Source organism: Centruroides vittatus, unplaced genomic scaffold (genome assembly GCF_030686945.1).
Source record: "Centruroides vittatus isolate TY-2023 unplaced genomic scaffold, ASM3068694v2 contig_3077, whole genome shotgun sequence".
In the NCBI taxonomy this organism is placed as follows: Eukaryota; Metazoa; Arthropoda; class Arachnida; order Scorpiones; family Buthidae; genus Centruroides; species Centruroides vittatus.
This window is the reverse complement of record NW_027121979.1, coordinates 230,897-366,814: the sequence shown is the minus strand read 5'-3', so window position 1 is coordinate 366,814 and position 135,918 is coordinate 230,897. Positions and strand designations below refer to the sequence as shown.

At 30.7% G+C, this 135,918-nt stretch overlaps 6 protein-coding genes across 7 annotated transcripts; 5 read left to right on the top strand and 1 right to left on the bottom strand.

The window, feature by feature from the left end:
• The first annotated feature begins 770 nt into the window (after positions 1 to 770).
• casp (Fas associated factor casp) lies at positions 771 to 59,560 on the top strand. The gene is made up of 18 exons (XM_067267724.1): positions 771 to 889; positions 17,298 to 17,366; positions 30,589 to 30,859; positions 30,943 to 31,034; positions 36,436 to 36,518; positions 42,962 to 43,070; positions 43,172 to 43,258; positions 43,336 to 43,416; positions 47,389 to 47,506; positions 50,209 to 50,272; positions 50,360 to 50,441; positions 50,550 to 50,704; positions 54,664 to 54,800; positions 54,888 to 54,976; positions 55,049 to 55,129; positions 58,100 to 58,210; positions 58,285 to 58,500; positions 58,576 to 59,560. Exons 1-18 carry the CDS (start codon positions 851 to 853, stop codon positions 58,654 to 58,656), a joined length of 1,965 nt encoding a protein of 654 aa, XP_067123825.1. The 5' UTR covers positions 771 to 850; the 3' UTR covers positions 58,657 to 59,560.
• A 9,644-nt stretch (positions 59,561 to 69,204) lies between these two features.
• On the bottom strand, positions 69,205 to 100,599 carry Ctns (Cystinosin). 2 transcript variants are annotated; one of them, XM_067267723.1, is made up of 10 exons: positions 100,519 to 100,599; positions 75,164 to 75,269; positions 75,013 to 75,091; positions 74,296 to 74,475; positions 74,080 to 74,220; positions 73,896 to 73,995; positions 72,896 to 73,015; positions 72,641 to 72,820; positions 72,452 to 72,569; positions 69,205 to 69,994 (listed from the first exon to the last, which is right to left on the bottom strand). In XM_067267723.1, the coding sequence occupies exons 2-10, from the start codon at positions 75,240 to 75,242 to the stop codon at positions 69,846 to 69,848; spliced, it is 1,146 nt and encodes a 381-aa protein (XP_067123824.1). In that variant the 5' UTR covers positions 75,243 to 75,269; positions 100,519 to 100,599; the 3' UTR covers positions 69,205 to 69,845. The 2 variants fall into 2 exon arrangements, with proteins under 2 accessions (XP_067123824.1, XP_067123823.1); XM_067267722.1 differs by lacking the exon at positions 100,519 to 100,599 and adding an exon at positions 84,487 to 84,626.
• Positions 97,042 to 99,833, top strand: LOC136973038 (growth/differentiation factor 8-like). The gene is made up of 2 exons (XM_067267721.1): positions 97,042 to 97,447; positions 98,695 to 99,833. Exons 1-2 carry the CDS (start codon positions 97,066 to 97,068, stop codon positions 99,444 to 99,446), a joined length of 1,134 nt encoding a protein of 377 aa, XP_067123822.1. The 5' UTR covers positions 97,042 to 97,065; the 3' UTR covers positions 99,447 to 99,833.
• Positions 100,600 to 121,384: 20,785 nt separating the features above from the next.
• LOC136973052 (inhibin beta B chain-like) lies at positions 121,385 to 123,482 on the top strand. The gene is made up of 2 exons (XM_067267739.1): positions 121,385 to 121,810; positions 122,740 to 123,482. Exons 1-2 carry the CDS (start codon positions 121,462 to 121,464, stop codon positions 123,480 to 123,482), a joined length of 1,092 nt encoding a protein of 363 aa, XP_067123840.1. The 5' UTR covers positions 121,385 to 121,461.
• A 7,930-nt stretch (positions 123,483 to 131,412) lies between these two features.
• Positions 131,413 to 132,897, top strand: LOC136973025 (tigger transposable element-derived protein 1-like). The gene has a single exon (XM_067267711.1). It carries the CDS (start codon positions 131,413 to 131,415, stop codon positions 132,895 to 132,897), a length of 1,485 nt encoding a protein of 494 aa, XP_067123812.1.
• Positions 132,898 to 133,330: 433 nt separating this feature from the next.
• Positions 133,331 to 134,722, top strand: LOC136973051 (inhibin beta B chain-like). Its single transcript, XM_067267738.1, has 2 exons — positions 133,331 to 133,681; positions 133,911 to 134,722. The coding sequence occupies exons 1-2, from the start codon at positions 133,348 to 133,350 to the stop codon at positions 134,660 to 134,662; spliced, it is 1,086 nt and encodes a 361-aa protein (XP_067123839.1). The 5' UTR covers positions 133,331 to 133,347; the 3' UTR covers positions 134,663 to 134,722.
• The last annotated feature ends 1,196 nt before the right edge of the window (positions 134,723 to 135,918 follow it).

Here is a 135,918-nt window from a genome sequence, read left to right as displayed (position 1 = left end):
TGAGAAACAAAATATCAAATTCCATTTTTCATTAATGAAGAATTATATTGAATTATTCTGATTATATATTCCAAGTATTTTACAGTGAAAATTGAAGATGCGATGAAAGTGCTTTAAAACCTTGGTGACCAGAAGCCTCGAATTTTTTACGGTTTTTAAAGCAAAACCTCATTGTTTAGGTCTCAGGAAATTTTTATTACAATTTGAAACGCTATTTTAAAGATATGTTTTTCAGAGTTACATTTTATGTGAAATGATTTATTTTTTACATAATGTGAAACTTTGTTATATGTTGATTTATAATAGTAAAATAGCAAACGTTTACTGGAAAATATGTCGAAGAATCAGCGAATTTAAGAGTTGAGTAAAAAGGGAAATCCTGAATTGAGATACATGATATTCTGGAACTTCGAAAGAAAAATTTACTCCAAGCCTAGAAGTTTGACAATGATTCCACTGGCGTTTGGAACGTCAGTGGAATCATGCTCGACGTTTCAAACCCCATTGTCAAACTTCTAGGCTTACAGGAAGGCGGCGCTGGACGTCCGACGTTTACGTTATCGCGTTGAAAACTTCAGCCGCAACTTAGCTAATAAAGGAATCATCCATTACGTTCGGATTTATAACAAATGATTAAATACATTAAAATAGATTATTTAATTTTAATATTACTTAATGTGTATTAATACAGATTAATGAATAAAATAATTAGCTTTTAAAAATGATATTATTCATTTTTAAATTTTAAATGTAATCAGATAGCAAAATAACAACAGATGGTGCTGCTCTCCGACCAAACGATTGTATGAAATTCATTAATCCGAAGTAGTATTATTTAAAACATCAAAAAATGGAAGAAAGTAGAGAACAAATTTTGGCAGATTTTCAAGTAAGATTAAAACTAAATTCTAGAATATTTCAAAATATAGAGTTTAAGTCGTTATAAAACTGTAAATGTAGAATTTTCTCTTATCAAAGTAGGCTTAAGTGTAGAAATGCAGTCTCATTCAGTGGGTGAATATATATGTTTTTTTTTCTGAACAAAATAAACATTAATTATCAATACAAGTGATTATATTATCCTAATATAAAAATAAATTATCGGACAATCATGAAGTTAATAAGAACTGAACAAAAGTATTTTATTTTTATTTGCCAAATCGAAGGATTAATGAATAAAAATGGAGATTTATTATTTCTAAGCAATAATAATTAATATATTATAAAATTATTCATATTAACATCTTGCAATTTATTACTATAATTTCCAAATTAGCAAACTTAATTTGAATTGAACAAAATACAGTAGAATCTTGTTTTAACAGACTTTTTTTTTTTTCTACTTTTATGTATTGTAAACTTTGTGTTTTGTTTCTAATGTGTAGTTAATATTTGGGTGTTTCTGGGAATTTGTATAGTTCGATGATTCACTTGTTACTCTCTTTGTACAACTGAAGAATTGAGATACCACCTATTCTGATGCTGGTCCGAGTGTGGTGCCGAAATTTAGCCAGGCCATGGAGACTTTCCAAGTAAATAAACAGGCTGTACGTGACATTGCTAATAACAACCAAGATGGAAGAGTTTTTTTTTAAACAAATTGTGAAGTCATGTGAAGTGCTAATGAGCATGTGTAATTTGCTTCTGTTTGTGCTTACGGTGTATATAGCTTGTAGGCTTTGTTGTACACATACGCAGTACAGTATAATATACTTTTTTGTAACGTAGGTGTTTGTATAGAATAAAGAATAGAGATTTCAAGAGACTGAATAATTTCAATATTGGTATTTCTTATGTGCAGGGGGTTAAAAATGGAAATTTTTCTGAATGTGCAGGAAATCTGTTTGTGATGTAATGAATTCTTGAAACAACAGATGATTTTTGGCTGCCTGAGCAATTTGTTAAAATGAGATTCTATTGTATATAATACAAATAAGAATAAATAAATATATTTTTAACTTCAAAAGCATAGGAATGTCTGCTTGATCGTTTTGACAGAAATTGCACTATCCGAAAGCTGGAGCTTATATCTACATTCGACCGAGTCAACCTGTGTACTTTTCTCGTAGTGAAGTAGATTATTTACAAATGTTTTTGACAGCATTCACTAGTCTGCTTCAAGTTTAACTGTAACTTCTTATCGTTCAAAAAATGGGATGCCTCAATTCCTTGTTTTTTTTTTTTTTTTTTTTTATCTAAACCGTAAGGAATGAATGAATAATTTGTTCAATATGATTAATTGTAACAAGAATAAATGAAATGCTGTAGCATTAACTTTTAATTAGATTTTTATCCAGTTTGAATTAATTAATGAGGCAATCTAGGAGATAGACAAGATTTCTGTTTGCTTCTGTTCTTTCATTTTGTTTTGTTCATTTCACTTTTTAGTTGTCAAGTTTCTCTAAAGCACCTTTGCTATCATAAGTAGATATATATATATATATATATATTTTTTTTTTTTTTTTAAGAGTCTGGTTGAGGATTTTATTTGATCTATGGACACAAATAAACCATGTCAGTTGTTTTCACTTTATTCTTGTTATGATGTCTGATTGTCCTTTGTCAACAGTATCAATTACATTTCCAACTTCCTCATTTATGGTGTGGTCTGTATAAGGTATTAGTAATTTTCTAAAACATTTCATTTTGAAGACAAATATAGAACTTTCTTTTTATCATAATTAAATTCTCCAACTTTTGCTGCCATAGAAAGTATTGAATTAACCAAGGTTTCAACAAGATGCAATCTGGTTGACAGTCAGGGCCGGATTTACATTACGTTATGGACCGGTGCCCAAGGCTCCCACAAAACTATGTTTAAACATAATGTTTTTTTCCTATTATTGCGACAGCCTAGTGTGGCCTAATCATGAGGGCCACAGGCAAAGAAACCCAAACCCTGGAAAAACCTATGAAATATCAGAAAATTTCGGGAAAAAAATTTTACATAGGTATTTTTCAATTAAATTAAAATAATTAGTTTTACACAATAAAATATATGTATGTTTACAATAACCTTATTTTTAAATAAAATTTACAACTTCCTAGCTGAAATCTAATTGAAAGTACAGTATTTTGTGTAAATTTTCTAAATCATCAAATTTGCCTACTCTTAAAGGGGGCCCCACCGAATTTGTGCCCAGGATCCCAGGATTGGTAAATCTGGCCCTGTTGACAGTTGTAATTTATTATTTACAACAGTCCTTCAAAGGCACAAAAATTTGCCTTTGAAGGACTGTTGTAGTCTTAATAATTTTTGTCTAGATATAATGTAATCATCTATTCCTGTGAACAATACTCCAAATGGTAAAATCTGACCATACAGCTAATATTTCTGTCAATATCCACTTTATAATTCATAGTCTTTAATGTGAATAGTTACTTTGAATTATTCAAAAGTGATATTTAATAATGTGGTTAATACTTGTATGTTACATTCATTTCATATACATCATTGGCAAATCTTGGAGAGTTTTTTCTGTTTTCCACTGTCACTGCGATATCATATAGCACTGTCGACCATTGGATCATGATTTAAGGTGTTGCAAATGAAAGTGGTTTGTCTATTTTTTTTAAAAAATTGAGTTAATGATGACATTAGTTATAATTCAATGTGATGTTTTTATAAACTTTTAGACTTTTTTTTATAAAATATAAAACATATTTTAAATCAGAGAAACATAATTTCAACATATTACCAATTACCAATATTTTTTAATCAATACAAATGCAAATGTTTAAAATATATTGGATTTAAAAATAAATGGACTTAAACCACTTTCATTTGCACAGGCTCATTTATTCTAAGAAGGTGCTGAAAAGAATTGGTGATAAGATATATTCTTATTGGACTTTGTTCAATAATAAATGTCTGGTTAGTGTTTCCTTTTATATATGACTTTTTATACAAGGATTTAATTAATTCTGTAGTTTACGATCAAGAGCATATAATGTATATTATCTTTTGTAATGTGTCATGCCAGATAGAATTGAAAGGTTTCTGTAAATCAATTAAGTTAAGACACATTGTTTTATTGTATTCATAGTACTTTTGTCCTACTACACGTAGGCCTACAATTAAATAATAATATAAAGTCATTGATATTCTGGAAGCTTAACAAAATTTATACAGTTAATTTATACAGTTTATCATCAACTATACTTAAGCTAGAATCACTATTAGGAATATTTTTGCAAACAAAATAATTTATTATTTAAATAATTATTTGTTATTGAAAATGTAAGATAACATATACAAAAGTCCGTGTTAAATTATCTCATTTTAATAGATTAAATAATATACTAGAAATTTCATATTGGGGTCCAGAAAAAATTTTCTGTTTGGTTTTAAATGTTTTTTGGAACCATTGTCTCATCTTCAGACCAATAGTATGGAACATTGAGAAGAGCATTCCAGAATAATTACATTGCAAATTTGACAAAATTGAACCAACCTGACAGTTTTGACAAAATGCAAACATTATATTTAAAAGTAAAATAAATTACAGTAGACCCCCTATAAGACGGTAGATACGCTCCATGTTATATGAATCCATGTTGTACGAGTCACTTAAATACATGAGCCAATCACAGCCCTACACGTATGCAGTTTAGGGGCTACGGCTATTTGAAAGGTTTTCTTTCATAAATTAATCTATTCTAGACTAATTTGACTCAACATTTCCAAATCACATATAATTTTTTGGGAATAATCTGTATAAACTATGCTATAAACAAACAATTGTAGGATTACTTACCAAGTGTGCACCGTTCCACGATGCCATTGCTTAAGCTTGTTTTCGTCGCGGAGCAGCTCATCGAACAGCGGACACGTGTTTCCTGATCAGCGAATTTTTCACAGAAAAATAACTTAACTTTGGAGACATCATTAATAAAAATATAACTTTTATGGCCGTTGAATAATAAATGATTTTAGTAGGTCCAGTGCTCATTTAAACTCAACGGTTTGTACAATATCTGCTATTGGTCAAGATTCGACCAATCCTGTCACGACAAGAGTCGGCGATGACGTTTTACCGTGTTATACGAGTCTCTTTTAGAGTGTTATACGAACCCGATCACAATTTTTTTTGCCATGTTATACGAATCCATGTTATATGAACCCGTGTTATAGGGGGTCTACTGTATATCAAAATTTAAATACATCTGGAAGCGAAGGCTTGTTTGGGGTTTGGGTGGCGCAACTGGCAAGTGCATCACACAACAGAGTCTGCAGGTTCAAACACTCCTGGATCAGTTTTTTTTCTTCCAGATGGTTCTAAATTATTAAATAAATTATTAAAATTATAGTTATTAATTTAGTTAAGAGATGGTGCCTAATGTTTACCTCTAGTAGCAAATTGCATAATAATAATTATTAAAATTAGCAGAATTATAGTCTGATTATTTAGGTGATCGTTTGGTGATGTTTCTACGGTAGTGGCTAAAAGTAGAGCTACCCTTGACATATGTTTTAAAAATGTGATCTCTATTTTGTTTACCACCTACTACATAATTAATATTGTGATAGTTGAAAAGAGCACAAAAAAAAAGAGTCAAAATACTCAATTGAATCAAACAGATTTTATTTTAAATCTGAGACTTACAAAAGAAAAAATAAAGTTTTTATATTTTACACTTTTACAAAGTAGAGCTACCAAAGGAAGTATGCAGATTTGTCCTGTATTTTTAAGACAAAATATTAGTATTTTGTTGCATAACCAGAGCTTCTTATCATTGCATCACATCTACATTTTATTGAATCAACTAAGTTGTCAAGCACTGATTGGAAAATCTCATACCATGCTTTTTGGATGGCAGACCACAATTCATCTACGAAGGCTATTTTTTAAATAAGGTCTGTTTTTTAATAAGAAGAAAAATACTGTAAATATCGTTAAAATATATTTTTTTCCATATTCTACATACTTTTATCTACTTTTCTACATAATTTCCATTTTGTTTAAACATTTGTCATACCGCTCAACAATTTTTTGAATTCCGACTTCAAAGAAATCTGCCGCCTGTCAAGAAGCCCAATCCACGATTGCAGTTTTCACTTCTTCTTCGTCATTGAAATGTTGACCACCAAGGAACTCCTTTAGGTATCGAAACAAGTGAAAATCACTGGGTGCAAAGTCTGGACTGTGTGGATGATTGTATTGAGTCAAAATGATAAAGAACTATTTAATCTTTTTGTTTTGCGATCGTCAGAAAGCAGTCTTGGAACGCACCGAGAAAACAATTTTCGATAATTCAGTTTCTCTGAAACAATGGTATACAAAACTGATCCTGAAATCTGTGGAAATTCAATTGATAACGTTGAAATCGTGAATCGTCGGTCCTCTCGAATTTTGTTATCCACATTACGAATCAAATCTTCAGAAATCAGAGAAGGTTGGCCAGGGCATGGCTCATCATGCACATTAACTCGCCCATCCTTGAACATTCTTACCCATTTTCGAACTTTACTGTCGCTCATAGCATTATCACCGTAAACTTCACAAATCTGACGGTGAATTTCCACTGCTGCCAAGTTTCTTGCATTCGAGAATCGAATAACAGATCGTATCTCACAGTCGGCGGGAGACTCAATTTTCTTAAACATTTTAAACTTCTATAGCTCGGCATACAGACAGACGATATGGCTGCAAATGGCGTCAAAACGCACGCCAAGCTTGCTCGGAGCAGAAGCGCATGCATACTGCTGTGATTGCGCATTATTCTCACTTTCATTCACAAATGGACCTTATTTAAAAAATAGCCCTCGTAGATTCAAATATGTATGCTGATGTATACAGTGCTCAAGTTTATCCCAAAGATTCTCTATTGGGTTTAGGTCTGGTGATTGGGCTAGCTATGTCATAAGATTCACCTTTTTCTGTTGAAACTATTGCTTTAGAAAATTTACTGTGTGTTTCGGGTTGTTGTCCTGTTGGAAGATCCATACCCTTGGCATTGAACGATGTGCATGAGGAAGCATTTGATTCTGCTATATATCTCGATAAATGGTTTGATCTATTATTCCATTCATTCTATGAATTGGACCAATTCTCTTTGCAGAGAAACATCCTCATACCATTATGTAGCCACCACCATGTTTTATTGTAGGAACTGTGTCTTTTGGATCATATTTCATGTTCACTGGTCATCTGACAAATCATATACCATCACTAGAGAAGACATTGAATTTAGATTCATCACTCCATAACACCTTTGATCAAACAAAAATGGTTTTTTGCAGAGATGAGTGGAGAGATGCTGGTTGCCTTCCATGTAATCCAAAACTAGTCAAATGTCTTCGTACAGTTCTTAAGCTTATATCTGGGTTACCCACTTCATGTTTAACATGTGAAGCAGTCAAACAAGGGTTGACTGTATTTGTATGCCTGATCAAATGATCCAACTGTGGTGTTGTTTTTCATGGTCTACCTAACTTTTTGGCAGAAACAATGATCCAATATATTTGAAAACACTTTACTACTCTCACAAAAACAGTTTTATGCATGTTAAAGGTTTTACTAATTTCAGTAAAAGTTTTTTTTTTTCAAATGCATATCTACCATTCTTTGTTTGATATCATTTGATAATTGTATTCCTTGAGACAAAGTTGTTTCAAGGAATACAGTGGAACAGATATGATGCAGTGATCAGAAGCTCTGGTTACACCACAAAATACTGGACAAATCTGCATACTTCCTTTGGTAGCTCTACTTTTGTTACAGTGTAAAATATAAAAACTTTGTTTTTTCTTTTGTAAATCAGATTTAAAATAAAATCTGTTCTATTCAATTGAGTATTTTGACTCTTTTTGTGCACTTTTCAACTATCACAATATTAATTATGTAGTAGATGGTAAACAAAATAGAGGTTGCATTTTTAAAACACATGTCAAGGGTAACTCTACTTTTGGCCACTACTGTATATACTTATCAGGTTTTGCAATGTTTGTTATAATAATGTAAAATAAAAGATGCATAACACTTTCAGTCATTTGGTAAACTAAAATAAGATAGATAAAAAATTAGCAAAAACCACAAATAACAAGAAAAAACACATTATTTTTTCCAAACCATGAACCTTCAAATATACACAGGTTACCTACTATAGGTATCCCTTGTTTAGTGCAGTTAATAAATTTCTTGATGTTACCATGTGTATCAAAATTACATTAATCAAATACAGTGGTACTTTGGAACTTGACTGAATAATCATCATCTGCTTGAACAGGTTTTCAGTTAATAACAAATATTTTTATTTTAACTTTAATTTTTTCATTTATTCATAAAATGTTCTCGAAGATAAAAATGAGTAACCAGTTTAAAAATAAAATAAAACCTTACAGCTGCCTACCTTTGTCAGACAAAATTATACTCAATTCAGTTCATTTTATTTATAAGTGGGAAAAAACAAACTACATGTGGAACACAATTATCAGCATGTTTTATAACCATTTCAAGTGGATGAAGTATTTCAACAATACATGTCTGTGACACAGTAAGAATGTTGCAAAGTTATGAGTTGTTATTCGTCAATCTTTAACGATATCTTTCTGCAATATCTTTTTAACAGCTTTTGGGACCTGTACATTTTGTATCCTTTAGTTCAAAATTTTCTGAACAAGACTTTCAAAACAGCATTTGATACATTCAGAGTTTAGAAGCATCTTCCCCATACATGGTATGAGTATTTTTTACTGTTTGTATAGCATGATATCCTTTACAAAACTTAAAAAGCATGCATAAATGCTCAATGTGCATTTTATCTGTAGACATTTCAATTTGATTTTATTCAAATTCACATTCACATCAGGAATAATGTGTTAAATTTCACAACTTATAATTTCTTCACACATTTATGTTAAATAAAAATATGCAATAAGGTTCTGTTTAAATCCTAATAAAATTACTGTAATATAGTAGTCATATTTTGCTATTCTGTGTATTTTATGCCTTATGAGTCATTGTGAGATGTTTATCAGAAGGCTTGAGAACATTGTTCTGCTGGACTATTCCAGCCAGATTTTATTGTATGCTAGGTGCATTTATGACATATAAGTAATATGGGGAAATAAACATGTTCATACATTTCTTGGATTGGTAAATGAGATTTCCTATGGCTCTTGCTAAATCTAGAACAAGTGAGCAACCAGAAAGCACATTTTTTTGGATATAATGATTACTAAAGAAAATTGAAGCAATATTGTTTTCCTGCAGCCCTGATTAAGTCTTTAATATGAAAACAGAGAGTCCCAAAGAAACACGTTTAGCCTGTAAACAAGTTTGTGGTGGTCAAATATAATGAGGCCCTCAACAATATATGTATGGAAATTGCAAAAATGATTACTATCAAGATTGTGTAAGAGACCTTCAACTATTTTTTAATTAATTAGAAATGATAAGGACACTGCTGAGAATGCTTTCTGTCCAGGAGTTTTTTTCCATCCCATTGTGTGATCACAGGGTGAACAACTCATTGGTTTACATAGGTATCATGACCAGGAATGTGATGATGAGAATAAAGGGAAATCAATGTAATATCAGAAGAAGAATCACCAATATGGCATTTGCTGCACATGCAGGAAAAGGGGTTGTCCAGATTAACTTTGAAGAGGTTAGACTCTTACATCAGACTTTAGAGCCTGCACATTTGAAATACTTGAAAGTATTAAAAAAATATACAGGGCAATTAAAAATGGGAAGGCAATCAACTTTAAAGAAAAGAGACTTACTTTTTATTGCATGATGTGTACATACGTTGAACTTCTCTAAGACCTATGATGCCATTAAGCATGTCTATATTTAAATTTTAGTGGTCTTCAATCTTTTCAAAAAGTGTTCTGTTTATATCTATCTCCTTCCCAGCAATATTAGTTAATTATAATACCAACACACCTGAATTTAATTTGCCGAGTTTTTTCTCTTTGTTCCAAACGTTTTCAGCCTATTTTTGATAGGCCATCGTCAGGCTATCATTCATCATTCCAAAATGGAATGTTTTGTTCAAATTCATCTTATTCGAATCTTTTAAAATATAGTCAACAAAAAAAAAACTTTTTGTATATTATATAAACAAATACTAAACATTACTAAACATGCTATTAACGTTACATAATTAAATAACAAATTACATGAGTCCAATATTATTAATAAATTAAATTAACATATAAGTTCCAGTTCATTCCTTACGGATTATTAAAACCCATACTTTTTCGATCTTGTATTTCCATGCTGTTGGTAAAGCATTCACATCTTTTGCGTTTAGGCAGCGGTTCCTCATTTTACTTTTGTGTATATCTATTTTTTCCATTTCCATCGCAATAGATGGTGAGTGTAATGTTCTAATAATCTTTGCCTCATCCCATGTAACCATTGCTCCATCTGACTGTGCCATGCTTGCCAGGATTGTGTTATTGAGGCCTTTATTCACACTGTATTTGTGTTCCTTTACTCATACTGCTAGGTTTCTTCTGGTTACCCCTACATATTCTTTATTGACCCCTATTTTGTTGGTTTTCAAATGGAATTCTGTATACTTTTTTTTTTCTTTTTGTTGACTGTTTTAAAAAATTTGAATAAGATGAATTTGAACAAAACGTTTCATTTTGGAATGATGAATGATAGCCTGACGATGGCCTATCAAAAATAGGCTGAAAACATTTGGAATAAAGAGAAAAAACTCGGCAAATTAAATTCAGGTGTGTTGGTGTTCTGTTTACTTTGTTCCATGATACCTCATGATGATTGTTTTAGATCAGGGTTCACCAAACTTTATTTCACAGTGGATCAGATAACTGAGAGAATGATGAGTGCAAACAGCATAACCATTTTGTTTGATACAATATACTGAATACATAAAAAATAGAGAACAAACATTTATTTACCAAAAAGTTATCAAAAAAGGCAACATTTGCAATAAGATAGTTATATCACACCCAATGCGTATATATCTGCATCTCACAAACTAAGCAGCAAAAAAGGTTAGTTAGATTTGTGAAACTGTCATTTAGCTTTTCAGATATTAATATTTGCTTTGGAATTTCTGCATCCACCCAAGAAAATTGCTTTCAAATGTTCATTAGTCAACCTTGTTCAACGTGCTGACTTCACATACTTTATTTTCACAGACATAAGTTGTTTTAACTACTGATGCCATACCAGAGGCAAATTTCTTCAACTTTGAAATCTTACACTTATTTTAATTTTTTCTATATAGTAAGTTTATTTACAATTTATGATATTTCCATATAAATAATTATATTTTAGCTCATTTGGCCCTCAGGCTGTAGTTTGGTGACTCATGTTTTAGATGAATGAAAACATTTGTAATTGTAAAGTTTGGTAGTTTTAACTACTTTTTGGATGTTTTTGTTCTTTGTGATAGTATAATTAATCAAGAGTCATGGCAGTGACTCCCCGCCAAGTAAAAAAGTCACTGACTACATATACAGGAATCAGAGTTGCTGATTTTTGGGGTCTATTTCTCTAGCTCCAAACACCCAAAGTAATTCCAATTATCTTGGTTGAAAGAAAATTATTTTCTTAGGAAGTGTACAAAATTTCAAGATTTTCTGTAATGTGCTTGTTGAAATATAAGTAATTGAAAAGTGCAAAAATTGCCAAAAAAGCTGTATTTTCTTCTCCTTTTTCTTTTTCTTCATCTGGCACTGCAGACACTTGTAGAGAGAAACTACTGGGTCTAGAAAGCTCAAATTTTAAATTTAAGCTTTTCTCATTATAAGTGAGGTGGTGAAAAGTTCTGGGTCGATAGGTCAGAGTTTACAGGGGTTTCCCATAGAGCTAATTCAGTTTTATGGTTTAATTTTATGCTTATAAAGATAAAATTGCATAAAAAACAAATGAATTTTATTCAAAATGTTACTCAGAATTACAAAAGCTCAAATTTATGTGAATTAAAACTTTTTTATAATGATTTTCTAAACGGCATATTGAACGCACCAGTTGGTGCCAACTGAACACACCACTGAACTGAAATGAATATTGAAAGTGTTCGATTGGCAAAACATTTGGTCAGCAGTGCATTCAGTCGTTGAGCACCGACTGAATTGTACGTCATTATCTTATGTCTTGATGTAATAATAAAATTATTAAACAAAAACAATTGATATCCAAACAAAAACATCTGAGATGTAAAAAAATTAATGACAATTTAGTTTGGAAGTGATACCCACAATATTTTTACTTGTATTATTGTTTGTTTTACCTCCAAGCACCAAGTTTATCTTTACCAAAGAAAAACTTCTAAGAAAAATTTTGACTGTTGTCTAAATTGTCATAAATTTTTACTTGGTGTAATTTTTTTACATCTCAGATGTTTTTGTTTGGGTTGTTTAATATATTAGAAAACTAATTTCATCCATATATGATAAATGTGGTTATTAGATTCCTGTTCTTAAGTCTGTCTATGGATTTTCCTGATTGATTTTAAGGAGTAAAAACTTTATTGTGAACAATAGTAAATCTAATGGGAATTTTTTATAAATTTTATAATATTGAATATTTTAAATGGTTGCCACAGATATGGGGAAATAGATTTGTGAGAATTTTATATCTGTATCTTACACAACTTTGTTTTTCTGTTAATAATGAAGAAGTCTTAAAGACAATGTTGAGTTTGTCTTGTCTCAAACTGAAAATTTAGTCATGAAGCTTTAATTGGTTGTATCCAGTACAGATGGTGGAAACTGATGGTTGTAATAGATTGGAAATCTGTGTAGTTGTTGACTAACGACAGCATCAATGCCTGTAGATTTAGTTTTTAGATCTAGCAGTTTAAATAAAGAAATTCAGTTTAGTTTCTAGTAAAATGATTAGGAAATAGGAAAAAAATGTTAATAAAACACACACAATTTTGGAAATTGAGTGCATTTTATTAACATTTTTTTCTTGTGTTTCTAATATCTCATCTATTTAACATATTTTTTTTCAATCTGTTACAGCTATAATTAAAAACATAAAAGTTATTAGAGATCAAAATATATTTAAAAATTCAAAATTGTAAATTCTTAATTAAATTTTATTTTTTTTATATTCTATTTGTATAATTGTTAAATAATTGAACAAATGAACTGAACAAAAATTCAAGTTTTAAGAACTGAAGATGAATTATATTCTTAAACATTCTTAAGTATTAAAATTTTAGACTTATGAATTTAGATAACATCATTTGTAGTGTTATTTTAACATAAAAGATAGTTTTATCTAAAGAAAACTTCTTAAATTTTCAGTGTATAATCTTTTCTGAAAATATTTATTCTATTTTTTAAAAAAAGGCATTTTTCTATCTATATTTTGTGAAAATTCCATTTTCTCTCTTGATCTTTAATATGTCAGTGGTATTAAACTCAGAAATTTTTACCATCTGAATGGAATGGAAAAGCTGGATTGGCCAAAAATATAAAATATGATACTGTGTGATGATATAAAATTTTCTTATGTTTGTAAATCCCTCTTTCATTGCAAATACGTAAATGAAAAAAAATATTTGTATTGAAGTGCATTTGAAAGAGACTGTAAAGAAGTTAATTCACTACATGAGCCAGCTTCTACAAATGTTTATTGATAATCGACAGTTGTTATTGAACTGATCCTTTCACTATTTTCATTATTAGTTTTGTCTTAAAATAACTTCTGTATTATTTCCTATTCTGTTTTTTGCTTGTTAAAATGTTATTTAATAAAAATATAAAATACTACTGTTATCAATGATTTGTTCATATTAAATAAAGTGTATACTGACAATAAAGCAAATTTGTTTGTTGAAAAATATTATAGGAAACTACTGTGGAAACTTTGAACAGGAAATATTGCAGAAAAGCATTGTTTTGATTGCTGAAAAATTGCTACAGAAAACAATGAAACTTTTTAATGCATGTTTCATTTTCCAAAAGTATCTGTTTTCTGCAAGAAAACATTCTTCATCAGAATTTCAAGATTGATATGGTAAAGTTGATTGTGAATTATTTCCTGGTCAAAATAAATACTGTATTGCTTTCATATTTCTTTCTCTTTTGTTACTTTAAAAAAAATTAAATATCAATGGGTATTTAAAAGTTAATATACTGGTGTATTAACATTTTGTTGTAAGTGATTGACATTTTGTGTATTTTTGTTGTCTGCCATCTTGATATAATGACATCAAACCATTCAACTTTTTGTTGCTATCAAGTTTGTTTCTGTGTATGATAACAGAAAATTTAAAACATTTTAAAATTTGATTTGCTGAACTTTTTCTTTGCTTTGAAGTAGACAATCTTTATTCCCACTTACAGAAAAGTAATGCAGAAACAGAGTTTACAGTTTGTGTATTGACATTCTTCTTTAATATTTTGTCTTGTCAATTTATCAGGTTAATTGGCTATGTAGTCAGTGAAATCAACCGGGTGGCAAACTCATTAACCACTCAGCAGTGAGGGACATATATGTACGTTGAGGGCAATCATGTGGCACTGGTGAGGGACATACATAACTGCTAAATTCTTTTGGGGGTATTGCCAAAAACTACCACAAAAAATAATTCACATAAAAAATGAATTACGTAACAATAAAAAAAGGTTCTTTACTAGACATAACTGTTTACAAAATCTTTTTCTGAAACACTAATGAGAAAAAACACGTGAAAAAATACTTTAAAAATTTTCCAGGTATCTTCTCCACTACTTTGGGATAGCACCATACCTGACTATCCCACTGCTGAAAGGTTAAAGTTCTGGAAAGAACACTGATTATAAGAAAAGACAGGAGGAAAAGCTTTTCCATTGTATAAAATTAAATATTTTTGCTTCTTGTCTGGATTAATGCTTCTTGATGTAGCCCAGGGCTGGCTAATTGTACAGACTTATCAAACTTTGTAAGTTAATCTCTGACTTTGTTTCATCATTTAAGTTTAAAAATATATACTTTAGTAATATTAGAAATGCATTTCAGACTCATAATCCCTTATCAGTCTAAACAGCAAGCATAGATTACTATATGCAGATTTCCAGCATATATACAATTAAGCATGCAATTAATTCTATTTTATATATTTGTTTTATTGCTCATCTAAATATTTATTCAGAAGGTAAATGTACAGTCTTTAGTTAACAATTCTGTTGAGAGCAAGATTATCAAGTTAAGTATATATACTGAAAAATCTGCTTATAGTAGTCTAGCTTGCTGTTTGGACTGTTAGAGACTAAGTCCAAAATTCATTTCCAATATTAATAAAGCTTATATTTTTTAACTATCTCTGACTCCATTTCATCACTCAACCTACAAGGTGTGATAAGCCTGTATAATTAGCCAGCCCTGGGCTACATCATGAAGCAAAAAAATTGAGTTTGGAATGTTTTCCTCTGATAATTCCTAAAAAAATATTTTTTAAACAGTTTTAAAAAATGCTGATTATTCCTCTACTTTGTAAAGCATATCAACTTCCTTCAACTGAAATAGAAAAAAATAGAGATCTCCAATCTTATATTTCTTTTTTATTCTGTATTAATTGTTCAAATATTAATACACATTTTACACAGTAGAACCTGTCTAACATAGATACTGTTTTAATTAATTTAATAGATACTATTCAAAATGGAAGTGTGTCTAAATGGCAAATTTTAACATTATGGAAGTAATCATTGTTTTATTTAAGTTGATAGCCTGTATTAATAAGGCTATATTAACAGTTTCCTCTATTTAGTCTGTATAGTTTCCAAATGTGTGTATTTTCCAAAAAAACTACTTTCAAGTTTTAGAAGCTCAAGTTTAAAGTTTAAAAATTTTAAATTGAAATTTTTTATTAAGAAAGAAAAGGTTTTTAAAATCATTGATTTATTAAGAATAAGATATTTTGTTATACATAATGAATTTTTTGATCATAAGCTACACTAGTAAAATAACACTTTTGAGAAAAATTATTTTATGAAAACAGTAATAAATAATACTACAAGGTGTGTCTGAAAAATTCAGTGAATGGTCTCATAAAATAAAGGAAACAAGAGATACAAACAAAATACTTTTACTGGCATTCAAAGTAATCACCATTAGCGACAACACTTATTTGACATCAGTTGTACAGCTGCTGGAAGCTGTGAGCAAACACTTCTTTCGGTATTGCACAAAGCACCGTTGTCACACGTTGTTGGATCTGCGCAATGTCGAAAAAGCATAGGCCTTTCAGACGGGGAACAAGAAGAAATCTGTAGGTGCCAGATCTGGAGAAGATGGAGTGTGTTGAAGAACTGTCACCTGGCGTGTAGTGAGGAAGTGCCATAATGTTTACGCATTGCTCCATTTTGCAGTGACACTCTTTTTCACACTGACTATGTTGCATTGTTTGCTGCACGCACTTCTGTTTAACTGTCGTGATCTCGACGCTAGGGGGCACTAGTTGGCAAGTCTCTCACTACGTCTGCATGAGCGCAACATCCTAATCAGCACGGTTATTAAACTATGGGACCATTCACTGAACTTTTCAGACACACCTTGTATTACTAAAGTAATAAATTTGAATAAATTGAACATTGAAGAATATTTGAATCAAAATAGGTTATCGAAAATTAATAACTGTAATTTAATAGTTTAGTTATATATATATATATATAGGGTGGGCCAACAAAAACGAAACGGCAGAGTGTTCGTGTTCGTCCAAGCAAATTGCTCGGACAGGTCGATTTTATTCTCGAGGGGACATCTTATGCAATAAAGTTTTTGCGAATCTGAATATTAACTAAACAAACATTTTTTTTCGAAATAAATGTTTGTTTAGTTAATACAAAATAAATGAGTTTTTAAAAGTTTTTGTTGTCTGTTGTATTCAGAATCGCAAAAACTTTATAGCAAAAGATGTCCCCTCGAGTATAAAATCGACCTGTCCGAGCGATTTGCTTGGACGAACACGAACACTGCCATTTCGTTTTCGTTGGCCCACCCTGTATATAAAATTACACTGTTAAATGAAGTGATGGAAAACCAAAAACATTAAAAAAAATTTTTTTTTGGAAATGTAATTTTCTGACAGTCGGAAATTTTACTTAAAAGTAATTTATTTTCCCGAATCCAACATTATCTCAAGTATTTTGATAATTAAAAATTGAGTATTGAAATCTAAATTTAGCACTAACAATAAAATTTGTGATTTAAATATAAGCATTATGCTATTTTTTAGAAATATTAAATGGAAATTTAACCAAAGATGATGGTTCATCACTGTTATAATGAATTTTAATTATAGTAAATTGCAAAAATGAAAAAAATATATATAAATTTTAAGAGTTTACTAATGTTAATTTACTTTTTCAGTCTTGTACAGGATTAGATGATTTAGCTGAATGCATCATGCACTTAGAAGCAGCCAATTGGAACTTACTAGTATGTTATGTTTTTATTTAATTCTTATTAAATAAATTATTTTAAATATTAAATTAATGTATATCAAAAACAGTAAAAATATTGTTTTTTGGCAAATCAAATTATGATTTATATACTTGTACAACAGTGGTATGTTTATTTTCAGCATGGAAAAATTTTCCAGTTTTGAAATATTGTTTAATCTGTTTTTTGTTATTATTTGACTATAAACTAGATAAATAAAATGATATACTGATTAGTGCTTGTATATTTTTCTAATAAATTGAGCAATAACTTAAACAGTAACTTTACTACATTATTTATTACATTTATGAATGGAGATGCAATTTTAATTAGATCTGTTTTTACCATTTATATATTCTTATGATATATGAAGAATAAAGGAAATATTAAATATATTAATACATCAAAGTTTCATTATTAATTACTGTATACAATAAATAAATAAAACTATTTTGAATAACAGTCCATATTTGCAACATCAGATTGCAGTTTCTTTTTTATCTATTTCAGGAAGCAGCAAAAATACATCTACTGTCTGTCTTATTTTCAGCTCTGTTCTTGAATTCTCTTAAAAAACTTTGTCATAAAAAAAGATAATGTTTAGAACACTCATCGTCTGGCTATTGTTTCCTATTAGGATCAGATATTCTAATTGAATTTTCAGGCAAAAATGTGACAGCATGTTTAGGCTAACAGAAGAGAACATTAAGTGGATGTATATTTACACATGTATAAAGTAAGCTAATTAGTTAAATGAATGTAAGCAATGATAACTGTTTTCAACAAATTGTGAATATTTGGACTTATAAATTTTGCATTTTGCTATTTTTTAATAGAAATAACCTTCCATACACAAGAGTTAAAATAGTATATGGCAAAACTAAGTAGGCAATACTTTATATAATAAAAAGATTACGATGGGAGTGTTTAATGTTAATCTAATTCAATATATGGAATTATGACATTGTGAGAGTTAAACAGTTATTCTGTTTAAGTATTGTTTAATTGACAAAGCCTTAAAAAAAGTAGGCAAGAATGCTTTTTTTTAACATAAATAAATGCATATATAAATGACAGTGCATAACCTGATTTTAATTGGTTAAGCCAGTGTTTCCCAACCTTTTTTTCCTTGCGAACCAAAAGAAAGGTCCGAAAAATTTGACGAACCCCTTATGTAGTCGTTAATGACAGGTAAAAAAAAAAGCAATAAAATTTGATAGAATATATATTTTACATATTGCAGAATAATATTGATTATATTAATCGTGAAATATTTAAATAAAACATTAATAAGACTAAAATGATGGCTATAAAAGTTGAAAACAAGATAAATTTAACAAACTGGTTCTTATGTTTTACATTTGGAAAAACTCTTAATGGGATATTTGTGGCTGTTTGATAGAACAAAGCAATTCAAAGTTAGGCTCAATATCTGACAATTTCAGTCTTAGATCAGGTTCTGCATTTAATCTGTTTCTGTATTTATCTTTCAGATAAGTATATGTTGAAAATCCTTTCTTGCATAGATATGTTGTGCAAAATGGTAATAGAACTTCAATGGCTTTTTTTGACAGAACAGGATATTCATTTTGTATACTGAGCCAGAAGTCAATTAAAGATTGATCTTTAAAAATTGCTTCTAGAGAACTGTCACAAGATAACTCTATGAGTTTTTCTTTTTCCAGTATATTTAGAGAGGTTTCTGAACTTACATTTCCTTGAAATGGATTACGTATCCAGTTGTTTGAGATGGATATATTGCATCTGTTGGGAAAATAGTCATCGAAAGTTAATCGAAGATAGTTCAGATGTTCACATATACTCCTTTTAATGTTTTCGTCAAGTTTAATTGAATTTTCTGATTAAAAAAAAAGTGCTGACAGAATCGAAACATCCATACTCATTCATCTGCAGGCATTGAATCCAAAAATTGATCTTTTTCAACATAGCCTCAATTCTATCATGTACACTGAAAATGGTGACACCCTCGCCTTGTAAAGACATATTTAATTCATTCAGTTTACAAAAAATGTCAGCTAAATACGCAAGCTTTTGCAGCCAAAGAACATCGGATATACAAGAAGACAAATGAAACGGATGATCAATAAAAAATGCTTGAACTTCAGACTTCAATTCAAACAAACGCGTCAAAACTTTACCACGGGAAAGCCATCTAACTTCTGTGTGAAGTAGTAAAGAAACGTGGAAACTTCCAAAATCCTCACAAAGCGTACGGAATAAACGGCAATTTGTAGCACGCGATTTTATAAAGTTCACAATTTTCACAGCATCACTTAAAGTAGTAGATAACTCTGCAGGAATACGCTTATATACTAAAGCTTGTCTATGAATACAACAATGAGTCCATTGAATTTTCTCGTTGATCTTCACCCGTGCCACAAAACCAGAAAATTTTCCTGTCATTGATTTTGCACCATCTGTACACACACCCACACAATAAGACCAGCTTATTCAATTCTTTTCAAAATACCCATTGATCATATCGAAAATCGCTTTTCCAGTTGTGTAGGTTTTTAAAGGTTTTGCAAATAGTACATCTTCTTGAACAATATTCGTAAAAAGATATCTAACATAGACAAGCAAGACTGCAGCATTTGTTACATCCGTCGATTCGTCAAGTTGAATTGCAAAATAATTCAATTTTATTCTTTTTAGAAGTTCGTTCTCCACATAATTAGCCAAGTCTTTAATTCTACGCGACACCGTGTTGTTTGATAAGGGAACTAGCTCAATTTTCTTTGCTGCCTTTTCCCCAAGCATACATTTGGCGATATCTTTCGCACATGGTCCAATTAAATTTTTTGCTATTGTATGCGCTTGTCCAGATCTTGCAATTCTCTAACTTACTTGAAATGATGCTTCAAGGGCCATTTTACTATCTTCGTTTGAAGTCAAGAAAGAAGAAAGGCTACACTTTTTGATATCTGCTAATTTTCTTTTGAAATATTCAAGAGGTTTATCTTTGTGTGTCGGATGTTTTGTTTCAATATGTCTACGAAGAAGTGATGGTTTTAAACTGCTGTTGGCAAGAACTTCGTTACATATAACACAAAGCGGTTTAGGTTCCGACTCATCCCCAGTAAAATGAAAACCCAATTGTAGATAGTCGCTGTCATATTTTCGCTTTTTTCCTTTTCTATCATCATTTCCTTTGTTTTTCGTCTGGTGAAACGGTACCTCACTACAGCTTTCAGTACTATCATCTCGATTATCATGTCTCGTTTCTAAACGACCCGTTTTTAACCATCGATCCATAATAAAAATAAGCTATAATAATAATTAAATTAATAATTATTAAATCATTTACACGAGAACTTGACAGTTACAGTATCACTATCACTCCAGCTTTACAAGTGCTAAGCCTATGTATGAACGTCGGTTAATACAACACTACTCTCCCAGTTTCCGGTTGTGAACAAGTATCAAATTCTAAAATCTGTAGTACACTGCCTTAATTTGATATTTATTTCCAATTGTATTGTAAAAAAATATTACATAGAAGGGAAAACTGCTGCAATGATTTTAAATATAAAACAGAACATGACACTAATCACATTGATAAAATGTTTTAAATACAAATAAATGTTTGTAATAAAAAGAGAATAGTATTTGATTACTTGAATAAGAGGAATAAATTATAATGTATAAAATTGTTGATATAATTTGATATTGATGAAGTAATTTTGAAAAACAAATAAGGAAAAAAGAAATGAAAATATTGAAATTTATTATAGATTTCTTAACAAACAGGCAGCGAACAATCTGTTTTACAGTGGGTGTGTTCTTTAATTTTTGTGTTTTTGTTTTGTTTTTTTTTTTGCTTTTGATTTTAATGGCGTTTTAAAAAATCCGCCATTACAATATTATTTTCGCGAACCCCCTCTGCAAACACTGCGAACTCCCAGGGGTTCGCGAACCACCGGTTGGGAATCACTGGGTTAAGCCAAACCAAGCCTTATAGTTATTCAAAATTAATAAGAGATGGTGGCTTAACCACCTATTTCTAGTCATGTAGCCCAAAAGTAGCCCAGTAAGTTCAGTGTGATTGATTGGCTTAATTTAAATGCAAGGGAGTAATAAAATTAATGAGAACAAGAAAATTTAATAAATTAATCAAAAGTATTTGAAACTTATTAAGTGTTCTATACTTCACAAATCATCAATGTTCTTCCTCCAGTTGCTAATGCTTAACTTTTTTATTTTCTCATCCTCTGCTTTCTGCACTCATATTCTATGGCAGCCATATTGGATTTGTTGTCATAATCGATGTCTCAAACAGACTTGTTTTATCACCATCATCATCACTAAAAAAGTATTTATCACTATTTATTAGGATAAAATATGAAGTAGGAAAGAAGTTTAAAAAAAAAGTAAGAAAATAAATGAGGTTGCCCACCAGAATGCACTTTGGAAGTACAGTAGGACCCTTCCATGTGCAACTAATATGTTCAAAGGCCCCTTGCATTAATGGAAATTTCCACAAAATAGCAAATTGCAGCCCATTAATATTGGGCTGCAATTTGAAAAAATTGTAGACCTATAAATTTTCACTATTGTTTGTCTGTTGTCTGCCCTTCCTTAATTTTGAGAACAGTATTAGATAGATGAAAGTCAAGATTAGATATGGAAAGCTTATAGGCAGGAGATTCCAACTAACTTCATATAAATGTCTAAATGATATAGACTGGAAGTCATGTGATTTCAATTAAAAAATTTTACATACAGAAAGGAATTACATAGATGATCGGAATGATTGTCTGTTGTCAGGAATAGTATGATGTACAGGGGCAAGACACTAATAATATGAGATCCAGATTGTATATTTTAAATTAAAAATACAATTAAAAATTGCAGCCTGGCATTTTGATTGTCATAATAATTTCTGCTTGTTATTAAGTATTTTCTATACTAATATACCTATTGCACACTTTTTTATGTAGATAAGGCAAATTGAACTATATTAACAATGAATAATATGATACTGTAAATTATAAAAACAACTTTAAAAATTTTTCAGAATCAGACCCTTTTTTTACTACATCTAAAATTTTAATTTTTTTTCTTTCTAAAGTAGACACTTTACTGGTTTTTTCCCCTTTCTTTGTTATTAGAGCTACCAGCATTGTTATCCTTGTGTTTTAGAGCCATGTTTGCAAAGCAATTAGCATAAGTAAAACTAAGAGAAGCACTGATATCACAAAATTTTGCTACAAGTGAGAATGCTGGACAAAGACTGATTTATGCAAAACAAAGAAATTAGTCATAACAACACTTTTCCAGTACAAGAATGAACATGACTAACAAGAAGCACTACACTTATGTCCCCCATTAATTTTGATGAATTTTGGCACAAAAATAGTTTTTAATATTTTACTTGAAATTGGATTATTGGATTATTAATTGGATTATTTTACTATGCAAATGGATACCTTAATTTTTAAACCTTTACCAAGGTTTAAAAATTAAGGTATCCATTTGCATAGTCTGCTGCCATTGTAGTTTGTAGATGCCCCACCCTATCACAATTTTTTTGGTGTTTAATCATGTTATGATTATAAATTTTTTTTATTCTTTTAAGTGATAAGTATCAGGTTAGTCCATAAGTTCATGCATATTTTTATCTACAAAAAAAGCAGCAAAAAATTTTAATTACATTTTATTTCAATCTATAATGTATTCACCATTATTTTGTACAATTTCTTGTCATCTTGATGGTAGCTTTTTAATCCCGTCTTTGTAAAATGATTTCAGTTTTGAATCAAAATATTCAGAAATAGCCTTTTTTACATTGTTCTCATCCTCAAAAGTTTTCCCTTTTAAAAAATTCTGCAAACTGCAAAAAAGATGATAATCACTGGGAGCAATATCTGGCGAATATGGTGGATGAGGTAAAATTTCCCAGTTGTAGCTTTCAAGTTTCTGTACAGTTATTTTTGCAGCATTGTGGTCTGGCATTGTTATGCTGCAAGAGAACCTGCTTTCTGTTCACTAACGACGGTCAATTTTTTTTCAATTTTTCATTTAAATGCTCTAATTGTTCACAATACATTTGAGCTGTAATTGTTTGATTAGGTTCTAACAGCTCAAAGTGAATTACACCTGACATATCCCACCAAACAGACAAAAGAATTTTTTTTGGATGCAACCCACCTTTTGCAGTCGGTTTTGGCTGCTTGTCGCGATCCATCCATTGTCTTTTCCTCGTCACATTATTATAGAGGATCCATTTTTTGTCTCCAGTAACCAGCCTACCAAGAAAAGGTTCTAAAGCAATACGGGATAAGAGACGTGCAGATGTTTACACGTTGTTGTCAGTTAGCTATTGACAGTACATGTGGTATCCATTTTCCTAGCTTCAAAACTTTTCCGATTTGTTGTAGGTGTCTATGAACAGTTCCATGGGATGAATTTAAACGTTCCACAATTTCATCAACTGTTAAAGGTGGTTCTGCTTCAACTAGTGCAGAGAGAGCATCATCATCAAAGTCAACGGGTCTTCCAGTACAAGCCTTATCCTCCACACTAAAATCATTGTTTCTAAATTTTTCAAACCACTTCTGCGCAGTCCTTGCACTAATTACAATTTGATTATGTACAGTATTTATTTTTTTGGCTGCATTTGTAGCATTCTCACCACTTAAAAATAAAAAGTATTAAACATGTCTTTTATATTCATCAGTTACTTCCATTTTAACGAAAATAAACAACTGAAATGTTCACAATTCTGAACAGTATTATATGAATGAGATCCAATTTAACACTTCAGTGTAAAAATTATCACATTAGACTGATATTTTTAACAGCAAAACAAGATTTTTGTCAAGGTCATAAAAATGGGCATGGACTTATGGACTGACCTGATACTTATAAATAAACACATCTGATACATTTTCCTGCTCCAGAATTTAAGTGCAGACATTGTTTTTGGATTTGGAAAATAAGGAAATTGGACATGAGAGCATTTTTGGAGTAGAGATTTGCCTGTTTATAGTTAGAAAACAAAGAAAAAAACAATTAGAGGAAAATTTTGTTATTAAACTTAAGTCAGTATGGAATCTCAAGTCAAGTCTGTTCTAATATTGATAACTTAAACTTAAAGGCTAGGGAAAGGTAACACATGTGACTACAGGATGTCATGGTCCCTTGGATCACTACTAGAAGTGACTGGCTGTCGTATGTGATGGCACTCCAGACCATTACACCAGCTGTGGGGACAATGTGCCACTCCAAAGCATAGTCAGGATTGAGGCATTCACCATAGGGCCTCCAGACATGAACATGGTTGTTGTCACTGCCTAAACTGCGTCTGGATTCATTGCTGTAGACAACCTGGTTTCATTGTGTTGTGGTCCAATCCTGTTGGGAGCAACATCATTCCAAACATGTAACAGTTGGTGGTGTCAGTTGCAGCACATGTAATGGCTGCTGCAATATCAAATGTTCCTCACCTAGGTGCCTCAAAAGTATGGACAGACAGGGACCTGTAATGATGGTGCCACCTGTGATTGGATGACAAACAACAATGTAGTTGGCTGTGTATATGCTTATCAGAGGACCACGTGGTCCTCTCAGCTAGTGCATCTTGAGCCTGGGCACCTTGTATGAGAACTCTCTCTCTTCCACTGGTTCCAACACCACCTCAGTCTGCCAGAATGGCTTAGGTGGTGGGCTATTTGGTGAGATGACCATCTGCTTTCTTTCAACTCAGTGATCCTTGTCCCCTCAAACTCAGTTAGTTATTCATATGGTCTTTGATTGTGATGTAAACTCATCTCTAGTGACAGTGTCCCTCTGCAACAGGTACAGACAGGATGCCTTTTTGCACTTTTATAGGTCAAGGCGAATGCACTTGTACATGTGCGACTATAATGTCTCTGCTGGCATTATGCAATGAGCCATCACACTATAACACTAATAATTTCCATATCTGCTGAGACTTATCTGCATGCCAGTTTTGTAGTGATACAACAACAACAACACCTCAGTATGTTAATTTTTATGGCAATGGGTGTATAATATTGTTGAATGCAAGAGGTTATTCTGCAAAAGAAAACCCAGAAAAATGTATGATTAAAATATAGTTATAAATACTTTATCATAGTACAGTACATTTGTGCTGTTATAATTACAGTCATTATAATACAAATTTAAAAAATCATTTATTACCTAATTTACACAGTAGTTAATGTTATTTCACAGCTACTCTGTTCTTTTTCCATTAACAGTACTGCACAATCTTTATGCTCTTCTTGTCGCTTCTTATATGTTTGGTGGCAAACTCCTTGTACTGCATCTCTAATTAGTTCGGGTTCATACAGCAAACAGCTAAGATTTTTCCTACTGATCTCTTCTTTAGCAAGCAACCTGTTCTTTGATGATTCAATAGTTAAGTCATTTTATTTCAACAAATATAAAATGACTTATATTATTATCCTGTTGCTTATGAAAATTTCTCCAATGACAACATTTTTCTTCCTGGCAGTGACTACGAATCAGATCATTTGAGAATGCAATCAGTCCGTCATAGTGAAACAGATGCCAAAGAGTTACCGGCAAATACAGAATCATCTGTCATCAGATTTTGTAATTTACTGTGTAAAAATGGAACCACCATATGGTATAAAGAACCAATGTTCATACTAGAAATGACTGTATAACATTACCATGCATTGATTTTTTTATGTTGATTTGTCATAAAATATAATGTTTAGGTGTTTAATTTTTAAAAGTCTAACAGTTTGATATTTAATAAACTTTTTCTCAATTTTTCCCTATTATCTGACATTTTTGCCATCCCATTTAGGTCAGATAATCGAGACTCTACTGTATATGTAAAGTCATATTTAAAAAAAAAAAAACCCATATTTTATGAAAATTAGAAAAAAAACCAAGAGAAGATTGAAAAACCCAGATCTGGGTTTTAAAACCAAGGAGTGGTAATCCTGCATGTTTGTGTCTTTGTCTAAAGCAAATATTCATCAAAAAAGGTAATGATAGGTGTTTGATAAGCATAGAGAAGAAACATGCATCATCAGATTTGTTTAATAAAATTAACACTTATCTTAGATTTTAAAAATTGCATAGATTGGAAGAAGCATTCTCTGCAAAGCAGCCAAGTTAAGTAAAGGATAAGCATTATTCTGTTTTATTATGTCAATATCTTCCTCACTTGCAACTCAGTAAACTGGGAGTTTTAATAGAGAATTTTACATCATCTATCACATTTCTGCATTTGATTCCAATTTTCAGCTTTTATTATAACTTCAAAGCTACTTTAATAAAAGATTGTTTAAAAACATACAATACACCTTATCGCTGAGAACAAACAATTTATTAGCTAAAACTAACGTTTTCGGCCCAATTTATGGGCCATCTTCAGGTTAAAGCTGTTCGATTCCGATACAAAATCGAACACATTCAAAATAAAACCAAAATAGAACATACGTTCAAATTAAACCAATAGAACAAGCATAGTACAAAATAATAAATAACAAAAATTAAAATAACACGAAAAATGTAAATGAAATTAAAATACAAATAAAATACTGTGACTGGCCGTCAATCTTAAGGAACCATTCGTTTTGCATTAACCCAGAAGCCTACTGAGTGACGGCAGACTCATTATCACGAGTGTTACGTCTTACTATGTATTTCCAGGATGACGGTAACACCGTCGCATCCTTATAATTTAAACATCTGCCAGCCAAACTCGCTCTGTAGATTTCACATTTCTCAGTTATGGACGACAGCGTTGGCGAGTGTACTTTTACAAGAATTTTGGCATTTTCCCATTCTACCACTGAACCATCTGCTTGCGCCATTTTGGATAACGCTGTTGTGCACCTGTTTTTTGTGACATCGTACCGATGCTCCTTTATCCTCACTCCAAGGTTTCTATTGGTGACACCTACGTAGTCCCTATCGATTCCCAACTGGTCATTTTTGTAGGGAATTGCATATACTCCCGCCTGTTCTTTAACACCAATTCTTTCTTTGTCATTTCTAATCAACCTATACACTGTGGGGGCCCTTTTGCATATTAAACTGGCGTTTTTGTGCCTCGCTATTTGCTTCATAATCGGGAAGAGACATTTATTATATGTAAACTTTGTGAAGTTACCCCCAAACTCCGGTTTCTTCTTAGAACTGCTCCTAGGCTTTATGTACGCCGCTATTAAACGTTCTATAGTTCTTGTTCCAAACCCTAACTCCTTTGCTATCTCTTTGATTCTACCCAGCTCATTCATCGTGTCCATTATATTTGAGCAATATAAAAACGCTCTTCTGATTAGGGCCCTAAATGCGGATAATTTATAAACCGTTGGGTCATTGGAACTCGCCGGAATATACATCGGATCATGTGTGGGCTTGATGTACACCTTCGTGCATAAAGCTCCATTCTTAAATTCAATGGCAACGTCCAAGAAGTGTAGCTCTTTGTTACTAACTTGCTCAAGGTTAAGTTTCAAGCCATGTTGGTTAGAGTTCACTTGGTCTAGGAATCGCTGTATCATTGTGTCATTCTTCCAAATAATTAGAACATCGTCTATATATCTTTTGTACATGATTATGTGTTCATTATAGTTGAAAACTGTCATGCGTTCAATCCTTCTCACTACCAATTCACAGAGCAGGCCAGACATCGGGCTGCCCATTGGGACCCCTCTTAACTGCTTATAAACTTTACCTTGGAAACTGAAAAATGACTGAAAGCATATTAGATCTACCATTATCTCTAAATCTTTTTTGTGCTTGTATGCTTTTGGGTGCAACCCACATAACAGGTTCACTAACTCATCAAAACATGAGGTAAGATTTATTGATGGAAACATACTCTCGTAATCCATAACAGTCCCAATCTCATTGTCCATTAACGACATATCATGTAGGTTATTAACCAAACTAAACGGGTCCTTTACGACAAATTGGTAGTCTTCAATAAGTGGTGTTAAATGCCTATGCATACGTTTTTCCAAAATGTAGGTTGGTCCTTTACATTTCTCTACAACCGGTCTGATTTCTTTACTGTTTTTATGTATTTTTGCAAATCCAAACAACCTAGGTACCCCTGGGCAGGTAATGTGGGCCCCTTTTAGGAAAGGGAATAACGATGCTATGGGCGATTTTTCCAATTTTTTTAGTTTTCTGTCAATTCTTTCAACAATACCTCTGTCCACCTCTTCACATTCCGTTTTTCTTATATAGTCATCTAGGGCTTCATTATACCTTTGTTTCTTCATTAAGACCAAATGCTTACTCTTATCCGCCCTAGTGACCACTATATCGTTATCATTCAACCATCTTCTAGCCTGGTTAATGCACAATTCTTTATCTTGCCTCCTGGAGCATTTTTCAGTTTTGAATGCCGTCTTCCATCTGTAATAGTCCTTATCCACTTCACACATTCCTGTAATTCCTCTTTCTATTTCGGCTACTACGCCTCTCCAGTTCCTACTGCTGTCCGGAACATAATTCGGACCTTTTTCCAGAACACGTTTAACACACTGCGGGAGTTGCATCTGATCCCATAATATATACGGGGTTGGCTTCAAAATGCTCTTAACTTTGGACGGTTGCTTTTTCGAAATCCACAACAGTTTTTTCTTGTACTTCTTCTTTAAACTAATGCTTATCTGGTCAGTTAACCCAACTACTCTTGAATTGATACTCGCTAATGTATCCGGGTTCTTTCGAAACAAATTCTCTTCCAGTTCCACTATTTCTTTAATGGTTCTGTACTTTATATTCTTTACACGTTTAATTGAATTATTTAAGCATAGCATTCTTACTCTTTCCCGTATCGACATACATTCATCAGGCAACTTAATTCTAAAAATGGACATTGGATAAATTCTTCTTGCCCGACATTCTTTCAAGAACTGTAATCTGGAGTCAATCTTTACAATTTTCACAGCCAGTTTTCTATATTTCCTATGTGGATCGGCCGGTGACGCCATAATTAATCTTCTGCTCAGACTCAGCTTCTTAATGAATACAGTAGAAACATACAATACACCTTATCGCTGAGAACAAACAATTTATTAGCTAAAACTGGGCCCAATTTAACCAATTCGGCCCAGTTTTAGCTAATAAATTGTTTGTTCTCAGCGATAAGGTGTATTGTATGTTTCTACTGTATTCATTAAGAAGCTGAGTCTGAGCAGAAGATTGTTTAAAAGTTTTCTTTAAACAATTTTTGTACATGCCTTTTAACTTTTAAAAGCAATATACAAATTTTTTGATTCAAATACAGAAAAATTCTATTAAATAAAATCCACAAACTTATGATATAAGGGTCAGCTATTCCCAATTACTATATTGTGTGGATTCTGTTTTATTAAAAAAGTATTGATAAAACATGTCCAACTCATCATTTGAGAAAAATTCTATTACATTGTGATTCCAAATTATCATAAAAAAGGAGACAAGATATTAATTAATTGAACATGTAATTGTTAACAATTTTGCATTTTTTAATCAATTTCATTGTGAATATAGTTAAAAAAAAAATCCAAAGAACTTTTGTACTAGTTCAATATTTAAAAAAGAATTGTTGATCAAGCATTTGTGAATGTGTATATGAAGTCTGGATAAATGTAATGATGAATTTTTTCTTTAATAATAATGGTATTGTTATGTACAATACCAATGACATTAAGTGCCAACAATTTAAATTACTGTATTGCAAGTAAATAATGATTAAAACAGTTAACATTTTAATGTTTAAAGCAATGTTAATTCATAATGATAACAATTACATGTTATCAGCCACATATTGAGACTGATAATATGAAATAAGTGAAGTTTTATAAGCCTGTTCTAAAGTGTGTTTTTGGGGCCTGTTAGTTTTGATAACATTAAACAACTGATGATAATGATTTACAATAATGTTACTATCTTATGTCTGTAATTACAATAAGTGGAGTCTGTTGCATTTGTGTTGCATCAAAATTTTATCAACATAAACAAAAAAACTATTTATTAAAAATTTAATTCTAATAGAGTATTAATTATTGTAAGTTTACGTATAATTTTGTTGTACTTTGTAAGTTTACGTATAATTTTGTTGTTACTTTTAAATATTAGAAAAATTGTCTATTTAAAAATATATATATATATAAAAATTAAAATTTTTATGTAAGTTCTATTTCATATTTTTGTAAATTATGTACTGATTTTTCTTTTTTGTTGATAATAGGAAGCACTTAATAGTGTCATGCCTCAGGAAACTCAAACTCTTCCATCTGAACATAGAAATATTCCAATTGAAGTTATAGATGATTCCAGTTATACAGAAACAAATTCTACAACATCTAGACCCAATATTCTTCCAGAGTCAGCTCATTCAGATCACGATATACCATTAGTTTGCGTTGAAGATGGACCACCTGAAATAAGGATTTTAAATATATCTGTAAAATATAAAGATAAGATTATTTGTCTAGAAATTCCTGATACTGAAAGCATAGGTAAGATTTTTTTTCCTAAGTATATGATATATCTTAAGTGTCTGTTTAGATAACTTTTCATATTTATTCAAATATTGTTTCAGCCTCAATAAAAACAGCATTATTTTCTGAATTTGGAATACTTCCATGCAGACAACAACTTTGTGGATGGAAACAAAATCACTTTACTGATGATGTAAGAATTAGATAATTTATAGTGAAATACAGCAAGTCCTCATTTAACATTGTTTTGTTTAATGTCACTTCATTATAACATTGAGGAAAGATTTAAGTACATTTGTAATCATTTACAAGTATTGTTGTTGAATTTTCTTATAAACAGCATAGCTGTTTCTGTGAGGTTGAAAATAAATGCTTGAGGTTGCAAACATGATCCAGTTAGATTAATAATAATAATAATAATAGAAATATATCGTTTATATTATTTAGCTATAGTAAAATTGGATTCATTATACAAACTTAACAGTGCAGCTTCCAAAAACCTATTGATGATGATAAATGAATACTTGCTGTAATGATTTAAGGTTTAGTAGTAATTTTTTAACTAAACTAAGTTTCATATTCATATATATTTAAACAATCCTTACATTGTTTTTTTTATAAATAAACTAGCAGGTAAGCCCAGCATTGCCTGCTAGTTTATAAAAATAAATAAAAAATAACAAACATTAAGATTAGGCTGTTAGATTATTTTAAACTTCTAATCCTTCTGTTATATTACATTATAGTATTTAGTTTATATAAGTACAAAGGTTATCTTATGTAATGGTTTATTACACCAAGTTACCAATCTAACACATTTAAAAAATGTTTCAAATTGTGTACAATAGAGAAATAAAAAATTTTTAATAACCTTTATAGTTACATAAATCAAATACTATAATATAAGAAACATTAAAAAGAAAATCATATAATTTGGTTATTTTAGTCTACCATTGTCATGTTTATTGTGATACTCTGATGGTACAAAATGGCACAATTTCAATGGTCAAGTAGACAGGAATTGAAAATATGATACCTTAAATTTTTTAACATTTTTTTTTTTTCTAATGTTAGCTCTAACAAACAGTTCCATTCACAGTCAAATATCAAATGGTAATCTGCCAATGAATTAAATTTTGTGAAAAATGGATCAAATATTTAAACTTAGTAGCTTCGAAAACCACTTAAATTATATGTTGTGTTCGCTAGTAACCTTGTGTTATGTAATTTTTCTGTTTGAATGCCATCATACTGCTAGGTCCGATAGCAAGAAGGCACTGTTGTGGAAGGGGATTAAAGTAAATTCGACCAAAAGTAATAGTTGACCTTCTACTGGAAGAGAGGATGGTCAATGACTACTAATTAATACTGGTCTACTATTAATATTTAAAAAGTAATGTTGGATAGATTGTAATGGAATTGCTAACCTTAATGTCTGAAAGACTTCATATAAAGCTTGTTTAATTAAAGTAAATCTTGTAAAAATTTGAGAATAATTGGATTTTGTGATCCTGTAAAAAAGCTGGTGAGCCAAGGTTGAAAAAGTAAAGCTCAGCAAAAATATCTAAGTAAAGGAAACTTTTGAAACTTGTGGCATAAGAATAGTGGATTCAGATTTGATGGTAAGACTCAACATGTCAATAAAGTGCACATTACACAGACTACAACTACCAGGAAATTTTGAATGAAGCAATGTCATCATGATAAAATAAATAAGAAAAATAAACATTGGCACAGAAAAAGACTTCAAGCTCTACTTTGTGCCTTAAAATTGTTGCATGTACAGTAATTTGGCTGAATGTTAGAACATTGATCAGCAGTATCAGTGAAGGAAGTTTGGGGCAATGGGTTTGAGTTAATAAGGAGAGATGAAATCAGGGGAGGGGGAGGTTTTGTGGTAATTAAGTATGTCCTCATAAATATCATATTTATAGAAAAATTATTAGAATTGGTTTGGTTTATTTGGCTACAGAATGCAACGAGTGAGCGATCTGCCAAGGAGGATGCATCCTGGGAAGACTTTTATGTAAAGATGGCCCCTATTTAGGTTTTACTAATGTGAAGAAAACCCAGAAAACTCCACATGGCCAGTCTGTTGGCCATGAGCGAATCCACGACTGACTATCGGTGTACAGTGGTTTTATGGACTTGGTTATTGGAGAGTACTTATTAGGCTGCAATTTGGAAAAGTTGTAGACCTATAAATTTCCACTGTCATCTATCTAACTGTTCTTCCTTAATCTCAAGAATGGAGTTAGATAGATGAAACATTGAGATCAGACGTGGAAAACCTAAGAGCAGGAGGCCCAGATTAAGTATAGACAAACGTCTAGTTTGCATCGGAAGTCACATTATTTCAATACAAAATTTTCCCCTGAATGGAGTTAGATACATAACTGGCATGACTTTACTGCTAACAGGAAAAGCATGATGTACAGGGAAAAACACCACTCCAAGTGCTGTAGATAGAAATTAATTGATATGTAAAAATCCAATCTGTATTTTGGGGTGGGATGTATGACATTATGTAAGGTTAGAAGTATATAAATGAGTTTTCTTTGGTTGAATGGCCTAAGTGTGCATAACAAACAAACAAACATCCTCATTATATATATATATATATATATATATATTTTTTTTTCTTTTTTTTTTTTAATGTTGGTTTTACTTATTTTTGCATGCATATCATATCTACAGGCATGTAAAAATGAGTAAAATGAACAAATATAATTGCAATATTTTAATTAGATGAATTAAAAATAAACTTTCAATTCACTCTTATATGAAATTGGTATCATTATATAAATGTTGTAGCAATATTATAGTATTAACTAATATTATAGCAGATAAAGTTTAATGATTCAATGGAAGTGTAATATGCTATATATATATATTTAATATTATATATATATAATATATATTTAATAAAATTATATATATATATATATATATATATATATTTTAATATTTTGAATATTAATGATTAATGACTTTATATTATTGATTAGAAATAACTGATCAATTGATGATATACATTAACAGTCAACTAGAAGCACATATTATGTCATTTATAATATAATTTACTGGTAAAACTAAATTGCACCAATTGTATATGTATTTTTCTAAATAAATTATGATTTAATTAAAGTTCATAAATTACAGTATGGTCTTGTTTTATGTAGGGGGTTGTATATTAGTAGTACCACATAAAACAAAATTTTGCATAAATTTGTACTCCACTTTAAGTAGTCTCAGATGATTGTCTAGATACCCAAACATATGGTTGCAAAAGATATTTTTTTAAAAACAAAGTAAAAAAAAAAATTTTGTTTTTAAACAAAAACTAGGCACTATTTTAAAGTGTTTTTTTTTTTCAATATTCTATATTTATTCATTTTTACAGAATTGGGAAGTAATTACTTAATGATTACCTGCTCCCATTGTAGTGTCACCCTGGCATCAGCATGTCGTAGGAAAATATAAATTTGAAAAGTTTCTCTCTTGTGAACTAGCCAATAGTCAGAAAAGGAAAAAAGTGAAAATACATATCTCAATTTTTAAAGTCAAAATAAAATATTTATGTTTGGAAAAACAATGTTTACATTTTTAAATTTTAAATTTGGGTGAGAAGTTGCAAACATTTCTTATGATTTTCATTCTAAATCCAAAACATGAACAGTCAAAAACAAGGCCCTATTAGAAAACATTATTTTACAACATACAAAGTTTTCATTTTTTCAGGGTAGGTTAGGTGCTGAATATCCAAAGCAGAATTAGTTTCTTTGGTTTAGCAGATGAAAAAGTATATCCAGAAATTTTATCTCAGAAAATTATCTGATGACATTTCCTACAAAAGTGGAAATGACTTGGACATTGAAATGGAATAAATTTGCTTGATTCAAGATTCAATGGTAAAAAACCATCTAGCAAATGATGAAGCCTTGGAATATGCCAGTAGTTTTCATCCCCAGTCAATGGCCAATATTAACTATCAAGCAAGAGCAGGGCTTTTCAAAATTGCCTCTTTGGTAGAGTCCTTACTCTATCCATCAAGCCTCAGAACTGGTGGCTTCCTTTGCGGGGCTTGAATTCAGAAATTGTATTCTTTATTACCCAGTAGCAGCTTTCTTAGCCATAATTGAATTTTTTTTATGTTTTAAGTTTTTTTCAATCCAAAGTAAGAAACAAACTTGGAACCAAAAAGCCATCACTGGTGGTAGTATTTAACTTACTATTAATGCAATAGCAACAATTTTCCATGCCTACTAGTTTTTCATGGATATTTTTCACTAAATTGACTTATTTAGCTGTGCTTCCATATCCTCATGCTACATGCTTGTGTGTAAAAATTTTGGTCAAAAATTTGTTTTCTTTTTATTATAGGCTCAAGAAAACTGCAAAAATTTGCTGCCTTGTGCATGTTTTTTTAACATGATTGCATGTGTACACAACAATTTTTCACTCATCATTTTTGGTGATCTGATGTCATCAAAAGTGATGTGGAAGATGTTTGTCAGCTATGCATGACAATGACATGACAGTCTGCAAGTTGCTACAGCTGTGAACACTTATTCCCACAAAATAGTCTGACCTTCAACAGTTTTAAATGTTTTTGCAACTTTTTGTATTTTTGAAGCATGAAATAAAAACTATTTTCTTGTCTTTCTGAGCCTTTCACATTAGCCCATGGTATTGTAAAGTTATAAGGAATCCTTATGGGAGCCCTTGAAAGGGCATGGTTCTGTAAACAAAACAATATCTCATAAATTAAACAATGTATGACACAAAATTTTGTAGAGAAGATACATTAGGGAATTTTTCAGAATTGTCAAATTCAAAGAATGGTGATTACATCAGTATAATTACTTGTGAAAAATCAGTGGAAAATAGCCACCTTAAGTATGTCTGCATATTAAAATAGTGCATGTGATCTCAGGTTAAGCAAGTATACAGTTGAGGCACTGAAGTGGGCATTTAGTCAGTTAAAACTTTGTTTTTATTTAGAAACTTAAAATTTATTTATTTATTTATTTTTTGTTAATATTGTGTTTTGAATTTTGATTATAAAAATTATACTTAAATTTTAAAGTAAATACTGTAATTAAAACATCTCAAATAATTTTTTTCGTGTATTTCATTTTTATTACTCTTATTTTTCTCTACAATGCGTTATTATTTGCTCAATGTTCAGAAAACTTTAGTTCACAGGAAATACTAATATGATATTGTTAAAAATATATATACTGTACATCCTGTATATAAACAACTTTTTTGAGCTTTCTGTGTATCAGCAATAGAACCTTCTACTTTTGTTTCATCTTGACAAATTTTCTTCTCAATGAAAGGCTGTAGAAAATTACTTCTAATTTTTATACTATTACTTTTCCTCTACAATAAATTTTGTAATAAAAATAATCAACATATGTATCAATAATTATGTACTCTGGTGCATCTGGAGTTAATTTAACCATTAAGCATGCAAGTGAAAAAACAAGTTGCTTATATCAATTCTATGTAAAGTAAGACCCTGCTGTAAAAATTTAACAACTGAGAGATTCTGATTTTTTAAATAATAAATTTTATTTTATTAATAGACAATTTTGTCAACACTAAGATTGCCTTCCCAAACAACTCTAATTCTTTCAACTGCAGAAACACCAAGTGTGTCAAATACACAGTAAGTATATCATTTTTTATACATATAATTATAATTTAATTATCCTTATTTCTGCCTCTTCAATAAGTTAAAAATTTAAGATTACTTGTTAGACAGATGTTAAAGAAATGCTATTTTTAACAGTGGATAGTAATCTTTGAGTTTTCTCTCAACTTTAGACTCTTTTATTTAAAATAAAATGGATTTAAAAAGTTGGGATAGCAAAATCTTCAATATAGTGAAAAAATTTGCTAAACATTTAGCTTGTTACGTAGGCATAATGCCTTTTAACATCATAAGTAAAAAAAATTGTTTCTGGAGCCTGTTTGCAACAATGATATGAACATGCTTTTTCTTTTATCTTGAAGATTTTGTAGTAATGACTTTTTAAATCTGTTTAATTCTATAAAAATATCTGAAGCTGAGAAAAAATATACTCTTAAAAATGTCAAGCTTACTTTCGTAATCTTGCCAAATTTATTAACCTGTCAGCTGTGCATCTCGATAATTCGAAACAACACCACTGTTGCATAGACGTTTTGTGGTTTTTCAATTTGTGATATCTCACTTAAAAATTGTTGTAGATATGATCTGTTTTCAGTTTTCTATCATGTACATATTACACTTTACGGTTGCTAACTTGAAAATATTATGTATGTTTAAAAAAATTAATAAAATTTAAGATTTTAAAATATTAAAAAAAAATATTTAAAAAAAATTTTTTTTATAAATATTCCATTAATTTGTTATATACATTATTTAGATATATCTATTTTCTGTTAAATAAAAAAAAACTGCAGCTTTCTAAATCGACATAGAGAAATAATACAGCCTATAGATTATAACGCTGATCTGATCGGCATGGGGGATGGTGGCCTTTCTAAATCTAAGTCAATACACTTTTATTACTGATGATGTGTATTTGATTCTATTTATATGTTATTTACACTATTGTACTAATAGTAGACTATAATAAGTGATTATTACTTTATTATATTAATGACTATACATGTATTTCTTATGTATTATGGAAGTACCACGATAACCGGAAGTATTTTGTTTTTTGAAAGATTTATGGCTGAAAGGTTTAAAAAGCATGCTTATTTGTTAAATAGGATAAATATACATAAAAATTTATTAAATTCAAACTAAAAATAGATAAGAATAATGATTTATAATTGTTTGTTTACGTTTGTATCTGACAATGTAGCTCCAAGTTGGTATAACTTTTTCCAGGAAAGTCCCCATCCCACAAACCCAAGTTGATGCTTATTGGTTAAAGGATAGTCATTTAGCTATAATATACCAATTAGAGCCCAACAAGCATGCTAACTAGGATTTTGTCGTCAAATGAACAAAAGAAGGGTCTCCCATAGACTTAACATGGAAAGGAAGTGTTTTGTTAGTAAATTTAAAAATACGGGGTGGTAACAAATATCTTATTCATTGAAAACAGACTTAGTCTTTGTAGGTAAAAGCCAATCAGTGCTTAAATCGCCACCAACTAGTTAATTATGAAAAAAATTGACACTTACTCCAACTGGAGTACTGTGCAACAGTTTAACGAAAACCAGTTACTCCAATGGGAGTACTGCGCAAACAACTGGTTAATTGAAATATTAACGTGAGATTGAGCAATATGGTTAAAGAAAATTATAAATGTTTGGTAGGATTATGCAATACAATGAGTTTCAAAGTTGTGCAGTACTGTTTCAATGAAACAGCGAACCTTTTCTTTAATATTTAGTTTTACAGAGGTAAAAAAGTCAAAATTATTGTCATAATAAAGATTAGAAAAAAAATTGATCAAATGATTTATTTTGCAATTTAAGTTTCGGATTGGTTTATCGTCACAAAGGGTGGAAATAAGCAAGGGAATTTGGAATTATTTTTAGAAATGATGACATGAGTTTGAATGTTTGTTTTTAGATCATAAAACTGCAATTTAATAAATAATTTTTCTTTTTTGAATGTATATTAATTTGACCAAATTTTGAAAATGTTTGAATAGGAAAAAGCTTAATTACTTTTTGAAGTTATAATGGTACAGAATGCATTTTGAATTTATCCCAGTGAAAAATGTTAATATCAGAAATTTTCTGCACTACACTCTCTAACTGCAATTTATAATATATAAGCCTGTTTAGATGTGTTAAGTCAGATTTAAATTCTTACATGTACATACGACATGCCACTATATCCTGGTATGTTCAGGGAAAATTACATCATTCAGACTCATTCTCAATACACCACAGTTTTGAGAACAGAAGCTACTAAATATACAGGAAATCCTTGTTAGTTTGAAATTTAAGAGAGAAAATAATCAATTACATGTTATCTGAAATTTACATAGTTCTGTACAATATGCCAAATGTCATGTAACTGATGTAATTTATTAAGCAAATAGAATACAGCTATGTATACAGAATGCTATTTTTGTTAATTAGCCCCTTTTTGTCCGCGCGCGAATTTAAAAAAAAAATCATAATTATTAATTAAATTATAATTAAAAATAGTCAAAACTAAAAAAAAAAACGAAAGAAATGTGTTAATTTTGAAGAAAACACTTCAAAGTACAATTTCCTTTTTCTCGCCTTAGCGCGAAACTTGACACCGATGAGTCATTGTTTACACAGCTGGATGACCTTGAGAACAGCTGGTGTCGTCTTTCGCGGGACATTCTCATAAAACTCTCGGGAGGAGAAGGGTAAAAAGTAGGGTGAATACTAGATGGCGAGATATTTCAAAATATTTTTTTTTAATTACGATTTTAATTGAAATTTCCGACCCCCCCGACTTAATTAAACGTAATTATGAAAAAATCTATTAATTAAAAAAATTAAAAAACTATTGGATGTTATTTACATCATAAAATAGCTTTAAATAACTTTACCGAAGTAAAATCGGTGCGCTAGAAGTTTAGAAGGATAAATAAAGTTCTATAAAAAAATCCCATAAAAAAACAATTAAGCGTTAATCGCGCATCATTAAGGGTTAATTAAAATCGCAATAAAATTTTTTCGCGCGGGAAAAAATTTTTCAAAAAATTTGGGGACTGAAAAAACATCCGAAAATTCAAAAAAAAATTTTTTTTTCGCCGATTTTTTTACTCCAAGGGTCTAAAACATCGTTTTTTGTGTAACGCTATGTGATCCGCTCGAACTGAGTTCGATTGCGGACAGAAAGGGGTTAGTAATTATTATAATAATAATGTAAATAAACTATAGGTAAACGGCATGTATCTGGTAAGAACATGAAAGGTTGCCAGATAGGTTTTATAAAATGTTAAGCAGAATTCCTAAAAATATAGCCCAAATTATTTTTAAAGTAGTCTAAAAAGTAATAAATTGTCCAAATCTAGTGGTTTAAGACTTTACAACTATCTGTCTGCTACTTGTAGTCCAATCTTTCAATCCTGAAACCCAGCCATATTTTATGAGATAAGAGAAGAAAGGATAGACCATGGGTAAAGTGACATTCAAAAATGTTACTGTAAAAACAACACATTTTTAGGTCATTTATACTTATGAGTTAGCAGTCACTGTTGTCCAGATTATAGATGTTCTTGGTCTATTGCAGCATTTCTCAAAGTGGTCGATAATGCCCTTTTGTGGGCTGTGAGTAAATCTAGATGGGCGCTGGAAGCAGGGTACTGAACAGTGACCAAAGGCAAAAGTTGGGGTCACTGACAGCCGTTCCCTTTCCTCTGTTAAACGAATAAGAGGAAACATTGTGTTTAATGGTTTCCAGATGTTGAGAACAATATACGGTAAGGACACAAAGTGTAGATTCATAGAAAAATTTTCCTAAGAATATTTCCAATCCGTTCTCACACAAGAGAAAATGGGTTAGGGGGCATTGGGTATAACTTTACGGAACAAAGGGGACGGTGGATCGAAAAGGTTTGGGAATCACTGGTCTATTGTTTTCTTATGGTATGGAGGTACTTTGATCTAAATGAATAATTTAATGTATGTGTATCACAGTTTGTACAGAATTTTCACTTTGAATTTCAAAATAGCCATATTTCGAACTAACTGAATTCCTTAACATGTAAGTATCCCCAGCCAGGACAAATAGTACAGTTACAAAATAATGAAATTTTGAACTCTCAGAGAGTTCGAAATTTCGTTATTTTGTAACTATTTGTCCTGTACTGTTTGAATTAACGATGAATTCCTGTATTGACAATACAATATTAAGTTTATTGTCATATTTTTTTGAGTTATATTGGTAGTTACAACAGGCATTAAACTTTACATTTTGTTTAACAATTACCAATTTGAAATGCCTCAATGTCTCAATGCCTCAGGTCTGCAACTTAGCAACAAATACTGAGATAGGTGAACTGTCCATAGCTATAGTATATACTAACAAAACACTGATCATATGAAATGACATAATTTGTATCTTACTAATGAAAGGCCTATGCCTGGCTTATACAAAATGAGAGAGGAGTGGTGGTCATTAACATATAGCCTACTGATAGATGGGCACTTAAATTCCCATCAGAAACATTGCTTTGATCCTGATGAAAAACCATGAGAAGTCTTTCTGTAATTTGATTAATGCTGGCATGGTTTTGTTTGTCAAATGAATAGTTTTATTTTCAAAAATGATTTGACTAGTGGGAATCCTGGTTGTGTGTTAAATACCTTTAGCTAAATAAAATAATAAATTGACAAAAATCAAAAACTAATGTGTATTAGTATATGTATTTATTGTTAATAAGCTTTTACCTATCAGTAGTTTTATTAAATTCAGATAATTAAACTATTTGTCAGAAAAAACTAAGTAGCCCAAAAAGTTATCTAAATGATAAACAGTCTCTCAAGTTTTATTTTTATCATTTGGACCACTGAAGTAGTTCAATTCTCAATTTTTTGTGTAATCTGTGTGTTCAACCATTGGCCTTGTTAGTGAAAGGTCTACATGCACATTTGTTATAATGATTATTTGCAAATTTGGAAGTGCCTGTACTTAGGGCATTGGAAAATATGAGAGTCAAACTTAACTTGCAAGTGAAATTTTTCCAAGTCAAAAATTTTCCAAAATTCAGAATTTCTAGGAAATTTTCATATATACAGTATCCTGAAGTAAAAATTCAGATTATTGTGAAATTACTTGAATTAATGTAAAAATTAAATTCTTAAAATAAATGATGTAAAAAAACAGGTACCATACTTGTTAGGGGAGATAAAGCTCCCGAAACATGTATATGGAAATACAGATGGGAAATAAAACACATGCATTAATATGGAGCAATATTCCACATAGAGAACAACAAATAATGCAATGCATTTTTAAAAAACAAAATTATTCTTTGTATTAACTCATTAAGCATTCAGATGTAAGAAGATTGGCACAATTTGCCTAAACTTCTTTTCTCGATTTTGCTTTTATATAGTACACTAGAACTCTGTTAAGAGGTTCATATTAGAAGGTTTCCCAGAAAATTTCCCACCTAAGTAATTGAAAATTCTTATCGATGACCAGAAAATAGATTTAAGTTTTTCAATTGTATCCTACTGAATGTTATGTATACCTTTAATTGCTATGAAAAAAGGGAAAAAAATCTATTAGTAAATGCACAAATTTTTGTCATTGCACATGTAACTTTGGGCTATTTTCAACATTGATTTTTACAATTTTCTTACATTGTTATCTGACAACAATGTTTGTAACAAATAGCAAATTCTGACAGCACTATCAATATGTGGGCAATATGGTAAGTTTTCAATGAATTTTAGTAGAGTATTTGTGTTATAAAGCAGTGTTTCTCAAACTTTTTGGACCGCGACTCCTCCTTCTGCACTAAAAAATTTCAAAGGACCCCCAAAGAATGAGTATGTGTCGAAAAACATTCCGGAGGGAGGGGGTTAGGCTCGTATTTAAATATTTATATTCTTTTTATTATTTATATGTGCAATTTATTTAAGTAAAAATTATTTTATATAGTTTTTATTTCTATTATTTCTAAACATGAATCCAATAGTAAATTTATAAAATATTTGAAAAAAATTGATTCTAGATCAATTTTTCAGCGGACCCCCCCCCTCAAATATTTTTCACGACCTCCACTTTGAGAATCACTGTTATAAAGGGTTAACATAACCATTCACCATCTGTCAAAGCAAAAAATCTTTATATATATATATATATATATATATATATATATATATATACACACACACACACACACACACACACAAATAAAGAAATAATACGTAATGTATGTAAACATTTAACATTTTGTTAATTGATTTTTTTTTCATATTTTTAAAATGAATTAAGACATTATTTATATCATTTGTTAAAATATTGCTGCAAATTAATAATAATATTTTGCTTTTAAGTTATGATTTGAGTTTTAAGTTAATATTTTAAAATGTAGATTAAATATTAATTGGAATTTATAAGTGAACTTAAAATTTTTTGAAACATTTTTACGTAACTTATTTCAGACTTTCCTTTTCTGACAAGTTAAATATGATGTTTAAGTTGCATATAACAGATGAAAGTAATAATAAAGATTACACACTGAGTTTTCCAGGATCCAAGACAATTCAAGAGGTTAGCTTTTATCAAAAGTATGAAAATTGAGATCATAACAAAATGAAATATATTTTATACAATTACTTTTTTCCTAATATTTATTATTAATATTTTAATAGATTAAGCAAGACATCTATGCCGTTACAAACATTCCGGTAAGATTTCAGCAATGGATAGGTTGGCCTGAATCTGCTGCAGATGAAAGTGTTAGTATACATTCAAGATAAGTTTTAAATGATATATTCCACTTTCATTTTTAAGAAATATCTTATACGCTTTATAGATGACTCTGGCTGCAATAGATATTAATTTTCCAGTCCATAATCTACTGTTGAAAAGAAAGGAAAGCTTAGCTTCTAAAAAGGTATTATATTTTTAATCATAGTATTAATAGATTAATGTAATTAAATTAATAACTCAGTTATTCTTAAATTGATTAATTTCAAAAGTTTTAATGTAATAAACAAATTTATCAATGCTCATAAATGTATCTATATTTACTAATTAAAATATGACCATGCTCTGGCAATGCAAGAAGCATTCTTACAGACATACAGCAATAGTGTTGGTCATCAAATGGTCATATAACATCTGACAGAAGGTTACACAAGTAATAGTTACAATGTGCAGATGGGTAAAGCAGCATATTTATCTAACTTCAACAAAGGCAAAATTGTGATGATCAGACACTCTAATGTTATCATCTCCAGAACAGGGCTATTTGTGTTCATCGATAATCTATCAAAGTTCATCCAAACAGCAAAACAACAAACAGCAAAACAACAAACATCACTGTGTGAGCTAGCCATACCTCATTGATAAGAGGTTGGCTTAGGCTGGCTTGTCTTGTGCAAAGAAACAGGAGGGCACTAATCTGTTTGAACTATTTGTTGCTTGGTCCAATGATTTGTTATACCATGTTGATGGTTGGGTACATGTGTGACATTTACTTTACAAGACCTTGTCTTGGATGTACTGTAGGATGAACACAGGCAGGTTGAAGGAATGTGATGGTCTGGGCAATGTTTTCCAGGAATGCTTAACTACCATCCCTGTAAATGGAACTCTGACAAGGGTTGCCTACCTGAACATTGTTTATGGCACCCTTCATGGCAACTGTGCTTACTGATGGAAATGCCATCTATCGGCAAGACAATACTCCATGTCAGATATCTTGTATGTAGCAAATGGCTTACAAACTTAAGGATGAGGTCACCAAATTTTCTTGACATGAATCCAATTGAGCACTTTTAGTATTCCTTGCCAGGTGCAGGATGTTTTGACAGCAAGAGAAAGAGCAACATTCTATTAAGTTTGTGGTCATAATGTTTTGGCTGGTTAGTGTATATATTTATTTAAACAAAACTATCTGAAATGTAAAAAAATTATGACAATTTAGATGAAAGTCAAATTGTTTTTCTTGGAGTTTTCCTTTTGTAAAGATAAGCTTAGTGTTTCGAAATGGTACTCACAAGATTTTTAATGTTGTTTTCTACATTTTTCTTTGAAGCACCAAGCTTATCTTTTTCAAAGAAAAAGTTTGACTGCCATCTAAAATGTCATAATTTTTTAGATAGTACAATTTTTTTACATCTCAGATGTTTTTATTTAGATATCAACTGTTTTTTGGTCAATGATTGTGCTATTACATCAAGACTTAAGACAATGATGTACAGTTTGGTTGGTGCTCATTGACAGCTGCCAATTGAACACTTTCAATATGCCATTCAGTAAAATCATTATAAAAAGTTTAATTCATATAAATTTGAGCTTTTGTTATTCTGGATAACATTTTGAATAAAAATCATTTGTTTCAATGCAGTTTTATTCTTATGAGCATAAAATTAAGCAATAAAAGTAAAATATCTCTATGGGAGAACCTGCATATACTTTGACCTCTTCATTTAGAAGTTTCATGAGCACCTCACTGATAATGATGCTTAAGTTTAAAATTTGAGCTTTCTAGACCTAGTAGTTTTTATCTATGAGTGTTTGCAATGCCAGATGAAGAAGAAAATACAGCATTTTTGGTGATTTTTACACTTTTTGATTGTTAATATTTTGGCAACACCTTATAGAAAAATTGAAATTTTTCACACTACCTAAGAAAACAATTACCTTTGAAAGAGACATTTGGAATTACTTTAGACATTTTGGGGGCGAAATTGATTGAAAATCAGCAACTCTCATTCTTGTATATATAATCGGTCAGTGACTTTTTACTTGATACAGAGTCACTTCTGTGACTCTTGATAGTGATTTTTAGGAATTTTGAAAAATGTTTTTTAAAATTTTTATAAATGTAATAAAAATGTTAAGTGAGGAAATTTTTTGCATTGTATACTTATTTGATGATTTTTTTTAAATATGATACTATTATATATATTAAGTAAACTAAATGAATCAATAAATTAATATTAACCATTAAAATATTGAATAAATAATTTTTAACATAAATAAAACCAAGGTTGATCAGAAATATTATTTAAATAATCGATTATGTGTTACAGTATATATGTTAAAAATAACTACTTAGAATGAAATTTTTGAATATCAGTGGAAAATATAGTAAAAAATTATTTTATTTGTATCAGGCTGAATGATTGAGAATGGAACTGTAAATATGATTGAAAATTTTTGAAAATTATCAGTGACTGTAGAAAAGAAGCATATTAAAAGAAAAACCAATAAATTATGATATGATATAAAAACTGAAATTACAGAAAAAATAATGTAGATATGAGGCAAGGTGAAAAGTTCTTGGCTTAATCCATAGAAGGTGCTACTACAAATGAAAGTACTGTTTTGTTATGTTGCCAGACTTGTTACAAAAGTAAATACCAAATGTGAATTTGATCAGACAAATAGTTTGTTTTATATGGCTGTTTAAAGTAAGCATTGTGTGTGTTTTTGACAAAATGAATAAACTTGAATACTGTTCTGTCATAAAATTCTTCATTTTGGATGGTTTATCACCAACAGAAATTCATCCAAAGTTGGTAAAAGTGTATAAGGAGTCTGCACCTTTGTTATCAACAGTAAAAAAGTGGGCAGCGGAGTTTAAACATCGTCATACATCGATTGAAGATGATCCATGTGAAGGACAGCCAAAAACTGTAACTACCAAAGAAAATATCTAGAAGATACACAATGTGGTTCTAGATTATCGACAATTAAAGACGTATGAGATAGCTAAGGCTGTAGGCATCTCAGAAGAAAGGGTACAGCACATTTTACATGAAGAACTCAGTATGAGAAAGCTTTGTGCAAGATGGGTGCCACATTTTTTGTTAAATGCTGATCACAAACAAATGACGAATTGACTTTCTCAGCAATGTTTGCACCATTTTAAGAAGGATCCAACCGATTTTCTGTGCAGATTTGTTATGATAGATGAAAGATGGGTTCACCAACTTTACCACCTGAGTGAAAATAGCAGTTTAAGCAGTGAATAGAAGCCAGTGGCTCTGCGCCGAAGAAAGCAAAGACAATTGCATCGGCTGGAAAGGTTATGGCTAGTGTTTTTTGGGACTCCAAAGGGATTCTTTTAATTTACTACCTGTCAAAGGGTCAAACAATTAATGGGGCTAGATGACCAGCTAGATGAAAAAATTAGAGAGAAAAGGCCTGATTTGCAAAAGGAAAAAAATCCTCTTTCACCTGCTCACAAAGGTGCTTTGGCAATGGGAAAATTGAGGGATTTGAAATATGAATTGTTGGAACATTGTCTCTATTTGCCAGATTTGGCTCCCTCTGACTTTCATATATTCTCAAATCTTAAATTTTTGGCCGGAAAACATTTTGGATCAAGTGAAGAGGTGATAGCAGTGGTAAATGGATATTTTGAAGACCTTCCAGAATCTCACTTTAGGGATGGAATCCTGTTATTGGAGAAACATTGGACAAAGTGTATTGAACTAGAGAGAGACTACATTGAGAAATAAATGCATTTTTAAAATAAAAAAACCTCATTTTTTCACTACTAGGCCGAGAACTTTTCACCTTGCCCACGTATAATGAGAACATATTTAATATCATACATAAATATATATTTAAGTATTATATTGATGATACAATTAAAAATCTAATAGGCAAATTTTTAGAAGTATAAAATAGTCTAGACTAAACTATAAAATTTAATTGAAATTTCTTTAGCTAGAGGAAACAACTTGTGTAAACAATATTAAAAACTATAGTTATACAAATTTTTAATGAATGACATATTAAATTATTATTCAAAATATAATCTATTATTATTTTCTAATTTTTACCATATTTGTTATAAAAATATATGAAATATTTTTCTTGTACTTACATTTAAACTATATTTGTTCAGATAGTTGATATCATGTCAAGTGGCAGTAGCGGAGATGAATTTGAAGATGCTAATGAATGTGTTGATGTTGATGATGATATATTTCAAACATCATCATCAAGAAAACAAACATCTTTAAGTAAGTTTGAGAAATATGAATAATTAATTATATGTATATTTATTATAAAAGTAATTACCACCATATTTTTAGCTTGTTTTACATATAACACCTAAATTTTCATTGTATACATACTTTATGGAATTTCACACAATTTAGAAATACAGTAGAGCATCGATTATCTGACCCCCAATTAACTGACCGCATTCTAGTTGGCAAATTCAAATGTCCACTAGTGATGTGGCGCAACAATATTTGGTTATGTCTTAGCTACTTTAATATTATTTTTGTTAAATTTTTGCATGTTTTAGCTGGCAGCGCTGGCTCAACCATGAAAGGGAGGCTAGTATTTAAACCAGGCCTAATACACTATACTAATAATGTGTTTTTTCATACTTTTCGGTTATCCGACTTTTCAGTTATCCGACCAACCCCAGTCCCCAATTAAGTCAGATAATCGATGCTCTACTGTATTCTGAGTAGTTTTTTGTGTGTAAATTCTTTATTTTCCAAGTTAAAATATCAGTTTGAAAAAGAAATTCAAAAACACTATAAAAATCAAAGTGAAAACTTGCAACAAATTGAATTAAGTTATTGTCATTCTCTGTAGATAAAATTGATAAATTAGTAGAAATATTGCACTGCTTATATAAAAAATTATTAATTTCAAAACATTATAAAATCATTTTCATATTGAATTCTATGAAGACATGAAAAATTCTAGAAGTACAGTAAAATTTGTCCTATGTTAAATCTTACTATAAGCTAGAAATCTGTTCAACACAGAAATTGAAGAGGTTTTTTTGGATACAAACAATGTAATTTAACCTGGATAAAGTTGAAAATTAAGAATTTACTTGTAGACAAATAAGTAAAATCAGCTCCAGTATAATAGTTAGTTACTATCATAACAAACTGTAATTCAAGAATGATTTTGAACTTTGTTATAGAAATGAAGGTCATGTGACAAGCAGACATAAGGTTGTTTGTTAATACAGTGGGTGATCGGTTAACGAACATAATCTGTTCCAAGACCATGTTTGCTATCCAAATTGTTTGTTAACCAATTATCGATTTACCATACATTTTTATGGTAATTTGATTAATTCATTCTGGAGACCTCAAAAAATAAAAAAATTATATACTTACTAACTACATTTATTTACATGTAATAACAAACTAAAAGCAATCTCTCCATTTTTTCATGCATGTCACATCTTTGTTTCTCAGATGTGATTTTTATTGCTCCTTTAGCTGCTAGAGTCTTCTTGATTATATCTTTCTTAGCTAAGATTGTGCCCACTGTAGATCTGTTCAAGCCATACTGCCTAGCAACATCAGACATTTTCTGCCCACTCTCTACCTTAGGTATTCTCTCTCGCTTGGTTTTTATGGTGAGCACAGTTCTTGATACTCCACTCTTTTTAGGCTTGATAATAATATCAGTTTCTTTTTGAAATAAAAGTTTAGAAAAGTACTCAAAAATTCAGAGAACAGAAATCAACTAGTGTATGAAATAATTATATAAGTGTGAGGCTCAAATGAAATTCGAAATTTGTTAAAACTGATGCTAAACTTAACTAGTGCCTGACAGGCTTGCAAAGACTATAAAAAAATTATTTGTCAAAAAGGTAAACAAAAAGCTGGAATTACAAGGGAGAGTTTCAAAGTTTGGAGGAATACTATCCAATCGGTATTGGGTTGAGTGTCGATGTCAATGTTTCCTGTGCTTAGAAAGGTTTTGAATTGTCACCTGGAAACAAGGGAAAACCAGTCTGTATTTGTTATTTTACATTGCTTTTGTGTTTGTTCTGTGAGATGTTCATTGTCCAAACATAGAAATCCTTTGTGAAAAGTGTTCATTGTCCGATTTGTCTGCAGTATGAACTGATCACTAACTGATCACGCACCATATTAATTTTGTTGGAATTAAGCAGGAGCATAATCAAATACTTTATGAATCAAACACTTTCAAAAATCTAATTAATTTCTGAAAATCAAATTCTTCAATAAATGTAAAACAATGTGAATAAGGTAGTGCCTGCTGCTAATTTGCTTTGTATGGAATAATCAGTAACTAACTAATACCAAGTATTTGAAAAGTTGATTAACATGTTATTACAGAAGTTGAAATAAACAATTAGAGTAATAAAATTCCTGGAAGCCAGATAATAGAATAACTTTGTCTCTGTTGTTCTAATGTGATTAGAAAATGCAGTGGCACACTAGTTTTCGGAACTTGAATTTGCCTTGTTTGCTGTCATATGAGCTTAGCACATAGGGGCACATCCAAAAACTACTTGAATATCTAATGCAAATTGTTGGAAACATTAAGAAAGTTTTGTAATCAGTTTAATTCTTGCATTCAAATACACCCATCTCTATTTGGAATCACTTTGTATTAATTTGGATTAAGCTTAATAATAAAATTTATTTTACATAGGTTATGTAAAAGTGATTTTTCTATAATAAAAAATGGACCTAACTATGTAACACTTATATGGTGTAGTTTAAAAATATATATACTTTATATATATTTGGCACTGTGTGATTCCAGTTTACAAAGATTTTACTGTAGAGTAAATATTTTTAAGTTTTTCGTGTCTCTCAATTTTTGGCCTTTTGTTTTAAGATTAGTATTAAGCAATTATAAATATATATACAGATAATAAAATAACAGAATTTGAATTATTTTTACTTTCTGAATTAAAATTTTTTTTCAGTACCTGAGAATATAGAAGATGAAAATAGTGCATTGGTACATTTGAATATGGAATTTATAAATAGGTCTGAGATTATTTTTAAATTTTATGCTAAAAGTTTTGTATTGTAAAATTTTAAACTTTACATGAGCTTATTTATTTTAATTTCAAGATATGGAGACTGCCATCCAATATTTTTTCAGGGAACACTATCAGATGCCCTTCAACATTCTTGCCAAAGACCAGCTAATGAGGTATTTAGAAATTGTAAAATATAAAGAAACTATCTAAGTTTTTTTTATTTTTACTTGATCTTTATAATTTTAACTTTGAATTTCAATGAAATTCTTTATCATTTCTAGAGAAAGCCTCTGATAATATATCTTCATCATGATTCCAGTGTTCTAACAAATGTATTTTGTACTCAACTACTCTGCTCAGAAACTATTGTGACATATCTCACACAAAATTTTGTAACATGGGGTTGGGATTTAACTCATGAAGTTAATAAAACTAGGTAATAAAATTATATTTTGACCTTTTTAAATAAATATATTTTTTTAATATTTAATTTTAAAAAGTAGTATACAGATTAAAACAAATTACTTTTACATTAATAAGAACTTGAAATTTTTTATTTATCTAAGATAATGATAAAGTTTAAAATTTGTTTTTTGTTGCTTAAACATTATGAAGTGTAATTAATCGACCACCAGGCATTCCTTCATCATTTTATTTACTGTTTAGTTGATATGCATCGATTTACATGTTTTGGGCTCAATATTACCCCTCTTCAGCCAACGAAAAATTTTATAAAAAAAAAACACAATTCATAAATTACATCAAATACATACAAGCGATACAGATAATTTACAAGCCTACCTCTAAATTACAATTGTTTAGGAACGGGCTATATTTGATGTTTACAGAATGGGTATATAACTTGCACAGATAATTACTCTTACTATATATTTGAACAAAAATATTTAAATAATTTTTAAAAAACCGGAATAACAGTGCTAGTATTACATCACATTAATTGACAGAATCCATATAAACAATTTATAAACATACCTTCGTGTATCCACTTTTAGAATCCACTATAACTGGTGCACTTGAGGAGTGGGTATACAAGCTAGTACAGAATATTGTTCCTATCTATTTGTTTTAAAAAGGTTTTTAACCAAAATTATTATACCATGCTATGTATACAAATTTATTTCTTAATGACATACCTGTTTTTGCACTTTCATACTAATGTTGATGATGATTGTTCATGTCCTTTCAAGATAATGGGACCTGGAAGCAGGTTTTATATTTCTAATTTTTATTATTTTCAGAAATTCACAGTGAGTTAAAAACATTACAATAAGCCTCTTAGAATTAAGATGATGTACCCATTTTTTCTCTTTGATAAAATTTGATAAAATTGTTAAGTCCTTAAAGCACAGATGTGTCCTTTTGTATATTTCTTTATATTGTCTCTTGGCTTACATTGTGCAGTATCATGCTAATCTGCATATTCTCACATAGTGAGATGGCCGAACCACAATCAAATATTTTGAAGATTGAATATTTTTTTCTTAAATTTTATATTATTGAATTTTGAGTGAATTTTCCAAACATAAAAATTATTTCTTGGATGATTTTTGAGTTCTCTAGTTCTTTCTGATTTGTTCTTTTTATCTAATTTAAATGCATTTATGATTACACTTACGATTCGTTTTTATGCTTACAATTTTAAATTCTATTTTATATTACTTTTAACCAGTTTTTGTTACTTTTTATACTCAGATTTTTATTTATACTGTTTTTGTTTTTTAGGATTTCTATACTTTCCTTAAATTTTCTGATAAAACTTTTTTTTTTCTTGTTGCAAAATTTTTATATTACTCTGATCAATATTATAATCATTCAATATACAATGTTCATGAAAAGCAGAGTTGATTCTATGATGTTTTAGGTCTGCAACATGTTCTTTAAGTCTTATCTTCATTTTCCATTTTGTTTCTCCTATGTAATATTTGGTGGCACTGCAGGTACATGAGATCTGATATACAATATTTTTAGTTTTTGCTGGTATATGTTTTTCTTTTTGTGATGATTGTCTGTTTCTGATTCTAGAAGATAGTTTTTTGTATTTTGATGCAAGTTTAACATTAATTTTCTTTATTTCTCTGTTGATTTCTTCATATAGGCCAGACATGGGCAAATGCGCTCCGAGAGCCACATGCTGCTCTTTTTGAGTTACACGCGGCTCTTGCTGAAAGTGTTAATTTCTGTTTTTTATTATTATTTTTACGATTTTATTTTTGTAATTTTGTGAAAATATGTTTATTAAAAAAATTCAATATTTGTTTTATATTATATTTATATTATATAATAAAATCGCACGCCTTACCATACTATCTGCCACGACAGTTACAGAACTGCGGCTCCCATGCATTTTGCAAAACCTACATTTTGGCTCCCACTGAACTCTTGCTTGCCCACCCCTGATATAGGCCTTTAATATATGGGAAGGTAATATATTTCACTTTTGATTGTTCTTTATTTTCTACTGGAATCTTTTTTGTATTTATTTTCTTTTCCCAGCTTCTTATTAATCTGCTCAGGTATCCATCTAAAAGGAATTTCTTTTTTAGTTCAATTATGCTATTGTGTATATTAATGCTTTTCCTAGTTTTGTTTTTTATTTTATTATATTCCATTTCAAATATATTTTGTTTTATATATAAAGGTATGTTAGAACTATATTTTACAGTTGTTTTTATTGAGCAATGTTTTTTAAAGGTTCTAAACTTTAATTCATTTTCTCTTCTTTTTATTGTGATATCTAAATAACTTATTTCTTGCTTAATTTTATCCTCCTCTTTTATTTTAAATTTTATTGTTTTATTTATGTTTATTTGATTACTGATTTCTTCAATTGTAACCTCTGTTTCTTTATATATTATGAAAATATCATCTACATACCTCCTATAGAATTTATTCCCTTTATTTTGTTAATTAGTTCATCTATGTATACCATTATTAATTCTGCTAGTTTTGGCCTGATTACGGACCCCATACTGATCCCCTCTGTCTGTGTATAGTATTTGTCTTCTATTTCAAAATAATTACTCCTGTAGGAGAATTCTAGCCAATCTATTATTTCTTTCTTTAATATGTTTTAATTTACTTTCAATCATTTCCCATGTTATTGATGGGTACATGTCTTCAATGTCGAGACTAGCTATTTTGAAAGTCTTCTCTATATTTAATTTGTTTAGATCTATAAGTTCATCAGTATTCTTAATAGCAAAACTTGAGTTTTGGTATTGTTATAGTTCTTGTTTCAAAAATTTTTCTAAATTGTACAGTATAGAGTATTTGAAGTCTACTACAGGTTTAACTTTTCCCCCAATTTTGTGTGTGCTCAACTGTTTTTTGCCAATTTGAAACTGTTGCTATGCTTTTTGTTGCTTAATCAACCACCTGGCATTCCTTCATCCTTTTATTTACTATTTAGTTGATACATGTCGATTTACACATTTCAGGTTCAATAGTATCCCTCAATATAAAAACTATAGATGATTTACAAAACACCAAAAATATTTTTTTTTAATTTTTATCAATAATAGCATTTGTGACTTTTATGTTATGTTGTGTCAAGAACATGAATTTGAATAAATTAATATTTGAAAGATATAGATCTGATATACAACTAAATAGGCTGTATTTGATGTGAAGTAGAATTGTTTTGTGGCCTTAATAATAATAATAGCCCCATTTTATAATTAGTGTTTTGTTTCTATTTCTAAGTTTATGCTTATTTTTGGACACAAGTATTATTCATTGACTAAATTATATTATTTACAGTTTTGTGCTCAAAGAATTTTTTTAAATTGATAATCTAAATAAGACTTTTGAATTTTGTTTGTATAGTTCTTACATGAAACTAGATTTTGAAATGCAATTGATTTGGAATAAAACATTAAGTAAAATACTTTTAAGTTACTTACAATAGAATCATCATAATAATTTTATGTTTAATGTTATATTGAAAATTTAAAAATTTTCTTATATAAACATTGCTTATAATGTTCAAATGAAATGCTTATTTGTAAACAAATTTGTATCATAATCTGTAAACCTTTCTAAACTTGAAATAGTTGTCAAAATTTTTATAACAAAAATATTTATATTTTTTGTCATAGAGAGCATACTTTATAATGTTTTTAAGTATTAGTTTTTCAAATGTTTGTAATATAAATCAAATTTTTGTAATATTTTACTACATTAATATAAAGATTTACATAACTCAAGATAACAACTTAATGCTTTCTGAATTTCGTGAATATTAAATGATTTTATTATTATTAAATGATATTTATTATAAAAATTAGATTGTATGATTCTATAATAATTAAAAGAATTCAAATTTTTCGATTAGATTTTATTTATGTTCAAATTTACTCATGTTTTTTGTTTAAGGTTTTTAACTGCTGTCACACAGCAATTAGGTGTTGTAGCAGCAAATGCTATTCAGAATATTGCAGTTGATCATTTACCAGCTCTCATAGTAATTACAAGAATAAGATCTGCCACAGAAGTTCTTACAGTTATCCCTGGTAAAACTCATCATTGATTGATTTTTGATTTTTCTAATAAAAAATGCTTGCATTTAAAATATATTAATAAATTTTTAATGAATTCAGGTAATGTTAGTTTGGATGAATTAATGACTCGTTTGATACATGCAGTAGAAGTATTTAATAATGAATTGTCTTCAGAAATATTACAAGAGGTAGATATTTTCAATGTAGTTAATGTTTATAAAAATAAATTTCTTACTATATAAAATAATTTTTGAATTTAGCAAGCTAGACTAGCAAGAGAAGAAGTTAAAAGAGAACAAGATGCAGCATATGAAGCATCATTAAAAGCAGATCAAGCAAAAGTAAGACTAAGGCATTTACATTTTAATATATTTAAACATATATAGTATAAATTTTTTCTCTTATAGTGAAATACATAGTAATTTGTAAGAAATATTAAAAGTTTATACTGAAAAATTTTTTATAACATTTGTTACCATATTAATAATAATTGATTATTAATATTTAAGTTGGGTTTGGTTTATTATATAAATAACATCTAGAATTGTTACAAAAATCCTATGAAATATATATAATGTAAAGTAATACAATGTAAATACATTATGAAAATCAATAATATGTAGAATAAAAACATGATATATGTTTCAGAAAAAGCATCTTTTTTAATTTATAGTTTGCAATGATTTATATATCCAAAGTTAAATTGCCAAATGTATTGTATTTTGTTTATTATTCTGGTATTACTTAGCATTCAATATCACAACTAAAAACTTCAAAAATAGTTTTTGTTCCATATATTTACAAAGATTCATTTCCATTGGAAAACACTTGACTACTATTTCATAGAAACAAATGTTTGTGTTTCCATTATCTCATATTTATATTTGAAAAAGTTGGTAATTCTGATCTGGAGGAAAGAAATTAAAGAGGAGGAAGCTATGTAGCTACTAGTTTACTTGTATTCTTATGCTACTTGGCCAATAACATATTCATTTTCAAATCATCATAAATAATAATATATTGATAAAAGCCAATAATTTAATTTTAATCGTTCATTGATAGATGGATTATGAGAAGTATATTTGAACCCAGTTATACAAAAAGCTACCAACCCTCAACATGCTTAAACTGAGTAAATCATGTTCAAAGTTTTTCATTTTCAAAATAAAATACTAAACTGTGGGTCAGTCACTGAGTTTTTTAAAGACCTTAATAGTATCTGTGCAGTTTGGTTGTTTCTGTAAAATGAAGATTGCACAATACTGAATTTGTATACAACTTCAACCCATTTTACTTTCACAGATTTTATGTATACATAACAAGGGGAAGTATGGGAATTGTGTTAATTTTGACTCTCTGAGTTTTTTTGCAAATCTCCATGTTTTGAGACCACCTGAATCCAAAAATCTCAAAAAAAAAAGCAAAAAAATTCCATATGGGTGTGTTGGCATCTATTTTGCTTATTATACATTTACACTCTTATAAAACTCACTCTACCCTCAAAATTAAGCTTTTTGCCATTTTATAGTTATTAAAAATATAAGTTTTTTTTTATAACAAACTTTTATATCAGATGGTGCCAGACAATTTAATTTTTGCTTAATAATATAAAGTTTTTTTAATAAAAACTCATAACAGCTGGAAAAGTTACACAATTCTTGTTGCTAGATTTTTTTGTACATTTGAGAGTTGGTACTTTCTGCATAATTGGGTCCATTTGAAGTACTTACTTTTATTTCACATGGTTAGCAGTAAATTATTTTTCTACCTGTAGTAAAAGTTCTATACAGAAATTCTCTTGTTCATAGTCACAACTTGCATGAAATTAATCTTTTGGCATTATATTTGAATCAGCAGGATGCAGAATAAAACTGAGCCTGTTAATATATAGAAGTATGGCAGTTGTTATATTTAAATTTATTATAAAAAAAAATTATGAATAAACTTGGGCCTGAATAAATAGCAACACAATAATCATTGAACTCTGGTAATTTAACTTTTTAAAATCTGACAGTAACTGTTGGAATTATGGCTATGTAAAACAATATGTTTGCTGACTTACATACATAGAGATGCAGTCAGTCTTTCATGTAGTCTACCCTACAGATGTGCATACCTCATTTCACTTTCCTATGTGTGCTGTAGATTTTATTTAAAAGCATTGCAAAATTATTTGTATATAACTTTAGTTTTTACTCTTTGAAATAAAGCTCTTTCTATTGACAAGTTGATGATTTTTCTTGTTTGCTGTTAATCTTATACACAATAACTACCAGTCAGTCAACCTAATACTGTTGACATGCCAGAAAAAACAATAAATATAAAAAAATATAATGAATATGACAAAATCTGAAGAAATATGTAGCAATGTCTATTCTTGCAGATATGTAAAGTCAAACTTCAATGTTTGACTTTACATATCTGCAAGAAAAACATGTAACTAGTTGAGTTGATAGATCAAGTCCCCAATTCCAACTCTGCTTGTAGAATTTTAGAAGATCCAATTCTAACTCTGCCTCTAAATGATTTAAAATATACTTTTATTATATTCATCCAGAATGACATTTCATCACTATCAAGTGAATCATTGGGCTACTTTTTAAGCATTTTTTAAGTGAATCATTAGGCATTCTTGTTAAAATTTAAAGTACTTATCTTTTTTCAGACTTTTTCATTATTAATACTATCATCTTTAACTATATGTTGATACACAAAATGTTTTCTATTTGTGGTTACAGTAAAGTATTCAAAAACACTACATTTAATCCAAGTGTCATCTATTGTGTATGGGTTTTTTAACAATAAAAAGTTAGAATTAGCTAATGCAGAATGTATCTGAATATAAATTTGTGAAAAGGAAATCAACAGTAATTAGTGATATCCATGGAAATGTTATGAAGTAGGGAAATTATCAAAAAATAAAATCTTGCATTATTGGAACCTCCTGTAAAGTAAGATAGTAAAGTACATAATAAAAAAAATTGGAGTCAGTACATTTTTACTGACTTCAATGCCAACTCCACAGTTCTGGTTGTAACACAAATTTAAGGGTTAATAATAAACTTTGCTACTTCAAACATTAAAAATTTTAATTTCTGCATTATATATTCAATATAAAGAAATATTTAATATTTAATTTGTTAAATATGTATTACAATAAAGTTAAAATATTCTAAATTTTAGAAATATGTAAAATTGTATACTTTATTAATGTATTATAAATTACAGCTATGAATATATTTTAGTAATTTATGTAAAAAAATCAAAACTTTTTCCATTAAAAAAAATCATAAAAATTTTCTTACATTCAGGAAGAAGCTAGGAGATTAGAGTTGGAGGAAAAGAATAAGAGGGAACAAGAAGAGCAAATGGAATTACAAAAATTAGAAGAAATGAAAAAACAGGAAGAAGCAATCAAAGAAGTAAAATTTTATATACTATAAAAATCAAAATATAAAATTTTAAATTATTAATTGCTATTTTTCATTTCTGCCAGGCAATTTGCCAATCTTTAGCTGAACAGTTACCTATGGAACCACCAGAAGATAGTCCAGAATCTATTAGTCATATTCGAATTCGACTTCCATGTGGAGAATACATTGACAGACGATTTTTACTGTCTTCTCCATTGCGGTTTTTATTAATGTTTGTAGCTTCAAAAGGCTATCCTATGGAAGAATATAAAGTTTTAGCTAATTGGCCAAGACGAGATGTAAGTAAAACTTGCTTATAAATTTTGTTATTTTTATAATAAATTTATAATTTATAAATATTAATATATTTTTAGCTAACAACATTACCACAAGAACATACGTTGGGTGAATTAAAACTTTATCCTAAAGAAACTCTTACTTTAGAAGAAAGATGAATATCTAAAATAATTAATTATTGCAATTGTTTATTATTCCTATTCTCTGCTATTAAGCAGCTGGTTCTGTGGTACAAAAAAAGGAAAACTACATGTACACTTCTCAGAGCCTCCAAGGAAATATTTCATGTAAGTTTGTGTGGTGATGTGCATAGCTTAATGTTAAGTCTGGTGTCACTGTATAAACATAGTAGAAAAGCAACAGAAAATTAATACCTGATCAGAATTTAAAACAAGTCAATTTTATAATAGTCTGTTTGAAAATGCACATTTGTATTTTTTTAATTAAAAAAAAATGAATGAAAGCTTACAGCAGCTGACACATTACATAATTACTTCTCTCCTTGGAAGTTTTCCTCGATAGTCTTTATGCAGTAAACTGCTAAAAAAAATTTAAAAAATATAAGTTAGTGAAGAAAATATGAAAAACTGTGATAAAATATTCTGTCAAGCAAAACTTTATCCAGGGGATGTCCAAAATTTACATCAAGTTTGCACATACAAGATGGTGCAGCAAAAATGGCTTCAGGCCATAAATTTTGATGATTTGAATTTTGTACATTATGCCCATGCTCGACTATAAATATAAAACATTTTTATTTGTCCAGCAACAGAATATGTAAAATATTATTTATTTAATACCAAAATTTTTGTAGAATTAGATACATATCTTCTGATCTCTTCATGTATTCTCAAAAATACTAATAATTCAGCCTTCTAATTTTAAAATTTACAATGAAAGTTCTCTGTCATAATTACTTTAATATGATCAAAAATTTTCTTCACATTTTTTACTTTATAAAATAAAAAATTTGGCATTTTTATCATAAGACATCTCGAGTGTGAAAACTTTTTTGCCATTGTACTATATATGTAATAAAGAAAATTGTAAATTTGTGTGAAATGAAGCATAAAAGAATTCTTTCTGATCTTAATTTTTTTTATACTCTGGTGAACAAATATCACATGCAAAATTTGAGTTGAGGAATAAAATACAGTGTGTGAAAGTATGTAACTTTAATTTTGAAACAATCAGTTGTGTGAATAATATAAATACATACCATAATTTTTTATAGTAATATTATTACTGTTAATGAAATCTATAAAATATGTAAAATAGTATAATTAAATGAAGACAAGTAAAATGTGGAAAAGAATTTTTTAATAATAAAATATAGATCAAAATATTCAGTTTTTCACAAATCTGATTTTATAACACAAATTACTCTATAATAAGGATTTACATATTTACATAATCATTTTTAGTTACAACAATTACTGGAAAATTTATTTTAATCAGTCAATTCACTATCATCATAGAAAGAATTGAAAAAAACGTTTTTAGAGATATTGTATAATATATAAATGTGTATATATATTATGATTAGAGGAGGAAAAGTACAAAATTTTCTTACTATATTATGATTTGTTAATGTGATGGCTATTTACAGAAATATATACTGTGTGTGTTATACAGGGTGATCAAAGACAAAAAGATTTTATAAAACTTCACCAATGAATTCCCTATCACAAAATGCAATGAAAATGTATAATCAACAGAGACCATAATACCATGCATTTCTGAGATATTAGCCACAAGGATCCCATCGGTTACATACTTCAATATGTTACATATAAGTGCATGCATGAAACAACTTTATTTCTTATAGTGTACATGTTAAATGTGTTACAGCTGCCTGTGAAACCACACACAAAGTACCTGGCTTTTTTGAGCAGGTTAGAGAATCTTTGCAAGGTGGCTATAGACATGTGTGACAGCACACAGAGTACATTCCAAACACTTCTTGTAAGCAAGAAACAATTACATTTAACATATACTGTAAGGAATAAAGTTATGTTTTATGCATACACTTGTAACTTTTTGTTTCTTTAAGGCATGTTGGTATGGGAATGATGTGATCTTGGCAGGCTAATATCTCAAACACACACACACACACACACACACTACACACTCAAACACACACACACACACACAGGTATTATAACCCCTGTTGATTATATACTTTTGTTGCATTTTGTGTTGGGGAATTAATTGAAGTTTTGCACAATCATCTTAAATCACCGTGTGTGTGTGTCATACACACTAAATTTTACAATATTCCCTAGTAAAATAGAATCTCATTTTAACAATTGCTGGGGCTGCCAAAAATCATTGTGTTCTGAGAATCCATTATATTGTGAACAATGGATTTTCTGCACACTCAGGAAAATATCCATTATTCTAAAAAATTGATATTATTTTAACCCCCTGCATATAAGAAGTACCAGTACTTGAAATTATTCAGTCTCTTGAGATCTCTTCTTTATTCTACCAAAAAAAAAAACCTGTTACAAGATTGTATATTTTACTGTGTGTGTGTACAACAAAGCTGACGGAAACTGAATATACCGTAAGCACAGAGAGGCAAATTATGTATGCCCATTAGCACTTTACTTGACTTCATAATTTGTTAAAAATCTCTTCCATCATTGTTTGTTTTGATATTACTTTTCTGTCTATTGATTGCAACAACTGTTTGATATTAGCAATGTCATGTACTGTACAGCAGCAATTTCCACAATTTAGACTAACTCTTTGATTTTATTAATGTTTCTAAATATCCTGATATCCCGGATTATTTGGTTTCAGTCCCAAAAAGATTTGCACCCAGTTCTATTATATTCGAACGGAGATTGGTCTACAAGTAAAATATTCTCACTGGGATTTATATATGGTAAGTATATGAATTATACAGATGTAATTTACTGAAATGCTCTATTCTGTTTATAAGAAAATACATCTTTTCTATCTGGATATGCTATGCCATTGGTACATTGATAAAGCATAATTTACAATAATGTCAACATACATATGTTTTCTAAAAATTAAGATCATCCAGAATGATACCTGCAAGAAAACATTTAACACTTCTTTAAATCAGTATAACTGGATATAAATCTGTATATATATATTAAAAGCAAAATGTTCAGTCTCCACCAAAACTGAAACCAACACTACACAGAAGCAGCATGTAAGTCGCATCAGGTCGCAGGTGGGATCTACAATTCTTTCCTCAAAAGAACTGCCCATTGACTTCCTCTGTGGACTCTGCATGAATTCATGCAGAGTGTTAACAAGGGGAAAAGAAGGAATTTGTGTAGGGATAAGAGAGAAACAAAATGACTTGGAGTTGAAGAAGTGGCTATTTGTTTGCTCCTGTAGCAACTTAATTTTGATTTTTGAATAAAAACCTTTGGTTATATACAAAATACCAATTTAGTTTTATACTATTTTGAATAACGTGTGTGTATATATAAAAAGAAAAATGCTATCATAGCCCCACAAAAATACCATAAATTTAAAAAGTAATTTGATTTTACATTTTGAAAATCTCAAAAATCTTTGATTTTAATTTGGTTTTGGTGTAAAGGCCAGAGTTTAAATTATTATATTAGTTTTGGTTTTAATTTAGTTTGTTTAATAAAAAATAATTATAAAATTTATTATTATTTATGTAATTTTGCCTGCAATTTTTTTGAATCCTTGCAATTAATTAAAAAAGTTATAATTAACTCTTTTTTTTTCTTTTGTCACATAACTGTAAAAATTGTGTGTGTTGTTTCACACAAAAGATAATCAAATTTAAATTCATTTTAAGTTTTTTTTAGTAATTTCATTAATTTTTGTTTTATGAATTTGCCTGCTTTTAAAAAAATTTTAAAATTTTAATTTTGAATGAGTGACATTAATTGAACTGAGCTTCCTATTAGAATATAATGCTTTAAAAGTTCTACTTTGTTATTCTCAGTGATAAATAGTATGATCTTATTTTATACTATTTATCATCAATAGTTACACTACATTAAATCAAATTACATATCAACCACTACAATATTATAGATAAATATGTTATATATGGATAAAAGTTTCTTGACAATTATGTAATACCTATGATTCCATGGATGGATTGTTTGAAATTCTTGTACAGTATGGTGCATTTCTCTAATGCGTAAATTGAAATTTCTACAATATCATTTACTGAAATTTTGCTCTGAGTGAGCTAGATATTAGTATTTATTGCTGTGAGAATATAATCACTTGTGGTCCTCTGCTCTTCTCGATTTTTCATGTTATCAATCGTAACATTCATATTTATTCAATGCAATTATTACATACAGTAGAGTCCCAGAAACTCTACTCTCGATAACTCAACATTACATGTCGCATAGGTTTTTGAACGGCATGACATTACGTGTCATGTTAATTTAGATGTAAAGATTAGATTTCATAAAAGTTGTATTTTGGTTTTATGGAATCTAATTTTTACATCTAAGTTATCATTCATCACTGGCAACATTGATAATAGCATCAACTCCACATGTTAAAGAACATAACCCTTTTTCCAAGATACCACTGCAAAACACCATACCTCAAATGTCACTAACTCAAAAGTAGCCAATGAATAGCTGATATTTTTTTTTAAATAAAAATTTAACCATTGATACAAATAGAAACAATCACTATTGGTACATAGTTACTACACACACGCATTTGCACATACAATGCCTTTATGGAAAATTTTGCAATTTAGACTAACATCATCATTATGCCACTTTACAATCTGTTAAACAAATTAGTTAATTTAGCAGAATTCTGCTACAGTTGGCAACATACTACTGCCGATGAAAAGATGGTCAAATTTGACCAGCATTTTAACACAATCACATTTCTCCACTTTACTGTTAACACAGGAGTCAATAAAACTCAGTCCACATTAAGTTGCATTTGTGGGACTCTATTATTGTATTGTATTGATTACATTAATGTATTGATCATTTTCGTTATAAGAACTTTTGCTATTAAAAATCATAACTCATATCATTAATAGTCATAGGTAATTTTGTCAAATTATAATACTATTATCATAAGCTCTATGCAAACAGTGAAGAGCAATCTTTTCTAGATATGGACTGTAAGTGAACTTAGTAGCCTTTTGGTGGACTGTGTATATATTTTTTTCTTGTGGCATTCCAGGCTTTAAACCTGCTGAGATCCAGCACCATAACTGCCAATAGACTAGATACTAAAATACATGTAATATATCCTAATGATGTGCAAACTAGTAATATATAGTTTATTCTCTTTTTTCACTGATCAAGTTTAGTTTAGTTTGAATGTTGTTTTGTCACAAATATCAGCTTAATTAGGTTTCATTATGACAAAGCAGAAAACATAAATAAAATTGCTGCCAAAGCTCTAGAGGCAGCATGTTGCTCATAACTACACTATATGGTTCTTGGCATTGACGTTTCCTAACAGTTTGAAGAAATATCAATTCAAAGAATGATGTAATATATATGTTACCGGTTATGGTTAAAATAAAATTAAAAGGCAATCAATTAGGTGAACAATATTTATTCAAACATAGTCTACTTAATTATAAAAAACGGTATTGATTAGAAGTGACACACTTGTACAAAACTAAAAAATAAGCTAACCAGTACTTATTTTAATCAGTTTGTATTTTTTTTTATTAAGCCATGCACTTTTAAAGATTATTTCGTTTGAATTTTGAAAGATAATTATAATAATAACTTTTAAAGTCAAACTAAAATTAAAGATGAACTTATTTGTGTTTCTTAGTATAACATATAAAATATTTAATCTTTTATTTATTTATACAGGGTGGGTTAAAGTGTACCTAGGTAACCCCAATGGTGGCGCTCCTGGACGACTCCTCCCGGAGGGGAGCAGCCGGTAGGCCGCCCAGTGTTTAACGTCACTAGTTATTGATTCACAGTAGTTCTTGAACAAAAGAAAAAAAAGGAAACATCTACTAAAAATGTAGTTAACCTAATCTAACCGAAGTACTGTCATTGGAGTTACCTAGGTACACTTTAATCACAGGGTGTACTATGGTGGCATTTCGAATTACACAAAATCATTTTTTTTTTACACTGGCACCTATTTGTAGTACATAAATCAGTTCTGCCTAGGTCAAACTAGTTAAGCCCAGTGGTGTAGTGTGGGTGTCAGCCGCCCCCTTATTTAGGTATTTTTACAAGATATTATTTATTGTGAAATTTTGCTGCCCCCAAGCTATGCCACTGGTTAAGCCTAAAGTATTTAGGCTAAACTAGTATATCCTTACACAAATAAGACAAACTAGTTTGGCCTGTAACATATATATATAGTGAATCACACATATATAAATTGGTTTCCAAAAATTAAGAAAAAGTTTGAAGGTTTCATAAAATAGTGGTAAAATGGATCAACCTAACAAGTATTTAATATATAAGCTAATTTACATATTTAGAAAGGTTATCTTTTTAAAGATGAATGAAAGCTCTAAAATATTCATTTGTTTTAATATCTGTTTAGATTACTTTAAATGTTTGATCTTGGAAGGATGTCAACTCTACTCGGCTGCATTCTGACCTTTCGGCAGCAACAGGAATTTGGGTTATTTTTTCCAAACGGCCTGTGTTTTACAAAGGAGTTGTATGGTTTGTATTCCTTTTATCCCCGGCATAAATGAGTCCGACTCAATCCGTGCATGTATTGTCAACTGGATTCATGATTAATGAAGGTCTGTTCTCTTTACAAATGAGTCCAGATTTTCACTAGAGTGTGATTCCAAATGATTATCAGAAAGGAACCAGAGGCATGTAATCATCCCTCAAATATTTTTAAAATGGTTACATAAGATGGGTTAGTGTTATTGTATGGGCCAAAATCTGGATGTCCAGACAAATCTTTTTGCTGTGAACAGGTTCCATAAATTCTCAAAAAATATAGGGATAAAATCCTAGAATCCTATGTCAAGCCATTTGCTTGTGAGATTGGTGTCAGTTTCATCCTACATGATGATGATGCCAGTCTTTGCAGAGCCAGAATTGTTAAGCGATATCTTGTGGAGAATATCATCATCAGCTGTATAAATTGGCCAGTTTGTTCCCCTGTGTCGCAGCCCAACCTCGGCCCACATTAATATTTTGTGCGGCCCGTGTTGCACAGAAGTTTAAAAAAATATCAATTTCCCAACTTAACCATAGAATTTTTGTTGCATACTTCCTTATTTTCTACAACACAGTAAAAAATAAAACAAGAAATCAGCTAACAGAATGATATCAAAACTAATTTAAAACCAACAGTGAATAAAAATTCAACCAAATATTACATTCGCATAAGTATACTTAATTTAACTTCTGTCACTGATGTTAATTTATAATCGTAAATGAATAAATTGTGATTTACCTGCATTATTATTTTTTTCTTGTGTGCAGCCCACATCAGTTCAAAAGTTTTAAATGTTTTAGTGACCCTTATGTAGGAAAAGGTTGCCCATCCCTAATTTACTGGGTGCTCTAGTCAGGCATGTTCCAAGTGTTAATCCTCTTACAAATTATGAGAGTTTATAAGTGTTCTAAATGAACACTGTCAATTCCAAACGAACAATCTGATTCTCATGTAAATCAGATATTATCCCTCAAAGCATCTGCTTTTGTGAACTATTAATATTTTTTATTAGCTTATCAAATTTCATGTTTCAAATAATATCATTTTTGACCATGCATCAAATGTTTTTATTAATCTGTTGCTGATCTCCAAAACAAAGCCTTTTTTTATTACTGTTTTAGCTGTATTTCATGCATAAAAACGTCCATTAATGTAATATAACTTAATTGACAGTGAATGTCAATTAAGTTTTTATTTTTATTAATGTAAATGGCAATTATCTGTGTTGCTTAAGTTAATTTTGTTAGATTCGACTGCAGCTCATACCGAAAAACAAATAGTATACACAATATAAACAAACAAAACTATTCCTATACTACTAATGAATGAATTGTCATATAAGGAGGGAATTTGCAACAATGTGCAAAAATCCTGTGTAGAAAGAATGGTTAGAATACATACCTTGGTTACACTAAATTTATCATCATAATTGTATAATAATTTCTTGGGGCTTGTTTTTTTAAACTTTGCATATTTATAAGTAATACAAAGTAAATAATTATATATGTAACATTAAAATTAATTTAATGATCAACAGTTCATATTTTATCTGTCAAATGAAACAAATTGCTAAGTATGGTTGTTACAAATTTTGTGTTCGAACAAATGATAAGTGTTTTCACTATTGATATAACTAAGAATTTTTTCAGTGCTATTTTTTATCTTATATTGTTTCTATTCAACAAAAATCGATAATTCGAGAATATTAAGTTGAAGAAACCCATTCCAAGCATATTTTTCCTTACGTTAAAGACAAGATTAAAACGAGAGAGGAATTCCCAATGTACATAACATGTTTATTACAAAATTGTTTCTTACTAATCATTAAATTTACTGGATAGTCAATCAATAGAAAAAAAAATGGCAATTTTAGTAAATTAGAATTATATTTCCTCTTTATTTTATCACCCCTTACTTAACATCTGAACCAGTTGGGCCGTCGACTGTCTGTCTCTAATCTGTGGCGGGCTTTTGCTGAGTCTCTCGTTCGACAACCGGTGCAATCGAGTTTGAAATTCTGTTCAGTTTTCGAACAGTTCTGTTCACGGTCTATTTCTTTTCCTAGTTTCTCTCTACTTGGCTAGCGCCATCTAAGCACACTCAAAATAAAATTATGCAACTGTTCAGTAATTCTTTTGTTATATTACGCCATTTCTGGTGCACTGAGAAAATTAAACTTGGATAAGAGTGTTATTTATTTCAATACATCTAGTAAAGTGAAATGCACAAAAAATCTCGCTGCACAGTGGTTGAGAATCACTGCCTTAGACTATAGAATTTAAATCTGATTGTATAAGATGTATTAGTATACAAGACTGGTTATTACTGTATTTTATTCTCATTCTAGAAATGCTGTGTGCTGCTACCAAATGAAAAAATATATACATTTTAGAAAGTATTAGTAAATTTATAATTATTTCAGATTCTCAACAGATTAAATATTTAGTAAATCCAGACTTTGCACCAAGAGGAAAATAAAATGCATTAATATTTTTTTTATGTACAGAAAAAAATTTGTGCTGTTTCTTTCCATAAATACATTTTCTAGTTTTTAATTGTTTTTTAATAATAATAATAATAATAATAAAGCACTATAACAAAATAGAAAAATTAGTTACTAGATATTTCTACAGGCATCATCCTAGAACATTAAATTATTAAAATCTTTACAAAATTTGCAAGACATTTTCCTGCTTAGAATATGATAGATAGATTCTAAAAGTAACAAATATATTGGTGACTTTTTTATATGGTATTTACAAGGTAATTCATACAAGAAAAAAAAATGTCTTAATTTATACAATTATGCAAAAAATATTGGAAAATATATAATTTATTCTTATATTTACCAAGTTAAGAGCCACTTTAGTAGTAATAGTGCTAAAATATTTTGAATATCTCCTCCCTGTTTTGTCAGTTTTCCATACATTCAATTTTTATAACTATGTACAGTATATAAGTTTGTACATCAAGTGTGCAACTATAAAATCTTGATTTTTTATAAAATGTTCAATTAATTTATATTTAAAAAATCTGATGCATTTGGAAAAAAAACTATGAAAAAAGTTAAACGATTAAAGTTTTAGCACTCTTTAATGACAATTCTATTTGGTGACAAATTTTGATCACTTACAGTATGAATTGACCATGCCTTTTTTTTATACAACCAGGATAAGCAAAAAGTGTGTGTACAGATCAGTTGGTAGCAAGAATGATAGCATTGGTATTTGGTTGGTCACTCTTGATGTCCCCCCAGAAGATAAAAATGTTACATTGGCAAAACCCTGAAAATTCTATGAGTGCCACATAGTTTAACTACCGAAACTAATGGTCTGTTTGGAAATATTGGATTATTGAAAGTTGTGTTACTAACTTTAGATGAGATCAAATCAGTGGCGTAGTGTGGGTGTCAGCCGCCCGGAGCGGAGGAAAATTTCGCCGACCCCTTAAATAAAATACGGGGAATCCCTACAAGTCAGTACAGACGGTGTTGTCAGTCGCTACAATGAGCAAGAGTCATTATTATACATTCATTTAAAGAAAGGGGATTCCCCAGTTTGTCACTGAATAAGTAATGAAAAATTCCATGCTCATTTCAAATCGGTCCGAATCGTAGATGCGATAAAAAAATGAAATGAAATGGTTCAAATTTTTACAAGATATTAATATTATTTATTGTAAAAAATGGCACCCCCTAAAAGTGCCGCCCCTGCCGCCCCCACTACGCTATGCCACTGGATCAAATCCTGATCTTTGATTATGTGCAAGAAAAATGCTTGAAACAATAAGCAGTGATTTTTTAATCAGAATAAAATCATCTGAAAAGGTTGAAGGAAAGTGTTAGATTTCAGCAAAATTAATTTTGCCAAAGTAATAAATATTGAAATGGTTTCAAAGCAAACTTTTGCTAGTGACAGAAAGTGTAAAATGAAACAATCAGACATTCAACAGAAACTGGCAGAATTGTCTAATGAAGTACCATAGCCAGAATTTACTCAAAATATTAAAAAAAAAACACTCACTCTAAATTTGGCATACAAAAATATCATTTATTTTTAATAATAGTAAAGATATCATGCATCTGAACTAATTTTCTCAAAGTTTTGAATATCCTTAGTATTCGCATAATATAACTAGAAGGATCTAGTCTCCGATTTCCTATAGCTATGCTATGGCTTAATGTAAAAAAAAAAAATTGTAGGTAGAAGTGTGGTTCGTAAAGTATTAAAAACAATGAAAATAAACTTCCGAGTTTCTGGGAATTTATTCAAATAATTTAATTATTGAATATATTAACTTGAATTGTCCTTTGCAATACTGCAAATGTTTAATTTACAAAGATAAGAATCAAAACTTGCTCATGATTTCTCAATTTCAGTAGTGCATGAAATTATGTATTCTGTACTCATTTATTCTTTTATATGACTAAAATTTGCTTTATATGTGTACTGTATAAATCTAATCTTGATCCATTAGAGTGATGGAAAGTGTGCAAATCCTGCCAAAATGCATAAATACGTTAATACATCTAAGAAGTTTCCAGTGAGAGTATTGTAGTAATAGTAATAATAATAATAAATACTAAGGTGAAAAATAAATACTGGAATGTCAGACGGTAATTTGACTAGATGTATTTAAAATATCATTAAAGTGGAATGTTGTAAAGTCTTCAAGGTAGAGAGTTATCTGCATCGAGTAACATTTCGTCTTTTTCTCGGTACAGGCAATAATGCTGTATCATGAAGAGGATATCAAAAAGAATCGATATCATTCCCAGTCCAAATTTTGTAAAGTTTCCAAAAATTGAAGTCCAGTCATCTAAAAAGAGAAAGTAACTTTAAGTACACACAATCAAGCTGTAATTCTTCATAATTTGTTATTTGATTAATTTAAACCTTAACTATTAATAAATGTGAATTTTATATATTTGGTCGTTTTTAATGTATCTTCACATTTTTCCCTTTGCTTAAAAACTTTGTAAACTTTCAAAAGTAACAAATATTTTCTAACAAACTAAAAAATTTGAATATGAGAATCTTCCTCAGATAAAAGTTAAAAATATTCAACAGTATATAAAATACTATTTATAAAAGTGTGTTTGAACAAATTGCAAAACAAGATACAAATGACAATATCTTGATTTCGATCCATTTTATATAGTGTGCTTGCATAGTTTTATAAAAATGTTATATTTATGATACAAAATTAAAAAAATAATGAATGGCAGATTAAATCAACAGAATAGTGTGCATCTTACATACGTAATCATAAACATTGCAACATTTCGAATATATAGTACAGTACATACAGGGTGAGTCATGTTACATGACTAACTATATGTTGGGACAAACCCATGATGAAACTTTTTAAATTCAACTACTCACAATGTACTCTGCTCTATCCAGACATGCAAATAGAATGAATGGCAAACTATACTAAGTATAATATGAAATATAATATAATATCCTTCTTGGAAAAATGCCAGATAATTTTCTAATAAGTGTAAAAAGATATTTTGATTAACATTTCAAATGCTGATAAGTAAAAATAGTTAAGCCATCTATGTCAGTTGAAATTTTAGTAATAAGTAATTTGATTGACAAAATAAAGCATTTTTTTTTAACAGTTTGATTCGTTAATAATTAATTAGCCCTAAATAGCATGATAAAGTAATTTGGCTACAGGTGGCAGTTAGGTTGCCATAAAACTATTGCCAATTTACCATATTGGCTCAAATATTAAACTTATTTCCTGGTTTTATAGACTTGAATACAGATAAAGAAATTTTAATCATTTGTCTATGGTAGTGGTACATGTTGAACAGAGCAAAACTGACAGTAAAATTTGGTGTGTCAATTGTTAGCAAAATTAAATACAAGCCAAGTTGTAACTAGTCATGCTGCAGCCAACAAACTATGCACTGGAATTAAATGTTTGAGTATCAATATATAAAAAGAATACGTCTTAAAAGAATTTTTTTCAGTCAGATATAAGAAACTTTGAAAATTCAATCAATCAACAGGAATTTTTACATTGATAAGTTTAATAAAGATGTTTTATTCTAAGGAAACATGTAAACAAATATCACTAAAAGAAGTTGAGAGAAAGAAAAAGAATCATTTAAATGCTAAAACAAAGTCTAACTGAAATTGGAAGTTTTCTTTTTCATAAAATAAAAACAAACCACAACCCTTGGGATTTCAAAGGAATGTAAACCACCTCACTTTGTGATAGGCTATGATCAAGGTATTAGCATCTTATTGCCTAACCCTTGAATGTTAGTGGAGGAAAAGAAAACAGTTCATAGTTACTGAGCGGTGTCAGTAACATTAATTTGTTATGGCATATCAGATCTACTGTTTGTCACTTTCTACCAAAACATAACATTAAAGTATCTTAATATTTCAAATTACTTAAAACAGACACTAAATATAATGATCTAAATGTTAGAAGAAGAAGAAAAAAAAAAGGTTTATGATAACACTAATAATGACCAAAATTAATTAAAATTTCAAGTATTATGTAAATATATTTTTATGTAATGTTAATTTTCCTTAAAACTGTCAGTACACTAGAATTCATTTGAAACTTGATAGATTGTACTGGATCCTACTATATGTAACATTCTAACTAAAAGTTAATATGTACTCCAATTTTTAAATACTTTGAACATTTTAGTTACAAAAAGTTATAAATTGACATATGTTTTGAATATTGATCTTCAATAATCTGAAAATTATACTTGTAAGCAAAATCATTGACAATCTGCAGTTTCAATAAATTGTAAAAAAGTTTGTTTTCCACTAACTATTATTGTATTTTTAAGAAATTAGGCAAAAATATAAAACAGTTATTAAAATAAACATTATACTTTCAAAAAGGATGATGATAGTGAAGTCATAATTAAATTCTTTTTAAATGAAAATATTTTATTATAATTTTCAGAGCTGAGAATTTGTATTATTATTAAAGTAATTAGCTTCATGTCATTTACATTAATTTCTGAAATTTTCTTACATTTAATTTTAAATCTTTTCAGCATTAATACACTTTGATTTGATCTTTAATCAACATTATTTAACTTGTCAATAAGTATATTGACAAATTATTAATGTATTAAAAAAAATAAAACTTGGTAGTGTTCAAAATTTTTAATTTATCAATATGTTATCATTTACCAGGTTGTTTTGACAGTCATTTCACATAATTTTAAAATAAATATTTAAAAAACCAAAGTTATACAAAAATTTAAATAAGCATCTAATTTCTACTTACCAAAATTATATGCTATAAGAAACATCTGCAAAATACTAAGAACTCCTCCTGTGAAATCTAAGAGAATGTTTCCAATACTCCATCCTTCTGTAGATTTTCGTTTGTAATTAAAATATGCCTAAATAATACAATTAACAATAATTAAAATCATAATACTGTCAAATCAAGAGGTTAAGATTTATAAAGTACCTGTGGAATGTACTTGCTGACAGTGACACCAAGTTTCAGATATGAAAAGAAAAGTAAAAAGTTGAGCCAAGGAGTTTCTTTGATTACTCCTAAAGAAGTTACCAATAGAAATACACTGGCAGCTGACCATCCAGCACTAATCAAACCAATAGCCACATGAGAGAGTTTCTGATCTCCATGCTAAATATATATAAAGATTTTTAATAAGTTAGATTTTAACACAAATCTTAATGTACTGAAATAGTTATTACTTACATCATATATGAAACATTGAATAATTTGTATAAGTGTTGCCAGTAATGCATGAAGTGCAAAGCCTACGTCATTTGGTTCAACTGGAATAACTCCTGTTGGGTGCCAGCTATGATATTCTTTCTAAATATACATTTTATTTATTAACATGTTGACATAATTTACAGAACTATTATAATTACAAATAGTTAAAATTTTATAGTAGTAATAAATAAAAGATTTATTATTATTGATGACAATGAATTACCAATAATATTAAATTTAGTAAAGTAAGATAATTTCACTAAAGCAAAATAGTCACGTGGAAACTGCCAGTCAGAAAATTTTTCATATGCAAGTACTGTTACTATAGAATTTGGGGTTTTTCTGTGCTATTTTAAATAATGATATCTATATAAGTTTAAGCTTTTTACAAAACTTTTCATTTTTACTAACTATTTTTTCCAGTCATTGATTAATTTGTAGTTCTGGAAATAATTTTTCTGAAATCATAAAATTAAGATTGTCTAGAAGTATCTACAGAATGGGAATGGAAATTGAATTCTTTTGCAGTAAATAAAAGATAACTTATGCCTATTTGTGTTTTATTACTGTTTCTGTAGCTTGCCTTCTTTCTTTCCAATAAAGTAGTGTGTCAGTTTTCAATTCACCTAACTGTCTCATTCTGAACATATATATATATATATATATATATATATATATATATAGATTCCACATCCTATTCCCATATACTGTACTCATAGATTCCACATCCTATTCCCATATACTGTACTCATAGATTCCACATCCTATTCCCATATACTGTACTCATAGATTCTTATCAATTAAAATTTTCCACTTTCTCCAACACAAACAGTAGTTAAATTTTTCAACTTCATATTCTCTTTCATATTGTCAACTTTGGCAGAAAAGTGATGCCATTTTCTGATTTTTATATCATCTGTTTCTACATATGAATACCTAGCTTAACATAACATCAATAATTTTCATTACAGTTTCTTACCTGTATTTCTGGAATAAAGTATAGACCTACATTAAATATAGAATATGCCAGATATCCTGTTATGTTGAAGGCCAGAAAGTCAAAATTTAATCCAACAACACTGAAATAAAAAGTATTATTTAATAAACTAAGAAATAGTATAAAAAATAAAAAATTACATAATTTATGCAAAAAACTAACTTACCTTTTTCTCTTCCAATTTGTATATATCTGTGGATAAAATGAAATAGACCAAGCAAAAAAATAAATCCAGCCTACCACTGCACTGATCACCTTAAGTGATGGAATTTTAAATACTTTAACTCTAATAAATGCATTATCTGTACTGGATAAAAATATTTCATGAAAGCTACATAGAATCATATATCATACGAAAATTGGAAATAATAAAAGTAATTACCGAACATTGCTTGGGGTAGCATTAACAACTAAGGTAGAATGTCCAGCTTCTGTTGCTAACACGGTAAAATTTAGTCGTTCATTAGTTTCAGGGGGTATTACACTCTCATTAGACAGTACTTTCAATATATTTTCATCTTCATATATAAAACCAACGTAGATAGTCTGATTAGACACTTCACTAAATTTAAAATATATTTTTAGACAGCACATAAAAACTTAAGTATTTCATTGAGTATTTTTACAAAAGAAATAATTGCTTTTCTGTTATATTTAAAGATGGACTCAAATACTAGAAAGTATGCAAGATATCAATAATAAAGAAAATGTATACTACAGATGCCTTCAATATTGCATCATACATATAACAGTTCAAATACTTATATTTTTAAAACAAAAACTGTCTTGTGTGAAAATGAGAACAATTAAGAATGAAAAAATAAAGTACCTAAAAACTCAGTTTTACAGTAGTAAACTCGGTCTAAATAAATATTTGAAGTTTCATTTAAAATTTAGTAGATTTTATTTTATTTTGATACAAAGTAAAAACAATAAATTAATAAACTATGTTAGTGAACTTAATCATTTTTATCTTATTATTCAGAGTATTTTAATATTCAAAGTCTAAAAAGTATTATTCACCCATCTTTAATTATATTTATTAAATTTTCATTTATACATTTATGAATTGTTCTAAAAACTATATTGTTTTTCTTACCTAGGGTAAACACTAAATTCACCAGATTTGGTTAACTGAAATTCTAAATCATTAGTTGAAACTTCAATAGAGAGAGATTCTATTTTAAAAAAAACAATAAAATGCTTGTAATTTTATTAATATGTTTTTCACAGAAAAAGAATAAACTTACCTGTAGTAATTAAACAGCTGGAGAACAAAATTATGAACTTCATTAATTTATCCATTTTGTTGGTATGTTTACACAGCATGTTGTTGCCTTTTATAAATCTTCAAATCTACAAAATTATTATTTAAAATTAGTAAATTGAATTTTATACAAAATAAATTTTAAAACACACTTAACAGAAAATTAATGTAGTAATTTTTGTTTCCAATAAGCATTTAATCTGCTATTTTGCAAATTATCTCATAATAAATTGTTAAACTAGGTATCCTATATCTAATATTTGGTTTTAATTAAATTTCAGTTTTAAGATTTATAGTGTTTTGTCACAAACTAGAAAATCGTAAATGGAAGAACATTAAAATTTTTCCATTTCAATTTTAAAACTCATTTTGAAAATAATAAGATTTAATGGGTGTGAATATGACATAAAAGTTACAAACAGTAATAAAATATAAACTGTTTGTGAATACACGAAAAAAATTTACAACTTCTTGGAATTAAAATTCTTACTACATTATTACATAAGAATGACAGTGTATTAAAAAGTACTTTTCTAGAACAGCATTTATATAATTCTAAGAAATGAATTTAAATTTTATGTTAGAGAGAAATAAAATGTTCTTTTACAGTAAATCTTAATTACAGCACATAAAAAAGTTTTTAGTTTAAAATATAAAATAATATACACAAGTCAAACTTTTATTAGAAGTTACATATTTTTCTTTGTGAAAGTTTTCAAGGATAATTTCCACTTTCCATCATTTTACTGATCATTTTTCCACCCTCATTATCTGCTTATTCACAGCATTAAGCTATTCATGTTTGATATTTGCATATAACTTGTTTTTTCATCATTCTAATTTTTATTACAGTATTTAAAATGTAAGAAAAAACATTACATTCTTCTATTGCTAGGATTTGTTTAGAATGTGTGCTTACATTTCATTGATTCTTTGAGATGAAAATGAAAAGTCCATAGTTTTTAATATCATGGAATGAAAAATAGAATACAGTCGTGTCTATTGGTTGTGCAAGTGAATAAAACAACCATTAAAAATTGAATTTGATTTTTCTATCTTCTAATTCCTTTTCCTTAACTCTTATATAACACAAATAATAGTGATCATCTGGGACATCTGTCTAGAAACCAAATTGTGATCATTTTAGTGATCCTCAAGTTATGACTATTTCTGGAATTATTAAAGTAATCATTAATAGTTACAGCCATAATTTTACAATATATTTTTAAAAATATACTATGAAATATTAATCTAGAAATGGCAACAAAGCACTTAACTATTGTAGTCAAATTATAACATTCCATTATCATTGCTATTTTCAGGAACATAAGTTTAACATGATGATTACCTACATATTAATTAGTGTTTATTACACTTAGAAATTTCTTCTAAAGGTTAGTTCACACTGAGCAAATAGCAAAAGCGAAAGAGAAAAGTGAAAACCAACTTTTATTCGCTTAGTGAATCCACACAACCAAAAATGAAAAGCAATTGTTAATTTTAAACAGCCAATCATTTGCAAACAAGAGAAAACATCATCTCAAAAAACAAAATGGCTGCTTCCAATAATCTGTTGTTAACCATATTTATTTATTGAAGAAAAAAAATATGTCAAAAAAAAACAATGCTGATTGAGAGGAATATCGAAAAAACCATGAATTACATCTACTCTATTGCTCCTGTAGTCTTGAAAACAACAAGAAACACGTGACAAGCAGTGGGAATACAATTGGTGGCAAAATTTTTTCACTATCAAAAAAAGTTGACAGTTCTGAACTTCAAAGCAATTTGCAAAATAGTAAAATTTGCCAGAAACAATGTCATGTCTGACATGTTGTTTGCTCTGGTTTTTGCTTTTGCCAGTGAATCATGCTCAGTTTGAACTAAGCTTAATGTTCAAACAAGAGAAAAGTTTTACTTAGAAACAGAGAAAGGGACTGACTTAAAATGTATTAGGTCTATTATAGGAGAAAAATCATAGCTAAATAATTATACATTAGAAAGCATAGGAAGCATAAAAAGTATAAATAACAACCGAAAAGAATGGTTCTAAATCCAAACAATCATTCCCCTTAAGAAATATTTATCCACTTGAAAAAGTTGATTATCAATACAATTACTAATTTCAAAAATTGATTTTAAATTAAGTAAATAATTTTTAATATTTATTATGAAAATATTTCATATGTAACATTTTTAAACAAAATAAAATCAATTTCAAAATTAACTGAAATGATTAATTATTTAAAAACTTGTTTAATGATTTTCAAATTTATGAACTTTTATTACTGATTTACTTTTCTACAATATTAATCTTTAAGACTAAAGATATACTATACTAGCTGTTACCCGCAGCTTCACTCGTGCGAATTTTGCAAGGAAACCCTATTAACATTCAATATTTCAACAATCATAGTAATTGTTATGTAACACCTACCACTGAGAATGATGAGAATTGCTGAGGATCAAACAAACTGTTTTTAATTTGATAAATTTTCTGGAACATTTACAATCATTCTATAATCAAACCAATAAGCAAAAAGAAATTCAAATTTAAAACAGTTCAAACATTTGGTTAAAAAATCGAAATATATAAAAATATTTATAACAATGTCTGAAATGTTATCAATTTAATACCCCTAAGTACTCAATGAAGACTAAACATAATTAAAAACAAAAAAAATTGCTTCTAAAATAGTACAGTAGAAGCCGTTCCTCAAGTTAAGCCTTAATGCTCTCCCCATTGGGGAATTTCGAAAAATCTCTTCTTAGTGTGTTTTCATGATGTACCCTAACTGTATACCAAATTTCACTTCTAGGTTCTGGAACTTTCTAGAAAAAACTGGAACATTCTCATTGAAGCATCACACATTTTCGAAGTCAACCACTTTCAAACACCATATCTCTCACACCCTTATAGCTATCGAGACAAACCACCATAGTGCACGATGGGAGACTTGGGGCTACTACCACACACAAACACCATTCATTGGCTGCAGAGTGATGTATAGGCACAAACATGTCTATTTTTATATATATATATATATATATAGTTTATGAAATATTCTGATTTTTACTAAAGTGAACCTGGCCCTAACTGAACTTAAAAATTTGATTGAATTAAAAACATTTTATTCTTTGAATCATCAAACATTGCAATTTGTTTCTTATATTTATAAATATGCACTGTATTTTCAAGAATGTAAGAACAAATTACATGCAGTAGATTCTCTAATCTGGCCTCAATTATCCAACACTCTCCAGTGTGATCATCCATGAAAATGTTCCATTTCTATGAAAATCTTAGTCATGTCACATATCCTGTTTTCTTGTTTACTCTGTTTTATTTCTTTTAACAGTTTTTCATGTCAGCATGTGGTATTATTTGCCTGTCTACATCAAAAATAAAAATAAAATCAGTACCTAAGGGCAATGGGTTATGCCATTCATTGCTTTTAGGACTATACTATCAGTAATCTTGCACTCCTCTGTGTAAGGAATGGCTGAATTAACAAGAATCTACTGTAATATGTAATTGAAAACACAAACATAAGCAGTACGCATTCATTATTTCACTCAATGCAAATGAAGATCTTTTCTTACAAGAAGCATGATTACCTTTACTTCCAAACTTTATATCAGGAACAATACACACCAATACTAAGTTACAAATTAAAAACACTTAATTAAAGACTGAAAAAAATAAATACTGTATTTTACGGACTATAAGACGCACTTTTTTCTTTGAAAAATTGCCTCCAAAATTCAGGTGCGTCTTATAGTCCATAGCATCTTATAGCTATTTTTTTTTAAAAATTGCTTAAAAATTAAAGTGCGTCTTATAGTCTGTAGTGTCTTATAGTCCATAAAATATGGTAATGCAACTTGTCATATCATACAATCAAGTCCCATTAATCTACAATCAGGATTTGATATTTATGCTATTTATCACCTAATAATTTTGACATGTTTTGTTATCTTAAGTGATGCAGTTTTTCTATAAAAATTTTTGCTAAGCAACTGCTTACAAGCTTACATTGTTAAAGTACTTTCAGTTTACTTCAATTTATTTATATTTCTAAAACATTTCTAAACTTAGACAAGTAGATAAAGTGGAAAGCCTATTTAATCATTTTATAGCTTTTGTATTAGCTATGAACTTCTACACACAATTTTTGCTAATTACATTTAAGCATTGACTAATTGGCATCTTCATTACATAGCATCTAAATATCTTTTTTTTTCCCTCAAATCTTTTCTGTGCAATTTACTGTTTAATACAGACAAACCTTGCTTTAAAATGATCTTTAAGAGATTTTCTAAGTTTTTTTTTTAAGTTATCTTTACCTTTGCATTTTTTTTTTTTTTGGCCCAGCAGCATTGCACATTTAACAAATGAGTGTAAATATGTTTTTAGACTATTATATATGTTAGGTTGATAGACCAAAAATGCTCATTGAGTGAAAAAATTGCCCACAATTCATTCTGACTTCTCAGATCTAGCCACAATGTGAACTTTGGGGCATGGCATTTTAGCATATTCAATAAGACCACAAAACAAAATTTGTGTTGATATTCTTTTAATAACCAACTGAAATGCAATCTGGCAATATGAAAATGTCACAAGTAGGGATTGCAATCCAGCAGTGTTTTCAATCCAGCTGGATTTTTGCTGGACCAACATCATTCCAGCTGAATCCAGCACAGTCCAGCACTGATATATTTTTGGTGCAATAAAGTGTTATCTATCAATCTATCCAGCAATTTATGGGTTTTTTCAAAGAAATAAAACCATTTTTTTAAATACTTAAGAAGCTTTTATTATTTCGACTGGTCACTATAAATCAGTAAAACTTCTTACACATTTAGGTAGTAAACTTAACTTTGGTTCGGTTTAACACTTGAGATAGAGATAATTAACTTTAAATGTTTAGTTAGATTATAATTATAATGTAATCTTTAAATTAAATAATAGTAAAGGTAATTCTACTTATTATAATATATTAATATAAATTAATTATGTAAGAACAGATAATCAGTGGCCAAGTGGCTATCAGTCTTACCAGTTTTCTTATATAGGCTCTACATATCAGTCTGTAGTTATTTATAACTAATTTAATTATTCATGTTAGTAAAGTAGTGAGTAAGTAATTAGTAGTAGTCTAGTAGTTAGTTATTATCATCACAATCATAAATCACATACATTCATATCATCATATATCTAAGATACTGATACTCATTAATTTAATTAACTATTTAACTAACTAGGTAGTCTCAGTTTCTCACTAATTTTCACAATAAAATTGCTTAGCCTAGCCCACTAACCACTTATAAAATAAAAGTTAAAAACTCTTACTTAATAGAATTAGAGTAGAAGTTTTAAAATATTAGTCTTGTCTTGAATAAAGTATTTTAAAGGATTAAATAAAATTAAGTCAATCTGTTATTTTTTTTACTTTTCTGGAAGTAGGATCTCAAGAAACAAATGGTATTGATGGTGTTGTCTCCCAACCTACTTCTTAATGAATTGCATATATATCCTACTGCAGAGAAGGCCCTTTCTGCCTCTACTCTAGTTGGTTCCAGGGTCATCAAATAATCATAAATTGTTCTGTCATGTGGTTCACAACCCACCGTAAATTAGAATTATGCACCAGGACTAGAAGAGGAGTTACTTATTTTATTTAGAGCAAAGACACTTTATTTAGCAAGAGCGGAAAGTCAACTGGCAATTACATCAGCAGAGGCAAAAGGGCGGGCGGTGCAGTGTAGAGAGGGGGTATAGTACGTGCCGCACTGAACGGCAACGTCACTCTTGCCGCCAAGCGATAGTGCACGTAGCAAAGCAGCAATGCCGACAACGTAGACTTTTGCACCATTATTTAGAAAGTTAATTGAGTATTTGCAGATCCGCAGCGCTGGATCCAGCAAGACGAAGAATGCGCTGGATCCAGCTGGATTGCTGGATGAGGGATCCAGCAATTGCAATCCCTAGTCATAACACTTTGTGGACCAGATTAACACAGCCATGATGCAATTTGATAAAAATATCTGTGCAAAAATAAATTTCTTGAAAATTTGATTTTATTCTAAATAATATGCATTGAGAATTACACAGAAAATAGACAGTTAGCCTCACAGGTGCCCCAATGTACAGTTAGCCTGTACATTGGGGCACTTTAGGCATGTGCCTCCCCCTCTGTTGTTGGGTTGCCCTTTTCTTAATCCTCAAGAGAGCTCTAAAGTTTCATTTTATTTTTATCACAGAAAACATTTCTACTGATGACAAAATTAAAATAAAAATATTTGTTATTTACCAAAAATTTGTTCTAGCAGGTTGTGATTGTTTGGTCAAGTAGTTTGTGTCCCTCCTTTTTTTTTATAGTCTGTGGACACTGCTGGTTAGTCTTATTAATCTTATGTCTAAGCCTTAAATTTCTAAGACAAACTTCTATTTACCATACTTTTTCTAATATTAATATAAAAATTTTGAGTTGGTCTCTTTGAGGAGTATCATTATTATAAACAAATTTTCAATCAATTGACAAAGTGAACAAATAAATTTCTTATTTGACTTAAATCTATAAAATGTTTTTTAGGTATCTAGTATTTTAAGGTACTGAATATATCATGTACAGGTGCCATAAGGTATCAAGGATTAATATATAAAATAATTAACAGCAAATGGTCTTCTTGCCTGAATTATTAAAGAAAATGAAAAGTTGCATTTATTATACTATAGTTCATTCAACCATATAACATTTTGTGATAGGAATTTTCACTGATGAATATTTTCCCAATATAAACATTGTTCAAAATTAGTTCTTTGGTGGAAATGATTTATTAAAATAATTTATGTATATGCAAAAATTGTATTATGTGATAAAAATACCCAGCTGCATTGTGAAATTCTCATATTGCTAGATCACGTCTGGTTGATTATTAAAATAGCAACACAAATTTCACTTTGTGGTCTTATATGACAAAACATGTGCATTTTTGAAAGTGCCATGACACAAAATTGGCATTGTGGCTGGATCTGAGAAGTCAGAATGCATTCTGGTCAATTTTTTGCACAATGAGCATTTTCAGTCTTTGTCCATAACATATATGTTAAACTCAAAGTCATTAATAGGCCATTATTTATAATGCCTAGCCATTATGAATAATGGCTAGGCATTATAAATGTCTGACAAATATTGACTAATTTATTAAATTGACCAGACATTATGAATACAACTACATTCTCTTTGAGCAATTTGATTTTTAAAAAGTCTCCACTGTTTTCATTAAAAATTATTTATTTTTGTGAATTATTTCAAAGTATTTTAAAAACAATGCGAGATCTTTTAGAAGTAATTAATACAGTTAATAATACTTAAACTAATGTTAACAAAAATTATTATTAACAAATTTATACTTCAATCAAATAATCAACTTAAAGGAAACTTCTGGAATGTCATTTTTATTATATAAAAATTCATTGTTATTAGTTTTAAAAAGAGTCTCTAATTCTACCCCTGTATTAATGTTGGTCAATGATTTGTCAGGTATAAAATTCTTTAGTCCACCTTTTAACTTTGCTCCAAACATGACCTCATTGGAGCTGCAGTTTATACCAGTGTGACGCGCTCAGTTTTTCATCAGTTGTACAAAATGCAATCCTTCCAGCCATTCATTAGTATTGTTAGTCTCCAACCAAGAACTAAGCATTTTTTTTACGTCACAATTACATCTTTCTACCAAGTCCTGACTGTGAGTGCTTGGGCTTTCCGTGCACCAGTTTTAACTCAGACCACATACTACACATTCTTTTATGATGTTCTTGGCAAATTCTATGCTGTTATCACTTTGTAGAATACTCAGGGCACCAAAAATTGTAAAATGTCTAAAGGAACATAGTCTACATCTTCAGCCCTGTTGGTTTTAATGATCATAGTTGAACAAATTTAGTCAGCCAGTCTTGGTACACAAGTATAAATTTATATTGCTTGTGCAACTGCATATCTATAAGGTCAACCTGACATCTCGAGTTCATTTCATTACTTAAAATTGATTTAGTTACCAAGCCTTTCTTAGCAATGCTTTTTTTCTGATAAATTTCACATAAGTTCAAGTAAATTATGACCATATCTCGTATCCTTGTAATATTTTTATATTTTGTACTTAATTCTTTTTCCATACAGTTTCTGCCACCACAGTGGGTTGTCACGCAACATCTGAAATATTTCTTCAGTGCAAACATAATATTTAATCAAATCACCTTCTTTTACAGGCACAATTAATTTTTCTATTTCTCCATAGATACAATATCATATCTACATAAATGCGGACATTCTTCCAATAACTTCGAAGACACTTTAATTTTTTTCACACACCACTTTTTGTATCGCTGTCAAATACACCGATTTTGTAAAAATTTGACTGTTTTGACCTATGCTGCTATTAATTCATTTAATCGGTTGTCAAAGTAGTTATTCATATCACAATGTTTGCTTCACGACTTTTATTTTTAAAAAAAGAAAAAAAAAAACTATTTTAAGAGGCAAAATTAAAATTAAAACGTAACACCAGTTTAACTACCGGTTGCACCAATTTAAAATTTGACACTAAATGCAATAAGCATGCACAACTCGTACGCAAGTGCCGAGCGGTTAGCTCTTCACTTGAGTACAATCACTCTTCGAGGTATTGTCGTCACTTTACCTGACCAGGCGATAGCAGTATTTGCAATGACCGGTCAATCCGATCGATTACGATTAAAAAAAACCCCCAAAATTTATTAGCGTCTGATTTTGTTCATCATTATTCATAATGACCAAACGTTACGGATAACACCTATATTAATCGTTCAATTCATAACATACACACCAACAAGCGAAAAATAGGTTGCAGTTTGATTTAGGGCAATATTTACTTTATAACGACGTTCTGGAACTAACTCAGTATATTAGCGAGGAATATGTACACAACGAGAAATGAATGTACTCTGAATAATCATTGTTTGATACATTGTTTATAGATTCAATTATCAGGTGAAAAAAAAAAATTCTTGTCTTTAGAAAAGTGTTGTGTGAATTAATAGAATATTTGTAAAAAATATTTTCTAAACACCTTAAATAATTAGAAAATTCCTTTGAAATACATATAATGCAGAGACTCAATAATTCAATCAATTCTTAATATAAGAACAGCTTTAAAATTTTGCTATAGCAACTACAGAAATTCAAGACACATACAGCTACGTTGATTGTATTAGATCTTTTTTTAAATATGGCATTACGAATATAAAATCTCGATATTTACCAATTCAGCTAAATTTTCTTTGTTCAAACGAAGATTACTTAATCAAAGGAACTCGTCCAATTTTTTTCTCAGCTGACATTAGTGCGTATATAACATTTCTGCTTCGTTAATTCGTCGAATTGACGTCGGGCGACGCCTTTCGGTGCGAAAACGCCAACCGATAAATGTTTTTATTATTAAACCTAATTTTTTAAACGACGCATTAATAATCATCGACTACTTCTAATTGAAATTTTAAATATTACATATTATTTTTCGTTGTTATGTTCTTAAAATCATTATTTCAAAATTATTGATGTAGTCTTTTCGACTTTTGACGGCCGGATGGCCGACCGCTCTGGGGGACCCGGGATTATTCCAGATACGTCGGGACCCGTCCCTCACTACCCGGCCGCCCCATTGTGGGCCTGGCCGAACCCATAATGGGCTTGCAAAAAGAGGCCCTCTTAGTGTCCACAGAGCAGAGGGTTAAAAATTAAAAAAAATAAAAAAGTCGACTTGCTGGACGGACTATAGATTTAATAATTACGTTTTATAACCAAGTTTACTAAATATTATATGATTTATTACTATGGACATACGATAAATGAAAATCGCCTACGTTATGATTGTTTATAGTGCAGATATTCAGTAATCGTAACACTAATACATATTTCGCCATCTTAAAACTGAGATCTAATCTTGGGTATAATTCTGGCGCTGATTGCAAGTATAGCACCAGTTTTACACTATCGCAGAGCTGTAGTTTTGAAGATACGGCATGACCGACCACCTTATAGGCCATGCTGCTGGAACCGATCGTCCGTCAAAATTGGGGATAATTATATTTGCTTAAATGCGCATATTGCAGCCAAGCTTATTAAAATTGGAGAGTGTATCCTCTAATAATTCGGTGAAGTTGCCTGCCTTATCTTTGCCAGGAAAGTTTGACAACTAGAACGAACGACACGTCGTTCGTTCTAGTTGTCAAAACTTTCTTTGATACGAGACGGCAGGATACTAGAGTCAATCTTTTCTATCCAGGACCACCAGTGCCCGAATGGATAAATCCACTGAACACTGGTCGGGGGTTCGCGTCTTGCCAACGGGCTAGCCACGTGGAGTTTCCGGGTTTTCTTCACGTATGTAACACCTAAATAGGGCCAGTTTTCCATAGAAAGTCCTCTCGGGAGGCATCCCCCTCGACAGATCGCACACGTTTTAAAAGACCTTACTGTAATCTGCTTATAATAAAGAACACGGCCAGTAGACGTTTCGAAGCAAATGACCTTGTTTTGCCTTGGCCTATATTAATTAAGTAGGGGAAAAGCTTGCTCCCAACCGTGATAAAATATAACTTGAATTATAACGTTCGTAAATACAAATTTTGGTTGAAAATAATTAACATTCCGCTCTATACTTTCTAAGCTAAAATAAGTTGCAACAATAGCGCGACTATACGATTACGTTTTCAGAACATTACAATCTAAAATTAAAACTAAATCGTAAGGTATATAAAAAGTAAGCAAATTTAATTATTGATAATAAAGTAATAAATAATATAATGCATTCTTTTTTTTTTTCTTTTGCCAAAACTTAAATCTCCCGCTTTCTGAAAACGACTGCTTAAAAGTGCATATTTAACGTCAGCTTTTTCGCCCCATTCGAAGAGTAAAACTAGCGCATTTATCATTGTTTATAATACTGTCAACATCGAGGAACTCGTAATACGTTAAAATGGAATGTAGCGAGTGTGGTTTAAAATGTAGTCATAGACAAAATTTAAACAGGCGTACTAAGACAAGCGAGCGCGTAAAGCAGTGAGAAAAATATTAAAGTATTTAAGTGCAAGTCGTGTTTACCTACGTATCACAGTTTTTTTAATATTGATGTCCCCAATATCAATGCATATTGTTCTATCACAGACAGTATATGTAGCATATATAATTAAAATGAGCAGTAGGTGTAAATTTTTCGAACATTTTTGCTTTTTTCAACAAATGATTTATTTAAAAGCAGCTATTGACGCTGTTTGCCGCAGCGGCATAATTTAGAACTAATGCTCGCTCAGGATCTAGACACTTGTTAGGTGTTCTCAACTGACCTCTCTGTCATCCGAACACCTCTTTCATTTTTAAATTAAAATAAAACATTTTGAGGAAAATAAAAATTATCTTTATAAACTATAATAATTATTTAAAATTTTTTATATTAATTTTCTTTATTTAGATTTTACATTAGATTTATTATATAGATTATATTAATATAAAAGAAATTGAACACACTAATTAAACAGCAAAAAACTAATCAAATTTTAGTGTATTTTCATAACTTAAAATTTGAAAAAAGTCATTTACCAGTTTTATTTTATATATATTATACATAAATTATTTTGTTGAGAACAACATACAGTACTACATATTTATAAAAAGAGTACAAAGGTTGTATGATATAATTTAGCATGACAGAGGAGGAATGGTAATTGTGGTGACAGACAGTGGCAATTTTCATTTTACTGCTTGACCTGGATGGTCAAAGATAAGGAAAGTAAAAGTGAATCAAATGACTAGCTGATTTTATTTTCTTGTCTGACCCAAGTCCACTTATCGTCTGAGTATTTTATTTATTAATAATTCTTTACATTTTGTAGTATCAGTCTGAGTTTAAAATTAATAAATTAAAATGTATTCTATTTAAATAATATTGTACTACTGTTTTCTTTACATAAAATTTACATTCTTACATTATCAAAATGACCAAAAATATTTAATTTAAAATATCTATCTCTTAGTTTTACAAATAACAATTTTAAGAATTTATATAATTATCACTTGTTTTTCACATCTTATCTTAAAATATTATCATCACAAACTTAAAATTATGATTGAATTCTAGATAAGCATTATATTCTAAATAATAGCATGTTTTAAACTTTATTAATATTTTGTTTTATTGAATAAAGTGAAGTTTAAATTGTATATAATGGAATCATATTAGTAAAGTATATTCGAGACTTTGTTGTTATGAATTACAACAGTTGGTGATGCACATTCATATATACAGAATTTTTTTTTTCATTGAATATATGACTTCTGGAATATAAAAATAACTTAAACATTTACAGTATATATAAAATTAAATAAATAATTGTAACCTTGACCATGACATTGTAAAATTATCTGAAAAAATTTTGATATATGATTGGCATTGGTATCATTTTCAAAGACAGCAACTATCCATAATAATGTTTTAATTTCATAATTTTAATTTATTAATAACAAAATTTAAATTTATAATAATTTAAGAAATTTTCTATTAATATAGTAAATTATATATATATATATATATATTAACAGTGTGTACATAAGTTTTTTCTTTATAACTTATATTTTTTTATTCACTACTTGCAAATTCATAAATTATATGCAGTTACGTAATATGTGTGTTCCTTTCCTTTAAAATATTTAAAAATAATTCATTAGATTTATGCAAGTTACATGATAACTTTGAACTACCAATATGAAAAGTAATTTATCATTTAAAATATAACTTGACAAGATACCATAAAAAGACTCCAAAATAGAATTGTAAAATGGATCAAATTTTGTAAGTTTTTATAGAATAAATATATTTAAAAACAGGAATTTGATCTACTTTTAAAAATCAGTTAAATTTTTATTTTTAAGGAAGAAATCATCCACAAAGCAGTAAGTTTGGGGGGGGAAATTGATTAAATATCATTACATAATTGATTGGGCAATACTGAGATGCTACACAGCTGTTTTTTCTATTTGAAATAATAAAGAATTTTCTATTCAAATTAACTTAATTGACAAAACTATAACATAAATTTAAAAAGTTTGGAATATAAAAATTAGTATTGATTAAAAAATATTTTGAATAATAGTTTATATTTAATAAATTTCAAATATTTACAATTTTAATAAAAATAATTTTTTTCGAATTGAATATTTTAGTTTATTCCTTTTGTATTTTTACAATCCTGGACTTTATTTCAGAATGTATAAAATATTTTAGATTTTCATGGTACATTCTAAAAAACTTAGAAGTTTGTTTCGAATATTATGTATTTTTATTCAAAATACAGTAATAAGGATTTCAGTTTGTGTACAGATTCAAATAAAATTTTGATTGATATATCAATAATGCATAAATCATATTCTATATAATTTTCATTTCATTAAAATATATATGTAGGTTATATATATAAAATCATAATACCAAGCATGTTGAATAAAATTTGGAATTTAGGAGAAAGATGAGACTGCACATTTTAAAATTTTTTTTACCATAATCAAAAGGCATTTCCTTTGAATCTAGAGGTCCTTGGGAAGTATATAAATCCTCTTACTATAATAAATTAATAAATAGTATTTGCTATATTTTTGTTTTCTGTTATAAAGATTTAAACTTTATTTTAAAAAAAATCAAATGTTGAAAAATTGAAATGTACCTCTGGAGAGTTGCAGTTTTTCTGAAAAGATTTTATAAACAAAAAACTTTTGTTTTCTTTTAAAGAGAGGTTTAACAAATAACTGTCACATATCACATGCATAATTCAGTTCTATTTGAAGATTTACACACTCTTCATGAGCTCATTCTTTGCAAATGCAATACAGTCTTCATAGAAGGACTTGCTGTATACTATGCAACAAATCACAATATTCTGTGAGGAAGCTATACAAATGCTATCTACCAATACATGTTGTAACCAACAACTCATACCATTTTTATGTTTGGGATTCTCCTTTTCTGTTTTTGCTTGATTTATCTTTTCTTCTAACTTGTAAGTGTGAAAATATACACCAAGTATTTTACTCTTAGGTACAAATGGACAATATTATACAACTGCTTATCTGTAGTATTTAATCCCCTGATGTTAATTTGATTTTAAATACTAGCATATTAATTCTAAAAAAAATTTGTTCTGAGAGAGTTTAGAATCTTTATCTAAGCAAAATTTCTGTTGATACCTTGTCATGTTTCACATTGCACAGTTATGAGAAAAGAATGGCTTTGCCACATATCTTTCATATCTTCAGAGTATAGGTAGTGTCATATATTGTAGAAAAGAAGAAAAAGCTCTCTCTCTGGGGCTATCTATCTTTCCTCCCTACATTTTGAAATCTGCACCACTTATAAGTTGTCCCTTTTTTCATTTACAATAATGAAACTAAATTACAATATTTTATCATAACTCGGGACAATTTTTATGAAGAAATTAATGTTTAGAACTGCTGAAAAATTATGTCCTTTTCATTGTTATTATTATTTATTTACTCAAATTTAATTTTTATTAAGTTTAATAATACTACTTTCCAACTACATCAATAGAATAACAAATAATAATTAGAAGTAAATTTTGAGTTTTTTTTCTTAATGAAATTAAACCAAATATTTATCATTAAATGAAACTTAAATAAAAATTAAATCATATTAAAAATTTTAGATGTGTTTCAAACTGTATAATTATCTTAATTTTTTAGTATTTGCAGAAATAACAATTACATTTTAAAAAATGATCAGATAAATCTATGCTGTAGTTAACACTAAATTAATAATATTGTGATGAATGCTGTAAATTATACTTTATAATAAGACATTTTAAAATTTTATCAAACACATACTTCACTCCCTGGAAAAGAAAGACTAATATGTCAATTATTGTGATATAACGTTAAATTTTTATAGAACATAAAATAACCGCTTAATACTTTATGATGCTGCTTTATGAAGTATCTATTAGGCACAGCTATTTTATCAAAAGAATTACAAAATGTTAATAATATATGAGAAGAAATTAGTAATGCTATTTACTCTATAGAAATGAGTTTTAACTAACAGAAAAATCTGTTTATTTGATATAAATGACAAGAAAAAGAAGAATTAGCAATTTAAAATTATTTTTAAATCAACTATTTTTACTTAAAAATCTATTGTAATAAACAAGCAATGATTTATTGTGATTTAAAATTTTTTGGATATATAAAATCCTTTCATTCAAGATCCTAAATATTTTATCATGATTTTATATGTCTGAAAAACAGGTATGTATAAAAGCATTTGATTTTTATAACTTTTTCATTACTATACAATAAAGAAATTTGCTATTACATTTCTTAAACATCTTATTAATTAAAAAATATGTTAAAATATTGTACTACATTTGAATCATTTGTACAATATGTCATCTTATCAGACCACTAAAAATTTAGACTTAAAATTAATTGTTAATTTCTATTTCTGCTTTTGTAGTAAATACAGAATATTCAACTTGCTTGCTCATTCACTCACGCATATGCACATATGTGGGCATGAACATACACTATAATTCAATTAACATTTAGCTTTTTCAAATATATAAGAGCGTTAGATATGTTTCTTTTTAATTGTTATCCAGTACTGCAATTTATTAATTAAATATTATTAATTAAATCAATAAAGTTGATTATGCAGATAAAAATGTCATAAATGCTTGGAAGATCTCACAGAAATCATGATTTGATGAACATAAAGAGAAAAATTAATTACATTAAATCAATGAAATAAATCTATACAATAACAAGAATAAGAAAAAAAAAACAATACAATCAAAAGAAATTATTAGGAATAAAAACTTGTATTTTAAAAAACTTCTTATCAACTAAAATCAATAGATACAATTATGAACAACTGCAGATAATGTGGATGAATACAATAGGTCTACATATTGCAATGTGATATAATTAAATTAATATAATAATAATTCAGATAATTAAATTATTAACTAATTAAATTAAAATTTAGTAATTGCAAAAGGCTTATTGACATGTGATAAATTAATTAAAAGCTGAGAATAAAAATTTTATATTTCACACAATATTTAATTTAAACAAAGTAATTCACTTAGGTTATAAACAGAAAAAAAAAAGCACAAGTCAGTTTTAAATAAAATTTATTTGATTTTTGCTTACTTCTTAAAATTTATAAAACTAACAAATGCAATTAACTTCACAAGTTTTCAATTTTTCTTTAGCTTCAATATTTATTGATTCTGGATTTCAGTTTAATAAATATTTCAATAGATTCCAATAATACACAATAATTTACTATTTCTGTACTAATACTCCTAACATTTCTTCTTTGATCAAATAGTGAAATATCAAGATTGATTTTAAAAAAGTTCATTTTTAGTTCAATAAACAATACTTTCTTATGGATTTTTATAGAATGATTTAAAAAAATTGGAGGATGACATATGAATGATGATAATATCCATAATTTGGAGAAGTATTTTTTGATTATATTTGATATACAACAGATGCTATCAAATTCGTAAACATTATTTTGATTTATGAAAAGAATGAACAGGTGAAATGGTAAGAGTATTAAAATAATAGATACATAAATAGTATCTACAGATAATAATATTACAAATAATAGATATAAAATTTTATTAAATTTTTCTCTTCAAAAACAGCAATTAATACGCAAAATTCTATGGCATTTACAGAGTTTGATTTAAAGTTCCATTTCAAAAAGCTCTATACTGCTTGAATAAAAATTGAAAGTATTAAAATTGCTATTTTTTACATTCTAAAATCCTTCATAATAGTCTTTCCATTGTCCCATAGAAACAAAGATTATATTCTTGATTTTTCATTTAATTCAATGAATAACTTTCATTCATATATGAAGAGTTGGCATCCAATTTAAAAAAAAAAACATTTTTGCTATGGCATTTATTCCTTACTAATCATAATATTTTCTGAAGCAGCATAAGACAAAACAATATCACTGTTGTTTATAGCATTGTATAGCATTGTATAGCATTGTTAGTCCATGCAAATCAAGTTAAATTCAAGCAACACCACCATGCATCCCATGCCATAGACTTGCTTTGCATGCCTGCTCTCTGCAAAAATCTACAAAAAATAAATGAAGAAAATATTGGTAGTTTAAACAGAAGCTTATTACTGTAACTAGTTTTAATAATCTATACATTTGTTAAATAGACTACAAAACCCATAGTTGAATGAAAAATTAAAACTTTTTATCATGTCTTAAAAATATTTATTTAGATTGGAACATATTTTAACTTTTAATAATGAAATTTTGAGACTGAATGATCATTTATCTTATTTATCATTTAATCTTGTTTGCTTTATAATTTTTAATTCCACCTTTAAAATTTTGTTTGTCAATGAATATATGCCTTTTAGAAATGCAAAAGTAATGTTGAATTATTTGTTGGACTATGAACCCAAAGTTGAGTTTTAATTAAACACTTGCCTTTATTTCCATCTTTATTTAGTATCAACTAAATAAAGATGGAAATAAAGCCAAGTGTTTAATTAAAACTCAACTTTGGGTTCATAGTCCAACAATCAACAAAACACAGTCTCAAAGAAGAAAAAGTTGAATTATTTGATTTTCCAATTCAGGAACTAAGATGTTGACTTGTATAACAATTCTTTATTCAAATCAGTTTAATTCAATTCACAAAATATTCTAAAAACAATTATAATTTACAGCACTTTTGTCTTTGAAACATTTATTTCAGACAGAAAATCTCTCATCAGTTGCTCATGTATTTAGTGCTCATAATGTGGGTCACCATCAGTAAAACTTGGTACATAGTTACATAATGTTTAATTAAATATGCCAAATTAGTGCATATCTTTTTTACTCTAAGGCAAAAGTTTTGTCTGTTTTAAATAGAATTTATTATTTTTGTTAATATGTGTATTTTAAAGGATAATTTGGTTAAATCAACATATAAGTTTAATTATATGGATACAATACAATACATATAAGATTTTTCTTTTATGTAATTATTAGTTTCCAAAATTAAACAAAGCCATCAATAAGTCTGTGAAATATAGCAGCAGCTATTGTTTTATGATTTGATATTACAAAATCATAAATTTGTTTAATGCTGTCTATAATGAAAAAGGTAAAAAATGAAAGCTTTATTTCATTATAGTTAGAAACCATTCACATACCACTGACTGAATGAATGATTTAAATACTAAAAGTAATATTACCAAATAAAAATTTCATGACACCTTAGCAACAGCATTAAGAACACATGTGAAACAGAAATTCTAAGAACCACTTTTGAATGACTGTTATAAATGAAATACAAAACTACCAAGAACTTTCGACATAAGTAAGAATAAAAAGAAGTACTATATTTTGAATTTGAGGCCTATCCAAAAATAGAATGGAAGGTCAATTTGACAGGAAAACTCAACTTCTATCATTTTTTTGGTCCATTTTTAAAAATCATTCTTATCTATGTAAGAATGATTAAATTTCCATTATTTTTTCCAAATAAAATCTGATGATGAAAATTTATTTTAACAAGATACAACCCAACATTGTAAAAGTTTTGAAAAAATATAGGATATAATACATCAGTGCATCAATAGGAAAATGTAATTACAATTTTTACATATTTTATTTCTGTATTGGTAAATTTTTTTGCCTGTGATATAATGATCTAAAAATCATTTCTTCTATTAATATTCTTTACTAAAACTATCTCAGTGTCATGTAATGTAAATTTATTACCTATTATGAAAAAGGAAATATATCAATTTATCACAATGTATAAGGCACTTGAGTTTTTGATGATATAAGACTTTTAATGCTGGTCTTTTCAATATTTTAATAATAATAATATCACAGCAAACTGTTTAAAGTTCATCCCAATAGTATTTTCCTGTCATCCACTTAATTATAATAAGTGGGAGATACTTCAAACCGATAAGAACGTCATAAACGTAGTAGTTTACGATGTGATGATTGAATGACGCGGTTTTTATAGTTATTCAACTTAAGTCATTTTCAAATAGGAAAACCGGGAAACGCAATCACAGATACGCGCGTATTGACGTCACAATAGCTGCCACATTTTGTTATTTCATCAAGTGCAATATCTGAAACATTTAACATTAATATTATCAAATCTTAAAGTTGGTAATTTTGATAATACGAGACTTATTCTTGCATCGCTCATTAAATACATATATATATATTAAATCATAGCAATAATTAAATGGCTTACCTGAAAAACTAGATAATGTTATTAATTATTTAAGGTAAAACGCATGCGGCAAAAAATTCGCCATTTTAAGACGATTTATATACTAATTTATACTTACATGTTAATAGACGTGTAAATATAAATTAGCATATTTATATTTACTAAGTGTTTGCTTCAATTACGAATTAATAATTAAAATAAATTTTTTTTAAATAGAAAAGAAACTTACAAGTGAAAATTTCATTCGATTTTTGTTAATATTGTCACGTTTATAAGGGCTTGTGTGTTAAAATAATTAGAATGTTTGAAGCCAGTTACGCTACTGGTTTTAAAATATTTTATTAAACACATACCTAAACTAAATTTTTATAGCTTTGCACATGTATATTAAAAAATAAAAACGAATTATACTCATTAAACATGATGAAAGTGACAGTTTTATTTCGGTTTAAATTTATTTATTATTCAACGCTTATTGTAAAAAAACAAAAACAAGAAAGAAAAAAGCAAATCAATGAATTTAAATGGACTACACCGTGGCACCAGTATCGTAAATATGGGTATTTTTGTTACGTCTAGTTTGCTTCTAAACTTACATACATTACTGATGCACCCCAGATGTACGGATGAGGTCACCTGAAGGACAAAATTTAAGGTATATCACGTGCTTGGCGTCACAGATAAATGTTTACCGTCATCTAATTAAAATTTATTATAATATATATTACATATTAAATTTGCAGAAAATTATTAATGTCTGAATTTCATTTTTTGTGAATTACACAAAATGTAAATTTTTGCGTTACGGTTGTAGAATCTTTAAGATAAAACAGGTTTCAATGATGGATGAATCTGTCTAAAATTATCCATTTATATCCTGTTCATTCATGGGGATGATTAGGTTCTTGCCCTGTACTCAATGCTCTCGTGTAGGTTTACCTTGAAATTTGTTAAATCCAACTAATATGTATGTTTAAAATTCTGCTTAAATAAATGTAGAATAATAATAATAAATTTCTTAATTTTTCATTTATAAATATTTTAGTTACTATAAGTATCTTATTAGCTTCTTCCTTATTTATAATATACATTGTAATGATTTACAATCGATAAATGTTTAAAAATTACATTGAAATAATATTGAGTGAGTTAGTTAATACCGTAAACAAAGTAAAAAGTTTGGAAATAAATTCGTTGGAAGTCGTTCAGTTTCGGTATTTGAATTTAACAATATAAAATATATAACTTATTATTGGATTTTAAAAGCGTGTCTATGCTTACGAAAGATCACTTATGAGAAAATCTACCGAACAAATGTAAGTTCGTCTAGACATCGTAAATTTCCAAAGTACTGTGACAGGTAGAACTGTTTAAATTTGAAAAATAATACATTTATTATCCAGGTTTTATAGCTTTGATGCTATTATTTCTTTTATGAGAAAATAAAATAATGATAATGTATGTGATAGTGCTAAGATTATTTCAGTTGTATAGATAATACACGAGAAAGCATAATTATCTATCTTAAAAAATAATTAAATAAATAAATATAATCTGTAACTTTCCATTTTGTACTGATAAAAATAAGAATAAAATATATTTTATTCAGGAAACAGATTGTGCACTTGGCTTAGTTTCGAATTTAGCAATTGCTTGTCGTTTTTCCCATTACCAAAACGGGAGGAAACCACAAATCTTAATCTATATTCATAACAAATAAAATGTTATTTAATAATTGAATCGAATTGCACGAATATTTTTCGCGGAAATTACCCCTGACGTCACATCACTTCTTAAAATCTAAATTAGGATAAATAACACTTTACAAAAACGATAAGGAAGTTCCAACCGAGTTTTGCTTTCCAGTTATATCCATTAATTAAAAAAAATATATTTGAATGAGTCACCTAATACTTTAGGAGAAAAAGGGTCAACGAAATGTTAGGGGCCAAGAAAGGGGGAAACTCGATAACACCCTTATAGAACGGGGGTCTTTCGGGAGCCCTTTATCTAAAATGTGGGTACCCTCATTACGCATATATATTTATATCTACGTACACACACGCTTAAAACTTTATCTTTAGATCTTTGTATTCCGGTATCAGGACGGGTCAAAGAGGGATGAGGCGGGAGAAATGCAGTTCATTCACTTAACCCTTCTATTAGCCTCACTTAACATTGCGGAATCGCGGTCATTTACAAAACAAATAAAACAGACTAGACGCATTCTGACGTATCTACTTACAGGTATTAAAAACCATCTCTATAAAAGAATAAGGTCACGTAGACACTTATAAAACTTTCAATATCAAAAAAAAAGAAGAAAAGAAAAAGCGGAGATCCCCATAACCCACGTGATCAGAATTGGAAAAAGTGTAAAGATGCCGAAGTAATAAATTCATCTTCCAAAAAATAGTTGGAGAAAAGCGAGGTCGAGTGTGTGTGTGTGTGTGTATGTGTGTGATGCCAGACGACCCAAGTTATGCGCAGGTCCCGAACCGCCTAGTAACAGCTTTAGAGACAGAGGGGGGTGGAATAGCACGCTATATATGATGAAGCAGAGGCAACCTGTAGCTTCAGAGATGGATCCACGACTTGTCACGCTGTTGCTGATAGCCTTCATCGGTTGTCTGGTGAGTGGCATCGTTGGGATGGCAGTGCCTTGCAAGAATTGCGCTGTCCAGAAACAAAGGACTGAAGAAACATTATCTGCGGAACAATTGAAGAATGCACGTATTGAACTGATCAAAAAGCAAATTTTGAGTAAGTTAAAGTTGGAGCATCCACCTAAATTAAACAAATCAACCATCCCAAATATTATAACAAATGGTGTCATATTGGGGAATCCAGAAGAAGAGGTTGTGATCCATGATGGAAATATAGATGATTATTATGGAACCACACAGAATATTGTGCTACTTTCTGAGAATAGTAAGTATCTATCATCACTGTAGGATGTTTTTTGATTGATATTTATCATTTAAATTTTTTTATGCAGGAAGTGTGAGTTTAAAAAATCTATTTCTAAATATAACATTGCAGATTATGTAAATCTATTATCATTTTTGCAATATTATTTGTGTAAAAAGCATTATATTGCTCTAAACACTATAATATAAACAATAAGTTCATACTGGTGATAAATATTCTAGATGATTCGATAGCTATAAAAAGTATAGACTAATCAATGGGTTTTTTAGATATTTGGGTTTCTATTTAATCAGGTTCAAGTGTCAAATTTGAACCACGTGTTTGCTTGTCCTTGAAATTAGCCTAGAAACTTCTAGACAATCTCCTTCCTTTAAGAAAAAAAACCAATATAGTAAGGGAAAAACACGAATATACTAAAAAAGAATGAGGTCAATTTAACTTTTTTAAATTAGGTAATTAGGATCAGTTATAAACAAAAACTTTCATGCCTATGGTCTGTTCTACATCATATTTTTTTAAACGTTTTTCAAGAGACAAAGAAGCAAATTGACAGATCTGATTTAGTTAGATCATTATTACGTGAATTAAAAATCACATCTTGTTATTTAAAAGTAACTTCTAGTAATTAATTTATATTACTATTTATTATGTTGTCTTTTTATTATCTGTTTGAACATTGATTAAGAAATAACTGCATGAAAAACTGCAAATTACTCAACTTTGTCATCAATTTCGTGTTTATAACCCAGTTTTGCATAACAACGTTGAGAGAAAATCAACGCATGTTCACACAGTTATGAACAGATCTTAATAATATTTTTAGTATATAGCAACTAAAACAAGTACATTCCAAACACAAACATAACCGGGGGACTTTAAAATGATTATAAAACTGTAGTTTGTTATTGCTAAATTCAAACTGTCATCCCATCACGTGATTCGATACATATCATGGAGTCAAACCAAAATCAACAAAGTTGACAAAAATTATGAGGCATTCGTCCAGATTACGTAATTTCACCTTGTTTCAATGTGTTAAGGTCAATAAGCTCCAAAGTCGGCGAATAGAACTGCTACTTTCGTTTTCCAATTGTTTTAAGACTCACTTTCTGTTATAAGCCAAGAACACTTTTTAATTATGCCTAGCGTGTTATTTTTAAATTATTGATATTGTTTCTATTTAAAATTACCGAATTTTTTCCGGCTATATTTTTAAAATTATTAATAAAATTATTTCTATTTTTTAGCCACGTCTCATCTTTGTCCACAAGCAACATCTCAGTCAGTCTGTTTTTATTTCTACGTTGATCCGTCTAAAGTTTCTACGGAATCAATAGCCTCCGCTTATCTATGGATATATCGCAAAGAGCAAGAACAACGCAATCTGACATACACCCTCTATAACATCCAGTATAAGACAAACGAAAGCGAATATTGGCAAAGAGTATTGCGAGAAGATCGTATGGAATGGGTGAGGCCGGGCTGGTATAAGATTAACATAGCTCGAACATTATCCAATTGGTTAAATTCTTATCAGATTTTCAAAATGGACTGCGACGGATGCGACGATCAGCCGATAGAAACCGATTCTGATAATCGGCCATTCATTGTTATCAATACGGATGCGACAATGCGTGTCAACAGACGAAAGCGTAACGTAGATTGCACCGAACAATCGACGGGTTGCTGTCGCGAACAATTTTTTCTGGCATTCTCCGATATCGGCTGGAATGATTGGATAATACAACCACCCGGTTATACCGCTAATTACTGTAAAGGAAACTGCATAGATGATGCCAGTCTGACGAGATTTCATCACACCACCGTTATACAGCAACACCTTCAAAAAATGAAAGCTAAAAACGAAAGTACACCGTTATCTTTATGTTGCTCTCCTTCCAGGTTGTCTTCTATATCTTTAATATACATGGACGAAAATCAAGCTATTTTTCAGAAGGTTCTGCCCAATATGATTGTAGAAGCTTGTGACTGTGTATAAAATTTGTAAAACACATTGTTTCGCTGTTACGCTTTGTGTATGTTACAGGACGTAGACGAGGAAAACACAATGTTCCATTCTTTTATTTATATAAATTATATGTTACGGTGTGAATGAGTATCGCAATTATGCAATTTCCAAGAAGTAAAACTGTGAACTTCGTTAAGAAGTTGTTATTGTTGCACTGCCGGCAGTGTGAAGGTTTATTCAGTCTCTTTTATTTAAAACGTGTGAGTGACTTTTTTCTATGAGAGACGAATGAAACCGGCATATTTATCACAAAAATTATGGAACTCGAACCCACCTGAATTATGAAAAAAATCACATCATATAAGGCACGGTTTGTTTTTTTTTATTGAATAAAAATGTGGACTTATATGACTTATAGTTTGTTTTTTAACCTGTTTTTATTAAAATATAATTAAAAGACATCCGTGACATAATTTTAATCTTTGATTTTGAATCAGAAAAACTGGTTAAAATACATAAGAATTTGAAATTTTTTAATGGTAACTTTATAAATTAATTATAAACATAAACAATAATCAAAATTATACTTATACTCGAAGCACCTACACGACCGAACAATTCCGTTTTAACATAGTGACGATAGCTTCCCAGCATTGCGACTCTACTTCAAGGAAATACGAACTTTACAGAGGACTTTTCTATTTAAAAGTCTCATAGAAAGTAAGCCAACGTCAAAGAAAACTCATGATTTAATATAATTAACCTTAAGTATTATACCGATCGTCCTGTAAGAATTCTTTACGACTGTATAAATTTATCGATTATTTTAATCAATATATCAGATAAAAATTGCGAAAAAACAACAGATAAATATAACAATATATTGATGAATTTTATAAAGTAAATTTATAAATAAGAAAAAGTTATTTAAAATTTAATTATTATAGCTCTATTTAAATTTTCAACAAGCGAAACAACCGTTAATTCATAAATAAGGATAGAATATCGTTAAAAAATTATAAGAAAATAATATATAATTTTTGTAATTATTGGAAATGAATTATTTAACTGTAGATATGTTCAATTTTTATTCTACTCTTACCTGAAGGCTTGAATGGAACAGCTATACAGCTGTATATAACAGCGATCCGCTAGAACAGAGGTCACGCAAGAAAGGAATAGTTACTGTAAGACTCTAATAATATACACTTTGATAATATCGATGACGTTCTAATCTATATAATATTAGATAATCACGATTTAGCTCGTCTTTTATCGGTCCTCTCTCTTTTTTTTATAATTAATGTTTGCTGTAAAATGAAAAAGTGACAAAATATATTTAGAAACGGTCGCTATGACAACACAGTTTTTCCTCAAAATTAATCACTGCCATCTGTTGATAGAGAAATATTCCTTTATAACAAATTGAAATAATTAAATTCTTTTGAATTAATAGAATGGAATTCATTCTGTATATATTAAAGTTATCTTACGATGAAAAATTGTTATCGTATGTTTGTTCCTCGAATGTTAATCATACGAGAGATCGAGTTCAAAGTTCATTAGCTTATCTTAATGAGGTTATATATAAATATAGTCATAAGGATACACTGGCATTTCAATTGTATCTTACAGGAAAGAGGAAACAATTGACGAATTAATTAAATTAAACTTTGTAGATTTAAGTTTATAAGCAACAGATGGCGCCATTAATAAAATGAAATTTAATAATTATTCTGTTACTGTAAGGTTGTATCGTTATATCTGACAAATATACAATTTATAAGATTTATAGAATTTTTGGGTTAAGTATCAGCAATGACGTCAATTATGAGTAATAAATTAACTAAAAAATCTAAGATTGTTTAACTGTGTGACTTGATAAGGTTACTTATATATATGTATTTCATCATACATCGTTCTATATTGACAGTTTTAATTGATTAGAAAACGGGTCAAGAACTCAAACTCATCATAAATGAGGACTGACCTCAGAATTGTTTTCGTCATAGACACAAAAAACGAAAATTCTGTAAATTATCTCATAATAATTAATGAATCTTTGCTTTATATTACATTGAGAAATTTTCAAAGATTTTTCTCAATTCTCAATGAATTCTTCAATTTTATTTGCTCCCTTGTTTCCAATATTGAGTATATGTAAAACATCTTACGCTAACTATTATACAGTATATATATATATATATATACACTGTAAAGTAGATATTAGCAAAGATAAAATGAATTCATTTGAATTGTTGAAGGCACTAAAAGAAAGTTGTATTTGTAAAAATAAAAGTATCACATAATTTGATATCATTTCCTACTGTATTTTTTGCACATAGATTCGGAAAATCATTTGAAAGAAGGTGCGGTGAAAAATTTAATGGGTGGGTTCAAAATTTATAGTTAGTCTACTGGGCGTGAGCACAAAGTAAGGCACATCTCCATTTACGTGTAATGTGAACATTAATTTTACATTTAAAAAAAAATTAACAATCAGGTTTCAATATATAATAACTTTGATAGAGCAGTTGAAAAACGCTAATTTTTTTTTTTTCAAGTCACTTTACTTGATCCGGGATAATTAAGAAATATATGACCAATCCTAACAAAAAGAAACCTTGGAACAGGAGTTACCAACCTTTTTCTTCCATTGACCCCCATATAGAAAATTTTCTCTTCAATCCACCTCTTAAAATTTTTTCTGTTATTTTCCAAGATTTTATTTAATCTATCAAGTAAATTATTAAATCAGTTAATGAATCTCCCATACGATTGTTATTATTTGAAAATTATCTGAAATTTTCGAAAAAAATACAAGTATCGGATTTTTAGTATAATAGAGGAGCTTTTCATTCTTTTTGTGATTTAGTGTAATTTATCAATTTATTAATTTAATATATCCTTCGTATAGAGAGTGTACACTTCGTACTAACTAAATAATAATAGCGGCCGGATGGCCGAGCGGTCAAGGTGGTAGCCTACCGCTCTGGGGGACTCGGGATCGAATCCGAGCGGGTCGAAAAATCCCCAGGAATTTTTCGGGGGGTGGTCCGTTCGGATATGTCGGGCCTCGTCCCTCACCACCCGGTCGCCCCATTGTGGGCCTGGCCGAACCCATAATGGGCCTACTAAAAGAGGCCCTCTTAGTGCCCACAGGGCAGAAAGAGTTTAAAAAAAACTAAATAATAATATATATTATATAATTGGTTAATATTTAGTCTTTAAATTACTCAAAGATGGATAATCAAGTCTTGATAAATGCGTGTCATGTAATTATTTTTGGAAGGAGCAGAAGCTCTAAGGTTATGGTGCAGGCCTTAATTTTGGTGCCCCGGGCGAGTGCTCAGTTAGCCCGCTCCTTAATCCTGCATTGGCTGCAAGCAACAAATGTTTTACTTGTGTAAGACTCTTTCTACACGAGGTACAGAGACTTTAGCGATGTGGGTATACTGCTCAATATGGTCCCCCATTCTAAAGATGTAATTAATGTCGACCGTAATTGATCTTGTGATGCCTTTTTCTGCCCTGTAAGCTCTAAGAGAGCCTTTTTATCATATTTATCATGGGTTCGGTTGGGCACAATAAACGACCGGGTAATGAGGGACGAAATCTGACATATCGAGGATTTACCGCATGGATACATCGAATATAAAAATTTCCTGGAGTTTCTTAGTTTCTTACAGTTAACATTAAAAAATATTATATCTGAAAAATTTAAGATATATTACAATTCATAGACTTTTAAGGTCAATATTTTATATAATCTTTTATATTATATAATATATATTATTGAAATGTTCTTTGATGAATTATAATTAACACTTCATTTGATGGGAAAAGTAGATATATTTTCTATAATTTACAACAGATATATATATCTGTTATATTAACCATATATATATATATATATGGTTAATGTTACCTTAGATAGCCAAGATGGCGGCTCGTCTCTAATTCCAGCAAGGAAGCAGTGGGACGCACGTTCTAATCTAACCTAAGCAAGTCTAATAATTTGGTTGCTAATAATTATGGTAATTTATTAGAATAGTTTTTTTTTTGTTTAACTCTTTCCGCCCTGTGGGCACTAAGAGGGCCTCTTTTAGTAGGCCCATTATGGGTTCGGCCAGGCCCACAATGGGGCGACCGGGTGGTGAGGGACGGGACCCGACATATCCGAACGGACCACCCCCCGAAAAATTCCTGGGGATTATTCGACCCGTTCGGATTCGATCCCGGGTCCCCCAGAGCGGTAGGCTGCCACCTTTACCGCTCGGCCATCCGGCAGAACGTGCGTCCCACTGCTTCCTTGCTGGAATTAGAGACGAGCTGCCATCTCGGCTACCTAAGGTAACATTAACCTAAAAAAGTCATCGTACTACCCAGGGCCGGATTATCGAATAGGCAAAGTAGACAAATGTCTAGGGCCCGTAATTCGGAGGGACCCGGCTTCAGTGCAGAAGATTTCTCTGTTTCAAAACGAGTTAAAAATTATTTAAGAAATTCGATAGAACAGAAAAGGCTGTATTTAACAATTCCTACTAAGCTCCGCTCGACTAGCCATTACCTAAAAAAAGAAAGGTCAACAGCCACCCTTGCGTCAGAAGTAACGTACGCCACGAGATCTCTCGCACCATCTAGAAATATTCCTAGGGCCGCCTCTCGTGGTTAGTACTGATGTATGGTTATGATTTATTTTCTAAATCTAAACTTATACGTCGCGACATCGCATATTCGATATAGCGTTCGAGTTGCTCGAGTGCGAAGATATTACAATTCAATAGTGTTTTATAAAAGAGTTAAAAAGGGTGACACTACGGTGTGACTTGCGGCCGAATGGCCGAGCGGTCAAGGTTAGCAGCCTGCCGCCCTGGGGGACCCGGGATCGAATCCGGACGGGTCGAAAAATCCCCAGGAATTTTTCGGGGGGTGGTCCGTTCGGATATGTCGGTCCCCGTCCCTCACCACCCGGCCGCCCCATTGTGGGCCTGGCCGAACCCATAATGGGCTTGCTATAACAGGCCCTCTTAGTGCCCACTGGGCGGAAAGAGTTACAAAAGAAAAAAAAGAAAAAGGGCGTGACTTGGAGTGACACCACGATATCCGCACCGGGTGTCACCCATGCTAGCTACGCTAATGTCACATTATATAAGATTTGTTTAGAAGCAACTTATTTAAATGGGGCCCCAATTTAAATTTTGTCTAGGGCCCGCTAGAGGCTTAATCCGGCACTGGTACTACCTATAAATTCTATCGATGCATGGACGAAGTGAATTACGAGATTCTATACATCAGTGGTTCAAACAAAATTTGCCTGTATTGTACATAAATTTGGTTAATGTTACCTTAGGATCCAAAATGGCGGCCAGGGAAATTTTTCCCTACTTCGGAGACTGCGGCGGGGAAAAATTTTTTCCCTAGAGTCGTGACGTCGACGCCGTTGAGAATTTTTCCCCGTTCGGTTTCAACCCTGAGATCGACGTTGCCGAGTATCCTTTTTTTTTTTTTTTTTTTAACTCTTTCTGCCCTGTGGGCACTAAGAGGGCCTCTTTTAGTAGGCCCATTATGGGTTCGGCCAGGCCCACAATGGGGTGACCGGGTGGTGAGGGACGGGGCCCGACATATCCGAACGGACCACCCCCCCCCGAAAAATTCCTGGGGATTATTCGACCCGTTCGGATTCGATCCCGGGTCCCCCAGAGCGGTAGGCTGCCACCTTTACCGCTCGGCCATCCGGCCGTTGCCGAGTATCCTGTAACCTCGAAACGGCGACGGTCGTGTGTAAATTTGCGACGGTAGAGGGAGCCTTTTCGTGACGTCGTGCGAGAGTAATATCGGCGGGAAATTCGTAGTTGTGTTACGAACGAATATGCAAATGCTCGATCTGTGACGTGATTTCTGTTCATTTCAATGCAATTTTATGCAAATCGACTAGTTTCCAGTTGGAATCGTTTACTGCAGTGTTGCGACGAATTGCGTATTGGAATATTTGCTGTTTATTTTTCTGGTTACGATATTTCATTTTTTTTCTTCACCACCTCCCCGCGTTTAGTTTATTGCCAATTATTCGATAATGAGTAGTTTTGCCGATTTGAGTTTCAACGACGAATTTCGGTCGAGTTGCACCACACGTGATTTCTACAAGTTAATGGAAGACGTCTTCTTGGAGCTAGGTTTGCCTCCCCGTATCGATAACGCATTGAGATTTCCGAAATTTGCTGTAAAATTAGGCATACAGCCGACCGAGTCCGTTTGCATTCCGTGCGATTCTAAATGCAAATTATATCATCGGAGTAATAGAAAAAGCTGTTTCTTGCGAAGTAGTAAGTGCGGAACGAAGACTTCTGCCTTTGAAGGAACATTTAAAAGTAATTTTGGCCACATTTCTTGGGGTTGCATTCTGTCGTTTATATGGCCAAGTAGTAATAAATCGAACAGAGGGAAACGCCAATCGACCAATAAAAGAGCAGCCGAATCGAAAAGAACAGAGAAGAAAAGAGCCGTACCAAGAGAAAAGGAAAGTATCCAAGCTGGCAAAACCGAAGAAAGAATGGATCGGAAAGGAAAAAAAAGTAGGAAGAAGTAGGCAACCACCATCGAAAAGTGAGTAATTTTTTTTTTATTTATTTATTTCGGTTAACGTCCGCGGAGTCTGCAGAGAAATTCAAGATGGCGGCCGGAACCGCGGCCGTCTTGAATGGAGGGAAAAATTTTTTCCCCGTCGCAGTCTCCAACGTAGGGAAAAATTTCCCTGGCCGCCATTTTGGATCCTAAGGTAACATTAACCATAAATTTTACCCCTCTTAAGAACTGCAGTCTTACGATTCACATCTCTCGTCTTTTCATCTACGATAGGCAGCGTCTCCATAGAGGGTGGCACCTGCAATCCACGGCCACCTAGCCTTCCATGTGTCGTTCACGTTGTCTTTCGGGTCGGAAATCACTATTACATATCCTTGGTTATGACAAATTTAACACGTTTAACACACATTTACACACATTTACACACTTTAAACGCACATCTGAACAACATATAAACCCTTTACAAAATTTTTACCTCACTTACACAATGTTAACACACCTTTAATACACTTTTTTGACATTTAACACGCATTAAACACATTAAGGACACGTTTAACATGTTAATTACCATTGACAAACTTTCCTCCTCGATAACTTTAGACTTCGAGTAAATTGTACAAACTTTAAAAATACACAGACACTTTTAAAAAAATTAACAACGTGCATAATCCGTCTACATCGTGACCAAAATTTGAAATTCATATTATTCCTCATGTTTCCTGAACGGAATTTTTTGATGGATATTTGCATACGAAGGCATCATTACTACCAGCGCCATCTACATTTTTTTTCTAAAAACACTTGCCATCGAGGATACCGGAAGCGCCGACATTTTGTATACCTAGGCTCACATTAACCGCAAAGTGATTACTTTTTATTGAAATAAATAACTTTACACGTGGACTTCACGAGAAAACGACACGACTGACTTGCATGCAGATTGTTTACATTAAAAAAAAAAAAGTTAACTCTGCTGCTACGCGACAGAGGGAGCCTTGTCATATTTTTTTTTTATTACAACAAAAGTAAATAAAATCTTGGACACTGCAAAAACAATATTCCTACAAGTTTACCGACCTCCTCTTACGCTGGTGTCGCTGCTAGGGCTAACACGACAAACAGAAACATCATACAAAAACGGTACAAAAAAACCACATTCAAGTGCTGGCACACACGCTGTTTCCAAAAGAAAACATTAACATTAACCAGGACGAAATTAGAAATACACTCACGACAAACATAAAACCGAGCCAGCTAGGGATTTCTGTAAAAGCAGTTCGAAAAATTAGGAACAACGGAGTTTGCATTCAATTAAAGAGTGTGTTCTTTTATTCCTCCGCGTAACTCCACGCGAGCCACATCCGTTTAAAAATTCCTGCGGAACGCGTTCCTAAATTCCGGTGGGAGTGCGCGCCGTCGAACGGCAAAAACGGCCGCTTGTAGCAGTAGTTTACGGTGGAAAGCAACATGGCGTCCTCCGTGGCTCAGATAGTTTCGTTTCCGGGTCCATTATGTGATTTTATGAATGAAAATTGAGAAATTGTGAAAGCGCGAGTTAGCGCACGCTGTGATGTAAGTGTCTTTACGAATTTTTTTCGAATGGTAGCCAGCATTCTAATTTTTTTCGTGGCTATTTTGAATGCTCTTTCAACAAATAATCCATTTTATGGTTAAAATTTTACAATCGGGACCCTTCTTTTGATCTTAAAAGCTCATATTTTAGAATTATAGATTCCTCCATCACGATACTATCGATAGTGCGGGCGCCGCCATCTTTCTTTCTTTCACCGTCGTTCCTAAATGCCTACAAACAGCAGCGCACTCCCGTAGTAGAGGAGACGCAGAGTGACCGCTATTAAAAAACGCACCCAAATACAAAAAGTGATAACCAGAAAATGGTGGCTGCCATTAACTCAGTCAAAACATTAACGGATAGGTTAGATATCATATACTCGGCAGCCAAATAACCGAAGGTTATTCTGTTAAATGTCCCGGACGACGTTGTTACTAGCGACTTCATTGAGGAACTATACAACCAGAACACTGCAATAAATACTACACATACTCTTCAGGAAGCGGCCATCAGAAGTTCTACACTCACTCCGTCTAACACAGACAATGACCATAACTTCACCTATATTGAGATTTCGCATGCCATCTGTTCGCTCACCAATAACAAAGCCCCAGGTCTTGACGGCATAACCACTAGGATGATAAAACACGCGTTTGAGGCCAATCCTACAGCGTATGTTATTCTCTTTAGAATCTGCTTGAACACTGGCCTTTTTCCTACTTAGTGGAAAAAGGCTAGTGTTAGATTGATCCCAAACCCACCAGCGCTAAAACTTACAAAAAATACAGATGGATTGCCTTCTCCCAACTCTGGAAAGTGTTAGAGGTCTAATGATTAATAGGATTACATGGCATCTACGCAAGCGTAGAGCCCTGAATCAGAATCAGTTCGGCTTCTCTAAAAACTGATGCCATCCATCAGGTCATTAACTAGATCCACCAGACTAAACAAAACAATCAGCATACCGCAATTATCACTATTGACTTTAGAGGCACCTTCAATCACACCTGGTGGCCTTTTATTCTGCACACATTACATGCTCATCACTGCCCTCAAATCTTTACAAACTTCTTCAGTCCTATCTTAGTAACAGGAGTGCAGGTGTTTATACAACACAAAATAACAGTCATACCCATCACTCGAAGCTGTTCTCAGCAGTGCCGGATTAAGCCGCTACTCGGCCCTAGAAACATTTAAATTGGGGCCCGATTTAAATAAGTTGCTTCTAAAACATCTGAAATAATATCAGTTAAATTTTTTATTAATAAGCGAGAATAAAAACACTAATACAATAATAATTGTATAATAAAAAGTTTCTGGTATAATGAAAAATATATAAAAAGATATATAATTGTGACCAGAGGGTCCGCACGTCTTCGATGCCACGTCAGGATGACACTACGACACAGAAGCCGCGACGGCGATTTGTGTTTTATTATTATAGTAGAGCAGGGGTCGGCAACCTTTTCTGGACAGCGGGCCATTTTCGAAAAAAAAAAATATATATATATTTTTAAGCGGGCCGCACAGTCAGATGTTTTATAATGTAGTATGTAGCTTAAATAGGTTTTTAAAAAATCAAATATAAATATTATTTAAAAAAATAAAAAATAAAAACTAAAAAAAATTAGTAACAATTTTATTTACATGTATAACAACATCGGAGAACAAAAAGTGACAATTCTTAAAAAAGAAAATAATTTATTTTATTCAAATAAAAATAACATTAAAATTTAATGCGATTTTTGTCCTTGAATGTTTTTCGATAATTCATTTATGTCGGGATGGGTTTGAGAAACTGAAACCCTTAAATGTTTTGCAAATTTTCATCAGTCAATTTCGTTCTATATTTCGATCATATTATCAAACAGTGCCGTAACTAGGATTTTGGACGTCTATGGCAAAGAATAAAAATGGCGCCTTTTTAATTTTTGTTATGAAATAAAAATAAAAATGGTGGTTTATTTTTGAAATATATGTTTGTAGAAATTACAGATCATAAATACTACATAAATATAAATATAGACTTTTTTTGTGTTATTAATTTCGAATACATATTATTCCGAAACCTCGTTGGCGCCTATGGCGGGGGCCACGTTGGCCATACCCTAGTTACGGCTCTGTTATCAAATTAAATATTTAATCAAATATTATTGATCCTATTTCGATCATATATTATCAAATATTATCAATAAAAACTTTTACTACTTTTTGTTACTTTTTATTTATAAAAAATAATAATAATAATACAATCAATATATTTCATAATATAACAAATAATAATAAGGCTGTACTATAGATTACCACCTATGGAATTTCAGGACTTTGATTATATATTTGAACTCAGGGGACCGAGACGAGTTCAACGGTACCCTATTTTTGGACCGGAGACGAAAAATAAAAAAGTTACCATACTTTTTTAATGCTCTCATGAAGACGGCACCATAGTTGCTAGTACTGCCATCCTGCGGTAAAGTCTGCAAACCATGACGCCGGACTACGGTCATCTCCAGTAGGGTTAAACACGCGATACGAGAGCGGAGAGAGCGACGCGACTTCCGATCATTGCGCGATCGCCATTTCGGTTAATGTTACAATATGGCAGCGAACATGGCGGCCGTTCCCACTGTTCGTGCTCCCGACTAACCTCCCGGAGGGGAGCCGCCGGCAGGCCGCCATGTGCTAAACGTCACTAGTTATTGATTCACGGTAGTTCTTGAACAAAGTTAAAAAAAAGGGGGAAACGTCTACTAAAGGCAATTTTAACGGCAAGTGACGCGACTCTCGATCGCGATAGCGAGGTCAACTTAGCGGAGAGAGCGACGTGACTCCCTATCATCGCGCGATCACTGGAAAAAAGTACGATAACTTTATTATTTTTCGTCTCCGGTCCAAAAGTAGTGTATCGTTGAACTCATCTCGGTCTCCTGAGTTCAGATATATACTCAAAGACCCGAAATTCCATAGGTGGTAATCTATAGTATCCCCAATAATATTATAAAAAATAAAAAAGCCTTCCTAATTTTTACTTTACCATATAAAAGTTATATTGCATGGTGGGCCGCACAAAAACTTGCAACGGGCCGCGTGTTGCCGACCCCTGCAGTAGAGCATCGATTATCCGACCCTCGATCAACCGTCATATCGGTTAACCGACCGCGTTCTAGTCGGCAAATTTAAATGTCCGTCAGTGATGTGGCGCTACAATATTTGGCTATGTCTTGGCTATTTTAATATTATTTTTGTTAAATTTTTGCGTGTTTTAGTTGGCAACACTGGCTCAACCATGAAAGGGAGGACAGGATTTAAACCAGGCTTATTTTCTATTTTTCTTTCCTTTTGGATAATTATGCTGTTTAAGGAAATATGAGTTTATTAAATTCCTCTATAAGTTCACACTCTCCCTATATTTATCTTGTTCAAATTTTCAAACGTTAATAAATTACTTATTATTCATCCACTCGAGTTCAAATACATTTTTTTAAACTTGTAGTGGATGACACTTGATGTTAATACAGTTTTTTCAAATATTAATTCATTAATTAATTAAATTTAAACTGTGGCGCCCGTCAGCGACCAATATGCTGATTCCGACCGATAGAGGGCGCGAGGAGAAAAAAGCGAACTTTGAAATTATTTAATAAAAAGTAACTAAAATAAAATTTTTCTTTGTTGACCTTAGTAGGAATTGACTTTAAAAATTTTTTTAATATTATTACTTGTTTAATTATTTTTTAAAAAAGAAGGTATATTAATAGCTATTCAGAAAACGCATAACATTTTCCCGGGCGATCCGTATATAAAGTGTTATAAACAAAAAATTATAGAACTACTTACCGATTGTGCTCCGTTCGAGACACCATTGTTTAAGCTTGTTTTCGTCGCAGGGCGGCACATTGGACGGCGGACGCATACGAAGAGAAATGTCACGTGTGTCACGTGACATTTCTCGAGGCCATCCGGCCACGTGACTGCTCTCTCCCCTCGCATCTGATGTGTCCTGATAATTTATTCTTTTCGTTTCAGCTATATTTATTTACATCAAGACAATAAACATCTTATGTTGCATCTGACTGATTTTTATCATCATAATATATATCGTGATAGAATTATCGTCGTTAACGAGCAGTTTTACCTTTGTTGTTTCATATATTTAATATTATTATTGTTAAGTTATCAGGAACACGTCAGATGCGAGGGGAGAGAGTAGTCACGTGGCTGGTAGGCATCGAGAATTATCACGTGACACACTTCGTACGCGTCCGGCGTCCAATGTGCCGCCCTGCGACGAAAACAAGCTTAAACAATGGTGTCTCGAACGGAGCACAATCGGTAAGTAGTTCTATGATTTTTTGTTTATAACACTTTATATACGGATCGCCCGGAAAAATGTTATGCGTTTTCTGAATGGCTATTAAATATACCTTCTTTTAAAAAAATAATAATTAAAGAATCTCACATTCCCTTAAACTGCATAATTACCCCTGGAGTAGATGTAAACAAGATGATCGTCCTTGAAGAGAGGTTCACACACACACACGAGAATGCTTCTCACCGGGATAATTGGAAGACAAGCGGAGATTTTTTATCCATTACGGGAGTAGGAACTGAGGTACCGAGAATCTGTAGCTGGAGGAGAAGATATTCTCTTACTGGAGGCACTAATTATATAATTTCGTTATGGGAGACAGTAATATTGTCAGTATCGGCAATGATTATATTTCGAATTGGAGACGATGAAAATCCGAATGGAAGGTTTTGCGTTATCGGTGGAAGAATTGGCGGCGACTGCGTTGGAATCAGCGTCGAATGAGACTTTCGACGCTGAGAACAAGTAGGAAGAGATGCTCCAAGCAGTGCCGTAACTAGGGCGGTGCCAGCGGTGCCCAGGCACAGGGCGTAGACCTTGGGAGCGCAGAAATGATCTGGACCAAGTTTTGGGTCATAGTTTTGGGGCGTAGTTACAGATGCTCGCACCGGGCGCATAAAAGGCTAGTTACGGCGCTGGCTCCAAGATGTAAAAATTGACAGATAAAATTATATCATTGTTTAGTTTAAATTGTTTAATTTGAAGTCCGAGTTCTCACATAATTATAGTCATTAATCAACCCTTAAAAAGTCGGGCTCCTCCAAATTACGGACCCTAGACAATTGTCTTATTTGTATAGGCCTAATGGTTAATCCGGCGCTGGTCCTGGTCTCTGGAACATAGACTATAACTTTATTCTGCACTTAAACGACACCCTCCTCCTGGCTGCCGCATACAGTGTTATTCGGACAACACAATTATCCTTACTTCACACAGGAACAGTGAACACTTACAAGACATATGCAACGACATTCTGAATAACATTTACCAGTTGAGTATTAAGCATAGGCAACCCATTAACGCAGACAAATTAGAAAGCATGATAGTTGGTAGGAACGCGCCACTCGTCAAGAAGCCTGCCCTTCGAATACGTGCTCACAGAATAAAGCAAACAACGGAAATTAAATATTTAAGTGTTATTCTTGACGAGAGACTTCACACCCCACATCAAATACATCACGGACAAAGCTAAAAAGACGGCTAAAGCCCTTATTACTACTACTAGGAACACATGGGGCCTTGGCCCTAACGCTACTAAGCTTATTTACAGGGGTGCAATTCAGCCAGCACTCCTCTATGCCGTACAAGTCTGGGGCCACGTGGCCACCAAAGTCTATAACCATAAAAAACTGTTATCTGTTAAAAGGATTGCAGCCCTCCGCATTTGTAAGGCTTATAGAACTGCATTTACTGGTTAATCCCAAAACATGATAATCCATGTAGTCCTGGTGATTACAGGCCAATTAGCCTACTCCCTGTGATGGGAAAAGTCGTTGACGGACTTATTATTAAACGGATCAACAGACACCTGTACAAGAATGGTCATATGCACCAAAACCAATTCGGATTTAGAACAAACAAATCAACGATACGCGCAGCATTGATCGTTAAAGAATTTGTATGCAAAGCATGGGAAGAGAACAAACATGTTTTATTAATAGCAATCGATTACAAAAAGCCTTCGACCACTTAAGATGGGCAGTCAAAAAATCGCCTCAAAGATGTTAACAATCCAAAAAATGTCAACAAATTATTAGACAGTTGCTTAAACGAAAGATTCATCGAATTTCACTCCAACTACATTCATATAAGGAGAACAATAAACGGGATGCCCACAGGGCTCCCGTAGCGGCCCAGGGCTATGGAACTTGGTGTTCGATAAACTACTGACGAATTTTGACCAATGCAATGATCTAAAAGTTCAAGCTTTTGCTGACGACTTACTTATAATGATAGCAAATAAAAATTGCGATAAACTGACCGATGAAGCTAATGGAACACTTCACAAAATACTGCAATGGAGCGAGAAACAGATGCTTCCAATTAACTACGCTAAGTGTAAAGCAATAGTGTGTACTCGAAAAAATAAACGTGGACAGTTATAAAAAAACCCTTAAACTTCGTAAGGATAATAACAGAACTAAAGAAGTTAAAGTTTTGAATATACACTATAGGGAATGCATTTAAGAAGGACTTAATTGGCCACCGACACTACAAAACATTTTTGATAAGAAAAATCTCTGGAAGTGTTTTGAAAGGTCTATTGAAAGCACCAGGGCTCTTTTGCCAGACTTCTACAGGAAAGAAAAAATTCTCGAGAATGAAAACAAGAACAGACAAGATGACCAGGAAGACAGTGAAACAACGAAAAAGTGACGTTATCTGCGATTGATCGGCCGTGTAGTATTCTTCTGTACATAGTTTAGTTTTAGATTCTAGATTTAAAAAAAAAAGGTATTTCCATTAATATGTACTCATTTCAGTTATATATGTTCGGCATGTTAACTTATCAATTGCAAGGGAACTTGTAAATCACTTTACAATTTTTATTCGCAGAAAAGGTATCAGTATTATTATATCATAGTAAGCTAGTACAGTAGAGAGTCGTTTATCCGAATCAATTGGAGACTCGGGTTGTTTGGATAACTGATTTTTTCGGATAACCGATTATGCACACAAATATATTAACCCGTCCGATGTTGAAATTTTTCTCCGTTGCGTGTCGCTTCGTGTTGAATTTTTCTCCATTGCATGTCGCTTCGTGTTGAATTTTCGTTGATTTTAAGCCTAACGAAAATTTTTATAACAATCGAGGCTATTGTATCATTAAAAATTATTTCTTTATTTTGTACAAACAAAATAAATATGTTGAAAAATATAAAAACACAAAAATCATACTTTAGAAGTAAATCTAGTATCAAAAAAGTTCGATTCAGCACGACACAGTCCGACTGGAAAGCGTTCGGATAACCGGTGTTCGGATAAACGACTTTCTACTGTATTTACATTCTCTGCGTATTAAAATTGTAATTCGTTTTTAATAATATTGTAACCTTGCAGTGATCAAGGTTATTATCTACCTACCCATAAGTGATGGGTTCCGGACCATTTCTTCTCATTGATAATATTGTATAACGGTTTTGTCAACTGTTGTAATTTTGGTTATTAATAATTTCCGATACAGCGCTCTGAGGTCCAAAGAACTTTTTCGCCTTTACTTTTCCCCCTTTTCCTTTATACTTCTCCCTTCAAACCGTTCCTTCAACCTTTTCTCCACCCTCTTTTTTTCCTAGTGGGCTAAGTTTGCAAAAGTAGGCAGCCCCTCCTTCTTTATTAGAGTTTATTAGAGAAAGAGTGTCCTTTTGGTAATGTCAGGGTTGACCCCTATCGACTTAGAAATTAAACGCATTATTTGAAGGAAAATCTCGTCACCTTTCCCTGTCGGGATTATATAGCGACTCTGATGTCGACAAAGTGATTAGGATAGGTAAGATTCCCCCAGTTTGACCTTGATTGATGATATCAAAAAATTCAGCATCGATAAAAATACCCCACCGACTTACGATTACCACCTCTTTCATCAGCTTGTCCCTGACGTTTTCTTTCAAAGATCCAGGTGATCATTCCATGTTTAGGATTTACACTGACGGTTCCAAGGTGTGATGATGTGGTGCCGCTTTCGTAGTTTACTTCGACTTAGGCCGCGAGCTTCACAATTTGCTTTCGTCTATGTCAGGATGGCCAACCCGCGGCACGCGTGCCACAATGTGGCACGGAAGAGTTTTAACAGTGGCACGCGAAGACTTATTAAAAAATTTAAAAATTTGAAAAAATAATAATATCTCCTTCAGGAACTTTGTCAAATTCCGTAAAAACCCTACTCATATGCTACTGAATACGACAGCACCGGAAAGCGGCACTGCTTGACACCAGTACAACGATGCGGTAAGACAGTGTGGTCGTGGGATGAGCCCAATGGTTTGAGTTGCCTTACTTTGGCGCCGTTGTGTCTTGCTACAGTTGTCCGTTTTTGAGCGAGAGCGAGTGCGACACTCTGGCTGTCTGGCTCAGATTATAATGTTGCCACCTTTTCAAAATTGCTGACCCGGATGGCCGGTCAGGTTTGTTCGAACAGAAGTCTGAGGCATGCGAATGTTATTTTATCATGCGAAGAATAACGTGCAAGCCAGTTCTAAAGCCAGTTAGGGACTTGTGTAGGAGCAACTTAAAGTAAGAAATGAAATAACTTAGCTGTAAAGAGCTGAGAAGCAAAAATAATTAAATAAAGAAAAAGGTCGACAGGTTGCCACATGCGTCGGCGTAAGATGGCGAATTAAGTTTCGGTGAAAGTGTGAAGTCTTTCGCTGTTAAAATAAAGTAAATTTATAAAAATATTTGCTAGTATTTTATTTCATCATAATTTCACAATTTCTACGAAATCTCGGACAAAATTAATTGTTAACCCGGACAATGAATTAAAAGCCGGACGGGTGACAACCCTAGTTTATTTTAAACTGCCGAGCAAGACGTTAAGCTTTTTTAAAAGATTTTGGCGTCGAGAGTCGTTGTTTTAAAAATTTTATTTTCACTATGTCCACGAGTGAATCTTCGACATCAAAAAGAAAACGTGAAGAGGATTAATATTTGCCCAAAATGTCGGTGATATAAACGTCAAAAATATGGTTCATAAAATTGCTTTGTCTAGAAATACCGTCATGCGTCGTATAGATGACATGGGCCAGGATGTTAGCACACAACTTGTCTCTGGACTACAATATTGCAAATAATTTCATTAACTTTGGATGAAAGCTGTGACATCACATACAATGCGCAGTTAAGCATATTTGTGCGTTACACGAACGATAATTTTGATATTGTGGAAGAACTTCTTGATTTGCGCCAACTAGTTTTAACTACAGGCGAGGACATTTTTAAAGAAGTTAAAAATGTAATTGAAGTTAACAAAGTAGAGTGGACAAAATTAGATAGTGTTTGCACAGATGGAACGCCTTGCATGGTTGGCAGGATAAAAGGTTTTGTTACATTGCTTGAAAAATATTTGGAAAAGGTTTTAAGTTTTTAGAAAAGTTTTTAAGTATCATTGTATTATCCATCAAGAAGCTCTTTGTGCCAAGGACTTACACCCGTCTTCTGTTGTTGATCCTATAGCGCACTGTATCAACAAAATACGAGTTCGAGCTCTGAATCGACGACGATTTTGTGAGCTTTTCCCGGAAGAAACGGAAGAGGATGGCGAGTTACTCCTTCATTGTAGTGTGTGCTGGCTTTCCAAAGGAAGTGCACTCGCGAGATTTTGGAATTTGAGGTAGTGTGTTTTAAAATATCTGGAAGAATACAATGAACTGTCCAGTGAGTGCTTGCTACTCAAGAATGAAGATTGGTTATGGGATTTAGCTTTTCTCGACGATATTATGGGGCATTTAAATAATTTAAGATTACAGGAAAAAGATTGTATTTTTCCTACTTTAGTTGGTCATATATCATCTATTGTGAACAAACTTTTGCTTTTTTCTCTCGATTTTGGAGAATAAAGATTAACACATTTCACATTAATACAGGAACTAGTTACCAGAGTCAATAATGTTCCGAACTATGATAAATTTAAAAATTTAATATCCATTTTGCAGGATTCATTCAGTGCTAGGTTTGATGATTTTCAAGATGATAAAAAAAAAGTGCTTTTCACAAATCTTTTCACAAATCTTTTTTCAATTTCTCTGCAAGATGTTAATTGTTACCCACCTGAAATCCAAATCGAAATTATTGACCTACAGCACCATACTGCACTGAAAAGTAAATATAAGGAACTTATTTCAACTGCAAGTGATCCAAATTATATTGAATTTTGGGAACTTGTACCAACAAGCAATTTTCCAAATTTACACGATTTGGCTGTCAGATATTGTTGTAGGTTTGGATCAACATGTTTGTGAACAAATGTTTTCTATTATGAACATAATAAAATCAAAATATCGTTCAAGATTAACTGATATGCACCTAAAACACCTAATTTTGTTACCATCTTCAAGAACTAATCCTAATATAGACGACTTAGTAAAAAAACTACAAATTCAAAAGCCACATTAATTAAGTACTGACTGTTTAATAATTATTTAGAACTAAATGTTTCAAGTTATTCATTTTTATTGTAAACATAACCTAACTGACTGAACCTTTAACAATGTTTATTAACAATAAAACCAAAGTTTGTACTTTTATTTATTATATTATTTTTAAATCTGTACTACTCAGACTTACATGAAAAAAACACGTGCTATTTGCGTAAGAATCCCATAATCATCATATACATAACAATTTTTCACCTTTATATATTTTTTAGTATGTTGGAAAAGTTGGAAGTGGCACGCATAATTTTTTTCTTTCAGATAGTGGCACTCTTCCCAAAAAGGTTGGCCTCCCCTGGTCTAGGTACGCACTGCTCAATAGCACAGGCGGAAACTTTAGCTATTTATATGAGCTTAATTCACATTAGGCGTAAAAAGGACAAAAGACACTACTTACACTATCGCATTTATTCTGACAGTAGAGTAGCTTTACACAGGATTGCGAAGTCTGATAGCCACTTAAATCTCGTCCATCTCATACACAACATTCTCAGACATTTAGAAAACAGCATTAGAATAGATTTCCAATGGTCTCGGGTCATGCGGGGGTTCTCGGAGACCGCTGACTGTCTTGCCAAACAAATTGCAAAGTCTTCAGTAACTAGTACTTTCAGTTACATTCCTACCTCGTACATCAACAATCAAAGAAGCAAACCTTCGTTCTCTGGCAAGAAGCTGGGACCATGACACCACTGGTAGGCTCACCTACACTTTCATCCCCAAGGTTGACACTACTGCGATTCTTCGCCATTTTTACCCTAGTTACACACCCTCACTCAGCTACTTACAGGACACGGCAACTTTAAGCAATACTTGCATAGATTTAACCTTGGGGACAATCCACAATGCGATTGTGGTATTCAGGAGAACTAAACACCCCTTCATTCAGTTTTTCGCTTCAATCGGTACTGTACAATCACATTAGGGATAGTTTAATGAAAGCTGCTATTCTTGAAGGGTACAACTGGCTCGCAACCCGCATCAACTCATTCACACGCGTACAATGTTCCTTCATCTACTCGCATTCATATCCCTTAGTGGGGCTCTTGAGAACACTCACTTCGGGGGCACGGATGGCAATTAGCTTTCCCTTGCTTTATTTCAACAGTCGGTATATAGATGCCTTTCAACTTTGTATTTTAATTCTTATTTTCTGTCTTCTTTTCAGTCTAAATTTGGTTAGTCCTAGTTGTAAGTTAGATTAGGGACTCAGTTTGGTTTCCGGTTAATTATGATAGGTGAGGTTAAATTAGATTAGGGTTTGTTAGTTTTAGTCATCTGGTTAGCTTCGTCCCAGGTTTTGGTAGGTTAGTTTAGTTAGTGAGTAAGTTAACGTTTAAAAAAATAAATAAATAACTACATAAAAATATAATTTAAAAATTTTGGGGTCTTGTTCGTTTGTTTCTGTCGGTCCGTTTGTCTCGTCTAGTTTGTCATTGTGTTCGTTTGCTTTTCGCGCTGTCTGTCTAGCTGTTAAGCAGTATTAAAATTCGCGATCGCGTTCAGTGTTATTAGTATTAAGTAGATATAAGTCTTCCTACTAAGAACCACTTGGCACTAACTTCCACACTTAGCTAGTATTCGTGGCGGCACTCAATTATTGATGTTCGCTACACTCAGGTTTTCTTTTAGACCCTTCGGGTGACTACGGCCTTGCAGCCTAAAAACTGCATACCAACATCAAACGTAGGGGGTACTGTAGCCTTATGTACGCCGTTCAGAGGGATCCTACATTTCTCTACTGTATCTCCTCTTTCTCTTTCTTCCCCTCCCCTTTCCCTTATCCTTTTTTCTGCCAGCTAAACACTTCGTGTACGGCCGATGTATATTTAATTATTATGCCTTTGTGTCCTCTATCGAAATTTAAAATTTATCTTGTGTACCAGTACTTTTTTAATCAATTAACAGGACTTATTATACTGGAATTATGGATGCAGATATTTAGTCTTACAGATCAAAAATAATATTTTTTATTTAGTTCACCTGAACAGATACACTTTAAACTTGTGTTTCGAACTTGTTCGTCCCTCCTCAGCAGGCATTCAAAAGACATTTTCTACAATTAACAATTAAAAATTTTTTTGGTACAATTATAATTAAAATTAATTTAATCACAATAATTTCCCGACAATAAAATAAAATTTTTACAGATTCTATATTTCCGAACTTTACAATTCTAAATAAATTCGTAATCCACATCAATCATATAACTTGATACGTATTCATCTTTGATTATTCTTTTTCACTTAATCTATATTCCAGTTCATTTTGATTTCTCCTTTTATACCTCTCCCTCCCTCCCCCTTCTATAATGCTTCTCCATGATAGAATAAATAACACCGAAAGCTCCCTTCCGGTGTTGTTATTTATTCTATTAGTTTGTTTAATTATATTTGTGTTCATATAATTGTCTTTTATAATTGTTTTTTTCTTTTTTCCTTATTTTCACTGTATTTAAATCAATTTCGCAACCTTCTGTATTACAATGTTCAGCCACTGCTGAATTTGCATATTTTTCTTTAATTGCTCGGATATGTTCTCTTAATCTTATTTTTAATTTTGTTTTTGTTTCTCCTATATATGTTTTATTTGGGTTACATTACAATTAAATGAATACACTACACCTTTTTCCTCTGTTATATCATATTTTTCTTCTTTTCTACAACACAACTTTTGTGTTGGACAAATAATTGTAACGAGCATTCAAGTGCTAAAGGTTCATTCATGGTACAGTATTAAGTTTTTGACCAAGGAAAAAACACGCATTCCTCATGTTTCATACAGCTCAGGTTTTGTATTCTGCGATTTTACCCTGTTTCCAGCACTAATGTGAGAAAAAAAAACAATTTGTTTTTTTTCTCACATTAGTCTCACGAGTCTCAATTTGTTTTGGACTTTCACAAGAAAAAGTCCAAAACAAATTGGACTTTCTCAAAGTCTTATATTTTGGAATTTTTTTACAAAACATTATATAATTGTAAATAAATATATTTATATTTTTTCTCTAACATTATTATTTTTCTTGCTTTTTATTATAATTGCATATATAGGGATAATTTATAATTTTTTTCATATTTCCTCAGACGGATCCTTTTTGAATCCCCTGTATGTTATTTAAAAAAATCTTTCGCAGTTCATTAAATATGTCTTATAAGTTTTCTAAATTTACTTGATCTTTTTTATTTCTTTTCTTAACATTTAAAGGAAAATTCAGGAAACGAATAAAACGATTAAAAACAACAAAAAAAAATAAAAAAACATACTTAATGCGCAGATAACAAATCTTCCATTCAAGCTTTAGATACGCGAAAGGGGTGGAGTTGATGAGTATATCATGTAAATGTGAAGAAATAAGAAAATCAGTATTCAAACATGAATGAGATGTTAACGAAATTTCTGTTAATATTTTTTGCCGGTTGTATTACAGTCGGTATCACCAATTTAATAGAATCATGCGAAAACTGTTCGAAACGAAAACAATTGACTGAAACGGAGTTTTCTGAAGAAGAATTGAGAAATATAAGAATCCAACTAATTAAACAACAAATTCTGAAAATGTTGAAAATGTCACGTCCTCCAAAAGTAAATATATCAGTTGTACCTAAAATTATAATCGAAGATTTAATACTATCGAATCCTGATAAAAATATATCAAACAACGATAGAAGTACGGATGATCAATATGAAAACATTCAGAATATTATAGTCCTTCCTGAAAATAGTAAGTGCTTTTCTTATGTATCGATTATGTTTACTAAACATGTATATATATATATATATATACAGTATTTATATATGTATTTATTTTTTTTTTGTCTGTCATGATATATTTGAAATAGGTCAAGAATATATTTATTAAAACAATCATTTTGATTTTGCCTAAGTATATTTGTAAATAAAGTTATCATTGCACTATTTTCTTGTTATCCTTTCCTCTAACCTTAATTTTAAAAAATTCAAGATTAAATAAACAAGAATCAGATTTATGTTTCGTGACATCTTTATTTTATTAACTACTGTATTTACGATTTACTATAAACAGATGTAAGAGTATAGTTTAAATATCAAAATAACTCATTATAAGCATGATAAACAAAGCAGTTCTAAGTTCATTAAGTTCTTTCAGTATTAATTTTCTAAAAGTTTCATTCGTTATTCTACTATATTTATATATAAGTAATTATATGAATAGTATTATCAGTACGTACTTTTAAATCGAATCATTAGTTTATATAATTTCTTATTCTCCCTTATGTGTTAAATCTGTTCTGATTCAGCAAAAATCGATGTTTATTCATTGAAAATGCAAGTTAATCATTCAAAATCTTTTCCATAATCATACATATAATCTAAAAATAAATGAAGGTTATATATAATTTATTATTAATATTTAATATATTAAATATTAAATTTTGAAATTTACTTTTGCGTGCTTATTTTGAAATATAAAAGTAAAAACTATTCACATTCTTTATATCTAACGAAAGTATTTTGATTTCATTAATTATTATGCCAGGTGAACTAAATAAAGAACATTATTTTTGATCTGTAAGACTAAATATCTGCATCCATAATTTCCAGTATAATAAGTCCTGTTAATATATAGAAAGTACTAGTATACAAAATAAATTTTAAATATTTTGATTTCAGCTTCAATCCATCGTTGTCATCAAAAAACACCGCTTTCAGCTTGTTTCAGTTTTAATTTTGAGCAAGCCAAAATTTCAAAAGAATCTATTATTTCTGCATATTTGTGGACATTTCGAAATAAACAAGAGCCTAACAATATTACATACAATATATACAACACTGATATTGATTTTGCAGAAAAGAGAAATAAGAAAGTGCTGAAATACTATGTGAAAGAGATAAAACCAGGGTGGTACAAAAGCGATATCACAGATATTTTACTGTACTGTTCGAATAATCGTCAAATTTTCAAAATCGATTGTGATAAATGCAACAATATACCAATATCAATTGATCCTGATAAACGACCTTTTCTCGTCATCAGCATCGAAGAAAAAAGGACGAAGAGAATGAAACGAAACATAGATTGCATTAGTGGTTCGATAACTTGCTGTCGAGAAAAATTATATGTCTCCTTTCGCGAGATAAACTGGGACAATTGGATAATGCAGCCATCTGGTTACATGGCAAATTACTGCAGGGGAAACTGTTTGATGGATGCCGGCCTCATGAGATATCATCATACAACCGTTAAAAGAGATTATTTATTAAAAATGAAGCAGAGAAGGATAAATACTAATCTTTCTATGTGTTGTTCTCCTTCAAAATTATCTTCTATATCAATGGTATATTTAAATGAAAAGGGTTTAATCATACACGAAAATATGCCTAATATGATTGTTGATGCATGTGATTGTATGTAAAGATGTAATTACAGCAAAGTAAATTTTTTAAAATTCAATTTTAATCTGTAAACATATCGTATTTAACAATAAATACTTTTTACATACCTAATATTAATTTTTTAATTAGCATAGAAGCAATTTCCAAGTTAATCGGGTTTTTTTATCCTAAAGTTTCCATATCTTATCTTGCCTTTCATCTATCTAACTTTATTCTCGAGCTTAAGGAAAGAAAGACAGACAGGCGAACGGACGACAGTGGGAATTTATAGGTCTACAATTTTTTAAATTGTAGCCCAATAATGTCTAAAATATCAAAAAACACTACATGTGAACATTATTATAGTAATTATCATAATATAAATAATTCAGTTTAATAACGTTTACACATTAATTATATAATGGAATTATCGTACGCTAACTCAGCACATGTTGTGTCATAACACTTAAAGTACGTTTAAACTTATCTTGTTATTCTAATATAGAATAACCTTGTTTATAATTATAATTTATCATATCAAATAAACACGAATAAAATCTGTTTATAAAATAGCGTATAGATGATGAATATGCAAAGTCAGAATGACGTCAATTCTACTCACAGATTATGACAATTCACAAATGAAATTAGTGGCATTGATGTTAGTTTATTTCTAATTACCGTTACATATTTCTGTACAATATGCCAAATGCCACGTAACTGGTGTAATTTATTAAGCAGATGGAATACGGCTACATATACAGAACGCTATTTTCGTTAATTTATAATTAATAACAACAATATAAATAAATTGCAGATAAACAGCACGTGTCTGGTAACTCCTTCGAGGTGAAATATTTGAATTAAAATAACGTGACTTCCGGTTTGTACCGGAAATTTATGTATAGTTAATTGGGGCTTCCTGTCCCTAAGCTCTTCACCAATGGTCTTAACTTTCGTCTATCTAACTATGTTCTCGAGTTTAAGGAAGGACAGACAGCAGACGGGCGACAGTGCAATTTAACATCGCATTTGAATGATATCGTATTGCAGCTGTTGTATCATTTCCTATATCCATTTTCACCTGAATGCAAACATTTTAAAACGGGATTATAAGATTAAGCTACATATATTTTAAATTAAACAAATTAAAAATATGATTAAAAACTGCAGCCGTGCATTGTGAAGTGCTATCACAATAAATAATTGATTTGCATTTTGATGTGCTATCACAATAAATAATTGTTCGTTGATCTATGTTTATTTACTAAAGTAATAAGATAGGCCTTTTAAATGTTATATACTCTACACTTCGTACTTTCAATATTTCGAAATGATTCCTTATAGAAAATTTTGTTGCAACGATAATATATAAATTAATTTATTAATAATATAGGCGCATCCTTGAACTATGAGCCAATCTTTACAACCTGTGTCATTGATACACAAAGCACTTGGACCACTTGTATTATAAAACGTGGATGAAATATTAAATAAAAATAAATATTGATTTAAAATATCATCAAAACACATTTTAATTATCAGAGATAAAACTTCAGCAACACTTCCTTATAGGTTAAAATCAAATAATAAAGATAAAATATTTTAAATATGACCCATTGAACCCAACAAAAATCGAAGCCGGAAATAATATTCAAATTACTGGAGAGTGATTTATATCATACTTATATCATAACATTTCGTTACTTGACATATATCGAAATAAGTAATAAAAAAATAATTGCTATTTAGAATAATTCACATTAATATTTCAGAAAAATCCATTATATTTGGATTAACAAATGACGGGTTTAATTTAATTTAATTTTTACTATACATAGGGAAAGGCTTTATTAGAACTAAGATTACCAATCTTCAAAGAATATAACAAATTAATCAGCAACGAGTTGCTTAAATTTTCCGGCAACGTTTGGTGGCGCCATCTGCTATCATATATTATTTTAAAAACTTTTTATATTTTTAACTATTATAAAATGGCAAAACGCTTAATTTTGAGGGTAGTGATAGGTTTTATAAAACATTGTAAATGCTAATAACGAGTAAAATCGTCATTAAGTTGACCCTACTGGAGATATACACTACTACTATTATTTCCCTACCCGCTCGACCTTTAACCACCAAAGTTTATCATTATCAATCTCCGTAATATATAAACCTCCCCGTAAAATTTCAGAAATTTTCGACAAAAAGCACAGGAGTTATTAAGCTTCAAAGAGGATGAACAAAATCGTGCCCCCCACACACTAACATCTATACATACAAAAATTACCCCCGATTTTTTGCATTTCTCGGCGTTTTAAGGTATCCCAAGTCCAAAAATGTGAAAATCTGGGAGGTCATTTTTTGATCGATGGCCATACTTTCCTTATGTTATATATAACAGCCGGGAAATTAATACAACATAAATTGAAAAGGTTACTAAAAGAAGGTTATTAAAAGACCCTATCTTGAATTTGGCTAGGCCTACATTGAAGGCGAGGCCCGATATATCCGAGACAGACAGACCGTGAAAAATTCCTAAGATTTTAAGCACATAGGCCTATTCGATTCCAGGTCCAATTGTCGTCTCAGTCATTCGGCCATTTTTGAATAACATTTGTAGTTTAATACAACTTGGAAGTGAACTTGCAAAACTTGTAAATTACGATGTTTTCAAAGTTCAAGTTCTTGTTTTTCTTTAATTATACAAATATTCAAAGGTTAACAGAGTTTTCTTATAAACAGTTAGTTATTTCTTTAAACATTCTGAGTATATATGAACCGAAGTGTCTTTGAATTCACTGATATATATCGGTTTAACTTCCACTTTGTGAAGAGCGTGTTTGTTTACTGCAATGGCTGAGTAGCTTTTAGTATAATATATATAAATAACATATAAAAATTTTTCTATTCTTTTAATAAATTCTATTTTAATCATTAATATTATTAATGAGATTAGGTCTTTATTGATAATGAAGATTTGAGATAAAAAGATAACGTAAATTCAATATTTCAGTAAATTATATGTTTATTTTGAGATAATTTATTCAAATATTTCTATCCATTCGGTATTATTCACTGTTGAATATTTTATTGTTTAAAATTATGTATTCAAGAGTTAATAAAGTTTATGTAGTAAATATCAATTTATATTTAATCTGAACAAAATAATAACAATAACTTTAATACGTTTAATTATAAAGAATGCTTTTGAGGTCATTTTTACTATGCCTTTCCTGGGTAAAAACAATGAAAAATATTAAAACAAAAACCTTATTAAAAATTTGGTTATTTTAACTTAACAAAAGCGGGCCTTTATATCATTATTATGTTTATCACGAAATTTTGAGAGGGTAAAATAAGAGGGAGAGGTGGAGTGTTGAAGTTTCTTGATAGTCTATATTTTTCTTAGAGTCGTAGAGAGTTACTATAAAAAAATTGGTTCAGGCCAGTCAAATAGTTTTGAAGTTAACAGTGGGGATGAAATCAGAGGAAATATGGTGTCGAACACGAAGCCTATGGAATCTAGATAGTATGCAGCTAAATAAGCAAGTCAATGACAAAGCCCGTTTTAAATGAAACTAACTACGTCATTGGCTTCTTAGCTGCTTGCCACCTAGACTCTCCCTGTATTTTTACACAATCCCAGGGAGTAACTATAAAAAATCTGAAGCAGATGAGTCAATTGGTTTAGAAGCATATAGAGGACAGACACAGCCATTCTATTTTATTTGTAAAATTTTATTTAATAACTAAATATATTCTCGATTGTGAATAAATGATGACGGATAAATATTATATTATTATGAAACATTTAAAAGAATTATAACAAGATGAAATTTCAGTAAAGAAATTCTAAAAGCTTTTATTTCTACATAAATAAAAACTTAAATTACATTATTTGTATAATTATTAGAATATTCAAATAATTGTAAATTGATAAGATCTACAGCTATTATGATTTTATTAAATGTATATAGACTATTCGAACTCAATTTTATCAGGAATGCACATTTATTATAGTAGAGAACTTTAATAGAAGAAAAGAATTTATATCTAATTTTATTCCTTAATAAAGTATATTCAGTAGTTAAGTATTTATAACTTAAAAAATTTTATAAATTTTCTTTTATCATTTTATTATCTACGTATATAGTAAAATATATACAGTAAATTATATAGTAATGCATAGTAATACTATAAGTATAATAATTGTTCGTATTATATCGTCACAATTGTTTGTACTATATCGTCACAGTTGTTCGTATTAAATCGTCACAATGCCAGACTGCAATTTTTAATTTATTTCATTTAGCATATATGCACTCCACCTCAAATTAGTAGTGTCTTGCCCCTGTACATCATACTTTTCCTTTAACAATACAGTCTTGCAGGTCTCTATTAACTGCTTTCAGGGGAGAATTTTGAATTGAAATAATATGACTTCCAGTTTTCATCGGAAGTTCAAATATAGTTAATTGGTACCTCCTGTCTCTAAGGTTTCCATATCTGGTCTAATCTTCTATCTATCTAACCTCGTTCTCGAGATTAAGGAAAGCTAGACTGAAGGACGACAGTGGAAATTTATAGGTCCACAATTTTTTCGGATTGCAGCCTAATGAAGCTGTAGCACTAAGTCCTGCAGCTTTTAGTGGCTTATATTGAAAAAATTGTTAATTAAAAGATGATAGTTTAAAACTAAATTATTTTTTATTATTGTAATATTTTGTGCCTTTACAGTTTTGTTTACTTCGTATATTTCCATAACATTAGACATCGGTCTACTAAATGATCCGAACCTCTTTAAATAGGTCCATCGGCCACTCGAAATAAAATTCTTTCTGCCCTTTGAGAACTTTTTCTTTCATACTCATCGTGAATTTGACCAGGCTTACAACGGAGGCGGCAAGATGATGAGAGATAGGATACGACATGTCCGAGAGAGACCACAATGAATAATTCCTGGTGTTGCTGGCCCAGATTCTGTCCTAGGACCCCTAGCAGTAAGTTGACCATTTAACCGTCTCTGTCATTCGATGCTACTGGACAGACCTAATCATAACAGACTAGATTGATAATAATGAAGAAGAAAAATGAAGCTCAGAACTAAATATACTCATAAAAATTTATTGGTAATTTAATCACTTACGGTAATAGGAAAAAGAAAAACTCAAATATATTTTTCTGTCACACTAACAAAATATATTAGATATCGCTAATGGCTGTAATTATAATCGATTCAATACAAATGCACGAGTATCTTTTAGAAACACTAAACTAATAATTAACTAAATAAAAGTAATATTTTATGAGAGTATCTAATCTTGCCAAAATTTAGCGAAAACATTTATTATTAAATGACACGTTGCAAAATGAGAATTCATGAAATTGAGAAAGTACGGCAAATACAGTAGAGCATCGATTATCCGACCCTCGATTAACCGACTTATCGGTTAACCGACCGCGTTCTAGTCGGCAAATTCAAATGTCCGCTAGTGATGTGGCGCTACAATATTTGGTTATGTCTTGGCTACTTTAATATTATTTTTGTTAAATTTTTGCATGTTTTAGCTGGCAGCACTGGCTCGACCATGAAAGGGAGGCTAGTATTTAAACCAAGCCTAATACACTATACTAATAATGTATTTTTTCATACTTTTCGGTTTTCCGACCTTTCAACCATATCCATTAGGGTTCGTTAGACCCACAATGGGGTTATTACGATAGATCCGGAATAAGACCACCTAGAAAAAAAAGAGTAGTCCGTATGTAAGGTGACACCGGAAAGGGTGTTACCGTAAAAACAAAGCCATTTTGTCCAGATTAGAGTTATTCTTGATTTATTGTTCTCTTATAGCATGGAGGCACTTTGATCTAAACCAGGTCTGATCTAAAGAACAAGTTAGCATATTTATATCATAGTTCGGATAGAATTTTCATTTCGACTTTCGAAGTACCCGTATTTCGAACTAACCGAATTTTTTAACGTGCAAATCTCTATATCCGCGGCCGGGATAATTAATACAGTTTCGAACTAATCGGATTTCGAACTATCCGAGTTCGAATTAACAAGTATTTTCTGTATTCGAACGCGTATAGCGACAAATCAATTTTCTATTCCGACTTTATCCTGCAACTGAAACAGTCAGAAAAAACTAATTTTAAATAGCCCAATTGTTTGCATGATTCCGTTTCTTGCGGTTTCCTTCAATACAGAATAGTTTTTGTATTTTTCCTACATTTTAACTTTAAAATATGTTCTCACCTATTCAAAGACATCAATAATGTTTTTTCAGGATCCTTTATCTTCCATTCATGATTTTAGAATTAAAAAAATGGGTTAAATTTATTTATGGTAGTCAAAATGGCGGCTCGTCTCTGATTCTAGCAAACAGAAGAAAGGAAACAGTGGGGACGCACGTTCTAACCTAACCTATTCTAATAATTTGGTTAGTAATAATTATGGTAATTTATTAGAATAGGTTAGGTTAGGTTAGGTTAGAACGTGTGTCCCAACTGTTTCCTTTCTTCTGTTTGCTGGAATCAGAGACGAGCCGCCATTTGACTACCATAGGTAAATTTAACCCACGTTTCTTCTTTCTTCTCAATTTTCAGATTTCTTGGGCAGATTGCTTTAGGGCAGAAAGCACAATTCCACTAACAACTCACCTGGTTCCTTTCAAAATTCTACCGTTTTCGATTTTTCTTTTACTCACAACTGTTTCGCCAAATTCGACAATCTTTCCAGAACCACCAATTTTCATTTGGGATAAATTATACAAGGAAATCATCGTAACATGTATAAAGTTTGCCCAGTCAACAGCTGTATTATTCACGCGCACAGCCAAACAAATCGTACTCAACGCACACTCTATGCAAATTACGTGCCAAATGATAGAAAAAATAGTTTCTCATGAAATTTTCCCAAATTTACCTTTAAAAGTTCCATCAAACTGCGAACTGCTCAGCTTGCATTTGTGACATCGAAATAAAATTAAGTTACGACGACCATCACATTTTATATAATCTGCATCTACAGGTTGTAAACCGAGCTTTATAGCAAACTTAAGATCTGATGATATTCTTTTGTCAACATCTATTCCAGAAAATCTGATTATAAATAATGGAGAAAATCCTTTGAGGTCCACTTTTTCCGTGAAAAATGCCTAAGTAGATAGAATAATTGTGTTCTATACTGTCAAATATGTACCACAATTATTCTTAATCATTGATTCAATAGAAAAGTTTTAGTTTATATTTGCCCTTGTGTAAATATTATTTATTTGGAATCGAGAATTAATGCGAAATTAAACCGTATTCTTAGAGAAAAATCACATAAGTTACATATATATATATATATATATATATATACAGTAATATGTATACAATTTAATTCATTTCTGGCAGTGTGAAGAAGGTCTTCGTTGATCATCTATATACAGTGGTACCTCGATATACGAGTGCCCTAATATACGAGTGTTTTGAGATACGAGCCGCCGAGCGAGCGATATTTTGCTTTGAGATGAGAGCAAGATTTGAGATACGAGGAATCGCACACTACACCGCTGCACACGACCCCAACATGCGGGACGCATGTTGAGGTCGTGTGCAGCGTTTAACGGTTTTTCCCACTTCAGACTAGACCTCAGTCTGTGTGCTTGTTTCCCTCGTTTTCGAAGCATTTTTGATAAGTTGGGTTCGCGTTTTTTGCTTTTTGTACATTTACAAAACATTATCACATTTATTTTTATAACTATGGGTCCGAAGAAGAAGATGATGTCTATTGAGTTAAAGCGTGAAATCATAGAAAAACATGAGCAAGGTGTGCGAGTAATTGACTTGGCGAGGATGTACGGGCGTAGCACATCAATGATATGTACTGTGCTTAAACAGAAGGAGTTGATAAAGAGTATAACGCCAGCTAAGAGCGTTACAATAATTTCTAAGCTCCGGACCTCTCTCCATGAAAAGATGGAAAAACTACTGATGGTGTGGGTGACAGAGAAGCAGCTTCAAGGAGGAACCTTAACACAAAGCATCATGTGTGAGAAGGCACGAGCGATTTACGGTGATTTGCTGAAGCAGATCCCACACACTTCCACAAACGAGGAATCGGAAGACTCGTTTAAAGCCAGTCGGGGCTGGTTTGACAACTTTAAGAAAAGGACCGGCATTCACTCCGTCGTCAGGCATGGTGAGGCAGCAAGTTCGGATGTGAAGGCAGCTGAGGCTTACATCAAAACGTTTTCCGAACTGATAGAAGCCAAAGGATACATCCCCCAGCAAGTCTTCAACTGTGACGAGACAGGGCTTTTCTGGAAAAGGATGCCGAATAGGACTTACATAACGGCAGAGGAGAAGATGATGCCAGGTCACAAACCCATGAAGGATAGATTAACTCTAGCACTTTGCGCCAATGCGAGTGGCGACTGCAAAATCAAGCCTCTGCTAGTATACCATTCGGAAAATCCCAGAGCTTTTAAGTCACATAAGATTTTAAAAGAAAAACTGCAAGTTATGTGGAGGGCAAATCCAAAGGCGTGGGTCACCAGGAAATTCTTTGTGGAGTGGATAAACCTGGTGTTTGGCCCTTCTGTTAAAAAATATCTACAGGAAAACAACCTACCCATGCAAGCCCTTCTTGTCCTCGACAATGCCCCTGCTCACCCACCAAATCTCGAAGATGATTTACTCGAAGAGTTCAAGTTTATAAAGGTTCTCTACCTACCACCCAACACCACTCCTATCCTGCAGCCCATGGATCAGCAGGTGATTTCTAATTTTAAAAAGTTGTACACCAAGCACATTTTTCGGCACTGCTTTGAGGTGACGGAGAACACAAACCTTACCCTTCGAGAGTTCTGGAAGGACCACTTTGACATCGTGATATGCCTAAAAATTATTGATCAGGCCTGGCTGGGTGTTACAACGAGGACCTTAACCTCTGCATGGAAGAAGCTGTGGCCTGAGGCTGTAGTTGAAAGGGCCTTCGAGGGATTGGAACCCGAAGTGTCAGTGGTAGAGAAGATTGTTTCTCTGGGAAAATCCATGGGTCTGGAGGTGGATGAGAGAGATGTGAACGAACTCGTCGAGGAACAGTCTCAGGAGCTGACAACCGAGGAGTTACACGATCTACATTCGCAGCAGCAAACGGTGGTTCAACGAAAAATTAGTTTTGAAGAGGAGCCAGAGATGGAGGAGGTTATCTCAACAAGAGATATAAAGGAGATCTTGGCAATGTGGGAGAAAGTTGTAGAGTTCGTGGATAAAAATCACCCCGAAAAAGTTGCAACTAGTCGTGCATCGGAGTTGTTCAACGAAACTTGCCTAACTCATTTCCGCAATATCCTGAAAGAGAGGAAAAAACAAACCTCCTTGGACAGTTTTTTTAAACGATCTGCAGGTGAAAATGAGCAAAGCGTGACGAAAAAAGCGAAGACCAGTGACGAAAATTAAGCGCTTCCGTAAGCACTTCACTTTTTCTTTTATTATGTTTTTATAGAATATGTATTTGTTATTTATAAATAAATGTTTCTTCTTGTAAATACATTTTTCTTATTCAAAAACACTTAACAAAAACAACTGAGGTGGTGTTTTGGGAGCTGGAACGGATTAATGGCATTTCAATTAATTTCAATGGGGAAAATTGCTTTGAGATACGAGCAATTTGAGATACGAGCAAGGTTACGGAACGAATTAAACTCGTATGTCAAGGTACCACTGTATATATATATATATATATATAATTGGATATTGCATATGGAACTATATGCCTATACAATTGTGATGTAATAATCATTGCATAAATTCTCATTTATCTAATTACAATTTAAAAAATATTAATAAAGGGAGATGAAGAATAGCGCAGTATATCCGAACTACACAGAGTAAACTGTGTTTTCGAGAATGAATTTAGCAATAATTATAATTACTTGTATTGAACTATTACTGATAAATACGGTGTATAGTTTAGAATCGTGCACAAATTGTGCGAAACGGAAATATCAGTTAGAAAATTCTCTCCCCCAACAAGAATTGAGAAGACTACGAATTGATTTAGTTAAGAGACATATTCTAAGTGAATTAGGACTAAAACATCCACCTAAAGTAAATTTACAGGCAGTTCCTAACATTGTTAATGATATTATACAAGTAAATCAGAAAAAAGCGAAACTATTTCGTAGAGCCAGTCAGAATGACGATGAAGTGGAGAGAAATACTATATATTTTCCTGTAAAAAGTAAGTCTTTATCTGTTTATGATTAATAATTTTAAAAATTATTTTAAAAAATAGTAATTTTTTCTCATGATGAAAAAATATATATACGAATTATTTCTATTACAAATATATATATAAGCTTATGTATATCTATCACGTTAATTGTGCTAGGAATTTTTTGGAAAGAAGTTGTTTCATATTTATGGTACCATTCCATTTAATAATATTTTTTTTTTTTTTTTTAATTTAGTCATACATTCTACCAGTTCTGGAAATTTAAGCCCGTCAGTTCAATTTTACTTTAATATTAACGAAACGAAATTTTCAAGAATATCGGTAATCTCTGCTTATTTGTGGATGTATCTCGACCCGCAGGAACCTGTCAATGTGAAGTATATTATATATAAAATACAACCTTCAACAAACGGAGAAAGCTATCCGCAAACTGTGTTAGCAGATTATGTCAGCCCAGTTTACGCAGGATGGTACAAAAATAATATTACTCATGTATTTTCCGACTGGTCGAATCGTCACTATATTCTCGAAATCAGTTGTGAGTTTTGCAGCTATCTACCCATTAAAACTGAAGAAGATAAACGTGCTTTTATCAGTATGGACACTAGAGTAAAGAAACGTGTAAAAAGACAGAAACGGGATATTTCATATTGTACTGAAAGTTCGACATATTGCTGCCGTGAAAAATTTATAATCTCTTTTAGCGAGATTGGTTGGAACGATTGGATATTGCAACCGGAGTCTTACGAGGCTAATTATTGCAGAGGTTTGTGTACTGATAATCGCGACGTCCCTAGTTACTTCATTGCCAATGGAACGAATGAATACATAAAAAAGATGAAAGTATATCATATCATAACCAATATGACTATGTGTTGCGCTCCTTCTCAATTATCCACGCAAAGCTTGCTAATCTTACATGAAAACAATACGGTTGCAGTCAATGATATACCCAACATGACTGTAGATACTTGTGACTGTAGTTAATATAGGAAATAATTTTGGTCTTCTTGTACTAAATAATATAGCGGAAATTTTTTAAAGATATAAAATGTATTCCTGATTGTAGAAAATTTATTTTTACTTACTTTCATAAAAGATGTATCCAGATAAGTAAAGAAATTCTCTATAGAAAATTTGTCTTTGTAGGAAACACCATAAACATTATTCAACTATTAAGAATAGAAGAAAAAAATAAATAAAAATTAAATCCACTACTTAAATTCCGGATAAACCAGTAAACTCAATGTATTAGTACAATGCAGAATTAATATTTTTTTCTCGTCGAAAACATAAATCATATACGAACTTCTGATTTGCATCAAAAGTCAGGTTATTTCAATTCAAATTTTCTCTTCTGAAATCAGTTAATAGATGACCTGCACAACTCTATTGTTAAAGTATGATATACAAGGAAAAGCCCCTACTAATTTGAGGCGGAGAGCAAATATTTTAAATTAAATAAATTAAAAATATGATTTAAAATTGCAGCTCGGCATTGTGACGATGTCACAATAAATAATTGCTCGTTTTATATAAATAGACTTATAAAAACAAAGATTTTAAAATACATTAATTCTTTTCGTAAATAAACGAAACTTATTAAATGTAATTTAGTAAAGAAAACAGAGTAAATGCATTAGAAAATAATTATAGATTCAAGAAAGGAATAACAAAAAATGAATTTTTATGATTGAGAATTCAAAGCGAAATCGGAGATGTGTTTTATTTTCTGTATTAAAATTACATAAATAATACATATAAAATTATATAATTATTTAAAATTATGTTATCTTTTTCATTTGAGATATATTGTATTTTATTAATTCAAACATATAAACACTTAGTGATATTGACATATGGAAAACAGTGACACACAAAATACCGCCAAAACTATACACAACCTGACCAGTGCTGTCATTATGGAAAGTTTGCTATAGGTTGCACCTTGTTAGAGGTGCTGCTGACAAGATGGAAAAATATGTTTAAATGCAAAAACCGTATCTATGAAATATGACAACTTAGATAAAAATGACACACACAAGCCTTCGGGTAACAGTGATATGGTATTTACTGTCACCCTTATCACTCTAATCTGAAGTATGAGCAACGTTACATTAACTGGAAATTTAAAAATGATGAAATAATCTAAAAAAAAAAAAAAAAAAAAAAAAAAAAAACAATTTTCCAGATTTCGTCAAATCTGAAATTCTCTGAGGAAAACTTCCAAAGAAAGCTTTCCA

Coding starts and splice junctions, on each gene's coding strand:
- LOC136973025 (XM_067267711.1), top strand. CDS start 131,413: ATGGAAAAACTACTGATGGTGTGGGTGACAGAGAAGCAGCTTCAAGGA.
- LOC136973038 (XM_067267721.1), top strand. CDS start 97,066: ATGATGAAGCAGAGGCAACCTGTAGCTTCAGAGATGGATCCACGACTT. Junction 97,448..98,694: donor TGTGCTACTTTCTGAGAATA/GTAAGTATCTAT, acceptor TCTATTTTTTAG/CCACGTCTCATCTTTGTCCA.
- LOC136973052 (XM_067267739.1), top strand. CDS start 121,462: ATGAATGAGATGTTAACGAAATTTCTGTTAATATTTTTTGCCGGTTGT. Junction 121,811..122,739: donor TATAGTCCTTCCTGAAAATA/GTAAGTGCTTTT, acceptor TTTTGATTTCAG/CTTCAATCCATCGTTGTCAT.
- LOC136973051 (XM_067267738.1), top strand. CDS start 133,348: ATGAATTTAGCAATAATTATAATTACTTGTATTGAACTATTACTGATA. Junction 133,682..133,910: donor TATATATTTTCCTGTAAAAA/GTAAGTCTTTAT, acceptor TTTTTAATTTAG/TCATACATTCTACCAGTTCT.
- casp (XM_067267724.1), top strand. CDS start 851: ATGGAAGAAAGTAGAGAACAAATTTTGGCAGATTTTCAA. Junction 54,801..54,887: donor AGTTCTTACAGTTATCCCTG/GTAAAACTCATC, acceptor TAATGAATTCAG/GTAATGTTAGTTTGGATGAA. Junction 58,501..58,575: donor CTAATTGGCCAAGACGAGAT/GTAAGTAAAACT, acceptor ATATATTTTTAG/CTAACAACATTACCACAAGA.
- Ctns (XM_067267723.1), bottom strand. CDS start 75,242: ATGCTGTGTAAACATACCAACAAAATGGATAAATTAATGAAGTTCATA. Junction 74,476..75,012: donor GAATTTAGTGTTTACCCTAG/GTAAGAAAAACA, acceptor TTTTAAATTTAG/TGAAGTGTCTAATCAGACTA. Junction 74,221..74,295: donor GCTACCCCAAGCAATGTTCG/GTAATTACTTTT, acceptor ATTTTTATCCAG/TACAGATAATGCATTTATTA.